Raw genomic sequence first — 144,179 nt, forward strand, 5'->3', positions numbered from 1 at the left:
CCTCTCCCACCACATAACCAAGCTCCACCTCCTAAACGCATCAGTCTTATCCAAACTAGGGTTGTGTCATACGACCCTACCATATATATCACCCCTTTTCACCTACCTAAGCCGAAGGTGTTCATTCCAGATAGCACTGACTTGTGCATGTTGGACATTTCCAAAACCCAGCCTGAGACGATGGTGATTGTGGGGGCAGATCAGATTGATGATACAGGCCCTGAGGGATCTACGAATTTCATGAATGACCCGCGTGGTTACATTATATCAGCAGGCCAGGCTAGGCTGAGAGTGGAATTGCCAGTGGGGGCAGAGATTTGTGTAGCACGGGAAGATGGACTTAATTAGGGGCCAGATAACCTGGCAAAACTAGCGAAGGACATTGCTAACCTTCAGTTTTTCGATGAGCGAGACTCAGCAGACATGGCAGTCAATTGGTTTGATGAGTCAGCAGAATCTACTGGGTGGCTTGACGGCCAGCCGGATATTATTGAACAACCTCAGTTAGAACGAAATCCGTCAGGGACGGGGACATCAACTGTGGCCAGAAGGGCCGAAGAGCAGAGTGCATCGCCGGAGAGCACCGGTGTTAAGGATTTTCCTCAAGATATGGGCATTTTGGGAATAGCAAAAACTGAATAGCAGGCTGTACTGAAGCAGTTTGAGCGGGAAAGGATCGAAGATTTTGAGAGGACTAGAAAAGCTAAAGCCCTTGTGGGGATAGAATGTGCTGCGGGCACAGGAACGGAAGGTGCTGTGGGCACAGGAATAGTTGTAATGAAACCGGACCGGTGTTTGTTCGCTGCCGAGGGCATGTGGTGGGAAGATGATGATCTATGTCTTGCTCACACAGATGAGGACTGGGGGAACAACCAGTTGGATGATACCTGATATATTGGCGAAGTTGACTACATGACTAGGAGCAGGCGGTACTTCAAGCCCCCGCACTTAGATCAACCAGAGGCGTCCGGAAAGGACAAGGAGGCGGAAAAGCAGAAACAAAAGCTACTCGAAGAAGAGGCTGTGCTGAAACAGCTCAAGAAGATACAAGCAAACATCTCCATCTGGGGACTGCTTATGGCTTCAAGAGTTCACAAACAAGCTATCCTTTCAACAATGGACAAAGCCAAGCTTTCAATAGACACCACGCCGGAGCAGCTGGTAGGGCTGGTTTTTCCGGAAGGAGCTTCCCCAATGTTGACCTTTTCTGACAAGGAATTACCACTTGAGGGCGCAAATCATAACAAACCTCTCTACATCTCTATGGAATGCAGAGATAGGTGGGTACCAGTGGTCCTTGTCAACACAGGATCTGCCATTAATGTGTGCCCATCAAGGACAGCATATGCAATTGGGTTGAAGCCCGTGGACATCGAGCCAACTGCCCAGGTGATACAGGCGTATGACAATACTAGCAGAGAAGTGATGGGGACCGTGAGGATTCACACTAAGGTTGGTCCGGGAAAACACAAGATTGATTTTCATGTTTTGGACGTTCCTACGACCATTAATCTACTCTTGGGGCGACCGTGGCTGCACTAGGTGAAGGCAGTCTCTTCCACCCTGCATCAGATGTTAAAATACCCCCACGGGAAAGGGGTGGCTATAGTTTTCGGGAATTCATCAATTCATCCACTGCCAGAGGTGTCTACACCGGTTTTGGAAATCAAACATGGCCCGGAGGATGTGTTCCTATCAGGATTTACCCTAGCCAAGGTTCGGGTTGCACAGCGCATTTTGGCTGCTGATGAAGGTTTGTATGTCAGCGCACAGTCAGTATACCTCATGAACAAGCTTCAGCACATCCCTGGGATGGGACTAGGAAGAAGTGGCCAGAAAGGCATTGCAGTATTGACCGAAGTGCCGCACAACCCGCATACCTTTGGTTTGGGTTATTTGCCCACCAAAGAGGACTGGGTGAGAAAAGAAAAAGAGATGGTTGGGAGAGCCAGAGCCAAGCAGACCGGGAGGCATTTTGATTTGATGCATCGGCCTATTCAGGGCACCCTGAACGGATGTTTCGTCCGGGAGGTGGAGACTTTCCATTCTGCGGCTTCCCAGAGCCATGGTTGAACGCAAAGAAAAGGCGCCTGCCAGGATTTGAGATCTTCTTCGACTTGCAGTTATCCGGGGATTATGTCGCCGAAGAGTAGACAGACCCATCAGCTGAGGTTGAATAGTGTAAGGAAATGGATTCTAAGAGCACCGAGTTTGAAATGGGGGTAGCACTGGCTTGTCAACTATCAAATCCTCCGATCATACATGAATGCTTAGGGGATGATCTCTCAGTGTCTATGATTGGGAATGAAATAACTACGCGCCCACCTTCAAACATTTTGGATGCATCCACCGCACCCTCCCTCGTCTGGCGGTATGAAGAGGGATTCTTATCGAGCAGCACCGGGTCAGGTAGTGAGCCGGAATCTGATTCCACTGAGTCTTTTGAGTCGGAATCAGGTTCCAGCTCATCTGAGTCTGAGTCCAGTATTCTTGGGGGTGATAACCTGGATGCCATAGTCCTGTCTAGGTCGTCTTTTTCTTTCCCTTTTGAGTCTGTTGTAACAGAAGAATTGGATGGGATGGATGAAGCGCTTAATGAGAATTGTGCGGCTGTGGCCTTTGATTACTTTTCTGTACCCTTGATTTATTGCATTAATTCAGACTTTCAAAACTTCAATGAAAATGACGAGGAAGAAATTCATTCGGTTTTGAAATATTTGCTAGAACAAGAGCAGGAGAGGTTTGTAAAACCGCTGGTTAATGAAATCACCCAAATTATTGTTGGTACTGAGAAGGACCCGCGACTGGTCCAGATCGGGTCCACGTTGTCTTCGGAGGAGCACGAGCGCTTAGTCGCTTTATTAAAAGATTTCAAAGATGTTTTCGCGTGGTCCTACGAAAACATGCCTGGAATCGATCCTGAGATTGTACAGCATCGGATCCCTCTTGACCTAGAGGCTCGACCTGTTAAGCAGAAACTCAGAAGGATCCGCCCAGACTGGGCTATCAAGATCAAAGAAGAGGTCACCAAGCAAATTGACGCGGGGTTCCTGCTGGTATCTGAATACCCAACTTGGTTGGCCAACATCGTTCTAGTGTCGAAGAAAGATGGCAGAATCCGGGTATGTGTGGATTTCAGAGATTTGAACAAAGCCAGTCCGAAGGACGACTTTCCTCTGCTGCATATCGACGAGTTCGTGGACTTTACTACGGGGCATGCATTACTCTCATTCATGGATGGCTTTTCAGGCTACAACCAGATTGTAATGGCACCCGAGGACCGGGAGAAGACTGTTTTTACCACCCTATGGGGGACCTATTGTTATAGGGTGATGCCGTTTGGGCTGAAGAATGCTGGAGCTACATATCAACGGGCTGCGACCACAATATTGCACAACATAATCCACAAAGAGGTTGAGGTGTACGTGGACGACATGATTGTCAAGTCTAAAGAAAGAGAGGGCCACTACACCGCCTTGCAAAAGTTCTTTCAAAGGATCAGAGAGTTTCGGTTGCTGCTGAATCCTCAGAAATGTACGTTTGGTGTTACAGCAGGGAAAATGCTGGGGTTCTTGATTACACATAGAGGTATCGAAGTCAACCCTTCCAAAATCAAGGCCATCTTAGAAATGCCACCACCAAGGACTGAAAAGGAGGTGCGAGGCTTTCTGGATAAAGTGCAATTCATAAGACGGTTTATTTCAAAATTAACCTTGACTTGTGAACTACTCTTTGGTCTCCTAAAGAAAAGGACGAAGTTCCAATGGGACGGCCGATGCCAAGCTGCTTTTGAACAAATCAAACAATATTTACAGAACCCACCTGTGTTATCCCCGCCTGAGCCGGGGAAACTGTTGATTTTGTACCTTTCAATGACTGAAACTACAATGGGCTACATGCTTGCACAAGTGTCTGAGGACAAGGTGGAGAGAGCTATCTACTACCTGAGCAAGAAGATGCTAGGTTACGAGACCCGCTACACTCTGCTGGCGAAAGCTTGTTTGGCCTTAGTATGGGCTACCAGGAAGCTACGACACTACCTATTAGCTCACTCCGTAATACTGGTTTCCAGATTGGATCCCATCAAATATCTCTTCGAGAAACCAGCACTTACGGGTAGGCTAGCTCGTTGGTTTCTTTTGCTTTCCGAATTCGATTTGAAGTATGTGACGCGCAAGTCAGTAAAAAGGAGGGCGGTAGCAAAGTTCCTAGCCGATCACCTAGTTGAAGGGGATGAAGCAGTTGAAGAAGTTAAGTACCTATTCCCAGACGAGGCCATTTTGCATGTCGAAGACGAGTTTTGGACGATGTACTTTGATGGAGCGTCAAACCAATACGGGTATGGGATAGGGGTGTTGCTAATAGCACCCGACAATTCCCGTAGCCCTCTAGCATTCAAACTTTGGTTCAAAGTATCGAACAATGAAGTAGAATATGAGGCATGTATTGCTGGTTTAGAGGTTGCCCTAGAACTGGGGGCAAAACGGTTGGACGTCTTCGGGGACTCGAACCTTGTTGTATCTCAAGCTAAAGGAGATTGGAAAGTCAAAGAAGAAAATATCAGAATATACCACCAGACCTTGGATTTGTTGATTCCTCGGTTTGAGAAGCTAAACTTCGCTCATCTGTTAAGAGAGAACAACAGGTTCACAGATTCACTAGCAACTCTATCCTCTATGATAGACATCCCTTTTGGAGTTCGAATGCGTCCGATCATCATAGACCAAAAGTTTGTGCCGGCCTATGAGCTGATTGTTGTCATAGAAGAGGTTCAAGATGAAAACCTTTGGTATTATGATGTTTGAAACTTCCTGGAGAAAGAGGCGTATCCACCAGGGGCAAATGCCAAAGATAAGAGGGCAATTAGAAGAATGTCTGCTCAGTTCATCATCTACGGGGGTAAACTGTACAAGAGAGGTCATCTCGGGATGCATAAGCTGCGTGTTGACGATGAAGAATCGAAGCCCCTTGATAGAGGCCATCCACGGAGGAGAGTGTGGAGCACACATGAACGGGGTGATGCTAGCCCGGAAAATCCTTAGACAGGGTTACTATTGGCCCACCATGGAGGAGGATTGTATTGGCTTTGTCCGGCGATGCCACAAATGCCAGATCTATGCAAACCGCATGAACATTCCGCCGTCGAAGCTGTACGACATGACTTCGCCATGGCCATTTTCAGTCTGGGGGATTGATGTGATCGGGGCTGTCACTCCGAAGGGGTCTAATCGACATGAGTTCATTCTAGTCGCGATAGACTATTTCACAAAGTGGGTTGAGGCCCAATCTTATGCGGTGTTGAAGGCTTCGCATGTTGCAAAGTTCATCAGAAACAACATCATCTGTCGCTATGGGGTCCCGAACAAGATCATTTCAAATAATGGTTCCCACTTCAAGAAGGAAGTGATCGACTTGTTGAACAAATACAACGTGGCTTTTCACAAGTCATCCACATATCGGCCGCAGACCAACGGAGCAGTTGAGGCCACTAACAAGAACATCAAACACATTTGGCAGAAGATGGTGGAAACCTACCGGGATTGGCCAGATAAGTCACTGTTTGCTCTGTGGGGCTACCAAACTTCAATTAGAACTCCTGCTGGCGCGATTCCATATTCCTTAGTCTATGGGATGGAAGTCGTTCTGCCTATCAAAATTGAGGTTCCGACTTTGCGAGTACTGGCTGAGTGTCAGATAGTTGAGGCAGATTGGCAGCAGAACAGGTTTGAAGAACTCATGTTGTTTGATGAGGGAAGGCTGAAAGCACTGTACCATGTTCAGGGTTATCAACGATGAATTGCCAGGGCTTTCAACAAGAAAGTTAAGTCCAGAAATTTGAAAGAAGGAGATTTGGTGCTCAAAGACAACCGAGCTCCGATCCACGACCCTAGGGGCAAGTTCAGACCCAATTCGACTGGTCCTTATATCATCAAGTCTATCTGGTCGGGTGGAGCCGTCGTTCTGATGGACCTAGATGGCCTAGAGTTCTTCCAACCAATCAACATGGACAAGTTGAAGAAATATTTTCCCTGAGAGGCTCGCTAGGCCGAAAACCCGAAAGGGTGACCTAGGCAAAAGTTAGAGCACAGAAAATTTGAAATTATAAAAACTGAGCTCGCAAGGTTGAAAACCTGCAAAGGGCGGCCTTGGCAAAAGTTAGAGCATAAAAGGTGAGGGTTAATGCACGAGTGAACCTAAGCCGAACTACGTAAGGCTTGATTCCCATGTTTGGGATACGTAGGCAACTTCATCCTAAAGTCCAGCCATAAACACTTCCCCGATCAACTTTGTCCATGTGATCGCCTTGGTCATCTTTGTCTATTCAGCATTCAAGAGCTCGGTCATGATCTCCGGTGCAGTGCTACTCAAACTAGGGGCAACTTTCCAGTTGCTGGAATCTGGGGTTATGCATCTCAGTGACAGATCTCGGGCGTGTCCAGTTCTGATCCGTATCGAAAATGGTTTTGAAAAGTTTTAATAACAGTTGATTTTGTTCAAATTAATCTTTTTACAACTTAGACCATTTTTTGACCAAAGAGAAAATTTTCAGTACCCATAACCTTCAATTTTATTGATTTCAATACAGAGTTCTCCTATTCTTGTATACAAAATTGAAGTTTCCTTTCATTACATTCATAAAGAAAACTTGAAAGTTTTGATTAAAAGCAAATAAATCTAGGGCATAGTCAGGTGTTCCTGCGTCCCCTCCCAGAGCCGGTCGAAGCCTCTGATGCCAAGCTGGGCTCAATCTGTGCCTCTTCATTGAGCCAATCTAAGCACTCATCCGAGAGGGTGTAGCTAAAAGTAGGAGTGGGGGCCAGAAGTTCTCTCGTCCTCCTTGCCGTGGCATACCGAACTTGCTGCGCACCTCGGACCAAAAATGTAGCGGGGTACTCAATCCCCTCCTCTGGGGAACCAAAACGAAAAGTAAAACATGCAGTGAGTCAGGCCAATCAACTGGATCCCGGGCTGACGGGTCATGCTATAGCTCATTACCGGTAAATTGAGCCAAGGGTCGCACCAAACAATGCGATCCGCAGACAAATTGCAAATCCAGCTGTACCACCATCCTTCATCCGGAGCATCGACTAGACGTCGTCGGGAGAAATAGCTGCGAGCTAAATATGCCGGACATGAGTCCACAACTTTCAACTTGTCCATCAACCACACCTGGCGATGGATGAAAAATGAGAGAATAAAGAATAGAGAGATGTACGTTTAGAGGAAAAGTGAGCAGAAGGTTTTGAGAGAAAAATCGAGCCTGAGGGCCGAGTGATGTGAGCAATATATATGTGAGATGGGGTGGGAAACATTACCTGCAATAGTAGTGGATTCCCCACAAACCTAGCCGTCTCCTGGCGATGAAAAGCATCCAATCCCATCAACGTTTCGGCTAGCATCATGGCGATGCAGTTTTTGCCCTTTTTTAAGCCCTCGGCGACCTCAATCAAATGAGTGCTAAACCCGCCGAAGCCACGGGCTAGTAAGAAATAAGATAGCATGCATAAGCAAAGCGCATGTCGCCGATAACCCAGCCAATGATGGTCACCACAGTCACCAGTATCAGAAAACCGACAAACCAAGCTCGGAATGTCCAGCTCTCCGTAGCGAATTAATGACCGAGCGTCATGCAAAGTAAGGCCACACATCCTTCTTAAGGCTTGAACGTGGCCGAACCGGAGTTGAGGCAAGATTTCTTCATCGCACTCAGATTCCATTAAAGCTTGGAAATTCTCGAAAGTGGGACACACCTCTTGACCACCAAAGCTAAAGACGTGTGTTACCAGCTTCCAAAATCTTGCCGCGGCATAGAGGAACAGAAAACGCAGTGGGGTGCGACCCAAAGTGAATAGTGCATTTATGCCGAAGTCCTAGAAATTCAGCTTTTCCGAGCCATCCAAGTTGGCTATCCAATTTGTGAGATTTTGGACAAGAAACTCTTCCATTTGGAGCAAATCAATGTTGAAATGAGAAACACTACGAAGCTGAGGCATTTGTAGAAGATAAGGTGTTGAGTGGAAGAGAGGTGTCAACATTCTGGAGGTACTTGCCATTTTTGGCAAATCGACCAAATATAGTGCCGACCGACCATCTCTTTTGGCCGATCGGCTAAAAATTTTGGCCGATGGCCATTTCTTGTGGCCGGTGGCCCTTTCCTTCGGCCGATGGCCTTCCTTCTTGTTCCCTAAGTTGTTTATGTATTGAACATACTGAGAATTTGTGACGGGCACCACTTCCAATGCCTTCTGGTGATGATTTTGCAAAGTCACGCCTACGTTACTTCGATTTTTTTTATCGAGTTGTTGTACGTTTGCTTATCGAGTTGTGTTTCACATTCTTTAAGTCTTTGCTTTGCTTATCGAGTTGTATTTATACTTGGTTAGCTTATCGAGTTCTTTGTTTTAATTATTGAGTTGTTTTTGTCGTTAGTCGGTTGATTACCTGATTATTACATTGCGAGTGCTTAATTTTTGAAACAAAAGTTCAAATCTCATTTACATTGTTATGTAATGCGATGCGATGCATAAAATGTACAAATGTAACACTTTTTGAACAAAATAGTTGTTTCATTTCATCATATGTCTCCTGCAAAGTACATAGTTTTGAGAAAATAAAACCTACCTGAGGCAGTACAATATGCTCAAATTACTAGTAAAAAGAAAAATAAAACAAAAAGAAGGAAAAGCAACAGAGTGTCTGAACAGAGCTAAAAAAAAAATAAAAAAGTAGTAGAAAGTCTGGATCAATATCAGTCATCTCAAGTGCGGGAGTCGATCCTGGTCCTCTCCCTGGACGAGGGTCCAAGGTCACCACCGCCATCTCCATAGTCAGAGTTGTCTCCGGCCTCGCCATGGGACGTCGCCGCCTCTTCGTCAGAATCATCAGGGAAAGGCTCTTGCGAACTGCTCTCAACATAAGCGTGCCTATGTCTGCCCCAGCTATGGAATGTCATCCCCCGCCTGGCTCCCTCTCCTCCTCGAGCAGGAACAGATAGCCCAGCTGGAGCACCTCCCGCGGCTGGAATCTGGAATGGGGCCTGAAAAGAAAAAATGGCAAATGCATCAGCTATGCTACGCAAAGCGGAGTATGAATACCAAATATAGTGTATGAATACAGTGTATGAATGTTGTGAGCAGTGTATCAGTACAGAATGCAGTGTATGAGTACAGTGTATGAATGTCGTGAGCAACGTTATGAGCAGTGTGTGGGGTACAGTGTATCAGTGCCGTGAGTGCTATGTATCAAGTGCCGTGTTGATAGTGTGATGCATCAGATTATGTATGAAACAGATTATGCAGAGTTTGAGACTGCGGTTGAAAGAACTTACCGGGATGCCATAGATGGTCAACAGGTCGATGCTCCGCTGGAGCATCCCCATTATAGAGGCAGTCAGCTCCAGAGACTGGCGAGTGTACTCGACGGAAGCCTGCAAAAGGGTTAAGAGCATCAATATTCTGCGGAATATCAAGAGAAAGGAAATGAAATGGCTGTACAGAATGCAAAGTGTGGTAGTACATACTGGGGTCGAGCCATAGACTCTGACAAGCTCATGATCAATCGGAGGAGGAGCAATGGGTATCTGGTAAGTCTACTCACCCTGTCCTCGGCATGTCATCGTCGTAGGCACCTCTAGCTATCCAGCTCCCTGCCCTCTCCAGGACCGACTCCTACCTCGGGCCGGAGGTGCCCTCGGTACCCTGCTCCTACTGTTGTTGCCGTTGGCCTCTCTCTCTCGACTCGGCGAGCATCGGTCAGAGGCCGCATGAGATAAGCCTGGATGAACTCGGTGTAATTGCCCTCGTCTCTAAAGCGCTCCGAGTCCCAGCCGATCGTATAATCCATCATCTCCTCAAAGGTGTACCTCTCAGTGTGCCTCATATGGGTGGGAGGCGACCTCGGGACTACCTGCTCCGGTAAGCCAAGGGTCTGCCGCAAGAAGCGCTCACCCAAGTACCATGCCCGACAGACTGGGCCCTCTAGTAGAACCCTGAATTGGGCAGTCTCTCGAGCACCGGCATACCGCTCCCGAACTGCATCAAGTAACGGGGCCCAAGGCTACCAGGTGATTTGCAAATAAAACACAGTTTGTTATCTATTGTTATTGAGAGTCCAATATAAAGCGAAGCTTAAATAAACTGTAATGTTTGACATAACTCGGCTGCGGTGATGGTGTCAAAGTAGCGGCGGAAGAACATGAAGGACTCCCGTGGCCTCCGCTCGCATCTCACATCGAAGCAGTGAGAAAATGGAAAACCGAGAGGGATCTCCTCATCTGGCATTGGGGCAAGCCTAGGGAAGTAGGCATACACCCACAACTGTATAGTGCAACAGAGCAGATATGAGTATGCTTATCAGATAAAGCAGTATACAGATAAAGCAGAGTGCAGTTTGTGAAGGGTATTGTGCAGTGTATGTAGTGTATAACCAGTGTAAAGCAGATTGTGTGCACGCAGTGTGTGTGATGTACAGATAATGAAAAACAGAATTGAAAAGACAGAAAAGGGAACATGTACCTCCTAGGCTCACCAGTAGCCTCCAAGCAACTGTCCGCTGCGGCGGGAGGATGAGCTCATATATCCGTAAAGGGTGGCCAAGCCAGCGCCAACCCAGTCATAGTCGCGGATCCGCGTCACGTCCACAAGTGCGCTCAGTAGGTAAAGGGCGACAGTGTTCGCCTGGTCGGCAAAGAGCGTGGTCCCCAACAGAAGCATGATAAAGCCACGAGCATACTGCTCCTCCTCCTCCTGAGTAGTAGGCGCCTGGATCCGGAAATGATCCTCGAACCATGAGTACCTCACGAATCCTGCCCGGGCAAGAGGTGGCTTAGTGCCAAGCAAGTATAGCTGAGCGGCGTCCCACTCGTCCATATTTGTATCAAAGGGGATCGGATTACCCCCACTCCGATGCTTGTGAGCATGGAGAAGTGAAAGGGAGTCATCATCATCTCCCTGGTGGCAGAAAGGTGGAAGGAGTCAGTGGTGTCCCACCACCTCTCCACCAAAGCAGCAAGAAGGGGCCTGCTTGCAGTGAGACGCGAGAGTCCCATACAGAAGGTCCCAAAGCCAGCCTGGTTGACAATATGGCGAACCGCATCAGGTCGCTCTATATACCATTAAGCGACGATATTCCCATACCCCCAGAAGGCATGGAAATCTCCCTGTGTTCAAAGACAAACAGATGCAAAGCAATGTCGGATGTACAGTGTTTGAATGCCTTCAGAATTGGGAAAAATATAGTGTGGGTGCATATGTTCGAGTTTACACAGATATTGGGTAGGCTAAGCATACGATGTAACAGGTTGTTTGGGTTATTCAGTTGAAAATGCAGTGCGTATGCATGTGTTTGGGTGCGCTCAAAATTGATGAGAATCAGCGTGTGTGCATGTGTTCAGATTTAAATAGATATCGGGTGTGGGTGTGCTCACAGTGAATTACAGCATGAGATGTATCAGTGTGTCTGAGTTAAGCAGTTAAAGAACAGAATCGACTATCGCAGTTATATGTTCTACATTACAGAAAATGAAACAGAGGAAGAATATACCTCAGCGGTGCCGTAAGATAGATGTGACTCTGGCTCGCGCAACAAAAGCTCCAGTGGCACGCCCCGCGCATAGCTCTTGAAGTGACGGATGCCATCGGGAGGCAACACGTGTATCGCCGGCCTGTACTTCGCCAGATCGAACGGTCGGATGTGAAGAGGTAGGAGCTCCACCTCGGGGTCCACGTCCATCTCTGGGGGAGTCCCACCACGTGGAATGTCGTCTGCCATCTCAAAAGGAGCGTGAAAATGGCCGAGGATGTGAAAAACGGGCAAGAATGCGAAAGGTCAACCCAAAAGTCAACCCTGAGAGGATAAAAAACGGGAGAAAAGGTCGGAGTGTGAAAAAGGCACAAAAACCAAGTAAACTCAAGGGGAAACAAACCCTAAGTAGTGGAAATCTAGAAAGAAACACCAAAAACCGAGTTTTGTTCGGTTTAAAGTGTGCGAAGCGGGAAGGGTTTCGCAAATCGAACAACAAAAAAGAGTCGAAAACAAGAGAAAAACACGGATCGAAGGTCGGAAAATCACCTAGGGAGAAAGGGAAATGTTGTTCGAGCTTGGAGAAGTGAGGATGTGGGGTTTGGAACCCCATATTTAAAGACCCGTGGCCAAAGGGCAAAACTGCCCCTGAAACTGCCATTTTTGGCTGATCAGCCAAATTGTTAGCCGATCGGCTAAATATTTGGCCAATGAGATTATTTTGTAGCCGATGGGTGGCCGGTGGCCTCCCCTTGTGGTCGATGCACCTCCCACACCCTTGCCTGGGTCATTTATGCAGTTTGGGACCTTCATTCCTCAAGACAGTGCAAGGAAGTAGACTTTTGAAGTTTAACCGGCTTCTGTGTTGACCTCGAACCATGTCTTCTATATGCGATGCTCGGTACGCGCAAGGTGCATCCTTTTTCATATCCTTTTGTATCTTGCGAGATTCGGAAACTGCTTTAAATACGTTGCATTGCAATACTTTGTCATGTTCGTAATAAGCGCACCATCTCATGCATTGTTATGCATGTCTATATGCGTTGTGGCGCACACCATCTCTTGCATTGTTATGCACTTTTATATGGGTTGTCACGCACACCATGCTTGCATCGTCATGCACATCCCTTAGGTCACATTGTCTTGCAACCCCCCTCCATCTATGTTGTTTCATGTGTTTCATTCGCATCATCATGCACCTTATCAAATTACGTGCATTGTCATGCATTTCAGTTCACATGCATTGTCATGCATTTCAGTTCATGCATTGTCATGCACGTCTAATTTGCATTGTCATGCATTTCAGTTCATGCATTGCCATGCATTTCAGTTCATGCATTGTCATGCGTGTCTCATTTGCATTGTCATGCATTTCAATCTCTCGTATTGTCACGCATCTTTCATTTGGATTGTCATGCATTTCAACAACTCACATTGTCATGCATCTTTCATTTGCATTGTCATGCATTTCAACAACTCGCATTGTCATGCATCTTTGATTTGAATTGTCATGCATTTCAATCTCTCGCATTGTCATGCATCTTTCATTTGCATTGTCATGCATTTCAACCTCTCGCGTTGTCATGCATCTTTCATTTGCATTGTCATGTATTTCAATCTCTCGCATTGTTGCATATTTCAATCGCATTGTCTTGCTCGTTATTTGCGTAGTCCTGCATTCATTATAATCGGCATTGTCTTGCTCGTTATTTGCGTAGTCCTGCATTCCCTATAACCAGCATTGTCTTGCTCGTTATTTGCGTAGTCCTACATTCCCTATAACCTGCATTGTCTTGCTCATTATTTGCGTAGTCATGCATTCCCTATAACCGGCATTGTCTTGCTCGTTATTTGCGTAGTCGTGCATTCCCTATAACCAGCATTGTCTTGCTCGTTATTTGCGTAGTCCTGCATTTCCTATAACTGGCATTGTCTTGCTCGTTATTTGCGTAGTCCTGCACCCCTCTAACTTGCATTGTCTTGCAAACTTATGTAACCTGCATTGTTTTGCAAACTTATCTAACTTGCATTGTTTTGCAAACTCATCAAACTTGCTTTGTTTTGCAAACTTCTCTATCTTGCGTTGTTTCGCATACCCTTAACTTGCGTTGTTACGTTCGTTATTTACATTGTTATGTACGTCTTTAACTCGCGTTGTTTCGCATGTTCTACCTGCATTATTGTGCACACTTTACTTGCGTTGTCACGCAGTTTTAAATTGCATTGTTATGCATGTTTCTAACAATATTGTACTTATTAAGTTTCTTTCTTTTGCAAGCACGATGTTGTATGTACGGTTCATTTGAAGCTGGTGCGACCAGATGAACCAGACAGGCACGATATTGTATGTACGATTCATTTGAAGTTGGCGCGACCAGACGAACCAAACAGGTATCGTGTACACCGTGTGAGACGTAGCAAGAATTGTATAATTCTCTTACATCCTTTCTGCATGTAATGTAGTTAGATTTGTATTTGCTTGCTTAAAACTGTTGCATGTTTTGCTTCGTTACAGCTTTCTTTGCATGATCATAAGTTATGTTCGGCACCCTGCATGTCACTTGCATCTTGCCCCTGCCTTCAGGCACATATCTTGCTATCTTGCATGCTTGTCTAAGTCTTCGGCCTTGTCAAAAATGGGTCGTCTCTAGGCTTTGACATTCACTCCCGTCATCTTTATGACTTTCGAGTTCTGTCAAAGAGGGGCAACTATAGACACCCCATTTTTGACTGTTCTCAAGACTTGGACGTCATCGTTTGAACATTCGATGATCATCCATGCTCCTATTCGTTTTGAGTTCTCGGAGGTCTCGGCTACGCACCTTGCCTCAAGATCTCTCAATTTGTATGTTTTGTGCTTGGTTGTGGACCAAACACTTGTGTTTTTGCTTCTAAGGGAAGAGGGTGGCTTGTTTGCCATACCCTCAACCCACCGGCCAAGGCTTGAAGCCATCGGCCCTGTTTTCTTTCCATCGGCCAAAAGTATTGGCCGATCGGCACTATATTTGGTGGCCGAACCCTGTTTATCTGCTTTATGTAGATATTTTGTGCCAGCTGGCACAGCTAGCATTCACAATTAACCCCCTCCACACACATGTATAGAGGGATTTGCCCTTTGCTTAGCTTCTCCAAGAAGCTTTGCAAATTGGATTTCTATAAGAGGGGAGGCCCTCCTCCCTTCTCAGGGGTTCTGAAATTAGGGTTAGAAAAAGTTGTATCTCTATATCTTTATATCTCCCTATCTCTATCATTTGTGTGTGTATTTGTGACCTAAACTGATTTTTGTTCACACTATTGCACACAAACACCTAGCATTACACCATCCTTGGTTGCTGAGGTTCTAAGGAGTTTCTGTTAGGGTTCTGGGAGTGGTTTTGATCAGAGAAAGGTGCTGGTGTTGTGTTCTTGAAGGCGTTCTTCAAGGGTGAGCATTCTTGCTTTAGATAACCCTTTCTTGCTTAGGCTTTTAGCCCTTCTTGCTTATTGTTTTAAGCTTAGCTATTAACTGATAAAAGTTCTGTTTTTACTTGCTTTTGAACTTTGTTGAAGGTCATTTTGAGGTTTGGGGTTGTTTACCCCCACCAAGGCCTTGTTTTATGCCATCCCTTTTGGCCCTTGCTTTGAGCTTTGCATGGCCTCTCTTCCATTGAAATCCATAGGATTTTCAGTGGTGGAGAGGTGGTTTTGGTGTCCTAAACAGGAAAGGGTCATCCCCTCTCATTGTCATCTTGAATACTAGCATAAGTGGCTTATGTTGGTGGCTTGTATGCCAAGCTTGTTTTAGCTTCATTTAAGCAAGTATTTGGTGTTGTTTTTCCATGATTTACCTCTGTTTAAAGTTGGTTTAGTGGTCTCTTCCATGCACCATATACTTACCTTGCAATCCCCTCATTTTCCTTAACATGTATCTAGCATTTAGACTACCATGCTTGCATGTTTTGGCTCAACTCCATGAAGCTTCTAACCTTGTTTTAACATGCTTGAGCTCTGTTTTTCATTGTTTTGGTCATGCTTACATTGTTTTGTATAGCTACCATGCAATCTAGCTTGTTAGCTTTGGGTGTTTGAGTCATTAGCATGCTCTATTCGGATCATTTCAGTGGTTTGGCATCACTTGTAATATTATTTTAGTCCATATAGTATGCTCATGTACTTGCATTTGTCACTCCTTTAATGCTTTAAAGGGTTTGTGTTTTATGCCTCATGAATGTGTCATTGTGTATGCCACCATGCTTAGGTCTTTGGGATGCCATCTAAGTGAGTTTTTGGGCTTACTTTGACATGCCATAACTCCATTTTTCATTGCTTAAATCATGCCATGTTTGGTTTTAATAGGTGTAGTGTAACACCCTCTTTGGTAGCCTTGCATGCCTTATGTTTTGGCATTGTGTTCTAGCTTGTGTTGGCTAGTTTCGAGCTTGCTTTCGGTCTTGTTTGGACCTGCCTTAGGACTGTTTTAGGTCCTCTTAGCCCTTTGAAGCTTTCTTTGTATAGCCATGGTTTGAACCCTTAGGCTAGTTTCAAGCTTTAAGCTTTCTTGCATGCTTTGCTTGTGTACTTTGGTCGGTTTGGCACCTCTCCTAACATGATTTTAGAGCTTAACATGTTTTCCTAATATCCATGTTTGTCTCTCTTTAAGCGTTCTTAAAAGTTGCTCTACAATGCTTAAGGTAATGGACCATTAGCATGCATGTTTATATGTGTATTTCATGCCTTTGTTTCATCACTTTGGCCACTGATTTGGACGTATTTGAGAGCTGTCCATTTTGGTTTAAGACCCTTATCGCATGTTGTTGCATGCTTGCCTTGCATGTTGTTGCATACTTGGCCTATTGCATGTTGTTGCATGCTTGAGTTATATCGCATTTGGCATGCCCCTTTTGTTAAGTTGCTTTGCATGGTTGCATGTATTGTCCCTTACATGTTGTTGCATGCTTGCCCCACATGTTGTTACATGCTTGCCTATCCTTGAATGTTGCCACATGCCTTGCATGTTGCATGCTTGTTTAGGTTGCATTGCATTTGGCATGCTTATTACCATTAGCCTTGTATGGTATTATCCTTGGCATGCTTCATGTTGCATTAGTTTTGCTTGCATGTTTGCATCCCTTGCCTCTTGATCAAGCATGATAGAGGTTGGGGTCCCTTATGTGTTTTTTTGTGCATTTCATTCCATATTGAATTGCACATTCGGCTCATTTGGCCATCATGCATCGAAATACGTGATTGGTGGTCCGAGGGCCGAGAACTACACTCCTTTGAGTCTCAAACATGATAAGGAGAGTGGTCGTGCAAATATTGCCTTGTAAATGTATTGCCATGCTTTGTTTGTCTTCTGCTGTAGCAACACAACATTCTGCAGGAAGATATGGCCGATCGGCCATCTTCAGTACCGGTTGGCTAAACATTGTTGGCCGAGAGCTTTACATTTGGTCGATGACCAATTTCCTATGGCCGATGGCCCTATCTCTTGGCCGATGGACTCTCAGAAAGTCCCCAAGCTAGTTTAGAAGTGTCACAGAAGTTGGCACAGTTTTCAAAGGTACAGAGCAGTGTAAACAGAGGCAACATGTGACATGGCGATGGATTTCCGAGCAAAGCCCTTCGAGCACGCATGCATCCCTCTTCCCGAGGCTATTTTTACTGTTTTCATAGCTTAATTGATTTGCTTAATTAGTTAAGTGTTGTGTAATAATTAATTAGCTTGTTAGTTAGTTAATTATATAATTTGTATTATTCTTTCGGTCCCTCTGTCGAGAGGGCGCAATTGTGTAATAAGCGTGCGTGTGTGTGATGCATGTCTTCCAACCTCCACTTCTTTCTGCCTTTTCCTTAACCGCTTACGATGGTTAGTTCTAGGGCACGTTTCAATTAGCATCCTTATGCTATGCATGTTTGCATCATTCATCTGTATTGCATGCACCGGGCTTGGCGCATCATACTAATTGCATTGTATTTCAATTCTAAGTTGAATACATGTATCAAATTATCGCATCTCACATGCCATTTTAGACTAGCCGAGCCTATTCTAGTTGCATTTTGTATGTGATGCATTAGCCATCTTAACATGGACTTGAATCATACATTGATTACTAACATGTTCTTTGTTTTGGCTCGGAGTACACTGTGAGTGTTTATGCTTTAGCATCTCGCATGCATGTGAGTGTCAACATGACAGCATGCTTGCCATGAGGTTAATTGCTTATGTAATATAACTGCCTAAATGCCTGTGGGTGAAGGTTGGATTGCTTGAATTGGGACAATTCATTGAAATCCGCATTTTTAGCCTACTTGTGAGTAGCAAACTTCAAACCATTTCCAAACAAACATGAGATGTTTTGTTCTAACTTAAGTGATCTAGTCTATACTTGTATGTTGTGCGCATCACGTAGTAAGCTAGCTAATAACCGGAATAAGAACACATGTGTTTTCAAAAATAAGATATCATGCTTAGTACAGGCCGATCTTCGAGCGGGGGTGCTCATAGATGACCTTCCCCAATCGTACTCAAGTTCCCGAGCCGAGGCAACTTTGGTGATGATGGACACGTGGCCTTAGGCAACGAGTCAGGGTTTCCTAAATTCCCCCAAAACAAAATATTTAGGTGGCGACTCTGTATCTGGCAAAGCAGTCCATGTTTGACACTTCTTTCTTAAAAATCAGTTTTCCAAAACGATTTGTTGGATTTGGACTCTTTGGTGATTTATCAGTCTCGCATTGCACTTTGCGGGATTAGATTCAAAACCATGACATTTGAGTCCGAACTGTAGAAGCATGAGGCCCTCGGGGCGTATCTACAATGCCCGGCCTGGTGCTGATCATCTCATGTGCCCCAGCCGCTCCATGACCTAATGTCATTTGGCATCTCAGTTCATGCACCAGCTGGGGCAAGGGAAAATTCTTTAATATAATCGGCAAATGTCCAGACCTGGTCGATCATTGCATGTGCCCCAGCCGTTCCATGACCTAATCTTATTCGGCCTTCCAGTTCATGAACCAGTTGGGGCAAGGGCAGATTCATTAATCTAATCAGCAAATGCCCAACCTGGTGCCGGTCATCTCATCTGCCCCAGCCGCTCCATGACCTAATGTCATTCGGTATCCTAGTTCATGCACCAGCTAGGGCAAGGAAAGATTCATTAATCTAATTGGCAAATACCCAACCTGGTGCCGATCATCTCATGTGCACCAGCCACTCCATGACCTAATGTCATTCAGCATCCCAGTTCATGCACCAGCTGGGGCAAGGGCAGATTCTTTAATATAATCGGCAAATGTCCAGACCTGGTCGATCATTGCATGTGCCCTAGCTATTCCATGACCTAATCTTATTCGGCCTTCCAGTTCATGCACCAGCTAGGGCAAGGGCAGATTCATTAATCTAATCGGCAAATGCCCAACCCGGTGCCGATCATCTCATGTGCCCCTGCCGCTCTATGACCTAATGTCATTCGACATCCCAATTCATGCACTAGCTGGGGTAAGGGCAGATTCATTAATCTAATCGGCAAATGCCCGACCTGGTGCCGATCATCTCATGTGCCCCAGCCGATCCATGACCTAATGTCATTCGGCATCCCAGTTCATGCACCAGTTGGGATAATGGCAGATTCATTAATCTAATCGGCCACACGTCGAGGCCTTGAGCCGTTTTACTTGTTTATTGAATATGAACCTTTCCAAGTTGTTAACTGTCGATTATTTTAGTCATTCGACTAAATAACAAAGAGGCAAAGGATGCTCAACTGATTCGGTTAATTTGTTAGATGTTTAATTCACTCATGTAGTAAACAGAAAAGCATAAGGAGTTATCATTAATAAATTAAAGACAAATGACAAATAATATATGCAGTAAACTGTAAAGCACAGAAAATTTTCATTAATAAATTGAGCACAAACAGCAATCATTTTACACATGAAATTAGCTTACATTTAAAGAAATGAAAATCTACAAACAAAAACCTATAACTACTATGCATCTAAGATGCCTACCAAAAACAAAAATATCCCCTAAATCAATCTTCAAGGTCAGACGCCAGCGGCTCAACGTCCACCTGCTCGTATGGAATCTGCTGCACCAATGTCATATTCACAGCAGCGAGGGCTTTGAGCCAGCCGTGTTTGAAGCCCCGATTCTCGAACTTGGGGACCTCTTCCACATAGTTGTCCAAGGCGGCATCCTTCCCAGCTTGGAACGCTTTGGAAATCTCGGAGTCGGCTACTTCCTTTGCCTTCCTCGATTCATCCAAGTCGGCTTCCAGCTTGGCGATCACCTCTTTGGCCAACTTCAGCGTGTCCTCGCTCACTTTTTCCCTCTCTTCAACAGCAAGCCTTAATTGGTCCGAATTCCTTGCTCGCTCAGCCTCGGAGTCGGCTCTCGCACGTTCCTCCGCCACTCGCGATGCCTCAGAATCAGCCCTTTGAGAGGCTACCATAGACTTGCTCTTTTCATTGTCAATTTCGGCTTTCAAGAAGCTGATCTGTTCTATGGCATCATGCAGTCGGCGGCCGATTTCAGCTATCCTGCCCACCATCTGCAAAACAAGGAAATAGAGTTGCAGCAAACAAATAATAAGAAATATATATATATTTAGTTAGAAGAGTACAGATAAGGCAAGTGATGTACCAATAAGGCCGACTGAGTGGCTAAAGCAATTAGCATTGGTCTGGCTCCGCCTGAAATGCGGCTCTGTCAACCGACAAGGTAATTGAGGAGGCCATGCTCAAGGCCACAGCTAGGTCGCTTACGGTGAACGGAACAACTAAGTCTGATTCCTCAATGCGGGGCCGTTTGCCGCTTTGGTCCTCACCCTGGACGGCCTCTTGCTCGACGGGGCGCTTTTCCCCCCTATGCTCAGCCTCATCTGCTCGTTCTGTCTGCTTCGTCATGGCTATTTTTGCCTGAACCGATTCTTTCGTAATAACAAGCAGAAAGGACTCGGGAACCGAGGCGGGTGGAGTTTCCGATCGCGCGGCCTTGGCTCTCCTCCGGGCGGCCATCCTTTTGGCATTTTTTCTCCTGTCAAGTTGCGTGAGCGACTCCCAGCCATATTCTCAGGATAGGCACCAAGAAGGTCTCCCAAGTCTGTAAAAATGTCTTCGAAGGAGACGTCCCCTCGGCCCGATGTGGACGGAGGGTCTAACGAATTGAGTTTGGCTTCCTCAAAGGCCGAGTTAAGAGCCTTGTCTACCTCGGCTTCCAACAGGTCCGGGTCCTCATCGACCTCTTCGGCCGCTTGTTCCTCCACATGCTCCGAATCGGAGTCTTCTAAACCAATTTGCCTTATGTTTTTGAAGTTGGGAAAGATAAGGGCCGTAAGGTGCTCTTCGCCTCTGAGAATTGGTATGTGGTTTGCTGCCGAAAACGTTGCGTAAATCGACTCGTATCGTAGGAGAATGTTGGCCGCCCTCCCATGTTTCTGAAGGCCTGGACGGCCAACGAACTGTAGTGTGATTTTAATTTTTGCAAGCACAGCGTCGTCAGCTGAAGCCAACACTTTCTTCAAGTCGTTGCCTGCATGAACAAAACGATTAGTACATGGAAGAAAAGCCAAATACATGTGTGATAATAAAAAACATAAAAATAACCAAAATGAGCTATACGGCCACCTAGTTTGCCTTTTCGCCTTGGCACGGGATCTAGGCGACCTTCACCCTCACCGAATTCCCAGTTGCCTCGGACAACGACCATTACATCGTCAACACGCTTGCCGGAACTGGCAAGCATGGTCACTAAGTGATGATCGGTATCCTTGGCCCTAAGAAAATAACGTCCCAGCCGGCCAGTAAACTTGGCTAAGGCATAGCAATGCCGAATAGCAGGTATACCTAGGTTAATCCTAAGGCGTCGATTCAACTCTATAATCCCCATTATGATTCGGAAAAAATTTACGTTAGGCTGGGAAATATTAGACCCCAGTGTCGAAGGACGGCCCTTAGAAATGGGTGAAGGGGAAAACGGACTCCGCCCTCAACAATCGATAGGAGAGGAAAGATGATTGTACTCTCATCAGTCCTCTCCATATTAGTAGTGTTGTCTGCCACGAGTGACAGATGGACGTCGTCGAGGATGGAATAGTGGCGTCAAAAGCCGAAAATTTGACCTGCAGAAAATAGTTCTTTCAAATGTTTTGCCATCCTAGCCAGCCTAAGGATTATACGAAGCTAAAAATAAACGAGGAAATGGGATTCGAAGTGAAGGACAAGAAAACTTACAAGAAGCAAAAGAGATAATGAGAGACAAGAGGAAGTTACAGAAGTCGCGAAACAGAGATATATTGAAAGGCAAACCAGAAGCTTTGAGTATTCAAAAAGAACTTACACATGAAGGGACAACATGGTTTCAAATCGCATTAAATAAAGAACACGTACGAAGAGGCGGGAAGATATAATAATGCCTAAAAAGCATCTGCTCTAACATACGTTGGGATGAGGTTAGCCGCTGTTCTTTCTGTGACTTCTCAAATTCGAAAATAAATATGACGTTCGAGACCAAACATGCCGAATAACTGGCGTCAATAGGATGTTTGGGGGGCATTTGTGGGAGCCGAATATTTCGGGGGGAGTAAGGCAGGATACAGGTATGAGATCAGTCAAAGATGGAATTTGTACTCGGCATTGATCCTAGTCGACCTGAGAGCCAAATAGGGTAATTGGCATTCTGACCAGCAAAACAAGAGTCGAATAAATAGACGTGCAATGGATCAAGGGTGAGCCCGACCCTAAGGCCCAAGGGAAAGGATATAAATAGAGGAGCATCAACCAGAGAAAGGTATGTGAGAACAAGTAAGTTTAACTTAAGATATAAGCAACCAAGAGAGTATATACTGACTTATCCGTCGGAGTGCTAATTCTGGCACCCTCGACCGAAGTGTTCATTCCTTTTCAAGTGACTAGCTAAGGATCTCGAGCGTTCCATTGGATCCAAAGTGTATTTCCAAACCCCTTCCCCACACAATACAATATGAATTATGTTTCCACTATAGCATTAAATTCTCCAAAGGGCCACAACATACCCATTGCATCCATCCCCCTCCAACTTGAACATGCCCACCAGACTTTCAGAGCAAAATCATATTAAAATTTCTCCAATTCACTATTATCTCCCCCATAAGAATTGTCTTTGAAATTTCTCCAATTCTTTCGCAACGTCCACAGGGATCTTGAATGGCGACCGATAATAAATGGGCAGATTAGCTAGGTATTTTTTCTTCCATAAGACCAATTTCTTCTTAAATTTCTCAATTATTGGCTTCCAAGTGCTAATGCAACCCGGGTTAGCTTTGAACTTTTAAGCCACGTCAGTTGTTGTAATGACTTTTTCTGAATTTGAAATAAAGACAAGTTTACAGGGCTATGTTAAAATCATTAGATGATGTAATGGTGGCAATACTCCCAAATCAACATTTTATTATGATATAACTTCACCACCAAAATCAAAGTAAGGTTTTTAGCATTCACACCTGCATAACCACCATAGAAAGTAAACTGGAATGAGAAAATGATAAAATGAATAGGCGAGTAAGATAATGAAGAAGAGTTTGTCACAAGGATAGATCGGCCAAGTCAAAAGATCTTGAAATAGCCTTGCACCAAGACTCTCACCTTTTTTCTGCCTCAGATCTTCTTGTAATGTTGGACTGAAAATGGTAGCTTTTTCCTTCTTTTCCCCAGAAGAAAAAATTCCGTCTTCCGTCCAAACCCCAATAGCTAACCCAACAGCAGAGGCTGCTCCGAGAGCCGTTGTCTCTATGTCAGCTGGTCTTACCACTGGGCTACCCAACAAGTCTGCCTGCAAATCACAAGTTCAAAATGAAACTGTGACATATATGACTGGGTGTAGACACCCCATTTTTGACCGTCCTCAAGACTTGGACGTCACCGCTTGAACACCCGGTGATCATCCTTGTTTGTGTTCATCTTGAGTTCTCGAAGGTCTCAGCTATGCGCCTTGTCTCAGGACCTCTCAACTCGACTGTTTTGTGTCTGGTTTTGCACCAAACACTTGTGTTTTGCCTTAGAGGGGCGGGGAATGGCTTGTCAGCCATCCCCACACATCACCGGCCATGGCTTGAGGCCAACGGCTGGGTTTTGCTTCCACCGGCCAAATGTTTGGCCAGCCGGCACTATAGATAGTCGACCGGCCATCTATTTTGGCCAAATTGCATTTTTGGCTGGCCGACCACTGTTCATCTGCTTTTGCAGATATTTTTTGTGCCAGCTGTGCTAGCTGGCATACACGTGTATGGAGGGATTTCCCTCTTGGATGGCTTACTTGAGAAGCTTTACAAGAGGGAAGTTCTATAAAGAGGGGCCTCTTCTCCCTCTTTTAGGTTAGACAATATTTTTCAGAGGGTTCTAGTTTTAGGGTTTGAGTTGTGTATCTATCCTATATCTATATCTCCCTCTCTTTTGTGTTTTGTGTGTGTTTTGTCTTACTTTTGTGCATAAACACCCACCATCACACCTTTTTTTAACTACTGAGGTACTAAGAGGCTATTCTTGAAGTTTTTGGCTGGTTTTGAGCTTAGAGAAGCTGCTGGACCATTGTTTGTGAAGAGGGTCATCAAGGGTAAGAACTTCACCCTTTATTCCCCATTCTTGCATAGTCTTTTTGCCTATCTTGCAACTATTTTTGAGCTTAACATCTAACATTGAAAAGTCTTATTTTTATCTGCCCTAAATAGTTTCTTAAGGGTGTTTTAAGCTTTGGGGTTGTTTGACCCCTCTTAAGGCTTGTTTGGCCCTTGTTTTGTGCCATTTCGGTTGAGCTCCGAGACCATTGTGTTTGGGCCTCCTCACTACTGAAATCTTGAGGGATTTTAGTGATGAGGATGGTACCTTGAGGTCCTAAGAAGGAGAGGGCCACCCCCTCTCCTTGTTGTCCTTGAAAAGGGCCGTTTTTGCCTCTTTAGTGAGCATCATGTTTAGGTTCATGTTGGCCATGCCTTGACTGATATTTATGCTTATTATGTAATGATATAGCTCTGTTTTTAGTTGGTTTTGGTACACCATGCTTGCTTAGCATACATGCCTTGTAATGCCATGATTTGCCTCAATACATGCATAGCATTTAGACTACCATGCTCATGTGTTTTGGCTAAGCTTTGTGAAACTTACATGCATATTTTGATGTGCTAAGGGACTATTTTAGGTCATTTGAGTCATTCATATCTTGCTTTGTATAGCTACCATACAATCCCTCTTGAATGCTTTAAGCTTTGGCCTCTCTAGCATGCCATCCTTGCTTTGTTTCAGTGGTTTGGAATCACTTGGTATGTTATTTCAGACCTCATGATGTGCTTATATGCTTGCATTCTCCATCCCTTTCATGCTTTGAATAGTTGATGGCTTATGCTCCATGTTTAGGCCCTTATTGATGCATATTTGTGTCTGTGTTTTCATGCCTTTGTTGCATCATTTTGGCCACTATTTTTTCCATGCTTGAAAGCTGCCCATATTAGTTTAAGTCCATCCTTTATATGTCGTCACATGTTTACCTTGCGTGCTTGAATGACCATTTGCATCTTGTATGCATGACTAGGTTGCATTGCATTTGGAATACTTGTTACCTCAACATGCTCATGTTGCATTAGTCTTGCTTGCATGTTTGCATCCCATCCCTCTTGATCAAACATGATGGAGGTTGGGGGCCCCTTTGTATGTTTTGTGTGCATTTCATTTTACATTGAAATTGCATACTTGGCCTTTTGGGCCACCATGCATCGAAATGCGCAATTGATGGCCCGAGGGTCGAGGACCACGCTCTCTTGAGTCCATAACATGATTGGGAGAGTGGCCATGCACACATTTGCTTGAAATGCATTGCCATGCTATGTTTTGCCCTCTGTTGCTGTCAAAAACAGATTCTGCAGGAAGATTTGGCCGACCGGCCATCTGCAGTGCCGACCGGCCATCCATAAGTGGCCGATGGATTAATTTATGGCCGGTGACCATTCCCCATGGCCGGTGACTATTCCTCACGGCCAGTGGTGCTCCACAGCACTCAGAGAAGCAATCCTGGGACTTGTGCAATCTTCAGAGAAGCAGAACAGTCAAAGCAGAGGCAGCTTGTGCATGGCAGTGACATCCGAGCGGAATCGAGCACGCATCGCATTGGACCCTCTTCCCGAGGCTGTTTATTGCTTAAATTAGATTAATTAATTTGCTTAATTAATTAGGTGGTCTGTAAAATTTAATTAGCTTGTTAGTTAGTTAAATTGTATTATTCTTTCGGTCCCTCCGAGTGAGGGCTAACTTGTAATAAGTGTGGGTGCGTGTGTGCATGTCTTCCAACCCCCACTTCTTTCTCCCTTTTACTTATCTGATTTTGATGGTTAGTAGTAGGTCATATTTGATTTAGCATACCTTATGCTATGCATGCGTGCATCCATACATTTGTCTTGCATGCACCGGACTCGGCGCATCATACTAACTGCATTGTATTTCAATTCCAAGTTGAATACGTGTTAGTTGTAGCATCATCATATGTCATCCATAGATTAGCCGAGTCTATTGTAGTTGCATCTTGCATGTGTTACATTAGCCATCTTAACATGAACTAGGATCATGCATATGATTACTAACTAGTTTCTGTTTTGGCTTGGAGTACTCGGTGAGCATTTATGTTTTAGCATCCTTGCATGTGTGTGAGTATTGCCATGACAGGATGCTTACCATGAGGCTACTTGCTTATGTGATATAACTGCTTAAATGCCTGTGGGTGAAGGTTGAATTACCTAAATTGGAATAATGTATTAAAACTATGAGTTTTAAACCCACTAGATAGTGGCAAAACCATCTTTTCTAAAGCCCACTTGAGGGTGGCAAAACTTGCATTTTAGCCTACTTGCAAGTAGCAAACCATTTTCAAAACAAACATGCAATGTTTTGTTCCAATTTAGGCGATTTGGTCTATACTTGTTTGCTGTGCGCATAACATAGTAATTCTAAGCTAATAATCGGAATAAGAACACATAACGTTTTCAAAAACAGATATCACGGTTAGTAGAGGCCGATCTTTGATCGGGCGAGAGGGGGTGCTCATAGCTGACCTTCCCCAATCGTACCCAAGTTCCCATGCTGAGGCAACTTTGGTGATGACAGACACGCGGCCTTTGGCACCGAGTCAGGGTTTCCTAAATTTTCCAAAATAAAATATTTAGGTGGCGACTCTGTATCTGGAAAAGCAGTCCATGTTTGGCACTTCTTTTCTACTAATCTGTTTTCCAAAACAATTTGCCAGATTTGGACTCTTTGGTTCAGATTAAGAACCGTGACAATTTGAGAGTCCTGAACTGTAGCGAGCCCAAAACGAACAGAACGGGACTCGTCCTCCCGGGGCATTCGGGGACGTCTACAGTTTCTGGTGACTCTGCTAGGGATTTTAGAGAGCTTGACTCGAACTCATGATATCCTGTTTTGATTTCATTTATGTGTCTCTTTGCATTGCATGTGCATTGGTGTGCCTAGGACACCGTGTTTACCATCTGCCATTCCTGAACGGTTTGTCGGAGGCTTGACTTTGTCAAAGCATGCGATAAGGCTGACCGGTTGTGGGCTCTGACAGTATGGGAAAACAAACCCCGATTTTACCGGGGCACCCTTTTCGACCATTCGACCTAGTGCATATCGAAATCCATAGTGACTATTCCAAACTAGGACAGATTGCTTACCCGATGTTAGGTTGTTTGAAAACTGCTGCATGCATAGTGAAACCCTAGCTCCTGACAAAATAGGACAGGGAAACCCTACCCCAACATAGGGGTGTTTCGGCTCTCTTTATTTGCTATGTGCTTTTAGAGTGTATCTCTACAGGGAACGTACATATCAGTTTACAAGTTTGAGTATCAGGCCTAAGGGCACCAGTATCAGTTTATGAGAATCAGTTATATCTGTGGGTATCCGATTCACTATTTTGGGGGCAGTGATTTCGGGCAACAATGGTCAGCAGTAGAGTACAATTGTTCGGCTACATCTGTGTTTGATCCATTTGGGCCGAAACGCAGCTTGTTTTTCCTTTCAAGGTTCAGAGAGTTGATACAGAATAGCTAGTGTTCTCCCTTGCTGAGGCAAGATAGATATCTGATCCGTCAGTCACTATTCAGTACAGCGGACTTATCATGACGCAGAATTCAGAGGAGATTGTGGTTATGACGGCCGCATTAGATCAAGGAATCACTCTGTAAAGCGAGACCAATGTCGATGTACCGCATCCACCCAGGTCGCCTGTCGCGCACCCGGTCTGGACCCCCCAGTTGTATCAGGCTCGTGAGCCCACCACATTCGAATTGATGGGAATGATAGGTGACCTCCAGAGGTCCGTGGCGGATCTCGCTTACGAAATGTCAGCTTCGCCACCAGTCGCACCGTATGCCAGGAATTTTGTACCACAGGAGCCCCCACTGTTGGGACGGATTGTGATCGAACTTAGCCAACCCGAGGTGGCCTCCAACTATAACAATGACGTATCAACATCAACCCAAACCCTCGATCAGGATGAGGCCAGAGGCAAGAACAAAATGAAGGCAGATGTCGATCCCATTGAACAACTGCTATGGGCAGTCGAGGCTTTGAAAGCCGAGGGGATGGGTAAACAACAGGTATTCGCAGTCGTAGCTAAGGCTGTGGATGATGTTTTCCCCACTCCAACCGAAGGCAGTACAAGCCAGTTAGGAAATCGGGATAGGCCCCGTCATGCCAGAACAGTTCCTTCCACTCCCAACCTTGCACCTGGGAAAGATCAGAAAGCCAAGGCGGCGCCTGCCGACCCTTTCGCTAGTGCGTCTAACAAGAATACTCAACCTTCAAAGTACCTGCCCCGAGGGCGCAGGGTCTTTCACGCTCTCTATATGCCATTGTCAAAGGCACTTCAGATCCTTGCCGAAAGGGGGCATCTTAAACCCTTGGAGCCTCTGTCTCTCCCAAAGAATCTCCCTACTTCACATGATGATGCCTTGTACTGTGCGTACCATCAGCAAACCGGTCATGCTACTGACAATTATTTTCGCCTCCTTCATGAGGTGCAAGACTTGATCGACAACGAAGTTATCCTCCCGCCCACCTCAGCCAAGTCTGTTACTACCCAGTTATTGGATTTTGAGGATACTGATACTGCGAGTATGTAATCAGGAAATGAACCACCTGCGGGCGGCGCTCGGCGCATTTTGGATGTGGCGTCTGGCACGCATTTTTGGAGCATCTGCAAATGCTAGTTTTGTAAATTCTGGTTTGGGTGTCAAGTCAGTCTTTTGTTTTGTTTTGAGTCTGTCTCATTGTCTTGAGTCAGTCCTTTTGCTTATGGGTCTGTCTTGTTGTAGCGAGTCAGTCCCCTTTGAATAGAATGTCGGGTGATTCTAGAGCTGTTGCCTCAAACACCGTTTTGTTTTGTAATTACCATTTTGCTTTCTTTTGAGTCTGTCTCTGTCGTGGAGCCAGTTGCAACCAGGGAATCTGAATGAAACAGCTGCGGCTATTATGTTTCCATGCTTACTACTATTCTGAATTAGTTGTGCCAGGGGACTTGAATGGAACAGCAGTACATTCCACCTGTTCTCTTGTGCCCTGAAAATCATTGCATTGACCTAAGTTTTTCAAAACTTTTTGAACACTGCGGTGAAAACAAAGAGGAAGGAATTCCTCGGGTTTTGCAAACTTTGATCAAATTGAGAGAAAGAAAGGCGTGCTAAGCCCTTAATGATTGAAATCATGCTTGTCAGCGTGAGTATTGAGAAGGACCCTGGCTTGATCCAGACTGGTTCCACACTATCTTCAGCGCGAGCGATTTGTCGCTTCTTTAAAAACTTTCAAAAACAAAATGTTTTGCGCGGTCCTGCGAAGACCTGTGTGGAATCACTCTTGAGATTATGCAGCTTAGGATCGCTCTCAACCTTAAGACTCGAGCCCTTGTTTGAAAGCCTTGAACCACAATTCAGAGTGTTCAACGATCGACCATCAAGAGAGGCCTGTGTGGCCAGATTGGAAGCAGACCTCGAACAAGAGGCACCAAAGTCAGATCAAGAAGATCAGATCTCATCAGAAGAAGCCTGTAAAACTAGAACAGAAGCACCCCTCCAAACTAGGTGCAAAAATGTCCAATTTGCTCGAAGAGCCAAAGATGGGTCTTTCAGTAAGTCAATGCAACAGCCACTCTCCTAGATACAGATGGCTTCAAAACCCTAAAACCATTTGGCATGGACTTGTTACACTTTTACCCTTTGAGCGGCTTGCTGGGCCGAAAACCCGGAAGAGCGACCCGGGCAAAAGTTAGAGCAAAAGAAAATATATACAAAAATATATATATATATATATACAAAAGAGAGAAAAAAGAGAAAAAATATACAAAAGAGAGAAAAATACAAAAAAGAAAAAAAAATAATAATATACAAAAGAGAGAAAGAAAAAAAAAGAAAAGAAAGAGAAGAAAGAAAAAGGAAAGAAAAGCTCACAAGGTCGAAAACTCGCATCGGGCGCCTTGGCAAAAGTTAGAGCCTAAAAAGTGAAGGTCAAAATACCCGAGTGTACCTTAACCGGAACTACGTAAGGCTTGATTCCCATGTTTGGGATACGTAGGCAACTTCGTCCTGAAGTCCAGCCCCCAACGCTCTCATAGCTCCTCAGTCCATGTAATGGTTTTGATTTTTCTTGCCCTCCCCGAATCCGATAGTTCGGTTGTGACAACCGGATACGTTCCAGCCCCCAACACCTTCAAAGTGACTGTGTCCATATAGTGGTTTTGACCATCTTTGTCTTCTCTGTATCCGAGAAAGTTCGGTCGTGATCATCACTAGTGAGGACTGTTTACAATATGTTGCGGCATCATCCAGACAAGGGCCAACTTTCCGTTGCCATGAGTCGCCGATCAAACCAGGGGTAACTTTCCATTGCCGTGCAGCGTCCTTCAAACAAGGGGAAATTTTCCATTGCCTCCGATCCGAGGTTGTGCATCTCGAGAGTGAGTTCTGCGCTCGTTGGGCGGCGGCCGTTTGCCAAAAAAATAGTTTTTGAGAATTTTTATTGAGGATGACTAGTTTTCTCGAAAATTGTTTTATTTTTCAAAACTGGACCATTTTCTGGGACCCAAAAAAGGAAATTTTCAGTGCTCATAGCCTGACTTGCATGGTTTTCAAATCAAAAATCGAACAAGTGTGTTAATCTAACTCTCATATTGGTCAAAATTGTTTTAGTAGAAAACCAAAACAAAAATGGTCATAATGATGAACTAGGGGCACAGTTGAGTTGGGCTTCCTGTCTTTCCCCCATCACCAACATACTTGCCAAGAAGGGCACAACTGAAGCTGACCGCAACAGGGGAGAAAGCTCTCACATCCTCCAAGCAACGAGGTATCAAACCAAGTGCGAAGCACGAATTGGAATGGATCAAGATACTCCATTCCCTCATCTGGGGCACCGACGAGACGTCACCGGAGGAAATAGCTGCGAGCTAATAGTGTTGGGAATGAACCCACAACCTCTTGTTTATCCATCAACCACCCTGGGAAGGGATGAAAAATGAGAGATTGAAGAATAGAGAGGTGTGCGATGAAAGAAAAGAAAAAAAAAAAGGAGCCTGAGGGCCGAGTGCTGTGAGAATCACAAATCGAAAAGGGTGGTAAATATACCCAGAGGAAATGGCTCCTCGAGATCTGAGGTCTTTTGGTCTTTTGTAAATACGTCCGTGTGTCGTGCCTTTTCTTTTGATTTGTCTACCTTGACTTCTGTTTTGAGTCTTCTCCGAGTGTGTCTCGTTGTGTTCAGGTCGTGTACCCTTTTGTTGAATCTTTCTCGCTGTGTTCAGTTGTAGGCTCGGTACCCCGGTTGAAAACCTTTTTTATTTTAATTTCAAAAGTTAAAATTGTTTATGCTCAGAATGCTGCACCATTCTCCACATTTATGCGAAGCAAAAAAAGAAAAGGAAAAATTTAGGGCATCTGAGTACGTTTCAACTTCAACTGGTTTCAACTTCGTAGTTCGTCTTGTCAGATTGGGCTGTTTGTTCAGGGTTTGCCGTGTGCAGAATGAACTGAATGCTGTGTTACGGGCTGTATGTAGTCTGATCCCCAGCAGAGCATGGGCAGTGTGTTCAGAATATAGCAGTGGGTTGCTGGGGTGTGTTTTTGCTATCGGCTGGTTAGTCATCTGATTATTGCAATACAAGTGCTCAATTTTTAGATAATAGATCAATTTCATTTGAGATGTAACGTGATGCAATGCGACGCAATATATAGAAATGTATAAATGTAACACCTTTTCTTTTAGATAAAAAGTTTGTTTCATTTCACCGTCTGTTTCAAGTACATAGCTTTGAAAACAAAATCTGCCTGAGGCAGTACAAGGTACCCTAGCCACCAACAAAAAAGTACAAAAAGAAGAAGAAAAAAAAAAACAGCAAAAATCTGGATTAATGACAAAGGATCTCAGGCCTGGGAGTCCGTCCTAGTCCTCTTCCTGGACGAAGGTCCAGGAGCATCATCAGCGCTGTCATCTGAGCCCGAGTTCGAGCCGTCTCCGGTCTCCGACGACGACGACTCTGCCTCCGCCTCCGCCTCTGCCTCCGACTCCTCTTCATCGTCATCAAGGACTGAAGCCTGCGAGCTACTCCCGACGTGAGTGTGCCCTGCCTTGGTGCGGGGGAATACTCTACCCTCTCCATCTCCTCCGGCAGGAACAGAAGGCCTGGCTGGAACACCTCCCACAGTGGGAATCTGGAAAGGAGGCTGAAAAGTATAAGAGGCAAACGCATCAGTATGCCGTGAGCAGTTTATCAGTGCAGAATGCAGTGTATGAGTACAGTGTGCGAATGCCGTGAGCAGTTTACCAGTGCAGAATGAAGTGTATGAGTACAGTGTATGAATGCCATGAGCAGCTTATCAAGTGTTATGTTGTGCACCAGATTATGTGGAGCGGCTTATGTGTATGGTTTGAGACCGTGATCAGAAGAACATACCGGAATACTATAGAGGGCCAGGAGGTTGAAAGTTCGCTGCAACATCCCCATCATGGAGGCATTCAGCTCCAAGGACTGCCGGGTATACTCGGAAGAAGCCTGCAAAAGTATCAGATGCATCAGTATTCTGCGGAATATCAAATAAACTAAAATGAAATGCCAATACAAGATGCATAAAATGTAGTAATACATACCGGAGGCAAGTCATGGAAACCGACCAACTCGTGGTCAGCCGGAGGAGGAGCAAAGGGGATCTGGTAGGTCGCCCCACCCTGTCCTCTGTATGTCAGTGAAGTGGGCAGTGCAGGCCAGCCACCCCCCGCCCTTTCTAAACTCCACCCCTGCCGCAGACCCAAGCTCTCCTCGATGCTCCTGCCCCAGCCCCCGCTCCTGTCCTAGCTGCCAGCGCCGCGGGCCTCTCTCCCTCAACTCGACGGCTGCCGCTTAGAGGCCGCATAACATACGTCTGCACGTACTCTCTGTAGTCGCCTATGCCTCTGAAGCGGGTCGCATCCCAGCCGATCGTGTAGTCGGCCATCTGCTCAGCGGTGAATCTCTCGGTATCCCTCATATGCTCAGGAGGGTGAACCGGGACTATCTGCTCTAGTAACCCTAGGGTCTGGCGTAGGAAACGCTCACCCAGGTACCAAGCCCGACAGACCGGGCCCTCCAGCAATCAGCACCGGCAAACCGATCCCGAATCACGGCTAGCAATGGAGCCCAAGGCTGCCAGGTGATCTGAAAATGAAATACAAATTGTTATCTACTATTATTGACAATACAGTGTAAAGCGAAGCTTAAATGAACTGCAAGTAAAACATACCTTTGCGGGAGTGATGGTGTCAAAATAGCGACGGAAGAAGCTAAACGTCTCCCGAGGCCACGCACCTCCCGTCGAAATGGCGTGAAAATAGAACGACGAGAGAGGTCTCCGCATCTGGCACGGGGGCGAGTCTCGGAAAGTAGGCATAGATCCACAACTGCAGAATAAATACCAGTATGCTTATCAGATAAAGCAAAATACGGAATAAAACAGAGATAGCAGAGCCGTGTGCAGTGTATTGAGCAGAGTGTACAGTGTGAGCAGTGTACAATCAATGTAAAGCAGAGTATGTGTGTGCCGTGTGTACAGTATACGGTCAGTGTAATGCAGACCACAGTATGTGCAGTGTACAGAGTACAGTACAGAGTACAGATAATAGAAAGCAGAAATGAAAAGTTAAGAAGAAAAAGGAAACGTACCTCCTAAGCGCGCCAATAACCCCCGAGCAACTGTCCGCTGCCACGGGAAGCTGAGCTCATGTAGCCGTAAAGTGTAGCTAGAGCGGCGCCACCCCATTCATAGCGCAGGATCTGTGTGACATCCACTAAAGCGCTGAGCAAGCAGAGGGGCACGGTATTCGCCCGATCGGCGAAAATAGTCATCCCTAGCAGAAACATCAGAAAGCCGCGGGCGTACTGCTCCACCGCCTCCTGGGTCATCAGAGCCTCCTCGGTCAAAGCTGACTGGACCCCGAACTGGACCTCGAACCAAGAATATCGGACGAAGCCGGGACGTATGAGAGGTGGCACCTCGCCAAGCAAATATGTCTGAGTGGCCTCCCACTCGTCCATGTCAGTATCAAAGGGGATCGGATCACCCCCTATCCCGATGCCGGTGAGCATCGAGAAGTCGTAGGGAGTCATCATCATGTCTTCCGTAGCAGAGAAGTGGAAGGAATCGGTGATGTCCCACCACCTCTCCGCTAGAGCGGCGAGGAAAGGCCTGCTCGTGGTAAGTCTGGATAGTCCTCTGCAGAATGCGCCGAAGCCGGCCTGATCTACGATGTGGCGAACCACATCGGGTAGCTCAAGGTACCAGTCTCGGGCGGTGATGTTCCCATACCCCCGGATGGTATGGGAATCTCCCTATTTTCAAACAAACAATTATGAAGCGATGCTAAATATACCAGTTTTGAAAGGCATTTAGAATTCAGGCAAATATAGCATGTGTGCGTATTTTCAGATTCAAACAACTATCGGTTGCCGGTATGCTTACAGTGAACTACAATGTGTGATGTGTCAGCGTGTTTGAGTGGTTCAATACAGATATAGCGTGTGTGCACGTGTTCAGATTCAAATAGGTACCGAATGCCGGTGTGCTCACAGTGAACTACAACATGTGATGTGCCAGCATGTTTGAGTGGTTCAGGGCAAATGCAGTGTGTGTGCACGTGTCAGTTTCAAACAGATATCAGTTGCAAGTGTGTTCACAGTTAACTACAGTATACAGTGCATCAGTGTATCTGAGCTAAGCAGTTAAAGAATATAATCAGCTATGGCAGTTGGCGGTTAAGTGTTCTACGTCGCGGAAAGTAAAACAGAGGAAGGAATGTTACCTTGGAAGTGCTGAAGGACAGATGAGATGTAGGCTCACGCAAGAGAAGCTCTGGAAGGATCGCCCTATCAAAGCTCTGAAACTGGCGAAGTCCGTCGGGAGGCAAGACGTGGATCACCGGCCGGTAGGTCGCCGGGTCGAACGGGCGGACGCTCAAGGGGAGGAGCTCAGCCTCTGGGTTCGTCTCGTGATCCGGGGGAGTCCCGCCCCGTGGAATATCGTCTGCCATCTCAGAGAAAATGAGGAAATGGCCCGAAAAGTGAAAACAGGGCTAGAATGCGAAAAGTCAACAAAAAGTCAACCCCGGGAGGGTGGAAAATGGCCGGAAAAGCCGAAATGTGGAAAATGTGATGAAATCAAGAAAAACTTGGGAGAAACAAACTCCAAGAGGTGGAAATCGAAAAAAACTACACCGAAACGAAGTTTCGATAGGATGAAAGTGTTCGAAACGCGATGAACTTCGCGAATCAAACGATGAAACAGGCGTGAAACGCAAGAAAACGGAGAAGGGAAGAGGGGAATATGCTCTAGAGAGAGAGGGGATGAAATTTCGGCTAGAGGGAAGTAAGAAAATAGGGTTTGAAACCCTATTTTAAAAGACCCAAGTCAAAAAGTCAAAACTGCCCCGATTCAGCAACATTTGTCTGGTCGGCTACATTTTTGGCCGGTCGGCCAAATATTTGGCCGGTGAGATGTTTTGATGGCCGGTGGATGGCCGGTGACCTCCCCTGATGGCCGGTGAGCCTCCTATAACCTTGTTTGGGTCAGATGTATAGTTTGGGGCATTTATTTCTCAAGATAGTGCAAGACAGTGCCTTTCCAAAGCTCAACCGGCCTCCGTTTTGATCTCGGACCGTGTCTTCTGTACATGACACTCGAATATGTGCAAGGTGTATCCTTTTTGTATCCTTTTGTCTCTTTTAAGATTCGAAAGTTGCCCCACATACTGTAGACGTCCCCCGAACGCCCCGGGAGGGTTTAAGCTCCCGTTCTGTTCATTTGGGGTCACTACAGCTCGGACTCTTGAAATGTCACGGTTCCTAATCCGAACCAAAGAGTCCAAATCTGGCAAATCGTTTTGAGAAACAGATTTTTTGAAAAAGTAGTGCCAAACATGGACTGCTTTGCCAGATACAGAGTCGCCACCTAAATATTTTATTTTGGGAAATTTAGGAAACCCTGACTCGGTGCCGAAAGGCCACGTGTCCGTCATCACCAAAGTTGCCTCGGCTCGGGAACTTGGGTACGATTGGGGAAGGTCACTTCGTGAGCACCCCCGCTCGCCCGGTCATAGACCAGCCTCTACTAACCATGATATCAATTTTTGAAAACATTGCGAGTTCTTATTCCGGTTTATTGGCCTAGGTTATTATGTGATACACACAGCATATAAGTATAGACTGGGTCGCCCGAATTGGAACAAAACACTTCTTGTTCGTTTTTGAAAGAGGTTTTGCTACCCGCAGGTAGGCTTGAAACATTTTGATGATTTACTCCAATTCGGATAACCCAACCTTCACCCACAGGCATTCAGGCAGTTATATCAGGTAAGCAAATAGCCTCATGGTAAGCATGCTATTCATGGCAACACTCACACGCATGCAAGGATGCTAAAGCATAAAACTTACCGAGTACTCCAAGCCAAAATAGACACTTATTAGAAATCATGCATGAATCCTAAGTATACAGAAATGTCTAATGCAACACATGCAAAATGCAACTATGGCAGGCTCGGCTATTCTAAGATGGTATATGGAATGCTACAAATACCATGTATTCAACTTGGAATTGAAAGCACGATGCAGTTAGTATGGTGCGCCGAGCCCGGTGCATGCAAAACAGATGAATGATGCAAACATGCTGTCATACTGTATGCTAATTTAAATATGCCCTAATCTAACCATCATAAGCGGATAAATAAAAGGGAGAAAGACGTGGGGTTGGAAGACATACATCACACTCACCCACACTTATTACAGTTGTGCCCTCACTCGGAGGGTCCGAATAAATAATACAATCCAAATATTACAGTCCCAAATAAAAGAATATTACAGTCCAAAATATTACAAAATCCTAATTAATTAAAGAATTAACTAAGAAAGCAAATAAAACTGGCGTGCAAGCCAGGGACTGCCTTGCTTCTGATGGGTGATGCATGTCCGGATTGTCTTGCGCGGAAATCCACCGGAATGCCCCAATTAGCCTCTGTTTACATCTGTTCTTGAAATGCGTGCCAAGCCCCAAAAGGTTGCTGATTCTTCGTTTTGCTGCAACAGAGAGCAGAAAAGGGGCATAGCAATGTATTTGCACAGATATATGCATGTCTCGATCCTCGTGCCACCAATCACGCATACCGAGGCATGATGGCCGAGGAGTCGAAATGCACAACTCAATATAGGATGAATGCACATGAAACTACAGCTAAAACCTAACTCCATCATGGATAATCCGGAGTGTTGGTGACTGGGGAATTGAGACACATTCCGTCACTCGGAGTACGAAATGTACCTCGTTTCCCGTGCCCGGGCTAATCCCTATTCTGGACACGATGCAATATGCATGATATGCATGAATGCAACTAAGATACAATCCTAACATACACAATGCTATGAAAATGAGATGCCTCGAAATACGTGCACACGGGCACGCAAATCGAGAAAATGACAGAATGCTATGAAAATGAGGTGCCTCGAAGTGCGTGCACACGGGCACGCAAACCGAGGCGATGGCAGAAACAATGAAAATGAGGTGCCTCGAAGTGCGTGCACACGGGCACGCAAACCGAGGCGATGGCAGAAATAATGAAAATGAGGTGCCTCGAAGTGCGTGCACACGGGCACGCAAACCGAGGCGATGGCAGATACAATGCGAATGAGGTGCCTCGAAGTGCGTGCACACGGGCACGCAAACCGAGGCGATGGTAGAAACAATGAAAATGAGGTGCCTCGAAGTGCGTGCACACGGGCACGCAAACCGAGGCGATGGCAAAATGTGATGAAATGAGGTGCCTCGAAGTGCGTGCACACGGGCACGCAAACCGAGGCGATGGCAAAATGTGATGAAATGACATGGAAATGACAAATGGGCTTATACCAACATGAGTGAGCCTCAGCCACACTCACATAGGATGCCGTCGGATAAAAATGAAGTGCCTCGAAATGCGTGCACGCGGATACGCAAACCGAGGCGATGATGGAATACAATGTAATGACATGAAAATGACATTGGCTCGGAAAGAGGGGGTCAAAAGGGTCAAGTTGAATTACTGGCCGGCCATGAACTTTTAGGGGCCTCCCAGATGTGTAGATCACAGATATGTGGTTGAAAGTTCAAGAATGCGGGCCCAAGGGGTTCAACATTAGCCCGGAAGAAAGGGGTCAAAAGGGTCAGGTAACCTTAATGGCCGGCCACCAACTTTTAGTGGCCTCTCAGGTGTGTAGATCACAGATATGTGGTTGAAAGTTGGCAACACTAACCCTAGGGTGTTCAACATTAGCCCGGAAGTTGGAAAAACGGGCGCCGGGAGGCTCCGGAGGAGAGATAACTGGTTGCTGCAACAATTGCTGGCCTCCCACCCTTCAGTGACCTTCCTAGTGATAAAACAGAGGTACCTGCCAAAAATGAGCAAAAACCGATGCAAAACGAATGCTCGGGGACCAAAACACGCAGTTCGGGGTCCCGAAAATGGGCTGTTAAGCACCGAAAGTGGCATTCGGCCACGAAGTGGGCTTCTCAGCCCCCAGTGTCCCTCAAAAGGGATTAAATAAGATGTATGCCAAAAATCAGAGCAATAGGAGATGGTTAAGCGGTCCCGAACCAAGGCGCACGGCCAACGGTCCCGAAAACCGGGAACCGGACTCCGAAATGGGCAAAATGGCCTACGGCCACCAAATGTAGCCTACGGACATTGAGAGATGGTCTACGGGACCTTTCTCTCCCCTCAGGAAAAGAAACAGAGAAAACCGAGTCTGGTTCGCAAACCGAGACAAGGCACAGAAAAGGGTTCGGAAGTCCGGAGGCAGGGCTCACGGCCGCGACTCTGAAACTTCTGAACGAGCACATTATGCAACATCACCAAGCGCTCAATCGGTGACGTCTGAGTCTTAAGGTCGGTCAAAAATGGGGTGTCTACACATACGTTGTTTTGCAAACACGTGTTGAGTTATACGTCATTATGCTTGCATTGTTATGCATTCGCCATGGTCTGGCGAGACCTTAAATGCGCTTGGTCTAGGAGACCTTAAATCCTCTGAAGGTGCAAGTCCTTTGGTGTTTGTCGTGTCCGAACGACTTTTGGTAAGTTGCATTGTACATGTATTTCAAGCGACTCACGTCGTCGCATATTCAAGTTCACATGCATTATCATGCATTTCAAGCGATGCGCGTCGTCGCGCATTCGAGTTCATAAGCATTTCGAGCGACACACGTGGTCATACATTCAAGATCATTTGCATTGTCATGCATATCACAAGACGTGCGTTGTCACGCATTTACATCAGCATGCATCAACATACATTTCAAACAAAACCAAAAAACAAAAAACAACAACAAGCATATGTCATGCATTTCATTGTAATATATTGCATATGTCATGCATCCCACTATATCCATTCCATTGCATATTGTAGATGTTGCATTGTAGCTTGCATGCATTCATTGCATCACCTCCATCTAGGGTTTGTACCTTTCCTTGTTGAGCTTGGTCTGGTATGTGCCCATACTTTTCACGTCTATACACTCATAGTTCTGTATGACCGTTCTATGTTAGACGTGGCTTGTTTGTGTCCATGCCTTTCCTAGGCAAGATACGGTTTGGCCGTAGGCCTTAATCCACTATATCCATTCCATTGCATATTGTAGATGTTGCATTGTAGCTTGCATGCATTCATTGCATCACCTCCATCTAGGGTTTGCACCTTTCCTTGTTGAGCTTGGTCTGGTATGTGCCCATACTTTTCACGTCTATGCACTCATAGTTCTGTATGACCGTTCTATGTTAGACGTGGCTTGTTTGTGTCCATGCCTTTCCTAGGCAAGATACGATTTGGCCGTAGGCCTTAATCCACTATATCCATTCCATTGCATATTGTAGATGTTGCGTTGTAGCTTGCATGCATTCATTGCATCACCTCCATCTAGGATTTGCGTCTTTCCTTGTTGAGCTTGGACTGGTATGTGCCCATACTTTTCACGTCTATACACTCATAGTTCTGTATGACCGTTCTATGTTAGACGTGGTTTGTTTGTGTCCATACCTTTCCTAGGCAAGATTTGGTTTGGCCTGCGCGCCATATCCATCATACATATTACATTGTAGTGTAATTTTTGCATCCTGTATTAGGATCATGTTCTTTCGTTAGCAGATCATTCCCCACTTATGTCATTCCACCCAATTACTTGTTCTTGCGTCCGTCTACATCACTCATAGTTCTGCATGTGTACGCGCTTTGAGGGTTGCGGCACCTTTTCTATGGTAGACGGACTTGTTACCTCCATCAATCTATTTGACATTCGTGTGGTTTTGAACCACTCATGATTGGATCATGATTTAATTACATTGCATTTTCTTTTGCATTATTGTACATAGTTTTGTATATATTGCATATTATTTTGCATTCATTTTGCATGTTATGCATGGTGTTAAAAATATCATACCTGTTAAGTTTTCTTTCTCTTTCAGACACGATATTGTATGCACGGTTCATTTGAGGCTGGTGCAACCAGATGAGCCGGACAGGTATTGTATTCTCCGCGTGAAACGTAGCGAGAATTACATGATTCTCTTACATCCTTTCTGCATTGTAATGTAGTTGGATTTGTGTTGATTGCTTAAAACTGTTGCATGTTATGCTTCGTTACAGCTTTCTTTGCATGATCATAAGTTATGTTCGGCTTCTTGCATTGTTAGTTGCATTTTGCCCCCGCCTTCGAACGCATACCTTATCTGTAGCTTGTATGTTTGTCTAAGTCTTCGGCCTTGTCAAAAATGGGTCGTCTCTAGGCTTTGACACTCACTTCCGTCATTGTTATGACTTTCGAGTTCTGTCAAAGAGGGGCAACTGTAGACACCCCATTTTTGACCGTCCTCAAGACTTGGACGTCACCGCTTGAACACCCGGTGATCATCCTTGTTTGCATTTGTCTTGAGTTCCCAGAGGTCTCGGCTACGCGCCTTGCCTCAAGACCTCTCGACTCGACTGTTTTGTGTCTGGTTTTGCACCAAACACTTGTGTTTTGCCTTGAAGGGGCAGGGAATGGCTTGTGAGCCATCCCCATACATCACCAGCCATGGCTTGAGGCCACCGGCTGTGTTTTGCTTCCACTGGCCAAATGTTTGGCCAGTCGGCACTATAGATGGTCGACCGGCCATCTATTTTGGCCAAATTGCATTTTTGGCTGGCTGACCACTGTTCATCTGCTTTTGCAGATATTTTTTGTGCTAGCTGTGCTAGCTTGCATACACTTTGCTCCCCTCCATACACGTGTATGAAGGGATTTCCCTCTTGGATGGTTTACTTGAGAAGCTTTACAAGAGGGAAGTTCTATAAAGAGGGGCCTCTTCTCCCTCTTTTAGGTTAGACAATATTTTTCAGAGGGTTCTAGTTTTAGGGTTTGAGTTGTGTATCTATCATATATCTATATCTCCCTCTCTTTTGTGTTTTGTTGTGTTTTGTCTTACTTTTGTGCATAAACACCCACCATCACACCTTCTTTTAACTACTGAGGTACTAAGAGACTGTTCTTGAAGTTTTTGGCTGGTTTTGAGCTTAGAGAAGCTGCTGGACCATTGTTTGTGAAGAGGGTCATCAAGGGTAAGAACTTCACCCTTTAATCCCCATTCTTACATAGTCTTTTTGCCTATCTTGCAACTGTTTTTGAGCTTAACATATAACATAGAAAAGTCTTGTTTTTATCTGCCCTAAATAGTTTCTTAAGGGTGTTTTAAGCTTTGGGGTTGTTTGACCCCTCTTAAGGCTTGTTTGGCCCTTGTTTTGTGCCATTTCGGTTGAGCTCCGGGACCATTGTGTTTGGACCTCCTCACCACTGAAATCTTGAGGGATTTCTGTGATGAGGATGGTACCTTGAGGTCCTAAGAAGGAGAGGGCCACCCCCTTTCCTTGTTGTCCTTGAAAAGGGCCATTTTTGCCTCTTTAGTGAGCATCATGTTTAGGTTCATGTTGGCCATGCCTTGACTGATATTTATGCTTATTATGTCATGATATAGCTCTGTTTTTAGTTGGTTTTGGTACACCATGCTTGCTTAGCATACATGCCTTGTAATGCCATGATTTGCCTCAATACATGCATAGCATTTAGACTACCATGCTCATGTGTTTTGGCTAAGCTTTGTAAAGCTTACATCCATATTTTGATGTGCTAAGGGACTGTTTTAGGTCATTTGAGTCATTCATGTCTTGCTTTGTATAGCTACCATGCAATCCCTCTTGAATGCCTTAAGCTTTGGCCTCTTTAGCATGCCATCCTTGCTTTGTTTCAGTGGTTTGGAATCACTTGGTATGTTATTTCAGACCTCATGATGTGCTTATATGCTTGCATTTTCCATCCCTTTCATGCTTTGAAGAGTTGATGGCTTATGCTCCATGTTTAGGCCCTTGTTGATGCATATTTGTGTGTGTGTTTTCATGCCTTTGTTGCATCATTTTGGCCACTAATTTTGCCATGCTTGAGAGCTGCCCATATTAGTTTAAGTCCATCCTTTATATGTCGTCACATGTTTACCTTGCGTGCTTGAATGACCATGTTGCATCTTGTATGCATGACTAGGTTGCATTGCATTTGGAATACTTGTTACCTTAACATGCTCATGTTGCATTAGTCTTGCTTGCATGTTTGCATCCCATCCCTCTTGATCAAACATGATGGAGGTTGGGGCCCCTTTGTATGTTTTGTGTGCATTTCATTTTACATTGAAATTGCATACTTGGCCTTTTGGGCCACCATGCATCGAAATGCGCAATTGATGGCCCGAGGGTCGAGGACCACGCTCCCTTGAGTCCATAACATGATTGGGAGAGTGGTCATGCACACATTTGCTTGAAATGCATTGCCATGCTATGTTTTGCCCTCTGCTGCTGTCAAAAACAGATTCTGCAGGAAGATTTGGCCGACCGGCCATCTGCAGTGTCGACCGGCCATCCATAAGTGGCCGATGGATTAATTTATGGCCGATGACCATTCCCCATGGCCGGTGACTATTCGTCACGGCCAATGGTGCTCCACAGCACTCAGAGAAGCAATCCTGGGACTTGTGCAATCTTCAGAGAAGCAGAACAGTCAAAGCAAAGGCAGCTTGTGCATGGCAGTGACATCCGAGCGGAATCGAGCACGCATCGCATTGGACCCTCTTCCCGAGGCTGTTTATTGCTTAAATTAGATTAATTAATTTGCTTAATTAATTAGGTGGTCTGTAATATTTAATTAGCTTGTTAGTTAGTTAAATTGTATTATTCTTTCGGTCCCTCCGAGTGAGGGCTAACTTGTAATAAGTGTGGGTGCGTGTGTGCATGTCTTCTAACCCCCACTTCTTTCTCCCTTTTACTTATCTGATTTTGATGGTTATTATTAGGTCATATTTGATTTAGCATACCTTATGCTATGCATGCGTGCATCCATACATTTGTCTTGCGTGCACTGGGCTCGGCGCATCATACTAACTACATTGTATTTCAATTCCAAGTTGAATACGTGTTAGTTGTAGCATCATCATATGTCATCCATAGATTAGTCGAGCCTATTGTAGCTGCATCTTGCATGTGTTGCATTAGCCATCTTAACATGAACTAGGATCATGCATATGATTACTAACTAGTTTCTGTTTTGGCTTGGAGTACTCGGTGAGCATTTATGTTTTAGCATCCTTGCATGCGTGTGAGTATTGCCATGACAGCATGCTTACCATGAGGCTACTTGCTTATGTGATATAACTGCTTGAATGCCTGTGGGTGGAGGTTGAATTAACTAAATTGGAATAATGTATTAAAACTGTGAGTTTTAAACCCACTAGATAGTGGCAAAACCATCTTTTCTAAATCCCACTTAAGGGTGGCAAAACTTGCATTTTAGCCTACTTGTGAGTCGCAAACCATTTTCAAAACAAACATGCAATGTTTTGTTCCAATTTAGGCGATTTGGTCTATACTTGTTTGGTGTGCGCATAACATAGTAATTCTAAGCTAATAATCGGAATAAGAACATATAACGTTTTCAAAAACAAATATCACGGTTAGTAGAGGCCGATCTTTGATCGGGCGAGAGGGGGTGCTCATAGCTGACCTTCCCCAATCGTACCCAAGTTCCCGAGCCGAGGCAACTTTGGTGATGATGGACACGTGGCCTTTGGCACCTAGTTAGGGTTTCCTAAATTTCTCAAAATAAAATATTTAGGTGGCGACTCTGTATCTGGCGAAACAGTCCATGTTTAGCACTTCTTTTCTACAAATCTGTTTTCCAAAACGATTTGTCGGATTTGGACTCTTTGGTTCTGATTAAGAACCGTGACAATTTGAGAGTCCTAAACTGTAGCGAGCCCAAAACGAACAGAACGGGACTCGTCCTCCCGGGGCGTTCAGGGACGTCTACACTGGGATAGAGAGAAAAACAATTAGCAGCCAATTATCAAAATATGAACTGAAGAGAAAACATGCCCAAAATAACTTAAAATGACAATAGAGTAGACTTATAATTTAACTACGTAAGGAAGATCATGCGTGAACAACACAAGATCATGACAAAAATGTTTGGAAAAATGTTAACAGTAGCACCACCATCCACCCTAAGCAAGAATTCCCCCTTCTCATTTTTGACCTCACCATTCTCCCCTGCATCCTTATGCATTGAATCCAACACATCTTTCACCTGGAAACACATACTCTCAAGCACAGCTCGAGCAATGTGAAACTTGTTTGTAAACCTTGTAATCCCAATACAAACTCCACAAGCATCATCACGTCACCATGGAGCAAATAATCCATTAAATGCCGGCACAAAATAAATTCCACCAGTGGAGTCAACCTGCATAGCCAAGTCCTCAATCTCCCTAGCAGTTTTAATTAACCCAAGACCGTCTCTGAGCCACTGAACAGCAGCTCCTGCAATGGCAATTGAGCCCTCAATAACATAGTTTGTCGGAGCATCTGGGCCAAGCTTAAAAGCGAAAGTGCTTAATAGACCATGAGTAGACTGAATCAACTCTTCACTGGTGTTTAGAAGTATGAAAGCCCCAGTTCCGTAAGTACTTTTTGCCTCTCCTTTCCTACAAGCTTGCCCCAGCATTGCTGCGTGTTGATCACCGAGACAACCAGCAATTGGGATTCCTGGGATTGGCCATCCAGTTTATATTTTTCCGATAATCTCAGAAAGACTGACAATTTTAGGTAGAATGTCAGCAGGAATTTTGAGCGTCTGCAATGTGGATTTATCCCAATCAAGTGTTTTCAACTCCGTGAGCATAGTTCTTGACGCATTTGAAGAATCAGTGACATGTAAACTATTATTAACCCCTCCAGTCAGATTCCAGATCAACCACGAATCCAATTTCCTAATTTCCTGTACAAAATACAAAATATTATGGTAAATCTAAAATAAAATAAAAAATTATTTCTTCCAAGTTTACAAGTAAATTGAGTGCAATAGTACAACACCATATGATTACTAACACATTGTGTTACCATCCAATAATAGATGTAGAGGGATGGAGCCAGGATTTTATACACATTATAAAAAAATCAAGTTACTTATGTTCAACTATTTAAAAGTTCATTCAATATCGGCTCATCGTATAAATAAGTCAAATTTAAATATATTTTAAAACTCAATAAATTTTCAAACTAAATTTAAATAAGATAATACTCGACGAGATTCTACCTAACTTGTTTACAGCATTTGTGAACATTTTCACTAGTTAAATTTTTTCAAAAATGAAATGAAATGAAATTGTAAAATTCTAATGTAGGGAACAACATTAATGATCCATAATGAACTAATTGCCCAGATTATGGCGTGATCTATGTGTTTAAACGATGCTGAGAAAAAGTATAAATATTGGTTTATGTATGGTGAAGCCATCTCCATGATGGTTGTTTGAAGATTATACGTATGAAATTCCATGCTCTCCAATAGCTTCAAGGAGGGACACATTAATATTGAAAAATTATGAAAAAATAACATTTCAGTGGAACAATTATAAAATAATTATATTGTACAAGAGAATTTTTTTGACACTGTTTAATTTTGTTAAAATTTTGAAAGAAAAATATGAATAAAATATAAGTTACATTTTACTCAACTTTTCTCATCTTTTTTTTTTCGTTTTAAATTTTTATCTAAATTCATGATCAAAACACAACATTAAGTGCATTGAAAAAACTTACACCCTGGACAAGATAGGACTTGCACCCCCATAAAAAATGAGATTATTTTATCACTATCCAACTTATTTGTAATTTTCTTAAAAATTATATTGTGCTTGTGAAGCTTTTTTTTTTTTTGGAGGGGGGGAGGGGGGCAACCGATAAGATATTAGCGAATTAATAAGTTATTATAATGAAAGACTTGCAGTTACTTCATTAATTCAAATCTTAAACTTCTAACCTTCTCAAGACCAAGAAATAGTTACATGAATAATTAAACCAGCTGCCCTCTCATTGTATTTGTGAAGTCACTTAGCCTTTTTTGATACAAAATTACAATTGCTTTATCATAATTTGAAAAGGCAGTCTAGGTAGGAGCTATTTAGAGATGGAAAAAAGGAGAGTTTGGGCGAGATTATTTATTAGGACAATTCCATCCGAACTCGCCGATTTACTAAATGGTTTAAATAAGAGTAATAAACGAACTGAATAGTTAACTGTTTAAGCTTACTTTAATAACTTTAATAAGTTTCAAAATTGTTTAAGTTTGGTTTGTTAAATTTCTTAACTGATCTCAAACGAACTTTTATCAAGTCACGCTTGAGTAGTTTGATATTTTATATAATTTTAGACTTATTAAATCAAGTTGAATGAACAATTGATTGTTCAAACTTGATTTGAAAACCTTAACAAGCTCTAAATTGTGTTCAAACATGACTTGTTTGTTTAATGAATCGAACTCAAAAGAATTTTTAACAAATCAAACATGAGCCAAGCTCAAGCTATTTGATTCGTTTATCACCCCTAGGTTTAAACAAGTTGGGTACAGGCGCATCAACCCGACATTGAACTCATTTTTCTAACATATGCGACTTTTTCTTTAAAAATATTCTTCTCCGAACAAAAAAATGTCAAAAATAACTTTTAGAGAATTAAATATACATATATGTAGTCAAGTATTTTATTTTATTTTTAAAAAAAAAATCTCAATCTTATGATTTGGAGCCTGAAGCTTTGGTGAATTCCGGAGTAGCTCATCGTCGTGATTCGATATCGGCGTTGTGGATTCAACATTGGGCAAGACAATTTCGAGGTGAAGACGGAGCTGGAAGAGGCACATAGGGGTCGGTTCGATTCAGGCGTGGATTCGCTAGGTAATTGAGAGTACGCTTGTGCAATTCCTTTATGTCTTCTTAGTGGATTGTTTTGTGGCTTTTGCTCTTAGTTTTTTATCACAATTGGAGGCGCTCCAATTATGGTTTTTCTACGTTAAATCACTGTGTTGATTTGTCTTTGATTGTTTGATTAGGATTGCTATTTACTGCTTAAAATTGATACATAATCACAAATCAATATCTAGGAGATTTCTAAATTTTTCACCATTTGTCTTCATGAATGAGCATGTCCTAGCTGGTTGAAATAGTGAAATAGAAAGGACGGCTAACCTACCTGAAAAATCTAAAAATCTTCTAGATGTTGATTTGTGATTGTGTATCAATTTTAAGCAATAAAACAATCCTAATCAAACAATCAAGACAAATTGACACAACGATTTTAATGTGGAAAAACCACAATTGGACACCTCCAATTGTGATAAAAAATCACGGGCAACAGCCACAAAATAATCCACTAAGAAGATATAAAGGAATTACACAGGTATACTCTCAATTACCTAACGAATTCACGCCCGAATTGAACCAACCTCTATGTGCCTCTTCCAACCCCGTCTTCACCTTGGAATTGTCTTGACGATGAGACACTCCGGAATCCACCAAAGCTTCAGGCTCGAATTCTTCAGAATCCACAGAAGAACAACTCTCTCTTTTATGTAGAACAAACAAATAATCCTTTGATGTATACTATTTAAACCATGAGTTGAATACTCAATGAAAACATCAAAGAAAACTAGCAAAATATCCCCATATATAAACCTTAGAATACAAAAAGAAGATCTGGAGGACTTTTCTAAGTTTTGGGAGAAACCCAACTACTTATAGAAAACCAAAGTAATCCTAGTTCTGGAAGAAAACCAATTCCTTATAGAAATCCAAGAATCTGTGTTCGCGCGGTCTGCTCGAGCGTGGGACTTCCCGCTCGAGCGGAGGCTTCAAAATTGTGTGATTCATATAGGCTTCACGCTCGAGCGGAAGTTTCCACGCTTGAGCGTCGAATCACACTATCCAGTACTTTTTCAGGCGAAGCAGAGATGTTGTGAGCTTGCAATTTGGGTTTTATTCTTGGCAACCCCGTTTGACAAAACTCCTTTCAGTTGTATTTGTTTTCGCACCTTTTATTTCAGTGAGGCTATGAGTTTATTAGATGCGAATCCAACCCGAATCGTGCCTTTGTCAATTTCCATGGATCAAAACCGAGGTTGTAACAGGATCTAGTTTTCCAGATTTTCCAATTTTGGTCATCCCGCTCGAGCGGGGATTGCAAGCTCACAGCATCTCTGCTTCACCTGAAAAAGTACTGGATGGTGTGATTCGACGCTCGAGCGTGGGAACTTCCGCTCGAGCGTGAAGCCTATATGAATCACACAATTTTGAAGCAATCTCCAAAATAACTATTAGTCCCACAAGAGTATATGAAAAAGCAATAGACATATGACACGATTATCTTGAAACATGAGATGGAAAACATGAATAGATGAAAACTAAGACTCATGAAAAACAACTCTCAAACAACAAAAGCAAGATCATAAACCAACCCAAGCAAAGATATGACGATGTGAATGCCAAGAACATGCAAGAAGGAAATAATTAGCAAACAGTGCATAGAAACTTGCAAAACATATAGCCAATCTCCCTTACCAAACATATCAAAATGAACCAAACTCCCCCTCACTAAAATCAACCACAAACACTGAAAACCAGTGAACAAGAATAAAACGACAAAAATACTATGGTGGAGCAAGCAAGGAATTTCATATTAGTACCTTAAAACACATAAGATTATCCAAGAAGCACCAGTACAAGAAAACACAATGTGCACAGTCTGTAGAAGATTCCTCATGAAAGAAGGTGATGCATTATGTGAAAAGCATAGATCCCATGATAAAAGTGTGTGTGTGACTCTTGGAGTTCGACAAACACTAGATTCAATCCTAGTAGTGATCTGAAAGTTGGACCTCTGGCAAGAGAATTTATGCACAACTAAGGAAAGTCAAACCACTAGGAATCAAGGGGTATTTGGTGAGTAAAGGCGGAGGTTCCCCCTCAATCAATGAATCTTTTCCCTTTTTTTTTCTTTCTTTTACACATTTTTTCTTTCTTTTGCATATTTTTTCTTTTTTTTTTCTTTTTCTTTTGCACAATCATTGGCGGCTGGCACGCTCAAGAGTATGGAAACCGAACCAGAGAAGTATGGATATAATAAGGATGGCCTGGTTGGTGACTCTGAGGTAGCCTTTTCCTCATGGCTAGACTGCAAAGAATTAAGGGGAAAGCCATGTTGATGCAAAAAGATGGTAGGTGGTTAAGAGACTCAACATCACCCATGATATGCTAATATAGGTCAATTCCTCTAAAAACGCAAAAGATCAATGACAGAAGTCCATAGATAAAAAAATCACTAAGGCAGAAGACTCCAAAATTTGCTAATCTAAGAGTGTGTACAGAATGAAACATACTAATAAAAAAACACGCACTCCAAAATGAGTAATGACCACAGAAAGCACACATATATTAACATGTAATGGATATTCTCATCAATTTCAATATGCACCAAGGACCACTCAAAAATTTCAAGCTTGCAAAACTATACTAAGAAAATCTTTTTGGGATTTTTTTTTTCAATTAATTTTTTTTTTTTCTAACTAAAGCAAGACAAAAAAAAAATGAACAAGCACACATGTAATGACAAAAAAAAAAAAAACGCAGAAACCCAAAAACTAAAATGACAAAACAAATTAACACAAGTCAAGTTTTCTTACCCAAACTGCTTTTGTACAAAAAAAAAATTTGAGAATTGCGGTTCTTGGGTGGTGTCTTGACATTGTGGTTCTCTTCCCTTTCAATGGGGACCTGTCTCGACATGGTTTCCAACTTCTTATTTCTAAGTCTAGGCAAATACACTCTCCCATGCAACTTATAACAATAAGGGCGAATATGACCATGCATACCATAGTGATGACAAATAAAAACAGAGTGTACCTTCTTTTCTTTTACCTTACCAACTCTAGGAAGTTTGAGAAGTCCATCCTTATGCTGAAATTTTTGTTCTTCCTTTCCTTGAGTTCTTGTATCATGAGATGTAGATGCACTCTGTTTTTGCTCTTTGTTATCACCAAAGCCAATGCCACTATTGTTAGAACAAATTTGTTGAGACCCAATGATATTGTCCAAAGTCTTTGATCCTCTGTTCCAAAGACCAGTTCTTCCTCTTTCTTGATCATTAGTTCTTCCAAAGCTACTTGAGACGTCTCGAGAGTTTCAATTTTTTCTTCATATGTTGCATAGATTTTCTGTAGCTCATTCATCTCTGTCTCACTAGTCAAGAGTTTTGCACAAAGAGCTTGTTGATCATTAGCTATCTTGATGGCATCAATCGTAGCCTCAGAAATCTCCTCTTTAGTTTGACATTCTCACTTTCACATGCTTTGAGCTTCATAGTGAGTTTGTCATTTAATTTGGATAACTTAAGAGATTCCTTATACAACTTTTCATAAGCTTGCTCAAGCTTTTCATCATCACTTCCCGAGGATTCATCATCAGTGGCATTCTCAACTGGGGCCTTCGGAGACTCTGTTCGTCCATCAGTTTCAGAAGCCACCATGAAAGCAAGGAATTGTTTATGTCCCTCTTCGCCTTGATCTTCATTGTCACTTTCATCTTCATCAGATTCTGATTCATTATCCCAAGTGATGGCGAGGGCTTTCTTCTTCCTCAAACGAGTAGGGCATTCTGAAGCAAAGTGGCCAAATCCTTGGCATTCATAGCATTGGAATCTTTTAGAGTTCCCTTGTATCTTTTGTTTCTCCTTCTCGGCTATAGAATTAATTTTGAGTTTATCTTTGCCTTTAGATTTATGAGTGTGAGTAGATTCCAAAAGATTAGGATTGTTTTTCAAAAAAGATTTTTTAAATTGTATAATAAAAGCAGCCGTAATCTTGGAATCTATCTTACAGTCCTCATCAGAATCCTCTCCAACTCTATGAGCACTACTAAAAGCAATATCTTTTTGTTTCTTTTTGAAATTCCTATGTGCCTCATAAGTTTGGAGATTTCCAACCAACCGATCTAGCTTGAGGTTGTCAACATCTTGAGCCTCCTCAATAGCCGTAACTTTTGGTTGGAACCGATCGGCCAAGGATCTCAAAAATTTTCCCACAACTTTGGATTATGGTTTTTTTTTTCACCTAAATTGAAGCTGGAATTTACAATGTCACTCAACTTCGCATAAAATTCATCAAAGGTCTCATTATCTTTCATTGAAAGGTTTTCAAAACTAGATGTGAGCCTTTGAAGTTTTGAGCGTTTCACAGAAAGAGTGCCCTCATGAACAGTTTGTAAGATATCCCAAGCCTCTTTTGCGACTTCACAATTACAAATACGACTAAATTCTTCAGGTATGATAGCGCAAAAGAGAGAATTGATAGCTTTACTATTCCAGCTACTATTTTGGTAATCAATTGTGTCCCACTTTTCAATTGGTTTGGGGAAAGTTACTCCATCAATGGTAATTGTTGGTTCGGTCCACCCATTCATGACAGATTGCCAAACTTTTTCATCTATAGATTTCAAAAACGATCTCATCCGAGCTTTCCAAAAAGAATAATTGGATCCGTCAAGTAGGGGTGGTCGAACCATAGAGTTTCCCTCACGAATTGAATCCATTATCACAAATCAAACAAGATATTGTTCTAAAAGAATATTTAAAAAAAAAAGAACGACCTGCTCTGATACCAATTAAAAAATCTAGAAATCCCCTAGATGTTGATTTGTGATTATGTTGCAATTTTAAGCAGTATATAACAATCTCAATCAAACAATCAAGACAAATCGACACAACGATTTTACGTGGAAAAACCACAATTGAACACCTCCAATTGTGATAAAAAAATCACGGGCAACAGCCACAAAACAATTCACTAAGAAGATATAAAGGAATTACACAGGTATACTCTCAATTACCTAGCGAATCCACGCCTGAATTGAACCAACCTCTGTGTCTCTTCCAACCTTGTCTTCACCTCGGAATTGTCTTGACGATGAGTCACTCCGGAATCCACCAAAGCTTCAGGCACGAGTTCTTCAGAATCCACCGAAGAACAACTCTCTCTCTTTTGTGTAGAATAAACAAACAAACCTTTGATGTATGCTTCTTAAACCATGAGTTGAATACTCAATAAAAAAACATCAAATAAAACTAGCAAAAATATCTCCAGATATAAACCTTAGAATCCAAAAAGAAGATCTGGAGGACTTTTCCAAGTTTTGGGAGAAACTCAACTACTTATAGAAAACCAAAGTAATCCTAGTTTTGGAAGAAAACCAATTCCTTATAGAAATCTAAGAATCTGTGTTCGCGCGCTGTCCACTCGAGCGTGGGACTTCCCCCTCGAGCGGAGGCTTCAAAATTGTGTGATTCATATAGGCTTCACGCTCGAGCGGAAGTTTCCACGCTCGAGCGTCGAATCACACCATCCAGTACTTTTTCAGGCGAAATAGAGATGCTGTGAGCTTGCAATCCCCGCTCGAGCGTCACTTTCCCCGCTCGAGCGGGACGACCAAAATTGAAAAATCTGGAAAACTAGATCCTGTTACAGCCTCGGTTTTGATCCATGGAAATTGACAAAGGCACGATTCGGGTTGGATTCACATCTAATAAACTTATAGCCTCACTGAAATAAAAGGTGCGAAAACAAATATAACTGAAAAGAGTTTTGTCAAACGGGGTTGCCAAGAATAAAACCTAACAATAGGATCAAAATTATGTGATTCATATAGGCTTCACGCTCGAGCGGAAGTTTCCACGCTTGAGCGTCGAATCACACCATCCAGTACTTTTTCAAGCGAAACATAGATGCTGTGAGCTTGCAATCCCCGCTTGAGTGTCACTTTCCCCGCTCAAGCGAGATGACCAAAATTGGAAAATCTGGAAAACTAGATCGTGTTACAACCTCGGTTTTGATCCATCGAAATTGACAAAGGCACGATTCGGGTTGGATTCGCATCTAATAAACTCATAGCCTCACTGAAATAAAAGGTGCAACAACAAATACAACTTAAAGAAGTTTTGTCAAACGGGGTTGCCAAGAATAAAACCTAACAATCGCCCCCTTTGGCAATGCTGTGACAAAACACACCTAACAAATCAAATCCTAAACACCCCAACCCATTACAGCCAATAAAACCCAACTTCTTTCTCAAGGTCTTGATCTGCAAAACAGTTATTAGTGCCACAATCTTCAAAACAACTATTAGTCCCACAAGAGTATATGAAAAAATAATAGACATATGACACGATTACCTTGAAACATGAGATGGAAAACATGAATAGATGAAAACTAAGACTCATGAAAAACAACTCTTAAACAACAAAAGCAAGATCAAAAACCACACAAGCAATGATATGACGATGTAAATACCAGGAACATGCAAGAAGGAAATAATTAGCAAACAGTGCATAGCAACATGCAAAACATATAGCCAATCTCCCTTACCAAACATATCAAAATGTTCATGCTAAACAACTCTTGCAATGAAAAACCAAACTCCCTTATCAACCCAAATCAAAATGAACCAAACTCCCCCTCACTAAAATCAACCACAAACACTGAAAACCAGTGAACAAGAATAAAACAACAAAAATACTATGGTGGAGCAAGCAAGGAATTTCAAATTAGTACCGTAAAACACATAAGATTATCCAAGAAGCACCAGTACAAGAAAACACAATGTGCACAGCCTGTAGAAGATTCCTCATGAAAGAAGGTGATGCATTATGTGAAAAGCATAGATCCCGTGATAAAAGTGTGTGTGACTCTTGGAGTTCGACAAACACTAGATTCAATCTTAGTAGTGATCTAAAAGTTGGGCCTCTGGCAAGAGAATTTAAGCACAACTAAGGAAAGTCAAACCACTAGGAATCAAGGGGTATTTGGTGAGTAAAGGCGGAGGCTCCCCCTCAATCAATGAATCTTTTCCTTTTTTTTTTCTTTCTTTTGCACATTTTTTTCTTTCTTTTGCATAATTTTTCTTTTTCTTTTTCTTTTTCTTTTGCACAATCATTGGCGGCTGACACGCTCAAGAGTATGGAAACCGAACCAGAGAAGCATGGATATAATAAGGATGGCCTGGTTAGTGACTCTGAGGTAGCCTTTTCCTCATGGCTAGACTGCAAAGAATTAAGGGAAAAGCCATGTTGATGCAAAAAAATGGTAGGTGGTTAAGAGACTCAACATCACCCATGATATGCTAATATAGGTCAATTCCTCTAGAAACGCAAAAGATCAATGACAGAAGTCCATAGAGAAAAAAATCACTAAGGCGGAAGACTCCAAAATTTGCTAATCCAAGAGTGTGTACAGAATGAGACATACTAATCAAAAAACACGCACTCCAAAATGAGTAATGACCACAGAAAGCACACATATATTAACATGTAATGGATATTCTCATCAATTCCAATATGCACCAAGGACCACTCAAAAATTTCAAGCTTGCAAAACCATACTAAGAAAATCTTTTTGGGATTTTTTTTTTTTCAATTAATTTTTTTTCTAACTAAAGCAAAACAAAAAAAAAATGAACAAGCACACATGTAATGACAAAAAAAAAAAAAACGCAGAAACCCAAAAACTAAAATGACAAAACAAATTAACACAAGTCAAGTTTTCTCACCCAAACTGCTTTAGTACGAAATTTTTTTGAGAATTGCGGTTCTTGGGTGTTGTCTTCACATTGTGGTTCCCTTCCCTTTCAATGGGGACCTGTCTCGACATGGTTTCCAACTTCTTATTTCTAGGTCTAGGCAAATACACTCTCCCATGCAACTTATAACAATAAGGGCGAATATGACCATGCATACCACAGTGATGACAAATAAAAATAGAGTGTGCCTTCTTTTCTTTTACCTTACCAACTCTAGGAAGTTTGAGAAGTCCATCCTTATGTTGAAATTTTTGTTCTCCCTGTCCTTGAGTTCTTGTATCATGAGATGTTGATGCACTCTGTTTTTGCTATTTCTTACCACCAAAGCCAATGCCACTCTTGTCTGAACAGATTTGTTGAGACCCAATGATATTGTCCAAAGTCTTTGATACTTTGTTCCAAAGACCAATGGTAACCATAGCACACTTGAGTTCTTCCTTTTTCTTAATCATTAGTTCTTCCAAAGCAACTTGAGACATCTCGAGAGTTTCAATTTTTTTTTTCATATGTTGCATAGATTTGTTGTAGCTCGTTCCTCTCTGTCTCACAAGTCAAGAGTTTTGCACAAAGAGCTTGTCAATCATTAGCTATCTTGATGGCATCAATCCTAGCCTCGGAAATCTCCTCCTTTAGTTTGACATTCTCACTTTCACGTGCTGTGAGTTTCATAGTGAGTTTGTCATTCAATTTGGATAACTTAAGAGATTCCTTATACAACTTTTCATAAACTTGCTCAAGCTCTTCATCATCACTTCCCGAGGATTCATCATCAGTATTCTCAACCGGCCTCTTCGGATACTCTGTTCGTCCTTCAGTTTCAGAAGCCACCATGAAAGCAGGGAATTGTTTATGTCCCTCTTCGCCTTGATCTTCGTTGTCACTTTCATCTTCATTAGATTTTGATTCATCATCCCAAGTGATGGCGAGGGCTTTCTTCTTCCTCAAACGAGTAGGGCATTCTGAAGTAAAGTGGCCAAATCCTTGGCATTCATAGCATTGGAATCTTTCAGAGTTCCCTTGTATCTTTTGTTTCTCCTTCTTGGCTATAGAATTAATTTTGAGTTTATCTTTGCCTTTAGATTTATGAGTGTGAGTAGATTCCAAAAGATTAGGATTCTTTTTCAAAAAAGATTTTTTAAATTGTTTAACAAAAGCAGCCGTAATCTTGGAATCTATCTTACAGTCCTCATCAGAATCCTCTCCAACTCTATGAGCACTACTAAAAGCAATATCTTTTTGTTTCTTTTTGAAATTCCTATGTGCCTCATAAGTTTGGAGATTTCCAACCAACTGATATAGCTTGAGGTTGTCAACATCTTGAGCCTCCTCAATAGCCGTAACTTTTGGTTGGAACCGATCGGCCAAGGATCTCAAAATTTTTTCCACAACTTTGGATTCTGGTATTTTTTCACCTAAATTGAAGATGGAATTTACAATGTCACTCAACTTCGCATAAAATTCATCAAATGTCTCATTATCTTTCATTGAAAGGTTTTCGCAATTAGATGTGAGCCTTTGAAGTTTTGAGCATTTCACAGAAAGAGTGCCATCATGAACAGTTTGTAAGATATCCCAAGCCTCTTTTGCGACTTCACAATTACAAATACGGCTAAATTCTTCAGGTATGACAGCGCAAAAGAGAGAATTGATAGCTTTACTATTCCAGCTACTATTTTGATAATCAATTGTGTCCCACTTTTCAATTGGTTTGGGGAAAGTTACTCCATCAATGGTAATTGTTGGTTCGGTCCACCCATTCATGACAGATTGCCAAACTTTTTCATCTATAGATTTAAAAAAACGATCTCATCCGAGCTTTCAAAAAAGAATAATTGGATCCGTCAAGTAGGGGTGGTCGAACCATAGAATTTCCCTCACGAATTGAATCCATTATCACAAATCAAACAAGATCTCGTTCTAAAAGAATTTTTTAAAAAAAAAAAAAAAGAACGACCTGCTCTGATACCAATTGAAAAATCTAAAAATCCTCTAGATGTTGATTTGTGATTATGTATCAATTTTAAGCAATAAAACAATCCTAATCAAACAATCAAGACAAATCAACACAACAATTTTAACGTGAAAAAATCACAATTGGACACCTCCAATTGTGATAAAAAACCACGGGCAACAACCACAAAACAATCCACTAAGAAGATATAAAGGAATTATACAGGTATACTCTCAATTGCCTAGCGAATCCACGCCCGAATTGAACCAACCTCTATGTGCCTCTTCCAACCCTGTCTTCACCTCGGAATTGTCTTGACGATGAGCCCCTCCGGAATCCACCAAAGCTTCATGCTCGAATTTTTTAGAATCCACCGAAGAACAACTCTCTCTTTTATGTATAACAAACAAATAATCCTTTGATGTATACTGTTTAAACCATGAGTTAAATACTCAATGAAAACATCAAAGAAAACTAGCAAAATATCCCCAGACATAAACCTTAGTATACAAAAAGAAGATCTGGAGGACTTTTCCAAGTTTTGGGAGAAACCCAACTACTTATAGAAAACCAAAGTAGTCCTTGTTTTGTAAGAAAACCAATTCCATATAGAAATCCAAGAATCTGTGTTCGCGTGGTCCGCTCGAGCGTGGGACTTCCCGCTCGAGTGGAGGCTTCAAAATTGTGTGATTCATATAGGCTTCACGCTCGAGCGGAAGTTTCCACGCTCGGGCGTCGAATCACACCATCCAGTACTTTTTCAAGCAAAGCAGAGATGCTGTGAGCTTGCAATCCCCGCTCAAACGTCACTTTTTTCGCTCAAGCGGGACGACCAAAATTGAAAAATCTGAAAAATTAGATCCTGTTACAATCTCGGTTTTGATCCATGGAAATTGACAAAGGCACGATTCGGGTTGGATTCGCATCTAATAAATTCATAGCCTTACTGAAATAAAAGGTGCGAAAACAAATACAACTGAAAGGAGTTTGTTAAACAGGATTATCAAGAATAAAACGTAACACTACCAAAACAATATTAGATAACAACTAACGAATTAATTGTGAACTCAAATTGCTCATTGATTCTCGTTTCAAATTATTTATTTATCATATAATTAAATTCAAATAAACTTTTAACGTAATCAAGAGGGTTGAAAAAATCAGAACAAGAAAAATGTGAACAGAAATACGATTTGTATCTCTCTTGATTGATATATTATACATACTAAAAAAATTGCTAACATTTCAATTATATGACACCCCCTATGTTTTTTCCCCCATAAGGTACCTTTTATTTATTTGTTAATTATCTTTTTCTTTGGAGTCTATGAATGATGGAATGTGTGTATGCATGCTTACCAAAGCAAACAATACCTATGAAAACTAATCATCATTGTTTTTTGGTGTATATAACCTCTAATTTTCAGCACAATGACCTCAAAAGACTGGTTAACGATAATTTTAGAGGCTGTTAATAAAAAAATACGTAATATTAAAATATTTATAATTTTAACATATATTTTATAAATTGCAAAAAAAATTTATATAATATAATTTTTAACTCTTTAATGCTGCGTTTGGTTGGAAGATTTGGAGACACTACGAGAAATATTGGTTATGCCGGCGCTTATATAACAACGTTTTTAAAAACGCTGCAGAAAAGGTGGTGCTTCTTTCAATAAACGTCACGTCACTCCGTACGAAAAGGAAGGCCTGTTGCGTTTTTCTATATATCAGATAAAAAAAATATTTTACAAAATCCCTCTCTCATAAAAAGAAGCGTGAGTGAGAGATGAGGGTTTTTACTTTTTAGCGAGAGAAAGTTTGCAAGAATGGCGTCTAGGGTTTGGATCTGCTGATTTTTCTTCGATTTCTCAGTAATCATTTTATTTAGGCTTTGGATCTATGTGTTCTTCAATTTCCCTCTAATTGATTTGCGATTTGCCTTTGAAAGCGAGGAGTTATAGACGAATCGAAACTATTGGTTCGATTTCTACACTTCACCGTAAGTATTAAATTGAGTTTGTTTTGATCTCACTTTGTCGTGTTTCTTGATCGATTTCTGTCATGCTAATCTATTAAAATCTGTATGTATCAATTTCTTGTTCTTTCTTGGGGTTTATATGATTAGAAACCTGATCTCGAGAACTCAAAGCTTGTTAGGGTTTTAGCTAATTTCTCTTAGAAATACAGGGATCTGATCTCAAAACTTGTATTTCGTGCTCTATTTGCGTCAAATCGATCCCGGTGTTCCCATGGTTCAAGAAGAAGAGGCCTCTTAGAACTAACAGGTTTGATCTCGAAACCTGTGTTCCGATGGTTCGAGAATGAGAGGTTTCTCTCTCTCTCTCTCTCTCTCTCTCTCTCTCTCTCTCTCTCTCTCTCATAGTTTGCATATTTGATTTGATATAATCGACCAAATTTTTCTGATAGTTCTTCTTCTAGCTGGAATTATTGCTTCTCAATATTTTTTTGATTTGCTATTGTAGTAGGGACTTTCCAGATTTTTTTATTTTTATTTTATATTTATTTGCAATGAGATTGGTCCCTCGAGACCTGATCTGTTCTTCCAAAAAGAGTCAAATCCACTCAAGCACCACTTCCTCTTCTTCTTCTACTATTTATTTATTTATTATTATTATTTTTGTGTAGTTGTTTTATGCTATTATTTTTCTCTCACTCTGGTTTTCTCTTTTCTTCTTGGATATTCATTAGTGTAAACTGTTTTTTTTTTCTTCTTTTGCAGATCGATGTGGTACTTTAACTGGTTTTAGTAATAAGGTACTTATTTGGGTTGCAATTCCAAGTTGTTTCCTTATTCATTGTGTGGAAAACATTGAATGTGCTGGATGATTTCTAGTCTCTCTGATTCATTCTCTTCTCTATTCTTTATGATTTCAATGCAATATACAGTGCAGACATATTCACAACTATATATTAATGGGTTTTGAGGTTTTCTCATCTAATCATCTGATGGAGGGTTTGATTGATTCATATTCTCGTGGGAATTTCATAATTTTTATTGGGTTTTGGGATTTGAGTTCCTTCCCCTTTTACTTTCCCTCCATCCAAACAAAGTCTTACTATCAAATAGGCCAATTTGAACACGCATTTATTTATTCTAACATAATTTTCTCATCACATTTCTTTCTTTTCTAGGCCTTTGTTTTTTATTTTCAACCTCAAGATCCTGAAAATATATATGTAGCACTTGCAGCTCTATCTGGCAGAAAAATACCAGGTATGCCCCTTGATGTTTTTAAATTTTTTGTTTCGTTTTTCGTTTTGGTATTGATTTTTTATTTATATATATATATATATATATATTCATTTTAGTTGCTAATGTTTAATTATATATATTCAACACATAACTAATACTAAAAAATTTAAGTGCAAATGGCATGCTTAACTTAGGAAGTTTATTAAAATAATCGATATTATTATTTATCATCTATTAGTATTATATTCACCCAAAAATCTTTTAGTATTATAAAGCCTTGTCTTTTATTGCCAAAAAAAGGTCAATCTTTGTTAGTGTTTTTAGAAAGATAAAGGTTTTGTTTAGTTTGAATTTAAAAAATTATTTTTTGAAACTTTAAAAAAAAATAAAAAATTATCACCTCTTGATCCAGGTATGAATTGAAGATTATCTACTCTATTTCATATTTTGATGATTTCAAGTTGCTGCCCTTAATCTTTAGAATTTCCAAATATGCATTGTTGTATTACAATAAATAATATATTCATGGTGCTACTGTTGGTACCTAATAATTTATTAAGGATCAATTTAAATGTTGCATTTGAGATTGTTAATGTTAATTGTTTCTCTAATAATGTACTATGTGCTTATGGAAATTATCTTGGCAACATGTTTCACTTTTTTTTTTTATGGAAATTATCTTGATGATGATATTAGAAATTCTGTTTCTTACGTGGGTAATCATCATGGATATAGAAATTACTAAAGTCACGAGAAGTTAATAGACGAAACCTATTATAGATTTCTCCCGAGTGGGAACTTACATAACCCCCTCAAATATCATCTAATGTTGAAGGGTTCTCTACCGTTGATGTCCAATTTATAGGAGGGTAAACCATAGGAAGATTGAGTTTAATAGGAAGGAGACTTGAGTCAATTTAATGGATAATAACCCCTCTTCTTAGACTTAGAAACTGGTAATGTATCCGTATGCAACAGAACTGATGATTGAAGTGTAAAAACCAGTTTGCTTGAAAATAGGAGATGAATCAAATTTTACATGTGATGTGGTTTCAAATTTTACATGTCAATAATTTGGAATTAATATCACCTTCTTTGAGCCACTTAATCTTTTAGCCTTTTGACCCTAGAAAATTTGCTCCTTAAAAATTTTCCTTTTTTCTTGCTTTTTCTTGGGATATGATTTTGTTGTTCTTAAATGTTAACTGAGTCAATGAATACATGGTGGACCAGTTTTCCAAGGGGTCACATAGCATAATTTCCAGCTACTTGGGAAAAAAGGCATTAAAATGGAAGTTATGGAAGTACTCTAATGCAATTAAAGGAGAGACAGCGAATATCTTTTGATTCCATATGTAAGTGATCAAGTTGGATTATCTTCATTAACTTCACCTGATTGGGATTTGATCTAGTAGTAATGGTTCTAAATTTTTCATCTGAACATGGTTCAATGCAGGCATAGCCGTGGCATCTCAAGCTTCTTCAGCTAATATAAAGAAGAAAACAGAGAAACATGTTGATGATGGTGGTGGTGATATAGTTGAAGCAGTACCAAACCTGAAGTTGCTTCAGCATCATCATTGGGAGGTGCTAGTGAGTATGACAATTCAACTCCATTGGTCCAGGTTACAACATACAATAGCGTTGAAGTTCAGGAGTTCTCATCTGATGGCAAGATTTGAATATTTTCCTCCCTGTTTTTAGCTGTAGTTGTGTAATTATTCTTAGAGCCTGTTTGGTGCAGCTTTTCCAAAGCTGTAAGTTGATGATAAATAGAAGCTAAAAGAATGATTTCCCCAGCTTTTTTCAACTTTATTTGAGCTATTTCTGTCTCATAAGCTATAAGTAAAAGCTACACCAAACACTTTCACAGAGACTCAAAATAAGAAAAGTTATAAGCAGCATTATAAGTTGCACCAAACAGCACCGCAGTTGAGTTGACTCATTATTTATTCATTTACAATGCAGTGCAAGACAGTGGGGATGTTAATGACAGTGCAGATGCAGCAAAGTTGATTGAAAATATGGGGTTGAGTAAGGAGGTAAATGGTTCATCAGAATATGGAGGTGAAGATGAGAATGGGATGACTTTCAATGACACTGATCGAGCCGACACTGATGACAACGATGATAATAAACCAGAGCATCCTGGTGAAGTGTCAAAATATGAAAGAAATCTGGAACTTCTTAACATCATGACACACTCCATTTTTTTGAGTTTTCTGTTAGGAACGTGCTCTCTCTCTCTCTCATGTGTATTATGTAGAATATACGTACCGAAATTTCTTAGCTTAGTTTGCATGTCAGGGTTGATCTGTTATCTAGTTACAGCATAGCCTAGTTGATTTTGTGTAGTATCACCAGATGGTGCATTTTTCGACTCTCATTCATAACCGTATCTCATTTTTTGTGCCAGTTAGACTTCATTTCTATTTTTTTTTTCCTTCTTTTTTTTTTTGGATAGTGCTTTGAGCCCCACATTTCAGGCTATTGTCTGTAATCTTTATGTTTCCGTTTCCAGTTTCTTTGGTAGCCTAGAAAATTTTCTAGAAAGTAATTCTTTGGTGTTGGAAGCTGACGTGGTGAGCACTATCTTTGAAACAAAATTGAGGATCGTTGAGCTGCTGGATCGCTGATTTTGTTATCCAGTTTTGTTTAATTGTTATATACATGCAGTTTTAATATCGTCCTTTTAAGATATTTAATTGTTTCTTGTGCCTATACAGCATCACTGGGCATTTGTGGGGGAAGATACTGTCTCTAGTTGATCATCTTTGAAGTTTTCAAAGACGGAAAATTTCATGATCAGGTTAGTGATTTCCCCATCATATGTCTAATTGACCAATTTTGGAGGATGGTGCTCTATTGCCCGTGCTTGCTTTGTGTCATTTAGTTGAGCTGTTCTATTTGTTGTGGTATCCATTAGAAGCAACATCCGAACATGTACAAAATGGTTTGTATATATAGATATGATCCCCCTCAACTTTAAAAACCTACCCTTAAATCCCCTCTACTCCTGTTTAAAGTGAATACACAGATGGCCTCAACAAGAAATGATTCTCACTCAAATTTAATGCCTTTGTTCTTATCTTTTATCTCACCCTTCCATTTTCTCCCTCGCTGTACCTGGACTATGGATTTTGTGGTGTGCCTTTCACCTGATTCAATGAGGCCTTTTGAATCTGATGAGTAGTTCATGGATAACGTCTATATAAGTAGTTCCCCATGCTCATTTTTGTGGTAAATTAAGAATTTTAGAGGGACATGTTTACTCAGCAATTATGCTGGTATGACTTTGATGTTGAAGTGCAAAATCCTCAAGAGCTGTGTTCTTCAGATAGCAGAGGGGCTGCGGAGTGGGATCGGTAAGGTGTGGTAGGGGTTAACCTGAGACAGTGAACTCGGCTGTGGCGTTGGCATCCTTCCCTTGTGATTATCCTTGTCGAGAGTGAGTTCAAGCATTACCTTCTCAAACAAATCATGGTTTTTATTGAATTTAGGTAGAGTAATAACAGTCTTGCAAATTTGCAGAGCACCATCAAATATATTTCAATCACTTTTAAGGGTATAAAAGTAATTCCAGCAATTGGATAGAGAAACTAACATTCACTTTAGTCTAGAGTAGGGGGGTTGTAGTGTTTTAAAGTTGAGGGGGGTGGTATGCATTTTTGAGACAAAATACTGGGGGTAATCAAATTTTCTGGGGGTAATCATATTATGCACCATAATTGTGCCAGTTAAGCTGTGAATGCACCATTAAATATCGGGTGTTTATGCTGTGAATGCACCATACTTAAGCTGTTGTAATTTTTAATCCAAGCACTATTGCCTTGCTATAAAGCCCTTGCTCTCAGGATGGAAATGGGGTGATGGCTGCCTTCCAAATGATGGTAGGCATTTCTCTAGTTGATACTGGTTAGTTATTTTCGTCTATGATTTGTAGTGTTTCAACTTATAACTTTCGAAAACAGCTAAAAAATAATTGAGATTATGCTGACCTTCAGAGGAATATGAAATTCTCTTAGGCACAGGTTACATCCTTGTTCATTGGATTGATCAAATAACAATTTTAACTTAGATTTCATTTGCATCACATATTGTGCAATATTGCTTCTTCAGTTAGTGGATTTATATGTCTATTATATTAGAAAAAAAATTATAAGTGCTTATCATGCCAACCTTTTGCACGTATTTACTGCAAAATATTCTTTAATATGTAAAATTTCTGAGTACAAAAGCCATATATAAGCTTCATGGACAGCATAACAATGGGATTTGGAATTGGCCTATCTGGTCGTGGTCGCTACCAGCTTATCACTGAGGTCTGGTTGCCTTTTCTATCACATATATATATATATATATATATATTTAGATAAAAAAACACTATTTAAGTTATTAATTTTTACTTGTTTGGGTTTCTTTCAGAGGTCTGTGCTTGCTATGCCAGAAAATGGTATTGGCTTGTTTCTAGATGTGGGCTTTTGCATATATAGCAGCACGAACTCCAGGAGGAGGATCAGTTGGTATGCTTTCTGTTATTTAAGAAGTTCAGTTGGGATCTATGGAGGGAATTTTTTTTATGATGTTATGTTTTCTTTTGTTTGCACATTGAAGCTTTTTGGTATCACCTTTAAGTATATTGAATTTAATGTTTAAATTCATCATTGAGGGGGGCAGTGACCAATCAGACCGATAAGATGGATTGAAGACTCATCAAAATCCAAATTAGATCAAAGACTCATCATCATGGGATATAATACCCTTGGCCTAATGTATAAGTGGGATAAACTGTCAATTCTATATGATATTAAATTATAAAATAGCAAAATAAGAACTTTGTTTGATAGTAGAAATAATAATTAAACTGGACGGAGAATTAGTAACTTAAAATTAAATTGTGATTTGTGTATATTACAGGACTGAAGTTCACAAGATAATGTCAACATCGACATTACTGATTAGGGGAATGCACTTGTATGCATTAGGTTAATTTAATCTAATGTTTTCCATTCTAATCTAATGTGTTAATCTATTGTATTGATATTAACCTTTCTAATTTGGTCCTGGCTGTGACTTTTTGCAGGACAGATTGGCAAAGTTTGCCTTGTCAGAAAAAAAATTTGTTTATAAACTGGGCCAAGCTTTTGCTACTATCGGTATTGCGTCATTAGGAATATGGATGTCTTCTCTGCTTTCTGCATGAGTTTTCAAGCCTGCTGACTTTGTAAATAAATCCTCATTGATTTCCAATATATTGTGTCTAGATATATTATGTAATTGTACATGTATCACATCTTATTCATATTAATAATGTGTCTCAGAAGAATCTGAAATGATTGTCATTTTTACATTCATTAAAGTACTGTATCAACTATGCTGCAAGGATAGATTCACTTACAATCGCTTTTGTAACTCATTTTACTTTTAGAGTGATTTCTTGCTGATTGAAAAGCAATTAAGATTTGAGGATGCCTGCTAAATTTCAACTCTTTCATGTCCATGTTAGGACACTTTATAGAAATTCTAAAGCTAGTTAAATATTAGCGTGGTGTATGCAGAAAAATCAGTTTGGAAACTAGGAAGCCAATTTTCTCTAATGTTCTATGAGAGATGTGTGGTAGAACCTTTTGTCAATGAAAGGTGAACTGTGCTAGATGGGTACTCTGTTGAAAAAGGCTATGGCGGCGTTTTTTAAACGTCACTATATCCCTACCCAATGGCTAGATTTGAAAAATGTATAAATGTCTATAACGGCGTTTAAAAACGTCGCTAAATGTCATAGTGACGTCATCATACCGTTAGGACAGGACATTCGGCGGCGTTTTTAAAAACGCCGCCTATACTACATATAGCGACGCTTTTAAAGCGTCATAAAGCTATAGCGACGGCCGCATCTTCGACGTTTGGTACTAAACGCCACAAAAACAATTAGCGGCGTTTTTTATATTTATAGCGGCGTTTTTAAAACGCCGCTAAAAGTCAGTTTCTAGCAGTGAGAGAAATTTTGAAAGGGGAAGGAAAAAAGTGTGTGAAACTATGTGAAATTTAAGTATATTTTATTGGAAAATGCTATGGACCCCAAACAAATTACCAAATTTTCTACCAAATTTCTCACATGGGTGTGGGATCCACACAAATCAAATGTGTGTGGGTTCCACATCCATGTGAGAGATTTGGTAGAAAATTTGATAATTTGTTTGGGGTTCCTAGCATAACTCTATTTTATTCTCATTTCACTTACCGTTTTCATTTTTCTTTCCAAATCCCTTCTCAAATCCCCCAACCAAACACAACATAAAAGTAGTTTTTAACATTTTTAGAATATATAGATATAGAGAGAGAGTAAAAGTCATGACATTAGCAGGAGGCACCGACCTTAGCCATAACAATCTGATGATTTGATGACCCTTTTATTTCTTCATGTGGCCCAATGTTGTTGAATGTTCCTTAAAGATTTCAATTTACCAAACTCCTTTTCTATAGTCAAAACTCACTCTATATAAGTTGTCATATATGCTTGGACTCCTTATATGTCAAAGGGAACACTCAATCATGTAACTGTTCTGTGGAGGACAACATCATTGAATCTAGACTTGGGTTTTAATTTAATTAATTAAGCAATGTCAAAGTGGAGGTTTAACTAAATTCATAGTTTCACGTTAATCTTTCCAACAACCCACTAAAATAAAGTGAAATTGTATTAATTAAACAGAGAGAATAACTAATTTTGTATGATTCATGTTTCATGTTCTCTACGTGGCGATGACTTTTGCTTTGGAGGCAATTGTTTTATGGAAAATTTAACTGTCAAAATTTATGTTTAGACTTCTGTACAGAACACGACAGGAAATTCAACTTTTAACGGGGTTTTAAAATTGAAAATTAAAAAGTTCTCTTCTGCTTTTTAATAATAAGTTTTATTTATTTACTTATTTAAGTTATATTTTGACACATATTTTTCAAATAAAAAAATTAAAAATAATTCCATAAATTACACCAAACAACCTAATGTGTGGTCCAAATCAACATTCTCGACCACACATTCATTTTTGTTTTTTGAGTTAATTTTTTAATATGTACAATTGTTAATTTATTATATATATTATCTATATGATTATATAAATCCAAATTAAAATTAGTGTCCTGAAATCTTTATTACTTCTTCTGTCAAGTAACTTTTTTTTAAAAAAAATTTAGTATGTGCCAGCTGGTAGTTACTTTTAAATTATAGTTGTTTGGATGCACTTCCTAAAGAAATTGATCTTTAAGGATAAGGCAATGGATACAATTTATTTGACTTTCATGTTACATTTTTATATGATTTTTAGCATGCTTGGCACTTTAAAAATAGGATAAATTATAAATACAGTATCTAAGATTTGTTTAAAATATAGATTATTTTTTGTGATTTAAAAAATTATAAATACTCCTTTATTAGAATTTTTTATTTAACAGAATTAACTAAAAAATAAAATTCATAATTACTTTCCTATATAATAATAAAATTACCTAAATTATTAATTGAAATATATTTTTAATATCATTAAAAACTGTTGATTGACTTCATAATTTATTAATAAAATAGGCTATGTGTTGTGAAATTAAAAACCTTAAGGGGTGGAATGTAATTTTCAAAACTACAAAGATAATTTGTATTTTAATTAAATCTCAGGGAATGTATTTATAATTTACCCTTAGAAATATTCTTTTTCTATGGTATATATATATAGTGGTCCATGTTAATTCACTTTATTCAAGCATCTCCACTTTATCTATTTTAAACAAATGCTTGACGGTTTTGAATTTTTTTTTTTTTTTCTGCACGTTTGGTGTCCTTTTTGTTTCCTATTCTCAAAAATAGAAAAAATGAAATCTGACAAGAAAAACTTATATGGCAAACAATTTTTGAGTGTTTATGAATTTTTGTTTTCATGAAAACTGTTTTAGGAATTTCATTTTTTTTTTTGAAATTTCTGAAATTTCAACAAGTAAAAAAAAAATTATACAAATTATGAAAGCGTTCAGTATTTTTTAACCTTCATGAACCATTTATACTTTTTAATTGAAAATAACAACCATATAGAATAAAAGGCTTAGAGCACCTCCATCCGATATTTCAAATATAACGTGGTAACAGTCATACTTAGGCATCAAACATCAACTCCATTCGATATGTCAAATGTTGAGTTGACATTTGGTATAAACTCAATATGTCAAACTTGACATGTTTCACATTGATGTCAAATGTTGAGTCTACCTAATAAAATAATTTTATTTTTAAAATATATTAGAATAATAAATTTGACATATTAGGTAAAAAGTTTATATGTTGATTTGACATAAAAACATTCAAAAAAAAAATTAAAACAACAAATTTTGAAAGTTTGGGTGAAGATGTTTGATTTAAGCCATTGGGCCTGTTATGTCAAATTAGTGAGGTCATGAATTGTTACTTCTAAAAGTATTTATCACATGTAAAAACTATATTTGATAAAAGTATTTCTCCAAATATTTATCATATCGATTAGGCAATAATAATCAGATGATTACATCACATTTGATATAAAAAAGAAAAAGAGGACGCCAATTACATCTTTAAAAACAAATTATTCATTATTTTAAAGATGAATATAATTTACGAAAATTATGTAAATAGTCTTTATAATTTACACAATGTGTCAATTTGGTTCGTGTAGTTTCAATTTGTTCGATTTTGTCCCTTAATTTAACGAATTATGTCATTTTAGTCCAACAAATAGCGGTTGTTAAGTTAATTTAACGGAAAGTTAAATAATGTGTCAATTTGGGCACTGTATTTTTCACAATGTGTCAATTTAGTTCTTGTCAAAATTGAGAAAATTGAAATTACATGGATCAAATTGATACATCGTGTAAAGTACAGGGATCAAATTGACACATTATTTGATCTTTCATTAAATTAACTTAACAATCATTATTTATTGGACTAAAATGGCAGAATCCATTAAATTAAAGGGTAAAATCGAGCAAATTGAAACTACAAAGATCAAATTGACACATTGTGTAAACTACAGGAACTATTTGCATAATTTACCCTATAGTTTAATGATATGTTCATAATTGTTCAATTAATCTGATTTTTTACAAAAATAATTTTCTTCATGAATTATATAATATGATGAGTTCAAATCATCAAGTAGCCCCTCTCCCTTCTTACAAGTGCTTTGTTTAGAAGTTGGATCTACAAGTTTTTAAGAATAGATTTTTAGGCATTACAAAAATTTTCTGTGCTTAGTCCCACGTATTTGTGGGGAGTCCATTTAAATAGGCTAAAATTAAAATTTATCTAGCTCTTGTTTTGCAACCCAAAAACTCGGGACGTTCATCAGCATGACTAATGGGCCCTTTTAAAAGTTTTGGATCAAACAATTTCATTGAAGTCAGTTGATGGGTTGCTCCAGTACGTACACTCATCTGATCACATACTCACACTACAAAAAAAAAAATATAATTGGCGACTAAATTTTTAGTCGCCAAAAGTAAATTTTTAGTCGCCAAAAGTCGGGTTTTGAGTTTTCCCGACTAAAAAATTTAGTCGCTGGCTTGGTCGCTGGAAAATTGTTGCGAAAGGTATTGGCGACTAACAAACTTTTAGTCGCCAAAAACCAAGTCTGTAGCGACTAAATTTTTCGTCGCCAAAGCTCATTTATATTTTTTAAATTATACATTTGGCGACTAAATTTTTAGTCGCCAATAGTGAATTATTTTTTTTTAATTTATACATTTGCCGACTATTTTTTTCGTCGCCAATAGGTTATTTCAAAAAAAAAAATTAACCCTCTGCTCTTCCCAAGTTTTGAATCACCAACCTTCCACTTTCTAACCCTTTGCCACAATAACACCACATGAATATGTATGCAAAATATATTATTTATATACTATATTGACCCGTATTAATATTAAACTATATATATAAACATAATTATTTTTTATTCAACATAATTTATGTAAAAAATAAATTATTTATTAAAAAAAAAAGGAAGCCACTTTTGGCGACTAAATTTTTTTTTAGTCGCCAAAAACCTTAGTTTTGGCTACTACCCAATAATTTAGTCACAAAAAAATTAATTTCCGCCTAAAAATAACCACTTTCGGCGACTAAACTAATTTTTAGTCGCCAAAACCGCCACCTTTGCCGACTAAACTCAATTTTAGTCGCCAATTGTCCACTTTTAGCTACTAAATTTTTTTTAGTAACCAAAAACCTTTACTTTTGCCTACAACATTTTTTTTTTGTCTGTAAAACACCTACAATCAGCAACCAAACCATTTTTTAGTCTCCAAAACCTATACCTTTGGCTACTAATTTCTTTTAGTTGCCAAAAACCTTCACTTTTGGCTACTAAAATTGTTTTAGTCACTAAAACCTATGTAATCAGCGACTAATCTGATTTTTAGTCGCCAATAAGTATACATTTGGTTACTAAACTGTTTTAGTCACCAAAAGTCTTCACTTTTGGCTACTAATTCAATTTTAGTCGCCAATTGTCCTACTTTCAGCGACGAAATTTACATTTTTTGTCGCCAAAACTGCTTTTTGTTGTAATGTCAATGCGATACTAATTTTGATAATTATTTTTAAAAACCAACTTATAAGAGAAAAATATCTAAAATGTTGTTGATGTAATTAAAAGGATTTGAGATGATTAAAAGGATCCTAGAAGGATCTTTGCAAAAAAAAATAAAAATCCAATGCATGGGTGTAGACACCCCATTTTTGACCGACCTTAAGACTCAGACGTCACCGATTGAGCGCTCGGTGATGTTGCATATTGTGCTCGTTCAGAAGTTTCAGAGTCTCGGCAGCGAGCTTTGTCTCCGGACTTCCGGACTCTTTTGTGCTCTGCCTCGGTTTGTGAACCAGGCTCTGTTTTCTCTGTTTTCTCTTCTCGAAGGGAGGGAGAGGTCTCGTAGATAATCTCTCAGTGGCCGTAGGCTACGTTTCGTGGTCGTAGGCCATTTTGCCCGTTTGGAGCCCGATTTCCGGTTTCTCGGAGCCGTTGGCCGTGTGCCTCGGTTCGGAACCGCTTAACCACCTCCGTTTGCCTCAATTTTTGGCATACATCTTATTTGCTCCCTTTTGAGGGACACTGTGGTCCGAGAGACCAACTTCGTGGTCGGACACCACTTCCGGTGCCTAACAGCCCACTTTCGGGGCCCCGAACTGCGTGTTTTGGCTTCCAAACCTTCATTTTGCATTTTTGGGCTCCGACCCGAACTTGAGATAGTCATATTTTGAGGTCCTTTTCATGTTTGATTAAGGACCTTTTGTTGTTTGAGATCTCCTCCTATCACTTGCTTCTTTAACACTCTTTTAGGCCTATTTTTGCGCGGTATTTTAGGCTTACTTGTGAGCTGTTTCGGACTTGGTCATAAACTACAAAGTGTCTTGTTTTGAGCCCTCTTCAACTTTGTTGAAGGGCTCTCAGCCATTTGGGTCCAGAAGCTACCACTTACCTTTATATCCCACTTTTTGGCCTTTTTGGAGGGAAACTTGGATTGTTTTCCCTCCATTTTTTCTCTCCATTTCCCCCCCCCCCCTTTTCCCCCCATTTTTTGCCTATATATCAGCAGCTCCAGCTGCTGGTTTAGGGTTACCAAAAATTCCCTAAGAGCCCTTGCATTGTATCCCTCTCATCTCTCTCATTTCCTTCAAAAAACACCCAAAATCCTATCCCATTTTCACACCACTACCTAGCATCACCACCACTACTCCATTTCCAGCGGCTTGGGGAGCTTTCCAGCAGCTAGGAGGCACCACTTCTCAAGCCAAGAAGCAACCAAGGGTTGGTCTCCAAGGGTAAGTACCAATTCCCTCTTTTTGAGCTTAATCTTGCAACATTTTTTTAGCTATTTTTCTTACTGTTTTGAGCCCCGACCAAAACTGAAAGTATGCTTTATTTGAGCTCCATTTCATGTTTCATTAAGGGAATTTTGGCATTTGAGGTCCCTATCTTGCACTTGCTTCATTATCCTTCTTAAATGCCATTATCTTGCATAGTATTTTTGGCCTGTGTATGATCTTTTTTGGAGCATGATTTAAACTGTAGATAGGCTTATTTTGAGCTCCTCTTCAACATTGAAGAAGGGCTCATCACTGTTTGGGACCTCTATGTGCCACTTGTCATTATATCCCTCTTTGGTCCCCTTTTTTGCATGATTTATTAGCCTATTGTACTTCTGTTTTTGGGCTCTTTTCAGAACTGAAAACAGTCTTATTTTGGCCCATTATTCATGTTTCATTAAGGGCCTTTCATGGTTTGAGGCTTATTTTATATACTTTGTGTTATATCTCCTTTTTTGGTCTCATTTTGCATAGCATTTTTTGACATATTTGCATACTGTTTTGGGTCCGGCCATCAACTGTAAAATGCTTTATTTTTGGCCCCTCTTCAACATTGTTGAAGGGCCCCTTTGTGTTTAAGGCCAGCAACCACTACTTGCTTCTTTGGCCATCTTTTGGCCCATTTCTTGCATGAGAGTTTAGTCATACCTGTGCTGGTTTTTGTGGTTTACCATAAACTGTAAAAGATCATATTTTGGGCCCCTCTTCAACTTTGTTGAAGGGCCCTAATCTGTTTGGAGTCAGCAGCTGTGAGTTGTTTCTTTACCTCACATTCAGGGCCATTTTTGCATGCTAGTTTTGTCATATTTGTGCTTGCTGTTTGGTCATGCTTTGAACTGTAACAATGCTTATTTTGGGGCTGCCTTGCTTCTGTATTTTCATTCCATGTACCAATTATGCATGCATTGCATAGCCATAGGCCATTTCATGCGCCAAAATTCGTGTTTCGGGACTTGTTCCACGCATCGGGTATCATTTCGCTTTGTTTCGGGGCTGTTTTGTCCCTCGTTTTGCTACTGATTTTTGCATGTTTGCATACCATATTCCATGTCTTTGCCATGTCTCATTAGAGTGGCATTTCGGTGCCTGAGGGTCGGTCCTCGGTTTGCGTGCACGCGTGCACGCATTTCGAGTTGTCTTGTTTTCATCTGATGGCCTCCTATGTGAGTGTGGCTGAGGCTCTCTCATGTTGATGTAAGCCCATTATTGCATTGCGTATGCCATTTCATCCATAGCATTGTGTATTACCTTATTGCATTGTGCATGCCATTCCATAACATTGTGTATGTTAGGGTTGTATCTTAGTCGCATTCCATGCATGTCATGCATATTGCATCGTGTTCGGGATAGGAGTTAGCTCGGGCACGGGAAACGAGGTGCGTTTCGTACTCTGAGTGACGGAACGTGTCTCAATTCCCTAGTCACCGACACTCCGGATCATCCATGATGGAGTTAGGTTCTTGTTGTGTTTATATGTGCATTCATCCTATATTGAATTGCATGATTCGACCCCTCGGCCATCATGCATCGATATGCGTGATTGGTGGCACGAGGATCGAGGCATGCATATATCTGTGAAAATACATTGTTATGCCCATTTCCTGCTCTCTGTTGCAGCAAATCAAGAATCAGCGGTCTTCCGAGGCTTGGCACGCATTTCAAGAACAAGTGCAAACAGAGGCTAATTGGGGCATCGTCATGGATTTCCGCGCAAAGGCAACCCGGGCATGCATCATTCATCATCCGGAATGGAATCAAGGCAGTCACTGGCTTGCATGCCAGCTTATTTATTTTCTTAGTTAATTTGTTAATTAATTAGGAATTTGTACATTATTTGGACTGTATTATTTGGACTGTAATATTCTTTTATTCGGGACTGTATATTTATTCGGACCCTCTACGCGAGGGCATAATTGTAATAAGTGTGCGTGCGTGTGATGTATGTCTTCCAACCCCACGTCTTTCTTTCCTTTTATTTACCTGCTTATGATGGTTAGATTAGGGCATGTTTAAATTAGCATACAGTATGATAGCATGTTTGCATCATTCATCTGTTTTGCATGCACCAGGCTCGGCACATCATACTAACTGCATTGTATTTCAATTTCAAAGTTGAATACATGTTAGCTGTAGCATTCCATATGCCATGTTTAGAATAGCCGAGCCTGCTATAGTTGCATTTTTGCATGTGTTGCATTAGGCATTTCTGTATACTTAGGATTCATGCATGGATTTCTAATGAGTTTCTGTTTTGGCTTGGAGTACTCGGTGAGTTTTTATGCTTTAGCATCCTTGCATGCGTGTGAGTGACTGCCATGAATAGCATGCTTACCATGAGGCTATTTGCTTATGTGATATAACTGCCTAAATGCCTGTGGGTGAAGGTTGTGTTACTTCGATTGGGACAATTCATCAAATGTTTGTTTTAAGCCCACTAGATAGTGGCAAAACCATCTTTTCTAAGCCCACCCGAGGGTGGCAAAATCTGCATTTTAAGCCTACTTGCGAGTAGCAAACCATCTTTCAAAACAAACATGAAATGTTTTGTTCCAATTCGAGCGATCCAGTCTATACTTGTATGCTGTGCGTATCACATAGTAACCTAGGCTAATAACCGGAATAAGGACACACAATGTTTTCAAAACTTGATATCACGGTTAGTAGAGGCCGATCTTTGATCGGGCGAGCGGGGGTGCTCACGAAGTGACCTTCCCCAATCGTACCCAAGTTCCCGAGCCGAGGCAACTTTGGTGATGACGGACGCGTGGCCTTAGGCAACGAGTCAGGGTTTCCTAAATTTCCCAAAATAAAACATTTAGGTGGCGACTCTGTATCTGGCAAAGCAGTCCATGTTTGGCACTTCTTTCAAAAAAATCTGTTTTCTCAAAAACGATTTGCCGGATTTGGACTCTTTGGTTCAGACTTAGAACCGTGACAATTTGAGAGTCCTGAGCTGTAGTGACCCCAAATGAACAGAACGGGACTCACCCTCCCGGGGCATTCGGGGACGTCTACAATGGGTAATGGTAGTTTATTATTGACATATAGTATTATTATTCGATAATAGATTGATATATACATTACTAGCATTCAACACCCATACTATATATGGCTAAATATATATAATAATGATATATATTGATATTTTATAAATTTTTAGATTATAAATTTATTTTTATTTTTGAATTTTGAGATATATGATAAGGATATTTATTAACATTTCATTAATTTTAAGATCACAAAATTTAGAGCCCCATCTATTTTACTCTATGACCTAGTCAAAGTGCAACTTAGGTTGGCTCAACTTAAGTAATTTAAGTTCATAAAATTTTAGAACTTAAAACTTTCTCTTAAATTTCGATACATTTTTGTACTTTCCGGATGAATTGCATAAGGTGAATTATGGGCCTCATCTAATATCTCCCTTTGTATCTGGGGCTCATTTGGAACACCCAACCGATTTTTAAACATCAACACACCATCTTCTTTAATAATAAAGTCTGACAGAGTACCATCTTTCACTCGAGCTCGAGTCTTCTCCAAAACTGAGTCTTTCCCTTAGGCTTCTCGAATGCGATCCACCAACAAAGGTCTCACTTTAATTGTAGCTAACAAGGATCCTGACTTCCGAATTGCTAGATCAACTCTAATAGATTTTATTTTATGTAAGAGACGAAATTGAATGCCCTGAATGTGAGTTAATCTCCCTATAGATTTCTGACTAAGAGCATCAACTACCAAATTAGCTTTTCCTGGATGATAATTAATGGTGCAGTCATAGGTCTTAATCAATTCAATCCATTTCCTTCGCCTTAAATCTAAATCTCTCTGTGTGAATAAATATTTCAAACTCTAATGATTGGTATATATCTCACATTTTTCTCCATATAAATAATGTCTCCACAACTTTAAAGCAAAAACAACTGTTGCGAGCGCTAAATCATGGGTGAGTTAATTGCATTCATGATTCTTCAATTGTCTAGATGCATAGGCCACCACCTTTCCATGTTGCATCAACACACAGCTGAGCCCTTGATGAGAAGCATCATTGTAAACAACAAATCCTTCACCACTCAATAGAATAGTAAGCACTGGGGCAGAAGTTAATCGTTTTTTTAATTATTGAAAACTCTTTTCACAATTCTCTGTCCATTCAAATTTGGTATTTTTACGGGTCAAATGTGTTAATGGTGCTGCAATCAATGAAAACCCCTCAACATATCTACGTTAGTAGCCTGCCAACCCTAAAAAGCTTCTCACCTCGGTCACATTAGTAGGACGATCCCAAATCACCATAGCTTTTATTTTCTTCGGATCCACAAAAATGCCTTCACCTGAAATCACATACCCCAAAAATACGACACGATCTAACCAAAACTCACATTTGCTAAGCTTCGTATACAAATTATTTTCTCGCAAGGTCTGCAATACCACTTGCAAGTGTTGTTGATGATCCCCTTGACTCTTTGAAGAAACAAGTATGTCATCAATAAATACAATCACAAATTGGTCAAGGTATGGTTGAAACACTTTATTCATAAGGTGCATAAATGCAGCGGGGGCATTAGTTAGACCAAAAGGCATAACGAGAAATTCGTAATGCTCATAGCGAGTTCGAAAATCAATTTTTGGTATGTCTCATTCCAATTGGGTTCAAAATAAAGATATTAAACATAAGAGCTTGATTGGACTAAAATTTACACAAAAAGAAAAGAATTGCGTAAACCGCTAATAAGATTTTTCCAAAGAATCTCATAATGGGGAAAAATACATTTGAATAAGGTAAGTAAACAAAAGATACAACTTTTCAATACAATAAGATTTCATGTCCATATACAAACCACAACACAGCCTTAGGGTCGCGTTACCTCACGACTCTACTGTGTTGGGATGAGATTGGAGAGAGAAAATTGTTAGGGCTAGAGATTGTTCAAATTACTACCGATAAAGTGCATATTATTCGAGAAAGGTTGAAGATGGCTCAAAGTAGACAAAAGAGATATGCAGATAATTAGAGGAGGAATTTGGAATTTCAAATTGGAGATCATGTACTTTTACGAATCTCGCCATGGAAGGGAGTGATACGATTTGGTAGGCATGACAAACTAAGTCCAAGGTATATTAGGCCATTTGAGATACTAGAGCGCATTAGCAAGATAGCTTATCGTTTGGCTTTACTACCTAGTTTATCTCGCATTCACAATGTGTTTCGCGTATCCACGTTGAAGAAGTACATGCTTGACCCATCACACGTGTTAGATTTCCAACCAATCCAACTCAAGGATGATTTGTCTTATGAAGAGGAAGCCATAGAGATTGTGGACATGAAGGATCAAGTACTACGTTCTAAGACTATACCACTAGTAAAAGTATTGTGGAAAAATCATGCTTTGGAGGAGGCTACTTGGAAGTGGGAGGATGATATGAAAATTCGATAGCCATATCTTTTTCAAGGTATGAACTAGACTAAATAAATAAATAAATTTCGTGGACGAAATTTCCTTTAGGGGGGGTAGAATTATAATATCCCCAGCATTCATCTAGAGCCAAACACACTCTTAAGTTAAACTCCACTTAGGATATCAAAACCCAACTCCAAACTTGATAGTAGGTGTGACCAAACACCCCATTTCAGCTAAAACAAAATGCATTTTTTTTTCCTTCATTGTCTTCATTCTTTTCTCTCTAACTTCTCTCTACATTCTCTCTCATTTTCTTTTACTTTCTTGGTGGCCAAACACCCCACCTTTGCTCCACCCTTACACCACCACCCTAACCTACCATCTCAACCATCGCCGGCCATCTTATCTTGCTGGAAAAAGGGTTTGGTCGGCCACTCCTTTACTCTATCCAAAAATGGCACAATAGAGGTACCAACTTTTTCTTAATCTTTTAAAGAATCAAAGCTTGGGATTTGTTTTTCTTGATGGATTAGAGACTTTTAATTGATGAGAATCTTTCCCTAAAACGTTTAGCTTTAGGTTTTACATATTTTGAGTTAGAGTTGATGAATTTTTTTATTTTAGACCTATTATGATTTGGGGTTTGGTTGTTGAGTTTTATACTCTTTCTATGAACGTTTTGCATGTAGAAACATGATCAATTTGATGGTTGTTTTGGAGATTGAGATTTGGGTTAATCTAGGTTTTGAATGTGACGTAAAAATTGAGAATTTTGGTGTTCGAAAATTTATATGTTGAAACTGATTTGATAAATGGTGGATTGGGTATCTCTATGTTCTATAAATGATTTTGGAGGAATTTATAAATGATTGAAGTGATTTTACCTAAAGTGTTGAGTTTATGAAAAATGTTGATTTTTAACTTTTGTGGTTTAATGGATGGTGATATTGAGCATATAAATTGGTTGGATATTTAAAAAGTTAATAATAAAAAATGTAAAAAGGTTGGGTGTTGTGGAGATTAGATAAGTTGTTTATTTGAGTGACTTGAAGTTGGAGGAGTTCTTTAGCTTGGTGTAGACACCCCATTTTTGACACCCGCAAGACTTGGGCACTTTATTCTAAGCACTCGATGATGAAAGTTACGTTGTCAATGGTTCGAATTCTCAACGAAGGAATCCGATTTTTAGCTCTAAAAAAACTCAACCTTCCATACCCAATCTGTTTCTATACCTATATATCACAACTATCCATTTTTTAGCACCATGCCAACCTACTCTGAGCCTGAAACAGAGGAACAGAGGAGCCACATTGGGGCCCTGCCGTGCCTCATTTGGGGTCGACTGGGCGAGAAACACTGTTCTGGGCGGGAATCTGCCAATTGTCTATTTTTGAAGATATTTGTGATCCATTTGGCTCAAATTCTATAAATACGAGCTGATGCCTCAGTGTTGAGGGTTAAAAAAATTTCAAAGAAGCAAAACACCTTTGAGAGCTCATTCTTCCTTTGCAAGCTAGCTTTGTGATATTGTATAATCTTTGAACCATACCTATACATCATATACACCCTTAGAGCTGAACCTTGGAGCTTTGGTTGAGCCTTGAGAATCATAATTCAACCTTGAGAGTGTGCGAGGATCAAGTTTGGTTTACAATTAAAGCTTGCTCTCTTCAAGAGGTATAAACTTGCCACCTTTTTCCTTACTTTCATTACAATCTCTCTCTATCTATTTCTTGTGTTTTTGTGCTATTTTGGATCCATTCCAAGTGTTAGAACTTGGGGTTGAAGAGCTACCAAAGGTAGAGAAGCTTAACACCCTTTCTTGCACCTTATGCCATAGCTAATACCCTTGGTTTTACACTTTTTCTTTGGCTTTCACACTAATTTTCATAGTTTAAAAGGGCTAGAAAACATGGTTAGCCACCTCTCCTTGCTTTTGTTTACTAGTTTTGTGTCTCTTTGTCCTTACCTATCTTTTTGTGCTCTTTTAGCTACTGTTTTCTTTTTAATTTTTAATTAATTAATTATTTTTTATTTTATATTTTAGGGGCTGTTTTAATTCATTTAATTAGTTTACGTTTTGAATACTTTGCTTATTATGTTGTACATCCTCATGGCTTCGGTTATTTAGGCCTTAGACATCGAGTCATTTGAGTTAATAGCTTCTTCAATTAGTTTCTATGGAAAGAGTTCCATTTTTGGTAATAATCAACTTCACATAATCATTTCTATGCCCTCCCTCATTTCTTGGTTTTTTTTTTGTTTGAGAGTTATTTTAAGCGATTGATTGTTATTCAAGGCATAAGAAAGAGACCACCTATGTTCAATGGCTTAATTTCTTCAGAGGTTTATTGTCAAGGCATAGTCTCTCTTTCATGATAAGGATAGTTTCTCATTTGACATTTCTCTTCATTTTGTGGACTTAATTCTCATTATCGGCCTAAGTGATTAAAGAATGGAAAGGAAAGTAAAAAAGGACTAATAAAATTGGCTTAAAATTGGATTAAAACCGACATAAAGAAGATGAAAAAAATTGGTTGGATATGCTGAGTCCATTGCGTCAAGAGTCATCATATATTAATTTATGATATATTGATGAATTTTGAGGTGTGTCTACCTTCCTCTTTGACCTAACTTCATGATAGGAGGGAGGGGTGGTTGTCTTTCATTACATTTATTAACTTTTTGTCCAAACGTGCTTGAAATCATCAAGCAATCAACTTGCTACCATTGATGGTTTCGGAATCAAATCCGTTATTCTCTTGAGTTTTCCCACGATAGAGAAGAGCAGAAGGGACAACAGAGCTTAGAAAGACTCTGTTTGTACTGTTTTCACCTCAGAGTACAAAAATATTTTTCTGCATGAAAATAAGGCATGGTCGGATTTTATTGGACTCGGCTGGGCCTTATTGGGGGCCGGCCGGGCTCCAATGTTTGGTAAACAAAATCCTTTTAATAGAAACAGAGAGCAGTTGTTAAGGGTAAAACATAGCCATTGTACAAAGGGCAAATAGAGCAGTTTCTGTAAACAGCCTTCATTAACGTGCATATGATCCTTGTGCATCTTCTTTTGTTTATTATTGTTATAATTATTGTTCATAATAATGTTGTAATTACTTTTCATGTTATTGTTATAATTATTATTAGTGTAATTATTGTTGTTTATTATATTGTTTTAATTATTATTGTTTTAATTATTATTGTCATAATGTCTTGTCGTAATAAATTAGATAATTAATTATTTGTTTAGTATTCATTTGAATTTGTAATAGCTAATTTTAATTCGGACACTTGGACATTCGGACCTTCTTGTATGAGGGCAAAATATATAATAATTGTGTATGTCTTCCAACTTAATTTATTTCTTCCTTTTATTTACCCGTTTATAATGGTAGCATCATATTTACTTAGCATTTTTCATGACTTGCATCCATTTGTCTTATACGCATAACGGTTCGGCTCATCATTCTAACCAATGTCAATTTCAAATTCTTTGCTTGAATACGTGATTTATCGTATGCTTTGAATTGATTCATATGCCATGCTAGTAACCGAACTCATTATTTACATAATGTGTACGTTGCATTAGTCATATTGCATTGTTTAGGAGCATGCATTTCTTCTAATTATTTTGCTTTATTTGGCTTGCCTTGGAGTACTAGGTGAGTATTTCTTGCTTTAGCATATTGCATCGGTGTTTATGTTGTCATATCAAGCATAATACCATGAGACTTAGTACTCAAGTGATATACTTGTTTGAATGCCGGCGGATGAGGGCTTTTTTACTTAAATTGGAAAAATTTGATAATGTAAATGCAAGCTCGCTTTTTCAAGTGACATGTATTCAAAACTTTGTTTGTTTGTTTGTTTGTTTTTTTTTTCAAAACAAATGTAAAATCAAAGCATTCCAAATTTTGCGAATTGGTCTATATTTGTATGCATTACTTAGTACAATTAGCATAATAACCGAAACAAAAGCATATAATGTAAATAAAGATCACATCATGATTAGTAGAGGTTGATCTTTGATCGGCTGAGTGTGGTGCTCATTTAATGACATTCCTCTCTCATACCTAAGTTCCCGAGCCAAGACACTTTGGTAATGACGGATAAGTAGCCATTGGCACGAGTCATGGGTTTCCTCAATTTTCCAAAAAGATATTAGGTGGTGACTTTGAAATCTGGCAATGTAGTATATTTTTGGCATCTTTGATTCAAAATCGATTTTCAAAAAAGGTTTGCCGCATTTGGACTCTTTTGTATTTATCTATTTCTCATTGCACTTGTGAAATCAGATTCAGAACTACAGAGAGTCCGAACTGTAGGGCTAATCGTATCTGAAAAGAGCACGAAAAGCATACTACACTTGGTTTTAGCTCTCATTCTATAGCATGTCTTATTTAGGATCAATTTTGTAGATGTTGTAATATTCATTGAAAGGTTTTCCCTAATTTTAGACCTTATTTACTAATTGTTAGGATTGGAGGAAGGCGTCTCTACACCTCTTGGAAATTAACTCGTAGAGTTTCAAATCTATGCTTTTACTATTTTGGAGGTGAGTATACTTACCATGGAAATTTACCTTATCTCTATCATAAATACAAAGTTTGAAAATATTTTTGAATTAAAGGATGTCACGACCCAAACCCGCCCCTATGGGTTTAGCATCGTAATCGGCCAGTAATCTGAGATTACCGAAGGCCTGCTTAATAGTAAGACAGTAAAACAGAGTACAGGGGCCTGGCGAAAGCCAATACAGTAAATAAACAATGTCCAATGAGCTGTGATAGTCTGTATGCCAAAAAGACTTTTCATATAAATATATATACACAGTGCAGAACAATATGCACAATATTTACAATCATGCAGAACAGGGATCAAATCCCTATCAAACAGTACAGTACAGTCTATATAGTTATTACAAAACAGAACAGAAGGGGGAAAAACTAAAACACCCCATAGCCTTGGCTTGACAGGCTCGGAACCTCGTAGTGAGGCACATAGGTTGGCTTGACAAAACTGGAGCTTGCCTCGACACTTCTAGCCGCGGTCTGGTGCCTGTACACCTACATATATATATGAGCAGTGAGCTAAAGCCAAGTGAATAACATTGTATGTAAAGAGGTTTAGAATGAATGTCCTTACAGTAATGAAAGCAGTTCATTAAAACAGTATTTCAATCATTCAGTCATTCAGTCATATGTGTTACATCCATTAGCATAGCAGTACAGTAAGCAGTAGATCTTAAAAGACCGAACAGTTAATGATGGCCATCAATTAGTAAACAGTAGTGGTTCTAACAAGGGAACAGACAGAGATCTCTGTAACAGAAACAGTCAGTAACAGTAATTGCTAAGGATGCCACAATACAGTTCAGAATATAGGACATACATTCATTCAGTTAACAGTATCAGTTTAGAAAATAGTTCAGTAAACAGTCAGAAATATTCACAGTTGAACATATCTTTACACAGTTGTTACTCACAGAGTTCTGGGCTACAGTAAGCTAGAGCGCGTCTCCAGTCGCCAACCCTACACAGTTTATAGATTGAACACACACTAAGCTATACAATTGGGAAATATAATAATTTAATCCCTATCATGACTCGGTGTGGTTCTACATCTATATCCTCATTAAGATGCCTTAAACTAGGCCTAAGAATGCCTAGGATGAAATGAGGATGCAAAGATGCACTTTAAAAGCATTTCCAGATTTTTCAGAAAACAGGGTTCCAGCTCGAGCGTTGATTACTCCGCTCGAGCGGACAAGTAGACAAAGGTTTCCACTCGAGCGCTGACTTTCTTGCTCGAGCGTTCTGCAAAACAATCAAAAGTGCTGGATAGGTGAAAATCACGCTCGATTGGGTGCTCGACATCCGCTCGAGCGTAAGACACAAGGTCACGCTCGAGCATCAATTACCCCGCTAGAGCGGACACCAAAGCAGTGCAAAATACTGGGAGCACGAATTTTACGCTCGAGCGCCAGTCACCCCGCTCGAGCGTGAGTTCAAAATCTGGAATTCCCAGATTTGAACCTCAAGCTCAAATTCAACTTTCAAAGCATTAAATTCAATCCTCTTGGGCTCATTTCCTAGAAAACATTTGCAAATACATAGTATAACATGGTTCAAAGCTCAATTTGTAAAATCAAAGCCCAAGGGAAGATCAATTCAACTCAAATTCAAACCAAATTTCATGAACTTAACTTCAATGCAACATGCATGAAGTTAAACCACTTTCAAGCTTTAAACACTTGCTCTAATGAGCCAATTGTTCCAAAAACAAGATGAAAACATGGTCCACTATAAATATATGAACATGCATGCAAGATTTCCATGAAATCAAACCTCACAATGCAAGGATAAACACATGCATGCAACAATTGAGCTCTAATTCAACACTATTGAACCAATTCAAGCCTTAGATCACTAAAGACCCATTAATCATGCAAGAATCAACTTAAAGACACAATTAAGAGGTTGAATTCCTTACCTAGGTCTTCAATTACAAGTGTAGAAGTTCAATTAGGCAAATCTCCTACAATTTCTTCAAGTCTTTCAAGCCAATTCTCTAGATGAACAATCTTCTCTCAAGACTCTCTCTCTCTCTAGTCGGTTGCTCTCAAGAAAATAGGCTGATGAAATGTTTTGTTGTAATGTAATAAGGCTTCAATAGATTCTAGATAGTGGTCCACTAATAGGGCTAGTTGGTAAATATAGTAATTTATGTAATTTAGCTCATTTTAATCTAATTTAATCATACCAAATCAGTTTTCAGATAATTACACCATAAAATCACATAAATTATGATGATCATGAAACACTAATCGATCTCCGGTTCGGCTGCCAATAAGGCCTTCAATTCGTAATTTAAACATAAAACATGAACAGATAATCAAACAGTCAATAGATAGATAATGCATTTAAACAGATACAGTCAATCAATCAGTTTCAGATTTTAGTCAGGCAGTTCAGTATTTCAATCAGTTCAATTACTTTCATAATCAGTCTCAGTTTAGCAGTAATCAGTAGTTTATCGGTAAACAGTGGTGAGAGTTGTTACAAAGGAAGTGAATGACACATTTCATCATGATGTATAAAAAGAAATCTATAATTTTATTAAGGTCAAAGGTTGAGTTTAAATAAATGATTTCATTTGTATAATGAAGCATTAATATTTTATGAGAATTTATTTAAGTTGAGTCCTTCAAATTTTATGATGATGATGATTGAATGACAATGAAACGTTATGCGAGAGTATTTATTTTACTAATCATATAATTGAATATAGCCTTTGAGGCCATAAGGGCAGAAATGCTTTGGGGTCCTGGAGACCGAAATGTTTTAAGGATCATAAGGGTCGTTGTACATAAGGGGTCCTGGGGACCGAAATATTGAAATGAGAATTGAAGTGCTACGAAGAGATGAGTTATGTTAATTTTAAAGCCTTGAGTAATTTAAGTTCTAAAATTTTATGGCCTTAAGAGTATTTTAAATTTGGTTAGGACTAAGAGAAAAATTTACCAATTCAAATTTGATCTCGATATTTATTAACATGTCATTAATTTTAAGATCACAAAATTTAGAGCCTCATATATTTTACCCTATGACATAACCGAAGTGCAACTTAGGTTGGCCTAACTTAGTTTAAGTTCGTAAAATTTTAGAGTCTTTAAGTAATTTAAGTTCTTAAAATTCTAAGGCCTTAAGAGTATTTTAAATTTGGTCAGGACTAAGAAAACAATTTATAGCAACTCAAACTAAATTCAGTCAGAGTGTGAGTATGAATTGTCACATCCAAGTATTCTGATTTTTATTGTTAATAATATAACTCTTGCATTGAACATGTACATACAACGAAACTTTAAAAAAAAAATGGTCAACAAAAATTGATTTATGTTCATTTTAGATTTTTAGTAATTGTAATAAAGTATTTTTGTATATCTACTCATTTAAATAAAAAAAAATTATGTGATTAAGAATTTTATGATTAGAGATAATAACAGGGTAAGTATGAAAATCTAAAAGTCATTCTAATCTAATCCTAATAAAGTTGGTGATAAGTTGAGTTTTTGTTTTGGTCATATCTATTAATGAGTTATCAATATTCTTAATTATTATTTTACTCTTCTAAAATTTAAAAAATGTAGGTTTTCGTAAAATTTATTTTACAATTGAAGAATGATTGTCTCATTAACATAATTTTATTTTTTTAAAATAATATTTTAAGATGTCAATTTTAATGAAAACTTAAAATAATGGGGAATTGACTAGTAAATCTCATTTTGTAAACTTGTAATCCATAAGATTCTAAATGTTTTTTTGGTGACTAAGTGATTCCTTAAATTATTTGTTGACTGTTTTGCCATTGTTAGCACAGTTGGAGGATAGGTGGCGTGGTTATGTATGGAAAAGGTGGTGGGGTGTTTGTGTGTCATGTTGTTTGAAAAGCACACTAGTAGCTTTTTAAAGTTTGGTTTTTTTAACAGGCACAGTGTGGACGTGAATTCCTTACTAATTGTTTTTTGGCGTGTGAGGTGAAGACACGAGATAATTCAATCTAATTGGATTCGCTACATTAGAGTGTCACATGTCACGTTTAGGAAAAATACACTAAGAAGTTTTTATATATGAAGAAGGTGGTGGGGTGTTTGTGTCACATTGTTAGAAAAGTGTACTAGTAGTTTTTTAAAGTTTGGTTGTTTTTAACACGCACAATGTGAGACGTACAATCCTTACTAATTGTTTTTTGGCACATAACGTGAAGACACGTAGTAATTCAATCAAATTGGGTCCGCCATATTGGAGTGTCACTTGTCACGTTTGGAAAAAAGTACACTAAGGAGTTTTTAATTTTTTTAGAGTGTCATAACACACCCGCCACATTGTCATATTTGAAAAAAGTATATTAAAGAGTTTTTATTTTTTTTTGGAGTGTCATATTATACATACCACGTTGTCACATTTGGAAAAAGTATATTAAGGCCTCGTTTGGGAACCCTCATTTTTAGCCAAAAAGTCAAAAAGTTACTAAAGTAGCCAAAAAGTCAACAACCCATACCAATTCTCTCTACTTTTTGCACATCTTTTCGTAAAAAGTCAAAAAGTCATTGCAAATATATTAATTTTTTTAGCTCATATTTTAGCCAAATAGCCAAAAAATTACTAAATTAGCATGTTCCCAAACGAGGCCAGATCAGTAAAAATTTTAGAGTGTCACATCACACTTGTCACGTTGTCCCATCATTGAAGTGTCACATTAATACCTACTACATTAGAGTATTACATCATATCTATCACATATTCCAATTTTTTTTTTTTTTTTCAATTAACTAGTGAAAGTATATCTGTCTAACCAATACTTTATTCATGTTTGAAAAAGGACTTATTGGTCGCACATTACACTTAATGAGGACTTCTTAATCAACCATTTAAAACATGGGACCAAATGATACATAAATTTTCAAAATAAGACTTCTTAATAAATTTTCCTAAAATGAACTTTTGCAAATTAATTTTTTAATTTTTTATAAAAGGACGTATAAAAAAATAGGGAGAAAATAATTTTTTTTGGAGTGTTTTTTATTAGTTTTGTTTGGTATCCAATTAAAAAAGTCATATTTTCTTTCTAACTTTTTTGTCTTTCGTCAATAAAATTTAATAATCTTTTTGTTTTTTATTTTGCTGATTCGTCTAGTATAAAAGAATTAAATATTTTTTAAAAAAATTTCATTAAAAAGAAGTGAAAAAAAATCTTTTTTTTTTTTTTTTTTTTTGGGTCTAGTCAAGTATAACCTAAATGTTTAAAACTTTTAAAAAAAAAAATCACCAAAGTCGGAAGAAAAAGTCAACAAAAGACTACTGAAAAAGTTAATCTCAAACACCTAGTTTGTAGCAAGGTTTTGAAAACCGGACCGGACCGGCCGGTTCAACCGGTTGAACCGTTGACCGGGTGAGATTCCGGTCCGGTCAACCCTCCCAAACCGTTCAAAGTCAAAAACCGGTGTATTTAAAGAGAACCGTTTGAACCGCCGGTTGAACCGTCGATCCGTCTGACCCGTTCACGGGTCAATCAAACCAGAACGGTTTTGTTAAAAAAAAAAAAAAAAAAACCCAAATCTGTCTCGTTTCTCTTCAACCACAGCAGATCTTCGGCAAAACCTTGCACAGCCGCATCTCTCTCTTTTCATCAATCATCATCACCATTAACAAATCACTCAACTCAACTCAAGCTCTCAACTCTTCTTACAATAAAGAAGAAGACACCCACTGCTTGCTTTCCCCCTATTGATTATCAATAAAGAAGAAGACACCCATCGCATCTCTCTTTCTTTCCCTGCTGCTGCTTGCTCATTGAATGAGGTAGATTTTGATCTCTCTCTCTCTTGAATGAAAGACCACTCTGAGAATCCATTTTAGAGAACCCCTATTTTTGGCCCTTTGTTTTGAGGCTGAGCAATGGTTTTTCATCTATATAAAAATTGAGAATGTGCGCAGAGAGATAGTGTGAGTGAGGGGCTTTTTTTATTATTTTTTGAGTAATGGGTTTTCTATTTTTTTTAATTTTCTTTATTGTTAGCATGTGAAGTACTGGATGCTTTTAGTTTTATTTTTTTTTTAGAAAAACATAACTGAAAATATTTAAGAATTAAAAAAAAAAATTGAAAATTTATTATATATTATTAATTTATATTTAAAAAAAAATTATTTATGACGTAATTATGACGTCACGGTTCGATCCGGTTCAACCCGACGGTTGAACCAGTGACCCGTCCGCCCAATCCCTTTTCCGGTTTATTCACCGGTCCGGTTTTTAAAACATTGGTTTGTAGATAAAAATATGTGCCACAATTAATAAGATTTTCAATATCAAAATTATGAGAAAAAATAATTCAAAGTTTTAACATCAAACACCCAACAAAGTTTTATTAAATTACAAATAATAGATGATCTATATAAAATAATAATTTTTTTTTAAAGTCCATAATATTATTACTTAAAAGATAAAAGACATATAATATTTTTATAATGATTGAGATCCTTCAATATTTTTTCAAAGAAATTTCAATTCAAAAAAATTTCAAACAAATTTCTCTATATTTTAAAATTTATTTGGTTTGAAATTTCTCTAATTTGCTCAATTTTTTTAATTTTTTCTGGGTTTTGAAATTTTTTTGATATGAATTTTTTCTGATTTACTCATAAATTTCTCTATCGATCATGCTACGTAGCTCGAATGTCGCGGCTCGACACCAAAACGACGTCGTTTTGGTGTCGATTTTGTTTTTTTTTGTTTTTTTGTTTTTTTTTTTTCTTTCTTCCCTGGTTTTGCAGAACGAAGAAGAAGAAGAAGAAGAAGAAGAAGAAGAAGAAGGGAGAAGAAGAGAAGGGAGGGGGAGGGGGAGGAGGAGGAGGAGGGAGGGGAGGGGGCCATAAAAACCGGTTTGAGGAGGAGGGGAGGCTGGGCAGACGACGGTGGTGCTGCGACATTGGCGGGGCTGCGACGGAGGAGGAAGCAGAGGCGGCGGCGGGAGCTACGACGACGGCGGGAGCTGCGACGACGGCGGGGCGGGGAGCTGCGACACCGACCTTCTTCCTCTCCCTCCCTTCTCTTTCTCCTCTCCCTCTCTTTCTCTCCTTCTCCCTCTCCCTCTCCCTCTCCCTCTCTTCCTCTCGAGCCATTTTCGAGCCTGGTAGCTTCGAGCTACCAGGCATTTTCCTTTCTCTATATTTTGATTAATTTTTTTTAATTTACTCACAATTTTCTTTATGTTGGATCAAACCAGAAAAAATTGTGAATTGACTCATCCATGGAATGGAGCATACAGATAAAAAAAACCAGATGATACCATTGACATACATACACACATACATATTCATCTGTATCTATATATGGATTCTACCTTCATCTTCTTCAACGTCAACATTTTCTTTCTCTTCATCTCTGTTCTTGCATTGCTCGTTCAGCCATCAGAGCTTTCTTCCCTCGCCGGCACTTTCACCGCTCGCCTCAAGAATATTCACAGCGAAATTTCAGAGTGATCTCAGAGAAATTTTCAAAAAAAAAAAAAAAAATATCCAGAGAAATTTGTCTAGTCATTCCTTTCCATTCTCAACTTGAAACAAAGAGCCAAAAGGACAACCAATCAATGGTTGAAGCATATAATTGTTATGCCCAATTTTCAAACTGCAATTCCATTCAGTATCAATTCAAACAGTACTTTGATGAGATGCCATTAACTATTCTTGTGTTATAGTTATATATATGTGTATGTATATGTGTGTGGATATTTTAATTTGTTTTCAGTATTCTATTGTTTGAAAAAGACATACAAGGCAGCTTGAGAGTTTGCTTGTGGGTGCTGGGACATCAGAAGCAAGAGGTAAAGGAATTAATGGCATCTCAGTTTCCTTTCATGCACCCTTTTTGGAGATGGTAGATTACTTTGATGATGCAAATTTGACTTTGATTTGCACCTTTTTCGGAGATGGTGGACTACTCCGATGATGCAAATTCGACTCTGATCGGCGTCGGAGGGAGATGAGGAGATAAAAGGCGTGAGAATAGAAAAAGAAAAAGGAAGGAGAGAGAGAGAGAGAGAGAGAGAGAGAGAGAGAGAGAGAGAGAGAGAGGTGGGTATGTGTGTGGGTATGGGTGAGTTGAGTAGGTGAGGAAGCTTAAGCTAAAAAAAATAAAAAATAAAAAAATAAAAAATAAAATTATAAATCTCTTTTATTATCAAAAATTGAAAAGGGATGGTAGACTTTTTTTGGGTGGGTAAGGGATGGTAGAGTAACCCTAAAATAATTAAGGAAAAATTGGTCTAGGGTCTCTCCCCCACTTTTCGTAATGGAAGAGATGCACGATATTATTTTTTGATGTGTAAGGTCCCTCCCATCTATCACAGAAAAATTCAGCCCCTTCATTTTCTCTACTCTCACTCATCACCACGATCAAACACGCACACACACAGAGTTCACTGTTCATGATCAGAAATGCAATCATCATCATTCTGTTTCTGAAATACAGATCGATCATGGAGAGCTAAGATGATCGTCGGAACCCGGCCTGCCTTTCCTTCTTCAATGGTGCACTCTAGCAACCTCCCCTGTGACGAAGACGGCATTTGCATGATCTGCAAGAAGAAGTCGGCGGAGGACGAGACCATCACCGAGAGAGTGAGGGAGCTTGTGTGTTGCTGTGTGTGTATCTTTTTTCTATTTTTTTTTTTTTTACACCAACAACCACCAGCACAATCTTGAACCCCGAAAGATGTGAAGAAGAGACAAGATGCGAACTCTAATGCTGCTTCGTTTTCTTCTTGCTTGGCTCACTCTCGTTTCATCTAGCTCTAGCTTTGGTAATTAAATTCTCAGCTTTATGCATTGTTTGGTTGTTAGAGTCAAAGGTATATATTATGGAAGGCAACATCTCTGGGTTGATCCAGAGAATTTCTCTGGTTTCAAGCATGGATCTTTTGGCATGTTTAACATTAAAGAAATTTTCCTTAGGTTCCACACATCCAGTAACATTAACGAAATCTTTTGGCAGAATTAAAGAATTTGTAATTCATATAACCGAGATGCTGCTAGAAAATTCAATCCAACCCAGAGAAATTCTGGGAATTTCCCAGAGAAATTCTTTTCCCAGAGAAATTTTCCAGAGAAATCCTCGAGAGAATTTCTCTGTGAATTTCCCAGAGAAATTCTGGGTTCAAACCAGAGAAAATTGAAATTTCTCTGAGTACCAAAGAAATCCAGAGAAAATCCAGTCTGAGGAAACTAGAGAATGAATCTGAATCCAGTGTGAGCTATGAAACTTATGTATAGTTGGTATAGATCTTTGATAATGGTCTTTGATAATTGCAAGCTCATCACTGCCTGGTAAGCCCATACAACTTTGTTGTCTTCAATTTTTTGTCTTAGTCCATACAACCTCCTTTTCTTCTTCTTGCTCAATTCTCTATCTCTCATACAAATCCACAGAAGTATATACAAAGCAGCTAGCACACCAATAGAGATACCTTTGACCCCAATCTATGTGCTTACAGTGCTATACTGGGTATATAACTTACAAATTGATCAAACCAAAATTAGCTAACATGGAGATTACCAAATATACTAAAATGCTTTGAAAGTCAACCCCGACCTTCCTCTTGGTAGAAAATATGCATTCTATAATGACGTCTTTAATTTTACATTGTTTACAAAATAACAGAGAATACCTTACTGAAGCATTTATTGGCAATAGAGAGATTTTCTCTGCTTAAAGATAATAGATCAATCATCGGGGGATAACCCTCAAGCAGACAAGAATCAACTTAAGAGTATAGTTGGCTTATTAAATAGAACTACAAATAGTAGGTTAGTCCCTCTACTTCACTATAGAAGTGGATTTCACCTTAATGTTTGAGGGAGATGCTGATTTTAGTGACTCACATTGGCAGCAAATTGTGTAGAGAAAATTTGTGTAGTTTTGTGTGGTTTTATCCAAAGAAAATTTGTGTGGCTTTGTGTGACTCTATCCAGAGAAAATTGTGTTAGAGAAAATTTGTGTGACTTTGCGTGGTTCTAGCCAAAGAAAATTGTGTAGAGAAAATTTGTGTGGTCTTATGTGGCTCTATCCAGAGAAAATTGTATAGAGAAAATTTGTGTTTTTGATCAAACCAGACAAAATTGAACAAAAGACAAAAAAAAAAAAAAAAAAAAAAAAAACAGATATGAAGCTATCTAGAGAAATTTGTGTGGCTCTATCCAGTAACTTCACCAAAAGTCACCAACCAAAAGTCTTTATGTATAAAAGTCCAAAGACCAAACAATTGCAGATATAGACTTTTGGCAGAATTAACATTAACGAAATCTTTTGACAGAATTGAAGAATTTGTAATTCATAATCATATAACCAGGATGCTGCTAGTGGAGGATCAAACCCACGACAGATAAATTTGAATTTTCTCTGGAGTCCATGAAAGGCTAAGAAAATTTCTCTGGCAGTGTCCATGAAAGGCTAAGGAGGTCAAAGAAATTCAAAATTTCTCTGGACCAATTTTCTCTGACTTAAATTTTCTCTGGACTAATTTTCTCTAGATTGTTGTTGAGGGACCTTAGACATCATGAAAATATTTGATGTCCTTTATACTATAAAATCATAATATCAGGGACCTTAAAAAAAATACCCCAATAATTAATTCTATTTTTTTCATTATAAAAAAAACTATACCTGATAACATCTATTTTTTTTATTGGACAAAAGTTAATATAATTGATCAAACCATCTATATGATTACATATCTCAACTTATTATTGTATTTGAAGAAATAATAAATATTTTAGAAGAAAACAGTCAAAAAATTTATAAAAAAATACAAGACTCTGAGTATAATATTAGTATTTGAAAAAAAAAACATTATATTATTTTCTAGACATATTTTATAAAATTCTGAAATGATAAGGTAATTTAGAGAGAAAAAAAATCATAATTAACTGAAACTATTAAACAAAATTTAAAAATAAATTATCTAATATTCTTGTAAGATAAATATAAACTAAATTATAATTTGTGTAAGCAGTTTTAAAAATATTATATTGTAAGGAATTTTGAAAACATTTCCTTATTAATTAAATAAATGATAATGGAATATTCTTTCATTTGAAAACTTACTTTAATTTAGTTTCTGTTAATTAAATGTCTAAGAGACATACCATATTATGAAACCTAATACTTTCATAACATGTTTATTTTTATAATTTGTAAATTCAATAATTTGAGAAAATTCTATTGAGACTTTAAGCCTCAAAAACCCAACAACATTTTTGCTTATATTATATAATACATACATACTTAACTATTGAGCTACTACCTCTGCCATGGTGAAGTTCCTCCTTGTCTTTCTTTTCTTCCCCCTCCCCTTTTTCATTTTGTTGATTGAAAGAGAAAAAGCGCTATCCATTAAGGGGAGGGTTTGCTATACTGATTTGGGCAGGGTCGACGTTGATGAGAGGCAACCAAGGTAGTCCTCACCTTGAGCCGTTAAATTTTAACAAAATTTGGGGACCCAATTAGGAGTCGTATTATTTCAGATTTATATCAAAATTACCTCAATACGAACCTAATCCATTTTATTTTCATGTTATGGTATTGAATCATTTCTTATTTGTATCCGGTTAATGTGTTATGTCAAAACTCTCTCAGTTAAAAATACCAAGTATATGATGAGATTATTTTTTTTTTTCCACAAGTTAAAATTTATAAAATTAATCTCTACTAAATGAAATTATTTACAAAATGTTAAATTTCAACTCAATTGCATTTTCCTAATTTTAAAATTATTATATATATTTTTTACTAGATTGACTCTAAGATAAGTAACAAAAAATACATATTTTAAATGGAAAAAAACATATTAACCTTTCAAATTTTATTTTCCATACTTTTTATTCAGCTAGATGAAGATAAATAAAATATTTAAAAATATCATGCACCCTTAGCAGAAATAATATTTAACTAATTATTTATGTTATCGGGTCGTGATATATTTGGATTAATAACGAAAAATGATCAACTCTAACCCATTAATTTTGTATACTGTCCAAGTAGTGTTGAAAATTTTCACCCTTATTCCTAATTAATTTTAACTCTTATGCTCTATTTGGTTGACTGAAATGAGTTTGAAGCAAATGAAATGATGAAAATTTCTTAGGCTCTCATATAGAATGACCATTTCCTTGAAATGATAAATGATGATTCTATTTATATTGCATTTTGTCAATAGTTTTTAGCCCATCAAAATGAAAATGAATATTTTAATGCAATGATCATTCCACTGCGTTTCATTCCTATTAACTAAACTCTACTTTATAGTATCGATAGACTAAAAAAATAAAAATTTGATTAAACTAAACTAAACTAAACTCCAATCTAAACTAAAGCGCCTTATAATTATGAATGGTTAATCAGTAATTTTGCATCTAAAAAGACAATAAGTGTAATATTTATGCTATATTGTAACTGGTTCAATTTTTATTTTATATTCCAAGTTTATCTTTTATTTAATGTTTTTCTTAATTCTTTTATACATTGGGTGATTTTTCTTTTTTTGAGGTTATAATCTAGATTTTGTTAAATCATAAAGTAACAATATTATATTTTTATCTTTTTGTAATAGTTCAGTCATTTCTTGATCTAAATAAATTTAGTATATAATTTTAATAGTTATTTCTAAATTGGGTTGGAAATTAGCAAGTAATGCTGAGGATCTCTGGTGCAAAATTCTTAAGGCCAAATACCTCAAGAGTCATTCCATCTCTAATTGGCCTAGCAAAAGATGAGCCTTTCACACATGGAAGAACATTATCAATAACAGGGATGTGCTAGATAAGAATATCAAGCGAAGTATGGGCACAGGAGAGGACATCTCTCTATGGGCTGATTGGTAGTGTGGATCACAGCCACTCTGTAACAATTATCAAGGGCCTCATATTGACAGTGGGACAAGAATCAGCTCTATTTTAGATGATAAAGGAAAATGGGATTTGTCCACGATTCAAGATGTCATCTCTCAACAAGACAATGAAGAAATTCTTAGGGTGTGTTTGGTAACGTTTACGTTTTTAGTTTATATTTACAAAAATTTTATAAATTAGTTTTTGTTTATTTTTAAAAAAATATAAACTACAAACGCGTTTGGTAATTGATAAAATGTTTAAAAAAAATTTAAAATATAAAAAAAAAGCGAGAAATGGCAAGTGGTAGCAAGTGGCAGCGGAAGACGATGGTGAAAAGTGGTGTCGGTGGGTGGTAGGTAGTGGTGGGTGGGTTGGTGGGTGATGGCGGCAGGTGGTGGGTGGTAGCGAGTGGATGGTGGTGGTGGTGGTGGCGGGTGGTAGTGGCGGGTGGTAGTGGATGGGTGGTGGTAGTGGGTGGGTGGGTGACAGTGGCGGGTGGTGGGTGGCAGCGAGTGGGTGGTGGTGGTGGGTGGCAGGTGGTGCTGGTGGATGGCGGGTGGTGGTGGGTAGTGATGATGGGTGGGTGGGTGACGGTGGCGAGTAGTGGGTCGTAGCGAGTTGGTGGTGGGTGGTGGTGGCGGATGGCGGGTGGTGGCGAGTGGTGGTGGTGGTGGGTGAGTGGGTGACGATGGCTGGTGGTAGGTGGTAGCAAGTGGGTAGTGGTAGCGGGTGGCGGGTGGTGGTGACGGGTACGTGGCAGGTGGCTAGTGGTGGCAGGCGGGTGGTGGTGGTGGGCGGTGGATGGTAGTGGCGGGTGGTGGGTGGTGGTGGCAGGTAGGTGGTGAGTGGTGGTAGCAGGTGGTGGTGGGGGATGGGGGGTGGGTGGTAGTGGCGAGTGGGTGGCAGATGGGTGGTGGTCGGTGGGTGGTGGTGGCGGGTGGTGGTGGCAGATGGGTGGTGAGTGGTGGTGGCAGGTGGTGGTGGGGGGTGGGTGGTGGTGGCGGAAGATGGTGGTGGAAAATGGTGGCGGGTGGTGGCTAGTGTTGGGTGGTAAAAAAAAAAAAAACTCAAAACTCAAAATGGAAACACATTTTTTGTGTTTTCATTTTTTGGCCAAATTTATAAACTGAGACCACTGATTTATAAATCAAAAATTTTACCAAACAAGTTTGTATTTGAGTTTTTAAAATTTTTATAAATTTAAACAGAAAACTGAAAACGTAAGTGTTACCAAACGACACCTTAGTATATACAGGCCTAGGTATGTGACATTCAAAAATAGTCCCACTTGGAAGGGATCTACAAATGGTAACTACTGAACTTCAGTAGCCTATCAAGCTATAATAGGGCACAAAGACAATGGAGTAGATTGGTAGTGGTTGTGGAAGATCAAGGCTTCTCAGAAAATCAAAAGTTTCCTATGGTTAGTTATGAAAGAAAGATTGCTAACCAACCACATAAGGCTCATTAGAAATCTTTTTGAGATTGATACATGTCCTAGATGCCAGAATAATAGCGAAGATATGCATCATCTACTCAGGGGTTGCCCTAAAGCAAAGATAATATAGTTCAATCTAAGGGACCCCAACTAGTGGCAGCACAATATGTCTACTCCCCTTCAGGAATGGATCAAAGCTAATGATAAAAGTAAGGGGCAAATTAATGGTGTACAATGGCCGTTAATCTTTCTGACAGCACTTTGGAGCATATGGAAGGAGAAGAACAAAGAAGTGTTCGAGAACCATACCCAACCCCCTTTTATCAATGTCAACCTTATTTTAACACAAGCAGAGGAAACTCAAGAATCCTTCCAAAACTTCTTGAATCCAAATTATACAAATCCCATACTAAGTAAGTGGTCTTATCCCATTGCAGGCAAACCCAAGCTAAGCATTGATGGTTGCTCAAAAGGAGACCCAGGGCAAACAGGCTAAGCAAGGCTACTAATAGATGAAGTGGGCTCATGGGTGTGGGGCTACCATGGCTACCTAGGCAACTGCACAAGTTTGGAGACAGAGATATGGGGCATATACAGAGGCTTAACCATTATTATGCAAAAAAGGCTGTCCAACATCACCACTGAAACAGACTCCTAAATTGCCATGGAACTGATCAGAGATGGAGCCGCAAGCAATTCACCCTATAGAGCCATTGTAGAAGATGCAAACTTCCTATTCAGAAGATGCTAGGGTTCTATCCAGAATATACCCAGGGAAGCAAACAAGAGTGCTGATGCTTTGGCAAATCTTGGAGTCAATCAACAGAACACCATGTGTACCTGGAAAATCCACCTAGCTCTTTACTTTCTTTTTTAATTACTGATATGGCGAATGCTAATTCTGGAGGGGATTGAAATATCCCAGGACTGTTTTGTAAACTCTATGTTGTTCTTTCTTTCCTATGATTCAAAAAAAAAAAAAAAACTCTAACCCTAGGTGTTGTACTATGTTTATTCTTGTCTCAGGTTGTAAGTCAAGCCCAACTAAATTCAATAAATACAAATTTGAGTAACACTATTTGTTTGAAAAATTGCCAGTTACATCGAGTGGACTTAAATACCTATAAATTTTGTACATTTTTTTAATACATCAACAAATTCAAAAATTCCTATGTTTTCCTTATTAATATGTCAACCATAACCCAAGGGTGGGTGGCATTGTGGTTAAGGCTTGGGGTTTAAACCCCAAGGTCACAAGTTCAATTCCCTCCCTTTTGGGCCAATCTCCTGGGCGAAGCACAGTTGGTTAGGAGGTTGGATATCAAGTTGTCTAATCAGCACTTGGTGTGGGTTCAATACTCTCCCGCTGTGCGAGTCCTGACTTAAGTGGAGCTTGTCTTGGGAGGTCGGGGCAAGTTCCCAAGTTGTAGTCTCCTCGTAAGCTTGTCTTGGGAGGTCGGGGCAAGTTCCTAGGTTATAGTCTCCTCGTTCGGAACGGCTAACAGGACACCCTAGTGATCTCTGCAAGGGGAGTTGCCTTGGACCTGCGGGAGGGTAGGGGAGATTTTCCTGTAACAAAAAAATAAAAAAAAATGTCAGTCATCAAGTTTTTTTTTTTTTTTTTTCCGTCTCTCTCTCTCTCTCTCTCTCTCTCTTCATCGCCGTCTACCTGCCACTACTCCCATCGTCATTTAGCTAGTGTCATCGTTCGCCAATCACCTCTACCATTGCTGATCTAACTCTACCGTCGCCAACGTACACATCACAGCCCCCCTCTGTCGTCATCAACACCATACGCCTCTCACCACTGTCCTTCTCATCTTCTTTTGTCTTTGTTGTCGCTCACCTCACATTGTTGTCTTCCTTTGTTACCATCATCTACAAGTTTAGATTTGACCATTTCCAATGTTGATCTACTACATTGGACGTCAATCTAGTACTATAGCCCCGTCATCGTCGAAATGTAGTCATGACATGGTCGTTGAAGCTTCTACCAATGAGATTGAGTCTTCTCTCTCTATGTTTGAGTGCATGCGCATAACGATGAATCTCCGTCAATCTATTAGTTAAACCATATCTGTTATCTATAGAACTCTGAATAAATCTATTAGTGAATAAATTTACAGTAATAAATTTATCAATCTTATTATTTGTTTTGTGCAAGTGTGAGTGTGTTTATGTGAATGAATAAGTGAATGAGTGTGAGAGTGGAAGAGAATAATTGATTAAGTGGTGTAGTAAATACTAATAAATGATATCAGTGATAATCAATGATTTTATTAGTGATAAATTTATCACTGTTAAATTTTCTTCATCTTCATATTCCCTTTCTTGTCACACCAAATTTAAGGAGGTGATTATAGTAGTGAAGTAGTGGACATGAACAATGTTTTTGCTTCAAAAATGGTCAAAAAATTATCAAAAATTATTGCCTGAAAAATATTAACGAAGGTTGTTGAAGTTCAGAGGTGGTTGCCAGCAATTGGAGACGACGGCTGAAGATGGTCGCCGACGGTCAAACATGAGACAAGAGATAATTGTTGATGGTGGGAGGAGGAAGAATGTGAAAGAAGGACACTTTGAAAATATTAATAAATAATAAAACAAGTAAAACTTATAAGTAAATGAGTATAATCAATAGAATTGACTCCTTAGTGTCCCTATTTATTTTTTATAACAATTGTTAGCAGCCTAAAAGCTTGGTAGGTCGGTCAGTTTGAATTTTTAATTGAGGACCTTTTAAAAATTTTGTAGTATCTATTTAGGATATCTTCAATTGTTAAACTTTTATTAAACTTAAATATGCATAAAAATCACTCAAAACATCTATCACTCCTCCATTCAAATTCATACAAGATGGAATTTTACTTAAATTTTTATCAAAATTAAGAAAAACGCAAATGTTTGCCAACAGTTTTTAAAATTAATTTGTGAATCTCAAGTTTGTAATTAGTGAAACTTTAATTTAATTTTATGCCTAATTATGAATTTATCAATGGAAATAACTCATATCGAAAAAAAAAAATTATGGGTAAATTTACACTTACATCCCCTAAAGTTTCTGACAATTACAAAAGCCTCCTATATAGTTTCAATAATTACACTAATTTATCCTACCGTTGAAACTATTATCAAAATTCTCCTCTCCGTCATCTATCTGTTAGAATGTTTAACAGAATGAGATGATGTCAGCAACCCTTGCTGTTAAAAATCAAAATTATCCTTGAACATTTATTTCTTGCAATAAAGAGATTAAAAGGTAAATTGCACTAATTACAAAGGTCTCACTTATTTATTATTCTTATGGCCGTAACTACACGAGATCTTAGCCCACATTATCTTCTTCCTCTCATTAAATTGATACTCTCTACTGTGTACATCTTATTTTTATCTATTTTATTTTTCTTTCTTTCTTTATTTTTCCACCTTCTTTCTTCAATTTTTTCTTCTTCTCATTTCTCTCATTTTTCTTTTTCTTCTTCCTCTTTAAGCGAGATCCACTTACACTCTCTAAACCATCTATTTGTCTCTCATAAATTAATTTTCATTGTATATATTTTTTTTTCGCCCCCTTGCATTCTTCTTTCTATTTTTGTGCTTTATTCATGGTTGCTGCTATAACCAACATTAGTGCCATATACTTTTTATTTGTTCTACCCTTCTCTCCTTTCTTAATTTTCTTTATCATTTTTTTCTCCATCATTGTTAAGCTGCATACCATTTCACAATCCTAAGTTATTTTCAAATTTAATTTTTTTTTATTTGAGTCCTTCAATTTTCAACTGATATGTAATAAAAAAAATGCCACTTAATATTCTCTAATTATTAACAAAGTTTAAAAAAAAAGAAGAAAAAATATAATCTTGTTACAACAAATTAAAATTAGTTGATAAGGAATATCATTTTTTTTTGAAAATATTAAACTATTCAAACAATTTTTCATTTATTACAACTAAAATTAAAATTAAACTTTACTCAAACTAGTCTTTAGTTTTTTTTTTTTTTTTTTTTTTTTTTTTTTTTTTGTAATATTCCTTTTTGTTTCCTTCTTTTAACCACACATTAACATATGTATATATATGTATACATATAGAGTAGAATAACCATACATTAAGAGCCAACAAATTGATCACCATCAAACCTTATACTAAATTAAATACAATCTTTTTATTTGAAAATTACAAAATAAAATATAAAAGATGTCGATTTTTATTTTTTTAAAAAGACCACCAATTTATATTTTATGCATAGAAATAATTATTAATAAAAAATTAATGTCAAACAATACCTATTTTGAGATATTAGAGTTTGAATAAAAATTTGAAAAGATACATATTTTTAATAAAAATATATTAAAAATACATATATGTATTCGAATTTTTTTATATGAAAAATATATATTTTGAAAATTAGAGTTTTAATAAAAATTTAAGAATACATATAGGCATTTGAATTTTTTTATGGATACCTATTTTGAGAAATTAGAGTTTGAATAAAAATTTAAAAATATATATAGGTATTTTTTTTTTTTTTTTTGGTATGAAAAATTCCTATTTGGTGAAATTAGAGTTTTTTATAAAATTTTGAAAATAACTATTTTTAATAAAAAATTGTCTTAAAAATATATATAGCTATTTTGATTTTTTTTTAATAAAAAATACTTATTTTGAGAAATAATTAGTAATAAAAAAATTTGAATTGGTGGAGGTAGAAATATAGAGAATGTGAGAGGATTAAATTACTTATACCTTGAGCTTCTTGATAATTATAGAGATCTTCCACGTGGTTTCGTGCTTAGACCAAAGGATAATGTGGTCATTTTGCACACCCAAGTAATGTCATTTGTGCTAACTTAACGGATTGAGATAATCTTAATATTAGTTTCAAAAGTAGGAAGATTAGTATAATTATTGAAACTACAAGAAATTTTTTTATAATTGTCAGAAACCTCAAGACTAGTAAGCGTAATTTTACCGTAATTTTATTTAAACTTGAGTAAACTTTTTTAGTAAGGGTCAAGATTGCCTAATTGCAATTACAATCTACGTGGAAACCATGGTTTGGTTTTCGTAAATCACTACCCGTTTGAAAATTAATTATTTTAAGGGCATTCGGTCTATAAATTTAATTTTGAATTTTTTTATTTATTTAAAAGAGATAATTACATTTTAGCCCTTGTGGTTTCATGCATTTTTACATTACCTCCCTGATGTTTATAAACGTACTCATAAACCCCTTGTGGTTTTGACTGAAGTGCAAAAGTGACGGGACGTGACGGAATTATTAAAACAACTAGAATACCCTTAGATATTTGTAGTGCTTACATGCTATGGTTTCTTCGGTTGCTTGATTACGATTTTGAGAGAGAGAGAGAGAGAGAGAGAGAGAGAGAGAGAGAGAGAGATACACATGGGTTAGGATTTTAAAGGAGTTCCAAATCGAATCAATAACAATCGATTGAGACTACGAAGAATCTGATTTTGGAAATTGCACTCCAGATAACAATCGACGAACCCTAAATTTATTGAATGTTTGATGTTTTGTGTGACAATTTGCTGATTTGATTATGATTTTTATATGTATTGTCTAGTATGTTTGGAAAATTACTTGTTTGATGTTTGCGAATCAATAAAAAAGGGCTTTATTGGTAAGGTTTTGTTTACGATATATTTTTGTTGGCTTTTTGTTAGCTTTTTGTTAAGGTTGTTATCTTATTGTTAGCTTTTTTGGTAGAGTTTGTATTGTGTGTGTCGATAAAGTTGTGGGGTATAAGTGTTTCATTAATTTTTTGTACTTAACTACATGAAGATAGGTACATCTGGAATAATAAATTGGGGATTTTTATTTTTTATATAAAAAAGGCTACAGATTTGGGGTTTTGTTGATTTTGATGCATGATTAGGATATAAAATATTTGGGTTTTTATGATTTTTGTAAGTGGAGGTGGGGTTGATAGTGGTCTCCTAACTGTTTGTTGTGTATTGGAATACAATATGTCTGTTTATTGTTAGTTTTTTTATTTTTTATTTTTTTATACATTATTTTTTACTTTTTTTCTTCTGTGTTGTAATATTTAGGCATTGATTTATTTATGTATTATTTTTGTCTTTTGTGTCTTGTATTATTTAGAGTAAGGTGATGGCAACAAATTTTAGTGTTGAATAACATCATGGAGGTTACTTTACTACGCCTCCAAATATAGTGTATAAGGAAGGAAAAGTTAATTACTTTCAGTGCTTTGATTTAGATAGGGTTGAGTTTTTTGGATTTTCAGAAGTTGTGCTTGAGCCTAGGTTATCCCTCTACTAGCCAATTGTTTTATAGAGTTCTTGGGGAAATACTGGACATTGGTCTTAGGGAGATGAATTTAGATAGGGATGTAATTGATATGTTATTCCATTATATGGGTCTGAATGTGGTTGCCTTATATGTGGAGAAAGGTCATGAGGCACTTCAGGTCTTAGGTCCAAATGGGAAAGTCATAAAATATCCACAAATTCCACAAATAGAAGCACAAATAGAATTGGATGAAGAGGGGATAAATGAGCCTGAAATAGAAGAAGATGAATGGGGAAATGACACTGAAATAGAAGAAAAAGAAGGGGTGATAAGGAAATAAATGACTCTGATGGTGGTGATAGCACATATCCAAAGTGGATGAATGACGGATTAGAGGGGAGTGGAGATGAAGATATATTTGCTTATGTTGATAAAGATGTGGGGGTATAATCAAATGTAGGAAATGCTTTAGGTTCTAATGAATGGTATTCAGATCAGGATTTTGAGATGCATACTTTGTATGGATCATCAGATGAGGAGGAAATGGATGATAGGTTTCTAGAATTTAATGAGGATGTGGATATGGTGAAACCTGAACTCAAAGTGGGGATGAGATTTAAGAATGCACAAGTTTTTAGGAATGCAATAAAGGAATGGCATGTGCAACAGGGATATAATTTGAAGTGGGTTAGAAATGAAAATAAGAGGATTAATACAATGTGTAAATAAGAGTGTGGTTTTAGAATTCATGTATCCCCAATGCAAAATGAAAGCACATTCTAGATCAAAAGTTTACAACTAATTCATTCATGTAGTAGGACTTATAACAACCATCTAGTTACCTCAAGGTATTTATCACAAAAATACCTTGAAAGATTGAGGAATTCTCCTAATATAGATATCTTAGCCATGCAAAAGGACATTCATAGAGAACTAATGGTTGATGTAAGTAAGAGTCAAGTGTATAGAGCAAAAAGAAAAGCAAAGAAAACAATTGAAGGGGATTTGAGGAAGTAGTATGCTAGACTTTGGGATTACTATGACACAGTCAAACATCATAATCCAAACAGTTGTTTAGTGATCAAATTGGACAAACCTATAGTTAAAGAAGATGATGATCAAGTAGAAAGGCCTAACAAACAACTTATACCTATTTTTAAGAGGTTATATGTCAGACTAGATGCATAGAAGGATGGTTTTCTCCAAGGTTGCAGGCCTATTGTTGGGTTATATGGTTGTTTTTTGAAGGGCATATATGGGGGCTAGCTTTTAACAGCCATTGGCCTTAATGAGAATGACAACATGTTTCCCATTGCCATTGTTGTAGTGGAGGCTGAATCCAAGGAATCATGGATATGGTTTCTAACCTAATTAATAGAGGACATAAGAGATGGCACTGACATTGGTTGGATATTCATTTCAGATAGACAAAAAGGATTGGTGCACACCTTTACACACGTTTTGCCTAATGTTGAGCATAGGTATTACTTGAGGCACTTCTACACCAACTTCAAACAGAAGTTCAGGGGAAAAGAGCTGAAGGAATTGATGTGGAAAGCTGCAGATGCTGGGACAAAAAGAGAGTTTGATTATCATATGAGTTGGGGCAATTTGATACAAAAAACAAGCCAAATGAGTGGTTGATGCAAGAAAATCTTGAAACATGGACCAAGTCTAGCACAGGATCCAAGTGTGATATTCAAGTGAATAATCTAACTGAGTCTTTCAACAAGTACATTTTGCCAGCAAGGAATATACCAATCATCTCAATGGTGGAGAGGATTAGGAGGAAATTGATGAATAGAATGCAAGTCAAGAAAAATGGAATGGGAAAATATGGTGGTTCTATTTGTTCAACTGTGCACCAGAAACTAGAGTCCAAGAAAGAGGATGCTAGGAATTGCTTTGTTAGCTTTGTAGGTGATTTAAAGTTTGAGGTGGATTGTTATGATACAACTCATGTAGTGGATTTGAGGGCAAGAACATGTGGTTGTAGGGATTAGGACTTAACAAGTATACCTTGTAAGCATGCCATAAGTTGTATATACCTTAATAGGGAGAAACCTGAAGCTTATGTGCATAATTATTTTAGCAAGGAGACATACTTGAGGACATATTCTTTCATGATAAATCCTGTGCCAGGGGAACATGACTGGATTGAGACTGGATATGATGTCATAGCCCTTCCTTATTATAGAAAACCAGCAAGAAGGCCTAAAAAAGAGAAGAAGAAAGCTGCTGATTAGCCCAAGAATCTACATAAGGTGTCAAGGAAGAACAAAATAGTGCAATGTGCAAAGTGTATGGGTTTGGACACAACAATAGATCATGCAAAGGTCCAGCACATAAAAAATCCCAAATGTTCAAGAGAAGGGGTGGACCAACCACTAGTTCTAGGAAATCCGCAAATCAGCCAAGTAAAGTACATTTCAATTTATTGTAATGCATTATTTCTATACAAAGTAAATTCATTTCAATTTTAGTAATTTCATTTTGTGCATTTCCATTTGTATTCTTATTGTAGTTCTCAAATGTTTATCTCAACAAGTTGCAATACACACATTTTCATCCCAACCAGCTGCCACTCATCTAATTTCATCCCAACAAGCTACCAGTACTCACCTATGTTCATCCCAATCAGCTGCCATTACTCAAACACAACCAATAATGCCTTGTGGAGCAAGTGCAAGTGGAAGTGCATCAGCTAGAGGTGTTACTAGTTCTGCATCAGCTAGACATGTGCCCCAATCGGGAAGGGGATCTGTAGCACCTGAGAGGAATGCAAAAGACAGAGCAAAGGGTTTGAAGGATTAGGTTTAGGTGGCCCTATCTGATGATTGAAAAGTTATTTTTTTTTGTCATTTTTGTAAGGCATGTTATTTGGGGTTGCTAAAACAATATTTTTTTGTCATTTTTTGTAAGGACTGTTCTAATGGTTTTGTAATTAAAATGTTGCTGTTGCTGATATTTGTAAGGCTTAGTTAAGGTTGGTACAACAATATTTTGATAAGATGGTGAAATTCAGTCAAGTGTTGATGCTTAATGAACATTAAGTAGTTTTTGTAATTGAAATGTTGGAATGTTGGTGAAAATTAAATAGGTTTTGTAATTTAAATGTTGAAATGCTAGTGAACATTAAGCAGGTTTTGTGAGTGAAATGTTGATATGTTGATGCTTAATGAACATGCTTCAGGTGTTGATATTGAATAGGTTTTGTAATACTTCAAAAATATATTTCATTTATATTTGAAAATAGTCTTCAATATTACATGTCTTCCTTCCTCATATCAAGTTACATAACTTTTTTTTTTGCTTTCATTTTAGAGTACATGAAATATAGCACACAAATAATATCCAGCTTCTTGGTAACATTCTTCGATACAACCTTTCCTTTTCCTGAGCTTTTTCAACTTCTAACTCCATGCGATTTACTCGTTGCACGAGTCTTGATAGTAGATCACGCGAGTGGCGGCACAATGGTGGGTCAATCCACTCAAAATATTCACAAGTGGCATGAATCTGAAAATTTTAATAAATAAGTTAAGATTTTTATTTCAATATTATATAACATAACAAATAAATACATTAATTTCTTAGTTACCAAATATTGAAAGTGATAACTTCATAATTTGCACATCCTATAAATCTTCTTCCCATATTTGCGTTTGTCTAAGGTATTCTCACCGAAGATCTTTGGCCACAGCAGCATGTACGAGCTAAACTTTGTCCACTATAGTGGGAACCTTGGGAGGATGACATCTTCAAAAATGGAAGTGGTCCTAGAATTGTTTTGGTTGGAAATAGTGGGTTTGGTAGCTTGATGGTTATATAAGCAACTGGAAGGGTAAATTGGTTACACAAACTTTCAATTTTGGTGACCAATACTTAATTCTAGTGCAGACACACTTCTTTGGTGTGTCTGCCCCACATGCTGTTAAATCTACCAGATCCCGTCACTTTTGCACTTCAGTTAAAACCACATGGGGTTTATGAGTACATTTATAAACGTTAGGGAGGTAATGTCAAAACACGTGAAACCACATGGGGTAAAACGTAATTATCCCTATTTAATAATCTACATTTTAAAATGAGGATTGTTATTTGCTCCCATCTTTTTGTTTTAGCCCCCTTCTACTTTTTTTAACCCTCACTCAGCAAAATGAAACCCTTCAATTTTCTCTTTGAACTCCCACTTTAATACCAACTATATCCCTAACCCCAAATCCAAACCCAAACCCTAACCTTAATCTCATCCACACCAACTCTAGTAACCATCGTCGCTATCTTTGGTGGCCATCGAAGATAACGGCTAGCTCCAGCCATATTCTTCGCCACGGCTGTAGCTTGACTTTTTGTGCTCCTTTTGGAAGATGATAAGTCCTACAGTTAGGACTCCCGTGGTTCTGAATCTGATTTCACAATTGCAACATGAAACAGATAAAAGAGTCCAAATCTGGTAAACCTTTTGAAAAATTGATTTTGAATCAATATACCAAAAATGGATTGCTTTGCTAGATACAGAGTCGCCACCTAAATATTTTTTAGAAATTAAACCCAGGACTCGTGCCAAAGGCCACTTATCCGTTATTACCAAAAGTGTCTCGGCTCAGGAACTTAGGTACGAGAGGGAAATGTCATGAATTGAGCACTCCCGCTCGCCCGATCAAAGATCGGCCTCTACTAATCATGATGCGATTCGTATCTACATTAAATGCTCTTGTTCTGATTTAGTAAGCTAACTTACTATGTGATGCACATATAAGTATAGATTAATTTAGAATATTTGATTTCATGTTTGTTTTTGAAAAAGAGTTTGTGAATATGCCATTTTGAAAAAGGGGAGGGGGGGCTCAAATGTACATTGATCAAATCATCCCAATTCAAGCATCTAGCCTTCATCCACAAGCACTCAAACAGTTTATCACTTAAGCACCTAGCCTTATGGTAAGCATGCTTTGACATTACAATACTAACACACAGGCTATATGCTAAAACAAATAAAAGCTCACATAGTACTCCAAGCTAAAAAAATGGAAGAGTTAGAAAAATGCATGATTCTAACTATGCAATATGACTAATGTAACACATGCGATATGCAATCTAAATCGGCTCAACTACTTAATATGGCATGTGAATCAATTCGATAGCATGTGGTAAATCACGTATTCAAAGAAGTATTTAGCTAACAATGCAAGTTGGAATGATGGACCGAGCTTCATGCATGCAAGACAAGTGGATACATACATGATAAATACTAAATGAAATATGATGCTCTAAACTAACCATCGTAAGTAGGTAAATAAAAAGGAGAAAGACGTGGGGATGGAAGACCATACACGTTACTATAATTGTGCCCTCGTGCAGGAGGGTCCGAATAAACTAACTAGCTAACTACTTACTACGATTTAACTAACTATTACAAATCAAATGAAATAAGCTAACTATGCTAACTAGTTATTACAAATCAGAACTAACTAATTAATTACAAATCAGAATTTCACTAATTAATTACAACATTTACAATCCAAAAGAAATAGTAACTAAGCTAACTACTCTAACTACTCAGCCCCGGGAAGCGAGGAATGCTTACGTATGCACACGGATTTCCACTCGAAAAGCTCACTGTTCTGCTGCCAGAATATCTCTGTTGCACAGGTAGAACATTTGCACTGTTTTTCATCTCATCCTCTGCTCTGTTCTATTCCAAAAAGTTACTACTTGGTTTGACAAAAGTGGCAGGCAAGCTAAAAGTAGTGGCCGGCCGGCCGGCCATAAATAGTAGCTTATCGCCCAAAAGAAGTGGCCTGCTGACCAGAAAAAAGTGGCCTGCCTACCACTGAAGCTTGGTTCTTCCTACTGCAACAGAAAGCATACATAGCACAAACAGAGTATCCTCAGGAGATGTTTGTCCACACTACCTCTCCTTATCATCAAATTGCTCAAAAGAGGGGTAGGCTTGATTTACAAGCCATCAATCGACGTAATTTCATTCCATGATGACTTATGAACCAAGGGACACAATCTTAATAAATGCACAATATAAGACTCTCAAACCTCCTCCCTATTATGGATTGATCAAGGGAAGTGGTTGACCTTGGAAACTTGAACCATTTCATCACTAGCAAGTATGAAATGACTCAAGTTCCGTGTGTTCAATTAACGTCTGATTGAACACCAAATTGCTTATTATCTTGCATCATTTTTAGTCCCAATTTTATTACTTCATTTTAATTACCATCCATTCCTTAGTTCATTGAGTACAATAGTGAGCTTTAAGTCCTCTAATGGAAAGAAGTAACAAACAAAGAGTTGTTTTGGGAATGAAAGAGACATCATGCCATTGGTAATGAACCCCTAAAGGGATTAAACCATTAAGCACAATACCTCAATCTCAAGTTTAAACAAGCAATTGGTTTGAAACAACTTTCAAAACAAAGAAAAAAAAAAGTTCAAGAAATGAGGGAGGTTGTAGAGGTGATTAGACATGAATAGAAGTATGGAAAGCAAGAAATAAACACTATCAACTCAAATGGGTTGGTGGCTAAAGCCTAAATTCCCAAACCCATGAGGACCATTACACTACAAGCATGTCATACAAAGCATGAAGGGAATAAACTTACTAAAACAATCCTAAATGAAGTTAAAACAGTATTGGAAATGAAGTAAAGAGAGCTAAAAGAGTAAGCTACAACACGAAGCAAGTTAAGCAAGTAAACAAGCAAAAGGAGGGGAGGCTACCCCCTCTATTTTTGGGACTTCAAAACATGATTTTAGCCTCTAAAAAACTTCTGAGATTCAGTAGTAAAAAGCTCAAAAAAAGTGATAAAAAGGTGGGAAACAGAAGGGCAAATGCTTAAGAAGTTAGGTGCAAAAAAGGGTGATCCACCTCTCTACCTTTAAAGGCCTTAAAGCACAAGTTTCAGTCCAAAAATTTAGAGTAAAAATAGTCCAAAAATAGTAGAAAAGATAGTAAATAAAGCAAAGAAGCAAACCAATAATTATACCTCTTGAAGAGGGGTACCTTTTTTCAGTGACAAACTAACACTTACACACCCTCAAGAGCTAAAAGTAAGCTCAAAAATATCTCAGCACAAATACCATAAGGTTTGGTTTAGAGTGTATAGGCAAAGGCTTAAGAACTTGTAAGAGAGAGAGAATTGTAGAGAGAGAGAAATTATTTTTTCTCCAAAATTTCTAACCCTAAAAAATGGAAGAGGAGGTCCTCTATTTATAGAAACACATGAGACTCTCTCAGAAATATCTATACAGACACGTGTGGGCAGGTGCATGAATTTATGGAAATAGCTGGCACAATTGGAAAAAAGATCTGAAAAAACGCACAAGTGGCAGACATGCCACTAATGGTGGTCGGCAGGCCACTCAAAAGGCCGACAGTCTACACAAGTGGGTCTGTAGGTCCCAGGATGCTTAGGCTTGAAAAACTGTTGTTTTGGTCCAAAAACAAAGCAAGAGATGTGTAGGGTTTTGAGGCTCAAAGTTGAGGCATTTGTAGCTCAACTTTTTCGTGCCCCCTTTCGGAAGATAAATAAGCCCTATAGTATGCGACTCTCGCAGTTCTGAATCTGATCTCACAAGTGCAATGTGAAATAGATAAACACCAAAGAGCCCCAATCTGGCAAATCTTTTAGAAAAACGATTTTGAATCAAATTGTCAAAAATAGACTGCTTTGCTAGATACAGAGTCGCCACCTAAATATTTTTGAAAAATTTAGGAAATCCATGACTTGTGCCAAAGGCCACGTGTCCGTCATCACCAAGATTGTCTCAGCTTGGGAACTTAGGTACGAGAGGGGAAGGTCATGAATTGAGCCCCCCTGCTTGCCCGATCAAAGATCGGCTTCTACTAATTATGATATGAATTTTATCTACATTATATGCTCTTGTTCCGATACTTAGGCTAGAATTATTATGTGATGCACACACACACACACACACACACACACACACACACACACAAGTATAGACTGACTTACAAGAATTAAAACATTTTGATTCATGTTTGTTTTTGAAATTGTTTCGAATATGTACCACTTGAAAAAGTGATCGCATATAAACATTACTCAAATTATTCCAATTCAAGCAACCAACCTCCATCCACAGGCATTCAAGCAATTTATCACTTAAGCACTTAGCCTCATGGCAAGCATGCTAGACATGGCAATAATCACACACATGCGATATGTTAAAGCGAGTAAAGGCTCACCTAGTGCCCCAAGCCAAAAACAGTGATAGAGTTGGAATAATGCATACTAGCATAGCATATGAATCAATTAAATAGCATCGGTCTAAGCACGAATTCAAAGAAGCTTTAAACTAACAATGCAAGTTAGAATGATGAACCGAGCCTCGGTGCATGCAATACAAGTGGATGCAAACATGAAGAATGCTAATCAAAACATGATGTTCTAATCTAACCATCATAAGCAATTAAATAAAAAGGAGAAAGACGTGGAGTTGGAAGACATACACATTATTACAACATTGCGCCCTCACATAGGAGGGTTCGAATAAACTAACTAACTAACTAACTAACTAACTAATTAAAGCTAAGCTAATTAATTAACTATTATAAACCCAAAATAATAATTTAGCTAAACTACTTAACTAATTTATTACAACAAATTAATTAACTATTCTAGCTAACTAATTATTACAAGACAAAATTAAATAACTAGTTTAACTAATTAATTAATTATAACATTTTACAAAATTAACTAGCTATAACTAATTAATTACAACATGAAGTAACTAAATTAACTACTATAATTACTCCTCCTCGGGAAACGGAGAATGCTCATGCATGTGCGGACTTTCCACTCGAAAAAGCCCCTGTTTCTGCTGCCAAATGCCTTTGTTGCACAGTGGATCACTTGCATTGATTTTGCTTTAAAAATACATTGCTGGATTTTGCACAAGTGGCCAGCAGATGGCCTGCCGGCCACAAAAAGGGGCCTGCCGGCCACTGATGATTGGATTGTCCTACTGCAACAGAAAGCAAGCAGAGTAAGGATAGGGTATTCTCAAGGGTTTGTTTGCACAATTTACCCCTCCTTATCATCAAACAGCTCAAAGGAGTAGCAAACTTGATTCACAAACCATCAATCGATGCAATTTCATTGCATGATGGCCTATGAACCAAAGTGTGCAAGTTCAATAAATGCAACAAATAAAGACTCTCAAACCCCCTCCCTATCATGGATTGATCAAGAGAAGTGGTTGACAATGGCTCTTGAACCCTTTTCATCACGAACAAGTATGAAACGATTCAAGACTCAAGGGATCAATTAACGTCCGATTGAACCCAAACCAAATTATTATCTTGTTCCATTTTTAGTTCAAGTTTTATTACTTCATTTTAATTACCAACCATTCTTTAACCAATTGAGTCCAAAAGTGATCTTTAAGTCCACTAATGGAAAGGAGTATCAAACCAAATGTTGTTTTAGGCATGAGAAAGATGTCATGTCGTTGTTAATGAACTCCCAAAGGGATTAAACTATTAAGCACAACAACCTCAATCTCAAGCTTAAACAAACAACCTATTTGAAACAACTTTCAAAGAAAATAAAATGCCATGAAAATGGGGAGGTTGCAGAGATGATTAGAGGTGAAAATAAGTATGAAAAATAAGAAATAAATACTATAAACTCAAATAGGTTAGTGGCTAAGGCCTAAACTACCAAGCCTATGAGGACCATTACACTACAAGCATACTATAGAAAGCATAAATGAAACCAACACATAAAAATAGTCCTAATATACACTAAAACAGTGCTGGAATTGAAGTGGAAACAACTAAAAAAGCAAGCAAAAATATGGAGCTTTTAAGCTAGTGAACATGCATAAAGATGGGTGGCTAACCTCTCCATTTTTGGGACCTCAAAACAACATTTTTAGCCTCTGAAAAACTCTGAAATTCAGTGGTAAAAAGTTGAGGAAGAGATGGGAAACACAAGTGTAAAGGCTTAGAGAACAAGGTTAACCCCTCTACCTTTAATAGGCTTAAACCACAAGCTTTAGCCCATAAATACAGAGTTTTTACAACCCAAAAACAGTGGGAAAACAGTAAGAAAAAGAGTGATTAAAGCAAGTAGAGAAGCAAAGCTTTATACCTCTTGAAGAGGAGAACCAATTCTAGGCAACAAATCAATGCAAACATACCCTCAAGAGCTCAAACAAGGCTTAAAGGTACCTCAGCTCCAAGATGGAGAGGTTTGGTTAAGAGTGTATAGGCAAAGGTGAAGAAATTTGAAAGAGAGAGAGAATTATAGAGAGAGGAAAAATTTTGCTAATCCCATGGCAAGAGGGGAGGCCCTCTATATATAGAGAAAGATGAACCTCCCTCAGAAACATCCATCCATATACATGGGAGCAGATGCATGCATCTGTGCAAACAGCTGGCACAACTAGTAGAAAATATCTGCAAAACACATTGGTGGCTTGCAGGCCACATCAATGGCCAGTAACCAGGAGTAATGGCCAATAGCCAATAGTAGTGGTTGGCAGGCCACAAAAGGTTGCAGGCTTGAAAATCTCTGATTTTGGTCCAAAAACAAGGCAACAAGGTTGCAAGGTTTTGAAGGCTTAAAGTTATGGCATTGCAAGCGATGACGTCCAAGTTGTAAGGGCAGCCAAAAATGAGGTGTCTACTGTTGCCTCTCTTTGACAAAACTCGGAGTCATGAAATGACATGAGCGAATGTCAAAGCCTAGAGACGATCCATTTTGAGAAGGCCATAAGACTTGGACAAACAATCAAGATAGAAATAAATAGTTGCGCCCATAGGTTGCCTACATATCCCTTTGCAAGGAATCAAACCAGTGTAGTTCAGAAGCAAGATGCAAATGATACACAATGTAACAAAACAATGTAATAATATACAATGTAATGAGATAATCAAACCACAAGTAGTGCAAAACCACATAATACCATAAAGAGATGGAGATGCAAAATCAAACTACATTTTATATATAAAAGAAGTGGGCACAGCCAGACGACGCTTAATGCAGGCTAAGTGCATACAACCTTAATACTGGCCTCAGTGCAGCATGGATGCTTACACATAACAGCACCATGTTATAACGTGAAAGGGGTGTGGGCACATGCAAAACCATGTTTCAACGAAGGAAATGTATGGGCACATGCCAAACTAAGCTTGACATGGAAAGGATGCAAGTAATAAAATGGTATGATGTAATAAATGTAATGGAAAATGCTGTAGATGAATAGGGTGACATACTCCAACCACATTGGAATTGTGAGAGGAAGAAGAACAAATCCCAAACACACTGAAATTGTGAGAGGAGGTCCTGAGAAAACTGCTTAGGGTCGCGTTTCACGCGTCCTGACATAAATTCCAAACACGTTGAAATTGTGTGAGAAGAAGAACAAATTCCAAACACGTTGAAATCATGTGAGGAAAAGAACACTCTAACCACTCTAAAACTGTGAGAAGAGGAAGAATAAATCCTAAACACGCTGAATTCATGTGAGGAACGAAACACTCTAACCACGCTGAAATCATGAGAAGAGGAAAAACAAATTCCAAACATGTTGAAATCATGTGAGGAAAAGAACACTAACCACGCTGAAATCGTGAGAAGAGGAAGAATAAATCCCAAACACGTTGAAATCGTGTGAGGAACGGAACACTCTAACCACGCTGAAATTGTGAGAAGAGGAAGAACAAATTCCAAACACGCTGAAATTGTGTGAGGAAAGGAACACTGTAACCACGCTAAAATTATGAGAAGAGGAAGAACAAATTCCAAACACGCTGAAATCGTGTGAAGAAAAGAACACTCTAACCACGCTGAAATCATGAGAAGAGGTCCTGAGAAAATTGCTCAAGGTTGCGTTCCACGCATCCTGAGATAAATTCCAAACACACTGAAATCGTGTGAGGAAAGGAACACTCAAACCACGCTGAAATCGTGAGAAGAGGTCTTAAGAAAAGCCCCGAGGGACAACGATCCTAAATGTTGCTCAGCGTAAAAGGATAAATGATACAAGATAACGCAAGATGCAAATAAATCCAATAAGTGCGATGATGTAATACATGTTACAAGCAATGTAGTGCATGATGTTTAGGGAATGCAATAAACAAGCAAAGCGGTGCTTTAGAAAGCACCTCATGGGGCGAGTGGCGACGAACCGCTCCACTCTGACAGGGACCTCCCTCTTGTGTTCTTCAAACTCTTACCTTTAACTCACAGTGCAAAGGTCCTCAAATGCTGACAAGGAGTGACATCTGTATGTAGAAGCCAGGGATGTCGCTTTTCTTCCTGATCATATTTACAACTTTCCTTATTCTCCAATGGGGTGACAGACTAGGTTGGCCCAGTATCTAGAATTGAGTTGCACACATGCTACCTCAACCTATGGGGCTGCCATACAGATTTCAAGTTGGGGATACATCCATGGGCATTTAAACCAGACTTTAGTCTCAGAAATTTGAAACCTTTGTGTTCTAGGCATCACCATTCAAACTCTAGTTTCTACCATCGTAGTTGGTCTCCTAGGAACTCATTGGAAACACAACCAAGATACCTCTGGCAGGGAATGGTACTCACGGAGAGCACTTTGATCATCATTCTGGCTTGAAGCAAGCTTGATCGCCATGCTGACTTGAAGCATGCTTGAGCTTGAGCTTGAGGTCGAGGTATACTCATACTCCAAAGAAATGACAAGGCTTGAAAATGTGCCTCAAGAATGCAATCTCAGAATTTGCTGAAGTTGAAACACACTTAGATGCTCTAATTTTCGCTCTTTTCTTTTGCTTTGTAGTCTGGAACCTATGTAGCTTCAGATAGGTCCTTGTTCTATTACTCTCTTTTCTGAATTGGGTTGGACTCTGTAGTTTTATGAAAAAAGGAACCCTGTTTGCACACCATGTTAGGAATGACACAGCACTTTGAGCACAAAACGATTTATTTTTTAAATTGAAACCAAGAATGAATTCTTAACTGGGTATTGAGCCTACAACTAACCACAGTACACCATGACTCGACAAAAGAAAAGCAAAGTAAAAACAATCTAAACACGTCTATTTACACTCAAAATGACTCAAAACAAGAATCGAGACAAACAAAAACAACAAACACAACACTTCGATGTTCACAGGGAGCCTACTTCTCCAGGTATTGTTTCCCACCCTTTCTTATTTGTGATTCTTACATCACTTTGGCACTCAATCTCTATTTCTCCGAAAAACCCTTTCCTTACTTTTTCTCTCAGCGCATATCTCTTTATTCTTTAATCTCTCTTATTTTTTATCCCTTCCCAGGTGTGGTTGATGGATAAGCTGGAAATTGTGGACTTTATGAGGAGGCGAATATCCAACTCGATTTCTAGTTCATGCTTCGTACTTCGTTTGATACCTCATTGCTTGAGAGAGTTTTTGGCCCCTGCTGCTAGCTTCAGTTGTGCCCTTTTCTGGCGAGTGAATTGATAATGGAGAAAAGATAGAAAACCCGACTCGATTGTGCCACCTAGTTCATCATTTTGAACATTTTTTGTTTTTGGCTTTCTGCTAAAACAATTTTGACCAACATGAGAATTAGATTAACATGCTTATTCGACTTTTTGCGTTGAAATCATGCAAGTCAAGTTGTGAGCACTGAAAATTTTCCCTTTTTGGGTCCAAGAAATGGTCCAGTTTTGGAAAAATAGAATAATTTTCAAGAGAATTAGTCAACTTCACTAAAAATCCTCAAAATTGTTTGCAAATGGCCACTACTCGACCAACAATGAATTAACTCTTAAGATGTACAACCCCAGATCTGAACTTGAATTGTCTTGTAGCTGAATCCTTCTAACAGAATAGATAATCGATTTTGAACGAAGATGAGCACAAAGATGAGCCAATTTGCACATGGATAGGATAGCCGAGTTGAACAAGGGTAAGCCAATCAACATGGATGAGACAAGGAGGCTGAAAAATGATTGGGGCCGAACTTCAGGATGAAGTTGCCTACGTATCCCAAAGATGGGAATCAGGCTGTACGTAGTTCTGGGGTTTAGGGTGCATCAGGTATTAACTCTCTCCTTTTGTGCTCTAACTTTTACCAAAACCGCCCTTTCGGGTTTTAAACCTTGCGAGCTATTTTTCTTTTCTTTTCTTTTCATTTTTTTTGCTCTTTTGCTCTTTTGCTCTTTTCTTTTTTTTTTTTCATTTTTGTTCTTGTTCTTTTCTTTCTGTTTCTTTTTTTTTTTCTTTTTTTTTTTAATCTATTTTCTCTTTTTCTTGCTCTAACTTTTGCCTAGGTCGCCCTTCCGGGTTTTTAGCCTAGCGAGCCTCTCAAGGATAGAAAAGTTTAACTTGTCTATGTTGATTTTCCATAGGATATCTAAAACTTAGGTCTTTAATTATGCCATAGAATCTCTAAGCCATCTGAATCCACGAGAATGGCTGCTGTTCCTGACTTGATGATGTAAGAGCTCATCCAATTGGGTCTGAATTTGCCCCTAGTCTCGTGGATAGGAACTTGATTGTCCTTTAACAAAAATTTTCTTCTCTCAGATTATGAGATTTGGCTTTCTTGTCGATCTCTATTGGTTTAAGAAATGACCCACTTTGAATCTTCGAGTATATCTGACCTTTTTGCCCCTAGTTCAAGGGCTGCTTCCAATTCAGTTATGCAAGCTTCCTTTGATCATATCTGACCTTCTTGCTCCTAGTTCAAGGGTTGTTTTGAATCCGGCCATGCAAACCTTATATTGTGATTGATTGTTGAACATTCTGCATCAAGGGTTGAGTTTTGAGGCTGAGAGTGATCCTATGCTGTACAATCTCAAGATTAATTCCAGGCATGTCTTTGTAGGACCACGCAAAACATTTTTGAAATCTTTTAATAAAGCGACTAGTCGCTCGTGCCCCTCTGAAGATAATGTAGAACCAATCTGGACCAAGTCAGGATCGTTCTCAATACTTACATTAACGGACATGATCTCATCCATTGAGGGCTTAGCGCGTCTCTCTTCCTCTCAGATGATTAATTTTTTGCAAATCCCAAGGAATTCCTTCCTCTTTGTTTTCACCACAGTGTTACAAAAGTTTTGAAAAACTTAGGTCAATGCAATGATTTAAAGGCACAGAGAATAAAGAGGAAATTACTGGCGTTTCATTTAGATCTTCTAGCTTAACTGGCTCAATGATAGAAACAGATGCAAAAGAAAGAGTGAAAAGACAAACAAAAACAAACATAGAAGTGATGTTTGAGTTAACACCCTTGAAATCACCAACCTCCGACACAACAAGACTGACCCAATACAACATAACAAGACTGAATCAAGACAACAAGACTGACTCAATACAACACAACAAGACTAACTCAATATCCAAATCCGAAAGTACAATAAACAATATTTTCAAAGTGCTGAAATAGTGCGTGCCATCCACCATATCTGGAGTAAAATGAGCGCCATCAATAGGTGGTTCATCCCCGATCACATAGTCACATTATCCCCCAAGTTCATTGATCCAGCACCGATAGACTTTGTAGGACCCGGTGAAATGATGACCTTATTGTCAATCAGATCTTGAACTTCATGGAGAAGACGAAAACAACCGTTAGTGTCATAGCTGATTTGTTGATGGAAGGCACAGTACTTGGCAGCATTATGCCTGGCTGGAAGGGGATTAGGGTGAGGCCGAGGGTCAAGGGGTTTGATATGGCCTTGTCTTATGAGGATTTGGAGAGCTTTGGACAAGGTCATGTAAAGGGGATTAAAGGTATGGTTTTCAGTCCTGCTAGGGTTGATAGAGGGGTTGGCAGGTGTTGATTGGGTTTGATGACCTTTTATGGGCGTAGGATTGGAGCTGAAAGGGATGTTTTTAGTACGACAACCCTTTTCATGGTTTATCCCTGGATTTAAAATGCTCACAACCTGAGCGACAAAAGTGTCATCCATAGCCTTTGTAACAACTGCAAGCACTTGTTGTTTGTTCGGCCCTTTGACCATCAACGCCTTAATAGCCCATTGAAGCTGTTCATAAGGACCAATACTTGCCCCGGCTTTGTTCTTGCCCCTTGCCTCCACTTTGCCAAGGAATTAGATCGTTATATCGGAGCAAAGCCTAGTTGTTGACATGTCATCACCCAGACTTGAGATAGCTTCAGGTTGGCCATTTTCAATTCCAGCTCGCCCCAAGATTGGGAAGCCTTTTGGCGTGAAATTTCTGGCATGTGATGTGGTCGATGATGGAGCCAAAATCCCAAAGGCTAAATCTGCCACAGTTCTTTGAAGATCTTCAATCATACTCATTAGCTCAGAAGTAATGGGTTCATGGGTTTGAGATAATTGGGGTTCAAGTGCATCCATCATACACAAGTCCGTGCTTTCTAGAATGAACACCTCAGGCTTGGGTAAATGGGCCAGGGTGATGCATATGCTGGGGTTGTAGGTGGATGGTAGTGTATGGATTAGGTTGAGGTGTGAAGATAATGGGTTAGTGGTGGCTTGAGGTTCTTTTGGTGGAGCTATGATCTCTTCGTCAATAAGATCCTGAATCTTATGACAAAGACGGATGCAACGGTTTGTATTATGACCGTGCTGCTGATAATAGACACAGTATTTAGCGGGGTCATATCTTGGTGGAAGAGGATTTGGGAGGGGTTAGGGTTCTAGGAGCTCTAGGTATCCCTTTTCTAGCAGCATTTTCAAGGCTTGAGAGAGACTCATGTAAAGGGGATGAAAATTTCGAGCTTGGGGCCGAGTTGAAGTGGTGGGTTTCTGGGTATTGATGGGAGTGGTGACAGTGTTTACTTCTGAGCATTTCACAACTCTGCTACCACTTGTAGTAGCATTGGAACTGTGAACAACATTCTTCTTCAAAGGCTCATTATCTTTCACAATGATCCCTTATCTGATGGCATCCTCGATTTGAACACCCATTTCATGAAGCTCTGTAAAGGTAAATAGACGTAGAACAATCATCTTCTGCACCAACTTGCCATGAAAATTCTAAATAATCATTCTTATATGATCCTTCTCGAAAGGTCTCGTGGTCATCATCGAGGCTTTGGCCCTCCATCTCGTCACAAACTCAGAGAAACCCTCCTTCGACTCTTGACGGGTTGCCTCGGGATCACGAGTTATGACCTCAATCTGTGTATTGTAAGAGTACTAACAATTAAGGCCTCTACCATCTCTTCCCAATTCTGTTTGACGGAATCTTCCAACTTAGCATACCAAATGGCCGGTATACCTAACATGGTGGGACCAAAGAGAGATAGCTTTTGTGGTCTAGTTAAGCCCATTGGCCGTAAGATATCAGAAAATAATCACAAGTGGACCATCAGATCCCCAAAGCTATCAAAACAATCAATGTGTGACATTTTAAACAGATTCGATAATGTAACGGCAGAATCAGTGTATCCATCCTCTATGTCCAGGATGGAGTTAACCCCTTGCGCTCTCTTGAATAATTTTTCTAGTTTATTGACCTTAATGCAGTTGGATCAACCTTAAACTTGAACGGAGATTTGGAGGTTTGTGTTGAGATTGGCTCTATTGAATTGCCCTGGTTTTCTTGGACATTGGCAGTATTAGCAGTGGCACAGGGCACAGGGATAGCTACGGTGGGTACATGTGATGCAGAGGCCGCTGCTGGCTGTGGTTGTTGTTGTTGTAGCCTGGTTATAACCTTAGACTGACGGGCTATAACCTCGGCTTGACGGACCGCATCATGTTGCAGTGTCTTAACTTTCTGTTGCAGGTGGTGTATCAGTTCTTCCATACTGGCCGACCATTGGAATAGGTGATTGGTCTCGTGCTGGGTTGGGAGTAGATGATTGTTGCCAAATTGGACTAGACACAGGTGAGCCGAGGCATGACTGCTGTAGGAACTAGATTGGTAAACTTTGCCTGATTCTCCTCTGTCTTGTAACCAGTGACAGTGAAGCAAACACTGGTTGCCCCTGAACTAGGTCCTTGGCCTTACAAAGTCTATCGACACGAGTCCAAAGTACCCGGGGGATGTCGGAGCCTTTTGAAGCTTTGGTTCCAAGACTACCTAACAAAAGAGAAAACAAACAGCACCTTAGCCCAATGTCACTAGAACAGATATGATCACAACTGAATGACTGTACTCTACACTGAATGCTGCACCAAAATAGATACCAACTGTACCACTAATATGAAGCACCACTGTACAGTTTCACTGCAAAGCACATGCTAGGTAAAGAGAGCCAAAACACCCCTATGAGGGGGTAAGGTTACCTTGTCCTAGCTTTGACAAGATCTAAGGTTTCACTACTTCAATCAAGCAGTTTCATACAATCCTGCATTTTGGGTGAGTATCCTGTCGTAGTTTGGAACAGTCACTATAGCTTTACTATATGCAGCTAGGCCAAATGGTCAAAAAGGGTGCCTCGACAAGACTACCTGATATACCTCTCACACCTAACACTGAGAAGTGAAAGGAGGATCAAAAGGTATAGCGGTAGTCTAGATCCAAAGGTTGTGTTCCCCATCATGGCAGAGCCCATGACCGGTCAGCCTTTTGGCAAGCTTTTGGGCAAGCCTCCGGCAAACTGTCCAGGAATAGCAGATGGCAAACACAATGACTTAAGCGCACCAATGCAAATGCAATGCAAAGAAATATATAAGTGTAGATAAAATTACATATCATGAAGCTCGAGTCAAGTTCTCTAAATTCCCAGTAGAGTCACCAGAAATTGTAACTCAACTTTTTTGTGCCTCCTTTCGGAAGACGAATAAGCCCTACAGTATTAGACTTCCGTGGTTCTGAATTTGATCTTACAAGTGCAATGTGAAATAGATAAACACCAAAGAGTCCCAATCCGACAAATCTTTTAGAAAATTGATTTTGAATAAAATTATAAAAAATGGACTACTTTGCCAGATACAAAGTCGCCACCTAAATATTTTGGAAAATTTAGAAAATCCATGACTCGTGCCAAAGGCCACGTGTCCGTCACCACCAAGATTGTCTCGGCTTGGGAACTTAGGTACGAGAGGGGAAGGTCATGAATTGAGCACCCCCACTCACTCAATCTGTCATGACCCAAACCCGCCCCTGTAGGTTTGGCACTGTAACCGGCCAGTAATCCGTGGGTTACCAAAGGCCTCTGAACAGATTAGCAAATAATACGGGGCTGCGGAAGTAATAATACAAAATAGACAAGGTCCAATGAGCTGTGATAACTTACATGGGACAGAACATTATAAAACTTATTTATATATACATAAACATGCCAGTCTAGATACACAATATTCACAAGGTATTTACAGAATGTACTTCCCAAGACCTGACTTTACAGAGCATACACATAGACTAGCATGAATGCAAAAACAGCCATGGCATTAGGCTTCGTTCGGAACCTCCTCGGGAGGCATAACAGTTGGCTGACAAAAACAGAACAGAAGGCCGTCAACTCTGGCCCTGGTCATGTGCCGGCTTACCTATATATATAATATAAACTGTGAGCGAAAGCCCAGTGAATAATAACAGAGTAAAGGGGTTTTATGAATGATGTCCATCACAAGTTAGGATCCAGTAGTTAAATCAGAACATATTCAGACTTCAAAACAGAAATAGATTTAGATACACACTCAAGTTCATATTCAGATTTTGCATAAGATCATACGTGGTACACCCATTAGCTATCAGATCAATTTGGTCTAGAGACCCACAAGCATAGTTGGTACCAACGACCATATAGGTCCAAATCTTGCGCGCAAGTAGCCTTGGTATTGTTACCCCCAGGCAAGGGCCATGTGCAGATTGGCCGCGGTATTGTTACCCTCGGGCGAGGGCCACGTGAACTGAGGGTGCCACAAATACTTTTCAGAAAATTGGACATTCATTCATAATTCGTAAGATAGCATTTTAGAAAATAGATCATACCATACCAGTCAGAAAATACTTAAGTTAAACATAACGTTACAGAGTTATTACTCACAGTGGGCCTTGAGACAGAAAAACGGAGTAAACTTGGTCAAACGGTACGTGGCACGTGACCTACACAACACATAACAGATGCACACTTGAAACACACGTTCTAATTGTACAAAATTTAATTCGTTGGCTCTTAGTGTGCTTCTAATCTCTTATCCTCATCATGGGGTCTTAAACATGGCCTAGGAATGCCTAGGATGGAATGAGGATGCAAAAATGCATTGCAAACTATTTCTCAAATTTTGCTGAAGATAAGGTCCACGCTCGAGCGTGGCTTTTCCCGCTTGAGCGGACATGCAGACAATGAAGCTCCGCTCGAGCGTGGACTTCCCTGCTCGAGCGGACTGCAAACTTATGAAAAAGTGCTGGATGCATGAAATTCACACTCGACGGGCGCTCGATCCCCGCTCGAGCGTGTGACACAGATCCTCGCTCGAGCGTGGTTTCCCCCGCTCGAGCGGACTGCAGAATACACAAACTTCTGGGTATACACATTTCACGCTCGAGCGTGACTCTCGTAGCTCGAGCGGAAGTGTATGTACTCAGGCTTCACGCTCGAGTGTAAAAGTCCCCGCTCGAGCTTGGGTCAAATTTCTGGAAAATCCAGATTGACCTCCAAGCATGAAACTCAACCTTTAAGCCTTCAAAACTCATTTTTATGGGCCAATATTTGAGGAAACATATAATAACTCATAAAACAACATGTATTTAAAAATCATTTCAAGAAATAATGGCCCAAGAGCAACCCAATTTGTGCAAAATCAACATGAACTTTATGAATATGCTATTAATTCAACATGTAAGAACATCTTTGAATTCAAACCCTCCAAAACATAATCAAACTTGATAATTTGATGGACAACAAGATGAATGACCATAATGTGAGTGAAATTAACACATGCATGGAAGAAAATCTTAGAATTCAAACTCAAAGCATGGAAATTTATGCATGTATGCGTGGATGGACTCTCAAAACCACACTTTGAGCTAAATCTTGACTCTAAATACCAATTTCACCATGAATCTAGCAAGAACAACTCACATTCATAATTAAAAGGATGAATTCTCTACCTTTAGGTCTTCAATTTCTTCCAAGTTGCCTTCAATTCTTCTAAGTTCAAGCAAAATCCTAGATGAACTAAATCTTGTTCTCTTACTCTCCCTCTCTTCTACGGTTTGGTCAAGAAAATGGCTGAGGAGAGATGCTTCTAAGTGTAATAAGGTGTGATAAAGTTGGTCTCAAATCAAGCCACTAAGTGGCATTTGTGTAATTAGGCAAACTAATGCAATTCAACATTATTTAATCTAATTTACACATTCTAAATCGAATTTTAATTAAGCCTACCATAAAATCACATAAAATCGAACTAGTATAACACACTAATCAATTTCTGAATCAGTCGCCGATAAGGCTTTCAATTCGCAATTCAAAGTCAACACATAAACAGATCTCTTTATAGCAAACAGATAGAAACACAGAATTAATGCAATACATATGCAAATTAATCCCAGATTCCTTCCAAATTACTGTTAGGCATAAATAAGTGCGGATTAACATTAATCAGAGGTCGGGGTTATTACACAATCAAAGATTGACCTTTATTGATCATGATATAAATCTTATTTACATTATATGCTCTTATTCCGATTATTAGGCTAGCATTATTATGTGATGCGCACACACACAAGTATAAACTAACTTACAAGAATTGGAACATTTCAGTTCATGTTTATTTTTGAAATTGTTTCAAATATGTACCACTTGAAAAAGTGATCACATATAAGCATTACTCAAATTATTCCAATTCAAGCAACTAGCCTTCACCCATAAGCATTCAAGCAATTTATCAATTAAGCACTTAGCCTCATGGTAAGCATGCTAGACATGGTAACAATTACACAGATATGATATGCTAAAATGAGTAAAGGCTCACCTAGTACTCCAAGCCAAAAACAGTGATAGAGTTAGAATAATGCATGATCCTATCTTATGCAATATGACTAATGCAACACATGGGATATGCAATTAAAATAGGCTTGGCTACTAGCATAGCATATGAATCAATTAAATAGCATGTGGTCTAAGCACGTATTCAAAGAAGCTTTAAACTAACAATGCAAGTTAAATTGATGAACCGAGCCTCGGTGCATGCAATACAAGTGGATGCAAACATGAAGAATGCTAATCAGAACATGATATTCTAATCTAACCAAAGTAAGCAATTAAATAAAAGGGAGAAAGACGTGGGGTTGAAAGAGATACACATTATTACAACATTGTGCCCTCACACATGAGGGTCCGAATGAACTAACTAGCTAACTAATTAAAGCTAAGCTAATTAATTAACTATTACAAATCCGAAAGAGTAATTTAGCTAAACTACTTAACTAATTTATTACAACAAATTAATTAACTATTTTAGCTAACTAATTATTATATGACAAAATTAAATAGCTAGTTTAACTATTTAATTAATTACAATACTTTACAAAATTAACTAGCTATAACTAATTAATTACAACATGAAGTAACTAAATTAACTACTCTAATTACTCCTCCTCGGGAAACGAGGAATGCTTATGCATGCGCGGACTTTTCACCAGAAAAGCCCCTATTTCTGCTGCCAAATGCCTCTGTTGCATACTTGTTCTGTTCAGCTTCAAAAGTACACTACTGGATTTTGCACAGGTGACTGACAGATGGCCTGCTGTAGACACCCCATTTTTGATCGTCCTCAAGACTTGGACATCATCATTTGAATACTCGATGATCATCTATGCTTGTGTTCGTTTTGAGTTTCCGAAGGTCTCGGCTGCGCGCCTTGCCTTAAAATCTCTCAACTTGTTTGTTTTGTGCTTGGTTGTGGACCAAGGATTTGTGGTTATGCTTCTAAGGGAAGAGGGTGGCTTGTTGGCCATCCCTGCAACCCATCAGCTAAGGCTTTGTGCCATCGGCCATGTTTGCTTGCCATCGGCCACAAGTGTTGGTCGATCGGCACTCCTTTTGGTCGATCGGCCATATTTTCTGGCCAAGACCTTTCCACGTGCTTTTGTAGATGTTTTTGTGCCAGCTGTGACAGCTTGTGAGCACAATTCTCATCCTCCATTCACGTGTATGGAGGGATTGCATCAAGACTCAAGCTTGTTCAACAAACTTGAGAATTGAAATTCTATAAGAAGGGAGGCCCTTCTCCTTTTCCAGAGGTTCTGAAAAGTTGATATAGAATATATATTTCTCTCTCTCTATATATATATTTTACCTCTCTCTCTTCATTTACCCTTCTTTGTGCTCAAAAGTATAAATTCTTCATACTTTTGCACTAAAGCACCTACTAGAACACCATCCTTTTGTTGTTGAGGCTTCTTAAAGTTGGTTTTAGTGTTTTTGGGTTGGTTTGAACTCAGAAAAGCTGCTGGAGTGTGTTCTTGAAGGTGTTCTTCAAGGGTGAGAAACTAACCTTTTAATCCCTTGTTTTGGCTTAAGCTTTTAGACCTATTTGCATGCTGATTTAAGCTTAACTTTTTACTGTAAAAAGTTCTAATTTTTCATGCTTGTGAGGTTTGTTTAAGGTCACTTTTGTGTTGGGGGTAGTCTACCCCCTCTTAGGCCTTGTTTGGCCTAGTTTTGAACCATCCTTTTAAGCTATTGGGACCGCCTAGTTTGGGCCTTCTCACCACTGAAATCTAGAGGATTTTTAGTGGCGGAAAGGTGGTTTTGAGGTCCCAAATAGGAGAGGGTCATCCCCTCTCCTTGTGTTTTGTATGCTAGTATAAATGGCTCATAATAGTAGCATGTTTGCTTAGCATGTTTTGGTTCCATTTTAGTAACTTTTTGGTGTTATTTTAGGATGCTTCAACTCTTTTTTAAGTTGATTTGATAGCATCTTGCATGCTTCACATACTTGTAGAGTAATCTTGCATGCTAGCATAACATGCATCATGTGTTTGGACCATCATTCTTGCATGTTTTGGCTCAACTCAAAGAAGCTTTCCCTCATGTTTTACCATGCTTAAGCTCTGTTTGATGTTTTTTTAGTCATGCATGCATTGCTTTGTATAGCCATACTGCATTCTAGCTTGTTAGCTTTGAGTGTCCAAGTCACTAGCATGCATTGCTTAGACCATTTTTATGATTTGGCATCATTTCATATGTGATTTCAGTCCATATAGTGTGGTCATGTACTCACATTTGTCACCTTTTCTATGCATTGGGAGGTTTGTGTTTTAAGCCTCGAACATGAGCCATTATGCATGTCTTATTGCTTAAGCTTTTGGGATGCCATCTCAGTGGGTTTTTGGGCTTATTTTGACATGCCATAACTTTGATTTTTATTGGTTAAGTCATGCCATATTTGGTTTTGATAGGTGTAATGCAATCCCCTTTGTTGGCCTTACTTGCATCGTGCCTTATGCCTTTCATGCTGACTTGTTTTGCCTTTGGTCCATGTATGTTTTAGACTCACTTTGGTATGCTTTAGGACTGTTTTGGTTTGCTTAGGCCATTTGCTTCATGTTTTGCATAGCCTTAGTGCAAGTGTGTATGCTAGCTTCAAGCTTTGAGCTTTCTTGCATGCCATACTTGCATTGTTTGCTTGATTTGGCATCATTCCATGCATAATTTCAGAGCTTGTGTAGTGTTGTTACACTTCCACTTTTGTCACCCCTTGAGTGCTCTTGAGAGTTGTGCTCTTATGCCTAGGTGATGGACCATTACATGTGCATGCTTTGTCTTGCATTTCATGCCTTCATTTCATCGCATTTGGTCACTGATTTGGGCATGATTGAGGTCTGCCCATTTTAGTTTAAGTCCATCTTTGCATGTTGTTGCATGCTTGTCGCATTGCATGTTGTTGCATGCTAGTTGCATTGTATGGTGCTTGCATGTTCATGTTGCATTAACTTTGTTTACATGTTTAGGTTGCATTGCATTTTGTTGCATACTTGAGTTGCATTACATGGTTTGCATGCCATTAACTTTGTTAGGTTGTGCATGCATTGCATTATGTTTGGTTTGGGTGTTAAGCCAAACACGAGGAACGAGGGACGTTTCATACTTGGAGTGATGAAACGTGCCTCAATCCTCGGTCGTCGATACTCTTGATCAAACATGATAGAGTTCAAGGCATTTGTGTGTTTTTGTGCATTTCATTCACATTGAATTGTGCGACTCGGCCTCTTTGGCCATCATGCATCGAAATGCATGATTGATGGCTCGAGAGTCGAGCACTACACTCCTTTGAGCTTCAAACATGATAAGGGGTGTGGTTGCACAAACATTTTCTTGCAAATATATTGCCATGCCTCTATTTGTACTCTGCTGCAGCGAAAGGAGCAGTTTGCAGGAAGAGATGGCAGATCGGCTATCTTGTGTGCCGATCGGCTAACAATGTTTGGCCGATGGCCTCATATTTGGTCAATGACCATTATCCACTGGCCGATGGCTACCCCTCTTGGCCGATGACCTCTCAAAGTGTCCATGAGGTGGTTCAGATGCATCACAGAAGTTGGCATAATTTTCAGAGGTGCAGAACAGTGCAAACAGAGGCAACACGAGGCATGGCTACGGATTTCCGAGCGAAGCCGACCGAGCATGCATATGTCCGTCATCTCGAGGCCATTTTAACTGCTTTGTATAGTTAGTTAATTTATAATTAATTAGTAAATGTGTTAGCTAATTTAATTCATTGTTGTAAATTCCTAATTAGCTTAGTGTTAGCTAATTTCCAATTTAGGTATGTAATAATTAGTCTTATTAGATTAGTTGCTTAGCTTAGCGTAGCTAGCTTGTATTATTCATTTGGACCCTCCGTCGACAGGGCCAATTTTGTAATAAGTGTGCGTGAGTGTGTGAATGTCTTCCAACCCCACGTCTTTCTCCCTTTTACTTAATCGTTTACGATGGTTAGTTCTAGGTCATATTTTGATTATCATCCTTATGCCATGCATGTTTGCATCCATTCATCTGTCTTGCATGCACCGGGCTCGACACATCATACTAACTGCATTGTATTTTAAATACATTTACTTGAATACGTGTTCAACAGTATGTTATCAAGTTGCATCTCATATGCCATCTTAGAATAGCCGAGCCTATTGTTGCATTTTGCATGTGTTGCATTAGCCATTGTTAACATAACTAGGATCATGCATGATTTCTAGCTTTGTTGTTTTGGCTCGGAGTACACTGCAAGTGTTTATGCTTTAACATCTTGCATGTGTGTAAATGTTAACATGATACCATGCTTGCCATGAGGCTAACTGCATGAATGCCTGTGGATGAAGGTTGGATTGCTTAAATTGGAACAATTCATTAAAATGCGAGTTTTAAGCCCGCTTGAGAGTGGAAAAATCATGTTTTCTTAAGCCCACTTGAGGGTGGCAAATCCATGTCTTAGCCTATTTGCGAGTAGCACCTTCAAACCATTTTTCAAGCAAACAAACATGAAATGTTTTGTTCCAACTTAGACGATCTAGTCTATACTTGCATGCTGTGTACATCACGTAGTAAAGCTAGCTAATAACCAGAATAAGAACACATGTGTTTTCAAAAACAAAATATCATGTTAGTAAAGGCCGATCTTTGATCGGACGAGCGGGGGTGCTCATTGCATGACCTTCCCCTCTCGTAACCAAGTTCCCGAGCCGAGGAAACTTTGGTGTTGACGGACAAGTGGCCTTAGGCACGAGTCAGGGTTTTCTAAATTTCCTAGAATAAAATATTTAGGTGGTGACTCTGTATCTAGCAAAGCAGTCCATGTTTGGCACTTCTTTATGAAAAATTTGTTTTCCAAAACGATTTGCCGAATTTGGACTCTTTGGTGATTTATCGGTCTTGCATTGCACTGTGCGAGATTAGATTCAGAACCGTGACATTGAGTCTGAACTGTAGTTGCTAATGAACAAAATAGGTTTTCGCGCCTTCGCGCGCGGAGCTCGGGATGTTCGGGCACGTCTACACTTTTTGGCAACTGTGCTGGGGATTTAGAGAACTTGACTCGAACTCATGATATCTTGTTTTGATTACACTTATGTGTTTCCTTGCATTGCATGTGCATTGGTGCGCCTAGGACACCGTGTTTGCTGTATGCTATTCCTGAATGGTTTGCCGCAGGCTTGCTTTGAGAAGCGTGCCATAAGGCTGACCGGTTACGGGCTCTGCCACGACGGGAACACAAACCTCGATTTTTACCGGGGCACCCTTTTTGACCATTCGACCTAGTGCATATCGGAAACTGTAGTGACCATTCCAAGTTAGGACATGTTGCTTACCCGATTATAGGTTGCTTGAAACCGCTGTGTGCGTAGTGAAACCCTAGCTCCTGACAAAATAGGACAAGGAAACCCTACCCCTCCATAGGGGTGTTTTTGGCTCTCACTTGCTTGCTATGTGCTTTTAGAGTGTGTCTCTCATGTATCAGTTTGCAAGTCTGGGTATCAGGCCTGCAGGCATCAGATTTGAAGAATCAGTTTTACTTGTGGGTATCAGATTCAGATTTAGGTTAGTGATTTGGGAACAGTGATCAGTGGTTGAGAACAGTTATTTCAGCTTGTGTTTGCCAACTGTGTGTTGTCTTTACTTAAGCCGTTATGTTGTCCGTTTTTCTGTTCATTGTTTCCTTATTATGCTTTATTTATCTTTTTGCAAGGTAGTTTAGCACCATTGCATCAGACCAGATAGATATTCCCCGAGCACTCTGGGTTAGAGGTCGTAGACTTAATCAATCCAGGGATCTGATAGACGGACAAGTAGTGTTCCTTTCTTTACCTCCGGTTACCAGACGGAGGTCAAAAAGGCGCAGTGTATTGGTACAGCGGTTGCCAGATCCGTGGTCCTTATCTACCCCACCAGTGAACAGTCAGGCTGAGGTCTCAGTTTCTACTGTAGGGACAGATATACTAGTTGTTCAGATAGATCAGCATAACATGGTGGGTATAAAGGAGATGATGCGTCAGCTCCAAGAGAGTATGAAAACCATGCAGCAGGACGCTGCCCGTCAAGCAGAATTTGCTGCACGCCAAGCCGAGGTTATGGCAAACCAGGCAGAGTTAATTGCCAGACTACAGCAACAACAACCACCACAGCAAGCTAGAGCATCCGCTTCGCACCTAGCTCCTCCCCCACCAAGAGTTCCAATACTCGGGGAGACTGCTAACGTCCAGGAAAATACGGACGTTCCAACGGGGCCGGCTTCACCCCCAATCCTACCCCAGCTATCCAAAGTATCTACCAACTTACTGGATACACCATTTGAGTTCGAGGTGGACCCCACAGCGCTAAAAGTGAGCAAGCTAGAAAAGCTGTTCAAGAAGTCTCAAGGCGTGAAATCCATTCCGGATATTGAGGATGGGTACACCGACTTAGCCGTGACTTTGCCAGATCGATTTAAAATGCTGCACATAGACCGTTTCGATGGGTCTAGGGATCCTATGGTGCATTTGTGGCTGTTCTCGGATATACTAAGGCTGATGGGCCTCTCTAGATTGCAGAAGCTTTCTCTGTTTGGCCGGACGCCGTCGGGTGTAGCGGCTATTTGGTATGCAAAACTGGAAGACTCTGTTAAGAGGAATTGGAAGGAGATGGCTGAGGCCTTTGTATCTTAATACTCCTACAATACACAGATCGAGGTCACAACTCGTGATCTCAAGGCAACTAGGCAAGAGCCGAAGGAGAGCTTCTCCAATTTTGTGACCCGTTGGAGGGCCAAGACCTCGATGATGACCATCAGGCCTGTTGACAAAGATCAGATTCGGATGGTTGTGTGCAACCTCCAGCCCAAGCTCATGCAGAAGATGATTGTTCTCTCCCTCCCCACCTTTGTAGATCTACATGAGATAGAGGTGCAGATTGAGGAAGCGATGAAGCAGGGCCTCATTGATCATGAAAGAGAGCATCCCAAGAGGGCATTCAACCGCAGTACGAATGCAGGCACAAGCAGTGCTGCAGCTGCCAGATCTTCAGATGTGGGTATGGTCGCCGCCACGACCATCCCAAAAACCCTTGTAGCTACACCATTCACCGGTGCGTCTGGAAGTAGCTCGCAAACAACCAAATTCCCACCCCGAGGCCAAAGAGCCTTCACCCCACTATACATGTCTTTGTCCAAGGCTTTGGGGGTTTTGATCCGGAAAGGGCACTTAAAGCCCCTAGAGCCGTGACCATTGCCAGAAAAACTTTGCCCCTCCCATAACCCGGCGAAGTACTATGCCTTTCATCAACAGCATGGTCATGAAACCGACTATTACTTTCGATTGCGTCATGAGATTTAAGATCTCGTTGACAACAGGGTGATCGTACCCCCAAAAAAACCAAATGTTACAACCAATCCTCTCCCACCACATAACCGAGCTCCACCTTCCAAACGCATCAACTTGATCCAAATTGGGGTTGTGTCATACGACCCTAGCATATATATCATGCCTTCCCACTTACCCAAGCCGGAGGTGTTCATTCCTGACGGCACTGACTTGTGCATGTTGGACATCTCCCAAACCCAAATTGAAACAGTGGTGGTGACTATCAAAGATAGAATTGGGTCGACTGTGGGGACAGATGAGAACGATGATACAGAGCCTGAGGGGTCTGTGAGTTTCATGTACAACCCAAGTGGTTACATCACATCAGAAGGCTAGGGTAGGCCGAATGTGGAATTGCCAGTGGGGGCAGAGATTTGTGTGGTCCGGGAGGATGGACCTAATCAGGGACTAGATGACCTTGCCGAATTGGAGGAGGACATCGCGAGTCTGCAATTCTTCAATGAACAGGATCTGGGGGACGTGACTGTCAACTGGTTCAATCTGGAAGGGTCAGCAGAAGCTACTGGGTGGCTCAGCGATGAGTCGGATGTTGTTGAGGTGCCTCAGCCAGAGCAGGGGCAACCAGGAGCTGGGATGTCAACAGTGGCTGGAAGGGCCGAGAATCAGGATGCACCGCTAGAGAGCACCGATGTTAAGAATTTTGCTTAGAACATAGGCAGTTTGCGTAAGGAAGATAATGAACAGCAGGCTACACTGAAGCAGTTTAAACGAGAAAGGACCGAAGATTCTGAGTGGGCTAGAAAAGCCAAAGCCCCAGTGGGGACAGAACATGCTGTGTGCGCAAGAACGGAATGTGCTGCGGGCACAGGAACAAAAGGTGTTGTGGGCACAAGAATAGTTGTAACGGAGCCGAACAGGTGTCTGTTGGCTACTGATGGCATGTGGTAGGAGGATGACGACCTATGTCTTGCCCACATCGATGAGGAATGGGGGAACAACCAGTTGGATGATACCTGGTATGTGGGGGAGGTTGACCACATGACTAGGAGCAGGCGGTATTTCAAGCCCCTGCACTTAGATCAACCAGAGGCGTCCGAAAAGGACAAAGAGGCAGACAAACAGAAAGAAAAGCTGTTCGAAGAGGAGGCTGTGCTGAAACAGTTGAAGAAGATACAAGCAGACATCTCCATCTAGGGACTGTTTATGGCCTCAAGAGTTCATCGACAAGCTGTCCTTTCTGCAATGGACAAGGCCAAACTTTCAATAGATACCACGCCGGAGCAGTTGGTAGGACTGGTCTTTTCGGGAAGAGCTTCCCCGATATTGACCTTTACCAACAAGGAGCTACTGCCTGAGGGCTTGGATCACAACAAACCACTCTACATCTCTGTGGAGTGTAGGGAAAAATGGATACCAGTAGTTCTTGTCGATACAGGATCCGCTATTAACGTGTGCCCGTCGAGGACGGCATATGGAATCGGGTTGAAGCCCGCGAATTTTGTGCCAACTGCCCAGGTGATAAGGGCCTACGATAACACTAGCAAAGAGGTGATGGGGACCGTGAAGATTTGGACTCAGGTTGGTCCAGTAACCTTTAATCTACTCCTAGGGTGGCCGTGGCTGCACCAAGTGAAGACGGTCTCTTCTACCCTACACCAAATGTTGAAATACCCCTACGGGAAGGGGGTGGCAATTGTTTTTGGGAATTCGTCAATCCATCCGCCACCAGAGGTGTCTACACCGATTTTGGAAATCGAGCATGGCACGGAGGATGTGTTTTTGTCAGGATTTACCCTAGCCGAGGCCCAGGTCGTACATAACATTTTAGCTGTTGATGAGGGGTTATATGTCAGTGCGCAATCTGTGTACCTCATGAACAAGCTCCAGCATATCCCTGGGATGAGACTAGGAAAAAGTGGCCAGAAAGGCATTACAGTATCAGCCGAAGTGCCGCACAACCCGCATATCTTTGGCTTGGGTTATCTGCCCACCAAAGAGGACTGGGCAAGGAAATGCAAAGAAATGGCCGGAAGAGCCAGAGCCAAGCAGATCAGGAGGCATTTTGAGTTGATGCATCGGCCTATTCAGGGCACCCTGAATGGACGCTTTGTCTAGGAAGGGGAAGACTTTCCATTCTGCGGCTTCCCAGAGCCATGGCTAAACGCAGAGAAGAGGCGGCTGCCAGGGTTCAAGATTTTCTTCGACTTGCAGTTGTTCGGGAATGATGTTGCCGAAGAGCAGATAGACCTACCAGCTGAGGCTGAGCAGTGTAAGGAAGGGGATTCCGAGAGCACCGAGATTAAAATGGGGGTAGCGCTGGCTTGTCTACTCTCAGATCCTTCGATTGTACAAGAGTGCTTAGGGGATAACTCAGTGACCATGATTGGGAATGAAGCAGCTGCGAGCCCATCTTCAAACATTCTGGATGCGTCCATCGCACCTCCTCTCGTCTGGCAATACGAGGAGGGATTCTTATCGAGCAACACCGGGTCAGGTAGTGAGCTAGAATCTGATTCCACTGAGTCTGTGGAGTCGGAATCAGGTTCTGTCTAGGTCGTGTCTAGGTCATAGGGGTGACAACTCGGATGCCACAGTCCTGTCTAGGTCGTCTTTTTCTTTTTCCTTTGAGTCTATTGTAACAGAGAAATCAGGCGACTTGGAAGTGATTAATGAGAATGGAATGGTTGTGGCCTTTGAGTACTTTTCTATGCCCTTGATTTATTGTATTAATCAGGACTTTCAAAATTTTGATGAAAACGACGAGGAAGAAATTTCTCCGGTTTTGAAGTATTTTCTAGATCAAGAGCAGGAGAGGTTTGTAAAACTGTTGGTTGATGAAATCACCACAATTAATGTAGGTACTGAGAAGGACTCACGGCTGGTCCAGATCAGGTCCACGTTGTCTTCGGAGAAGCGCGAGCGCTTAGTCGCTTTATTAAAAGATTTCAAAGATGTTTTCGCGTGGTCGTATGAAGACATGCCTAGAATCGATCCTGAGATTGTACAGCACCAGATCCCTCTTGACCCAGAGGCCTGACCTGTTAAGTAGAAACTCAGAAGGATCCGCCCATACTGGGCCCTCAAGATCAAAGAAGAGGTCACCAAGCAAATTGACGCAGGATTCCTGCTCATATCTGAATACCCAACTTGGTTGGCCAACATAGTTCCAGTGCCAAAGAAGGATGGCAGAATTCGGGTATGTGTGGATTTCAGGGATTTGAATAAAGCCAGTCCGAATGACGACTTTCCTCTGTCGCATATTGATAAATTAGTGGACTTCACTGCAGGGCATGCTTTACTCTTATTCATGGATGTCTTTTCAGGCTACAACCAGATTTTGATAGCACCCGAAGACCGGGAGAAGACTGCTTTCACCAGCTTGTGGGGAATCTATTGTTATAGGGTGATGTCGTTTGGGCTGAAGAATGCTAGAGCTACATATCAACGGGCTGCGACCACGATATTGCATGACATGATCCACAAAGGGGTTGAGGTGTACGTGGACGACATGATTGTCAAGTCCAAGGAAAGAGAGGGCCACTACACCGCATTGCAGAAATTCTTTCAACGGATCAGAGAGTATCAGTTGCGGCTGAATCCTCAGAAGTGTACGTTTGGTGTTACAGCAGGGAAAATGCTGGGGTTCTTGATTACACAGAGAGGTATCGAAGTCGACCCTTCTAAAATCAAGGCCATCTTAGAAATGCCACCACCGAGGACTGAAAAGGAAGTGCGAGGCTTTCTGGGTAAAGTGCAATTTATAAGACGGTTTATTGCAAAATTAACTTTGACTTGTGAACCACTCTTTGGTCTCCTGAAGAAAGGAAAGAAATTCCAATGGGGCGGCCGATGCCAAGCTGCTTTTGAACAGATCAAGCAATATTTACAAAACCCACTTGTGTTGTCACCGCCTGAGCCGGGGAAACCGTTGATCTTGTATCTTTCAGTGACTGAAACTACAATGGGCTGCATGCTTGCACAGGAGTCTGAGGACAAAGTGGAGAGAGCTATCTACTACCTAAGTAAAAAAATGTTGGATTACGAGACCCGCTACACTCCGCTAGAGAAGGCTTGTCTGGTTTTGATATGGGATAGGGGTGTTACTGATAGCACCTGACAATTCCTTCTTACCTTTAGCATTCAAACTCCGGTTCAAAGTCTCGAACAACGAAGCAGAGTATGAGGCATGTATTGTTGGACTAGAAGCCACCCTAGAACTAGGGGCAAAACGGTTGGACATCATCGGGGACTCGAACCTTGTTGTATCTCATGCTAAAGGAGATTGGAAAGTTAAAGAAGAAAAGATAAGAATCTACCACCAAACCTTGGACGTCCTGATTCCTTGGTTTGAGAAACTAAACTTCGCTTATCTGTTAAGAGAGAACAACAGGTTCGCTGATTGACTAGAAACTCTATCTTCTATGATAGACATTTCTTTCGGAGTCCGGATGCGTTCGATCATCATCGAACAGAAATTTGTGCCAGCCTACGAGCTGATTGCTGCCATAGATGAGGTACAAGATGAGAATCCCTGGTATTACGATGTATGGAACTTCTCGGAGAAGGAAGCGTATCCACCAGGGGCAAATGCCAAAGATAAGAGGGCAATTCGAAGAATGGCTTCTCAGTTCATCGTCTGCGGGGGTAAACTGTACAAGAGAGGTCATCTCGGGATGCATAAGCTATGTGTTGATGTTGAAGAGTCCAAGCACCTGATGGAGGCCATCCATGGAGGAGAGTTCGGAGCGCACATGAACAGGGTGATGCTAGCCCGGAAAATCCTTAGACAGGGTTACTACTGGTCCACCATAGAGGAGGATTGTATTGGCTTTGTCCGGCGATGCCACAAATGTCAGATCCATGCAAACCACATGAACATTCTGCCGTCGAAGCTGTACAACATGACTTCGCCATGGCCGTTTTCAGTCTGGGGGATTGATGTGATCGGGCTGTCACTTCGAAGGGGTCCAGTGGGCATGAGTATATTCTGGTAGTGATAGACTACTTCACAAAGTGGGTTGAGGCCCAATCTTACGCGGTGTTGAAGGCATAGCATGCTGCAAAGTTCATCAGGAACAACATCATCTGTCACTACGGGGTCCCGAACGAGATTATTTCAGATAATGGTTCCTACTTCAAGAAGGAAGTGATCGACTTGTTGGAGAAATACAATGTGACTTTTCGTAAGTCATTTACATATCGGTCGCAAACCAACGGAGTGGTTGAGGCCGCCAACAAGAACATCAAGCACATTTTGTAGAAGATGGTGGAAACCTACTGGGACTGGCCAGATAAGCTGCCATTTGCTCTGTGGGGCTACCGGACTTCAATTCGAACTTCTACTGGGGCGACTCCGTATTTCTTGGTTTATGGGATGGAGGTTGTTCTGCATATCGAAGTTGAGGTTTTGTCATTACGGGTACTGGCTGAGTGTCAGATAGCTGAGGCAGATTGGCAGCAGAGTAGATTCGAAGAACTCATGCTCTTTGATGAAAGATGGCTGAAAGCACTGTACCATGTTCAGGGTTATCAATGAAGAATTGCCAGGGCTTTCAACAAGAAGGTTAAGTCCAGGAATTTGAAAGAAGGAGATTTGGTGCTCAAAGACAACTGAGCTCTTATCCACGACTCTAGGGGCAAGTTCAGACCCAATTGGAGTGGTCCTTACATCATCAAGTCTATCTGGTCGGGTGGAGCTGTCGTTCTAATGGACCTAGATGGCCTAGAGTTCTCCCAACCGATCAACATGGACAAATTGAAGAAATACTATCCCTGAGTGGCTCGCTAGGCTGAAAACCCAAAAGGGCAACCTAGGCAAAAGTTAGAGCATGAAAACTTTGAAATTATAAAACTTGAGCTCGCATGGTTGAAAACCCAGAAAGGGCGGCCTTGGCAAAAGTTAAAGCGTAAAAAGAGAGTGTTAGTACACGAGTGAACCCGAGCCGAACTACGTATGGCTTGATTCCCATCTTTAGGATACGTAGGCAACTTCATTCTGAAGTCCAGCCATAAACACTTCCAAATCGACTTTGTCCATGTGATCATGTTTCGCCATCTTTGTCTATTCTACATTCAAGAGCTCAGTTGTGATCTCCAGTGAAATGCTATTCAGACTAGGGGCAACTTTCCAGTTGCTGGGATCCGGGGTTGTACATCTCAGTGATAAATCTCAGGCGTGTCCAGTTCTGATCCATATCGAAAATGGTTTTGAAAATTTTTAATAAAAGTTGATTTTGCTCAAATTAATCCTTTTACAACTTAGACCATTTTTGGACCAAACGAAAAATTTTCAGTACCCACAACCTTCAATTACATTGATTTCAGTACAGAGTTCTCCTGCTCTTGAATGCAAATTGAAGTTGTTTTTTATTACATTCATAAAGAAAACTTGAAGGTACTGATTTAAGAAAATAAATTCGGCGCATAGTCAGGTGTTCTTGCGTCCTCTACCAGAGCTTGTGGAAGCCTCTGATGCCAAAGTGGGCCTAATCTGTGCCTCCTCATCAAGCTAAGCTATGCACTCATTAGAGAGGGTACAACTGAAAGTGAAAGCAGGGGCCAGAAGCTCTCTCGTCCTCCATGCTGTGGCATACCAAGTTAGCTGTGCGCCTCGGACCAGAAATGCAGCAGGGTATTCTATCTTCTCTATCGAGCAAGTCTGATCATGTCCGACCTGACGCCGGAATCGAAACGGGAAGTAAAAGACACAGTGTGTTAGGCCAACCAACTGAATCCCGGGCTGACGAGTCATGCTGTAGTTCATCGCCAGTAAATTGAGCCAGGGGCAGCGCCAAGCAATGTCGAGAGTAGACAAACTGCACATCTATTCACACTACCATCCCTCATCAGGGGCATCGACTAGACGTCGTCGAAAGAAATAGCTGCGAGCTGAATATGCTGGGCATGAGTCCACAACCTTCAATTTATCCATCAACCATACCTGGGGAGGGATGAAAAATGAGAGATTAAAGAATAGAGAGGTGTACGTTGAGAGAAAAAGTGAGAAAAGGGTTTTGAGAGAAAAACCGAGCCTGAGGGCTGAGTGATGTGAGAAATATATATGTGAGATGGGGCGGGAAACATTACCTGCAGTAGTAGTGGACTCCCCGCGAGGCTAGTCGTCTCCCGACGATGAAAAGCGTCCAAACCCATCAATGTCTTAGTTAGCGTCATGGCGATGCAGCTCTTGCTCTCTTTTAAGCCCTCAGTGACCTCAATCAAACGAGTGCAAAACCCACTGGAGCCTGGAGCAAGCAAGAAATGAGACAGCATGCACAAGCAAAGCGCATGTCGTCGATAACCCTGCCAGTGATGATCGCCGTGGTCGCTGGCATTAGAAAATTGATGAATCAAGCTCGGAATGTCCAGCTCTCTGTCGTGAACCAATGACCGAGCGTCACGCAAAGTAAGCCCACACATCCGTCTTAAGGCTTGGACATAGCCGAACCAGAATTGAGGCAAGATTTCATTAAAGCTTGGAAGTCCTCGAAAGTGGGACACATCTCTTGTCCGCCAAAGCTAAAGACGTGTGTTACCGGATTCCAAAACCTTGCCGCGGCATGAAGGAACAGAAAATACAGCGGGATGCAACTTAGCGTGAATAGTGCATTAATTCTAAAGCCCTGGAAATTCAGCTTTTCTGAGCCATCCAAGTTGGCGATCCAATTTGTGAGATTTTGGACAAGAAATGCTTCTATTTGGTGCAAAAACTGAGCTGAAATGGAAAAAAATACAAAACTGGGGCTTTTGTAGAAGATAAGGTGTTGAGTGGAAGACAGATGTCAGCATTCTGGAGGTGCTTGCCATTTTTGGCCGATCGGCCAAAAAGAGTGCCGACCGACCATCTTTTTTGGCCGATCGGCTAGTAATGATGGCCGATGGCCATTTCTTGTGGCCGATGGCCTCTCATCTTGGCCGATGGCCTTTCTTTTTGTTTTCTGAGTTGTTTATGTGTTGAATATGCTGAGAACTTATGATTGGTTCCACTTCAAATGCCTTTCGGTGATGATTTTGTGAAGTCGCGCCTGTGTTACTCCAATTTGTTTATCGAGTTATTGTACTTTCGTTTATCGAGTTGTATTTTATGTTCTTTAGTCATTGTCTTGCTTATCGAGTCGTATTTACATTTGGTTAGCTTGTCAAGTTCTTTGTTTTGCTTATTGAGTTGTTTTGTTGTTAGTTGGTTCACTACCTGATTAATGCAATTCGAGTGTTTAGTTTTCAAAACAAGGTTCAATCTCATTTACATTGTTATGTAATGTGATGCGATGTGACGCGATGCTTAAAATGTACAAATGCTACACTTTTTCAAGAAAAACATCTGTTTCATTTCATCATATTTTCTTTTGCAAAAGTACATATGTTTTGAAGAAAATAAAACCTGCCTGAGGCAGTACAATGTGCAAAACTACCAGTAAAAAGAAAAATAAAGCAAAAAAGAAAAGTAGTGAAGTGTCTGGATCGGCGCTAATACCCTCAAGTGCGGGAGTCTGTCCTCAACGAAGGTCCAGGATCTCTGCCGTCCGAGCCTGAGCCTGAGCCCGAGCCATCCCCAGTCTCATCCTCAGATGACTCCGCCTCTGCATCAGACTCGTTGTCATCTGGGACAGGTGCCCGTGAGTTACTCCTAGAGTGAGTACGCCCAGCTCTGCTACGGTGGCGTACTGAGATCCCTCGTCCTGCTCTCCCCACTCCTCGGGCAGGTACTGAAGGTCCTGCTGGAGCACCCCCTGCGGCCGGTATCTGGAATGGGGTAAAAAGAATAGTTGGCAAACGCATCAGTTATGCTATGCAAAGTCAAGTATGAATACCAAATACAGTGTATGAGTACAGTGTATGAATGCTGTGAGCAGCGTATGAATACCAAATGTAGGGTATGAGTACAGTGTATGAATGAATGTCGTGGGCAGTGTATGAATGCCATGAGCAATGCTGTGAATAGTATGCGAGTTACAGTGTATCAGTGTTTTGAGTGATACGCGAGTGCAGTATATCAAGTGTCGTATTGATAATGCGATGTATCAGATTAGTATGGAACAAATGTGCAAGGTTTTGGGGCTGAGGTTGAAAAAACTCACCGAAATACCATATATCCTGAGCAAGTCCATGCTCCTCTGCAGCATCCCCATCACTGAGGCGGACAACTCCAGATCCTGTCCAGTGTACTCAATCGAAGCCTGCAAAAGTGTTGAAGTAATTAGTATTCTGTGGGGTATCAAATGAAATGAAATGCAGTACAGAATGCAAAGTATAGTATATACCGGGGTCGAGCTGCGAACTCCGACGAGCTCATGATCAGCCGGAGGAGGAGCGATGGGTATCTGATAAATCTCCCCACCCTGTCCTCGGCATGTCATGGTGGTGCGTAGCTCTATCCACTCCACTCCGCATCCCCTTCGGGAACCAATTCGATCGCGGGCCTGAGTCGCCCTCAGCACTCCTGCTCCTCCTGCTGACATTGCGGGCCTTTCCGTCTTATCTCGGTGAGTACTAACTAAAGGTCGCATGAGATAAGTCTGGATGAAGACGGTGTAGTCGCCTTCATCTCTGAAAAACTTAGCATCCCAGCCGATGGTGAAGCCGATCATCTCCTCTAGGGTGTAACTCTCTGTATGCCTCATGTGGATGGGAGGTGGCCTCGGGACTATCTGCTCTGGTAGGCCGAGGGTCTGACGCAGGAAGCGCTCACCCAAGTACCAAGCCTGGCAGACCGGACCCTCCAGCAAAACCCTGAACTGGGTAGTCTCCCGAGCACCCGCATACTGCTCTCTCACTGCCTCAGGTAACGCAGCCCAGGGCTGCCAGGTGATCTGCAAATGACAGGATACACAGTTTATTATATACTATTGAAAGTACAATGCAAAGCGAAGCTTAGATGAACTGTAATGTTTGGCGTACCTCAGCTGCGGTGATGGTGTCGAAGTATCTGCGGAAGAACAAGAAGGACTCCCGCGGCCTTCGCTCACACTTCACATCGAATCGGTGAGAATATGGGACAGCGAGGGGCATCTCCACCTCCGGCTCTGGAGCAAGCCTCGAAAAGTAGGCATACATCCACAACTACAGAGTGTAACAGGGTAAGAATGAGTATGCTTATCAGTAAGGCAGTATGTAGATAAAGCAGAAATCACAGAACGGTGTGCAGTGTATTGTGCAGTGTGTGCAGTGTACATCTAGTGTAAAGCAGATTGTGTGTGTGCAGTGTGTGTGGTGTACAGATAATGTAAAGCAGAATTATAAAACAGAAAGGGAAAATGTACCTCCCAGGCTCACTAGTAGCCTCCGAGTAGATGTCCGCTGCGGCGGGATGAAGAGCTCATGTATCCGTAAAGTATGGCCAAGCCTGCGCCACCCCAGTCGTAGTGACGGATCCTGGTCACGTCCACTAATGCGCTCAACAGATATAAGGCAACTGTGTTCGCACGGTCAGTGAAAAGGGTGGTGCCCAACAAGAACATGATGAAGCCTTGAGCGTACTACTCCACCTCCTCGCAGGTTGTAGGCGCCTGTATCCGAAACTGGTCCTCGAACCAAGAATACCTCACGAACCCTAGCCGAGAGAGAGGTGGCCGAGTGCCAAGCAAGTAGATCTGGGCAGCATCCCACTCGCCCATATCGGTGTTGAAGGGAATTAGATTACCCCCTACTCCGATGCCGGTGAGCATGGAGAAGTCGAAGGGAGTCATCGTCATCTCCCCTGCAGCAGAAAGGTGAAAGGAATCGGTGGTGTCCCACCACCTCTTCACCAGTGCACCAAGAAGGGGCCTACTCGCAGTGAGGCACGAGAGTCCCATGCAAAAAATGCCAAAACCGGCCTGATCGACGATATGGCGAACCGCGTCGGGCAACTCCATATACCAACCTCGGGCAATGGTGTTCCTATACCCTCGAAAGGCATGGGAATCTCCCTATGTTCAAAGACAAACAGATGCGAAGCAGTATTAGATATATAATGTTTGAATGCATTCAGAGTTGATGAAAATGCAGTGTGTGTGCATGTGTTAGAGTTTAAACAGATATCGTGTGTGGGTGTGCTCACGGTGAACTAAGCATGTGATCTACAGGTGTGTTTGGGCTAATCAGTTAAAGGACAGAATTGGTTATTCAAGATATCTGATCTACATTGCAGAAAATAAAAGAGGGGAAGAGTATACCTCAGCAGCACTGTAAGAAAGGCGCGACTTTGGATCGCGTAGCAGGAGCTCCAATGGCGTGCCTCATGCGTAGCTCCTGAATTGACGGATGCTATCAGGAGGCAGTATATGTATCGCCGGCCGGTATGTCACCGGGTCGAACGGTCGAATGCTAAGAGGCAGGAGCTCAACCTTAGGATCCGTATCCATCTCTGGGGAAGTCCCACCTCGTTGAGTATCATCTGCCATCTCGAGAAGAGTGCACAAGTGGTCGAAAGTGTGGAAAATCGGCAATGCCATCCAAGTCGTAAGGGCGGTAAAAAATGACATCCAAGTCGTAAGGGCGGTAAAAAATGGGGTGTCTATAACATTCTGCTGAGGACTTATAGCACTTGACAAGCATATACAAATTCATCATTGGGTACACAATTGGTAGTGCCCAAGTCTTAAGGGCCGTAAGAAATGGGGTGTCTACAGTTGCCTCTCTTTGGCAGAACTCAAAGTCATGAAATGACGTGAGTGAATGTCAAAGCCCGCTGATGACCCATTTTGACAACGCCGTAAGACTTAGGCAAACAATCAAGACATAAATTAAATGGTTGCATTCGTAAGCTGCCTACATATCCCTTTGTAAGGAATCAAACCAGCATAGTTCTGGGACGAGATGCAAATGATTTGCACAAAAATATTTTGAAAGCTAGACTCACACGCTTCGCGAAGCCAGCTATTTGCAAAACTCATGATCATACAAGATGGTGTAATAAGAAATAACAGAGCAATAACAACATAACAACATATAAATGAGCAGCTTTAAGCTTAAAACCAAAATAGGTTCCATGCAAAAAAGAACAAAAATGCACTCTAACCACACCAAAGCGTGAGACGAGGAAAGAAAACACCGCTCAGGGTCGCGTTTCACGCGTCCCGAGATAAAAACAGAACTGCTTAAGGTTGCGTTTCACTCATCTTGAGATACTCTAATCATACTGAAATCGTGATAAGAGGAGAGAAAACTGCTCAGGGTCGCGTTTCATGTATCCTGAGATAAAAACCACTCAAGGTTACGTTTCATGCATCCTGAGATACTCTAATCACGCTGAAATCGTGAGAAGAAAAGAGAAAATCGCTCAGGTTCGCATTTCA

General features: G+C 40.0%; 1 protein-coding gene and 1 pseudogene across 1 annotated transcript; one reads left to right on the plus strand and one right to left on the minus strand.

Annotated features, from left to right (window-relative positions):
- Positions 1 to 23,063: 23,063 nt before the first annotated feature.
- On the minus strand, positions 23,064 to 45,532 carry LOC114311049 (glycerol kinase pseudogene; annotated as a pseudogene).
- Positions 45,533 to 58,869: 13,337 nt separating this feature from the next.
- On the plus strand, positions 58,870 to 65,690 carry LOC114294551 (uncharacterized). The gene is made up of 9 exons (XM_082908131.1): positions 58,870 to 58,881; positions 59,005 to 59,042; positions 59,231 to 59,328; positions 59,784 to 59,818; positions 60,197 to 60,278; positions 61,714 to 61,854; positions 62,226 to 63,066; positions 64,683 to 64,780; positions 65,341 to 65,690. Exons 1-7 carry the CDS (start codon positions 58,870 to 58,872, stop codon positions 62,591 to 62,593), a joined length of 774 nt encoding a protein of 257 aa, XP_082764257.1. The 3' UTR covers positions 62,594 to 63,066; positions 64,683 to 64,780; positions 65,341 to 65,690.
- The last annotated feature ends 78,489 nt before the right edge of the window (positions 65,691 to 144,179 follow it).

Source organism: Camellia sinensis, chromosome 15 (genome assembly GCF_055761805.1).
Source record: "Camellia sinensis isolate YWXY chromosome 15, ASM5576180v1, whole genome shotgun sequence".
Lineage (NCBI taxonomy): Eukaryota > Viridiplantae > Streptophyta > Magnoliopsida > Ericales > Theaceae > Camellia > Camellia sinensis.

Bases quoted from the DNA above. Each gene is read 5' to 3' on its own strand.
- LOC114294551 (XM_082908131.1), top strand. The intron at 59,329-59,783 runs GTTTGATCTCGA...CTTCTTTTGCAG, and splicing joins AGGCCTCTTAGAACTAACAG to ATCGATGTGGTACTTTAACT. The intron at 60,279-61,713 runs GTATGCCCCTTG...GGTTCAATGCAG, and splicing joins ATCTGGCAGAAAAATACCAG to GCATAGCCGTGGCATCTCAA.